The sequence below is a fragment of the Cryptomeria japonica genome, chromosome 11, assembly GCF_030272615.1.
Source record: "Cryptomeria japonica chromosome 11, Sugi_1.0, whole genome shotgun sequence".
In the NCBI taxonomy this organism is placed as follows: Eukaryota; Viridiplantae; Streptophyta; class Pinopsida; order Cupressales; family Cupressaceae; genus Cryptomeria; species Cryptomeria japonica.
In genome coordinates this window covers 587017137-587161315 of record NC_081415.1, presented here as the reverse complement: position 1 = coordinate 587161315, position 144179 = coordinate 587017137, and the positions used below count along the sequence as shown (strand labels likewise).

At 36.9% G+C, this 144179-nt stretch overlaps 1 protein-coding gene and 1 long non-coding RNA gene across 3 annotated transcripts; both read left to right on the top strand.

Annotated features, from left to right (window-relative positions):
• Positions 1–51404: 51404 nt before the first annotated feature.
• LOC131072906 (uncharacterized) lies at positions 51405–90565 on the top strand. 2 transcript variants are annotated; one of them, XM_058009197.2, is made up of 8 exons: positions 51407–51623; positions 51714–52313; positions 71733–71852; positions 72082–73673; positions 88293–88551; positions 88831–89262; positions 89351–89551; positions 89662–90565. In XM_058009197.2, the coding sequence occupies exons 1-8, from the start codon at positions 51608–51610 to the stop codon at positions 90321–90323; spliced, it is 3882 nt and encodes a 1293-aa protein (XP_057865180.2). In that variant the 5' UTR covers positions 51407–51607; the 3' UTR covers positions 90324–90565. The 2 variants fall into 2 exon arrangements, with proteins under 2 accessions (XP_057865182.2, XP_057865180.2); XM_058009199.2 differs by lacking the exon at positions 71733–71852 and having other exon boundaries at positions 51405–51623.
• Positions 90566–106657: 16092 nt separating this feature from the next.
• Positions 106658–107183, top strand: LOC131859775 (uncharacterized). Its single transcript, XR_009359354.1, has 3 exons — positions 106658–106754; positions 106847–106960; positions 107076–107183. It is a non-coding gene; the product is annotated as an uncharacterized LOC131859775 (long non-coding RNA).
• The last annotated feature ends 36996 nt before the right edge of the window (positions 107184–144179 follow it).

The window sequence follows — 144179 nt, the reverse complement described above, 5'->3', positions numbered from 1 at the left end:
GCCTGTCAAGTCGATAAATGAAGGAAATTTGGTTACTCGGTTAAAATGAAAAAAAGGAGAGTAAATCAGTTAAAGGTAAACCAAGTGCATTTAATGTTTTGACCTAACCCGCACGGAGCCCGATAAGGTATTTTGTGTACTTAAAAGCATTTTCGCGGTCATTTACATTCACCAAGTTTTTGAAAGAGCGGAGCAGAGCGAATCAAGGTGATCAAACTTCATTCAAAGCGAATCCAAGGTATTTATATCAAATGTCATCGCATTGTCAAGCTAGTTTACCGATCTTATCAAATTGCTATTATCTGTTGAGTGTGAAGCGTCTATCGTTTGTAAACCGTCAAACCCTAAGGATAGTTTGCTAAGTTTTTATCTGAAATCTATAATGGCGCCCAAGATCCAAGATCCCATAGTTGTCAAGAATGTGGAGAAGCCCTCACTGAAATACACTTTGACTTCTAAAGTCGCCTCTGAACTAGATGACAAAACTGCCTTTTCACTCATCCCAGATCGAGTCTTGTTAGTTGAAGATGTTAGATTCTTCACCAAATGCCATGTTGAAGAACTCGGTCATGTTGAGATTAGAGACACCTATGATGAATTATGTACCGATGGTGTATTAAACAGCAAGTATGAACACATCAGAATCAAGGGATTGACTGAAGCCCTAACCTACCCTGATGTGTTCAAGCCCCAATGGGTTATGAGATTGACTTTGATATCACACAACAGCAAATTGATGCATATCTTTCATTACCAAGGCATGCTACCGAGCTAAGATATGGAACTTATGAAGAAGTTAAGGAAAAGGTAAAAATGAGCATTGTAGTACCCAAGGCTACAAGAAAGGCTACAAAGATGATAAAGGTTTTATCTGAGAAATTCATAGAAGAATCTTCCTCTACACCTGTTAAAGGCACTCTTGCCATCACTAAAGAGGAATCAGAAGCTCAAGAGGCAACAATAACACTGAGCACTGAATTGCCTAAGGGTAAAGTGTTGAAAAGAAAGAAACTAGACACTTCGAAGGCCCTACCGACTCCACCAACAAAGAGACCTAACACTAGAGCATCAGCTGCATCACCAAGTAAGAAACAAAAGAGTGTTACTGCTCCCAAGGTAAGCAAGACCTACAAGAAATCTACTCGGAGACTCATTTTGGCAAAAGAGTCTAGTGATACAGAATCCGAAAATGCCAACAAATTCCAAATTGTAAAGAGCAAGAAGGTAAATATTCATAGTGTTGAAAACTTTTGTGCCAATCTAAAAGAATATGGTGGATTTGCAGGATTTAGATATGTCAAGTATGAGACTAGGAATAATGATGAGAAGAGACAAATTGAAGAAGTTGTTATTTGCACACTTCTAAAGTTTCGGCTAGCTCCATTAGAACTAGTAAAGTCACTTCCAAATGAACTTTACTTGCATATTGATAATAGGTGGAAATATGCAATGGACTCAGAGAAACAAATTAGAGAAAGAAGTCTAGTCCATCTATTTCTTGATATGTCTGTAGCAGAAATAAAGGAACATTTGACAACCTACAATTCAAAATTTCTTGTCAAACAGAGAGCCTTAAAACTGATGAATGGGCTATATATTGATGTAGAGAATGAGACAAAAGCAAAATGGCAGGAAATCTTCAAAACTAAAGATGTCTGTGAACAATCTAAAGTTGAAATTGTTGATGTCACTGAACAAGATCCTGATGTCACCAAGCATGGTCCTGATGCTACCAAGCAAGACCCGGCTGACACTATTCAAATTGATGAAGATGTCATGGATGCAGAAGCACCGGAGCAGGAAATGATCGAAGGCACTACATATGCAAAACTTGTATCTAGTGAATCCATTTTAGAACAAGTTCAGCCTTACCCACCGATCAATCAACCTGTCTCTACCGAAGCTCCTCAAGATACAACACAAGGCACCGAAGGTCACCAATCTGAAGCAGCAGAAGGTACAACTCAAGAAAAGACCTCTCAAGCACCCTCAAGCACTGAAAATGTAGTAGCTGAGACACCCAGCACCGAGACACCAAAAGACACCATAGCAGCTACAGGAACTGAGCAAAGTGTTGCCTCTACCGAGCAACCTACCGGGGGTGAACAAGCCTCTCAAGCTATTGTCTTGGTTCAACCAACCAAAGGTAAAGAGAAGAAGGTGAAAAAGCATAGTTTCAAAGTTGATTTATCTAAACCAATCATGTTGCCCAATGTGGATATCTCAAAATTAAAGGGGCAAGCACTTATTGATTTCGGTGAACTATGCAAAGCAAAGGCCAAACAAGAAAAACAGATGGCCATTCAAAAGAAGAATAAAGTACTTCAGAAGGTGAAGACACTGCTGATAGATATGCTACCATCAGCTACAGTGTCAACCGATGCAGCCATCCACATTCAACTGGATGAACTCCTTAATCAAATAGAAACATCTAGAGTAGATGCATCTGACTACTTGAGCAAGCTAAAAAACAAGGAGCTTACTGCAAAAATGATAGAAGAGGTACAAAAAGCTCTAGCTATTGGGAAAGTCAAGCTTGTCAAATTCATTGCTGAGTTGTCCCCTTAACTCAAGCATATTCTTTATTTATTTCAGAAACTTTGCACATTTTCTATATTCATTAAAGATATCAAAAATAAAATTGATGCAATTGAGAAAGAGATCACCAATCTTTCAAATAAGTTGACCACTGAACCCAATTCAGTTTAGAATTTTTATACAAAGCTTCAACAGCTCATGGCTCAACAATTGGAACTAAGAAATGAAGAACATAAGATCAGGATGGATATAATGACACTCCAGACATTATTCCTTCCTCATCTTTCAACAGTTCAAAAATAGATTAACCAAGCTACATGCCTATCTACTACACAAGAGGGAAGCACTCTATATGGCTTAATATCCCTATTGGCCAATATTCAAGCACAAACTTCTTTAATGGAAAGTGTAAAGGATGCACTCTTTGTCGCTCGCACCGATGCTCGGAAGAAGTATAAATCTATTTTTGATCAGTTACCACCCCCGGATGGAAATTAAGTTTTTGATGTTTGTCAAAAAGGGGGAGTGATACTATATAAGGGGAGTAATACAGTTTTTGTGATACAGTTTTGATACAGTATTCAGAGTATTGTATGCAGGGGGAGTATACCAAGCAGAGTATCCAAGGACAGCAAGCAGAGCACACAAGCACAGAATCGAGCATGCAAAATCAGAGTTATGTACAATATAATGATAAGGGGAGTATATATGAATATACTATTTCATTGACTATTGTATATATTGTCAAGTATAGTCATTTTGCAAAGTATATAGATTTTTGAGTTATGACTTTGAAAGTAGTTTTGTCAAATATCTCAACTAATGTCAAAAGGGGAGATTGTTACTACTTATCAAGTTGCCATTAGTTTTTATATTCAAAGTCATACTATATACTCTAGTCGGTTAGCACTACCGAATCATGTAGTCGGTATACACAGAGAAGTCGGTATGCACAGTCTAGTCGGTTACAGAGGAAAGCAGTCACAGAACGCAGTATACACCGAGTTGTCTACCAAGTATCTTTTTATGACTACCGAGCAGTAAAGATGACACATCGAGTTGATATACACCAAGTGAAATGTGTTACAAGATATATTGAACCTAGACATGCATATGAAAACGTGTTACAAGATCAAGGCACATCTAACCGTTATTACATTGGAAATTGCACCAGAAGATTGTGTATGATTTTGAGATCAATCTAACCAATGAAATAATTTGTATAGTTATTCATTCGAGGAATCTTGTTTGTAAGATCGAAGCAATGAATTAGATCATCGTCTTAAGAGATCTATTTATACAGCATGAGTTAAGGGTGTATATATATGTGTAAGAAGACTATTACAGAGACACGGAAGTCGCCAAGAAGGTTTTCAGAGAACAGTCGAAGAAGAGAGTAAACAGAAGGGTTTACCGAGTTACTATATGGGTTACCGAGGTATGATATAAGCAAGATAATCTATTCTGAGCACATAGAATCTGATGCTCTACAAAAAGGGAAAGGTTAGCCAATGATAAATAACACACAACACACAAGAAACTGTTAGTGTTAGTCAATCAAAAACCAATCTAAACAGGCATATCAAAAGAGATATCAAAAGCATGACAAAATATCTAACTAAGAAGATAAATATGATGAGGCATCTCCAAATGCCTCCTAACATGCTCTTGATTTCTTCTCCTTTGTTCCTCTCCTCTCCAAGTTCCAAAATAGTGTAGCTCTCAACAACTTTTTGCACTATGGATGTTTATGGAGGATTGAGATTGAAGTATTTTGCTCGAAATGTGAATAAAAAAGCTAATACTAAATGCTATTGATGCTAAAATGATTTATTTTATCCAAGATGACAAGATATTAGTGGTTTATGCTAAATGCTCTCTAGAATTCACTATAGCTTAAATGCATACAAGTTTTCAAGATCTGGATTATGAAGAAATGAGCTCTATTTATAAAAAAAAATGGAGCAATGGATGGTTGAGATTGAGCAATCTCAATCGAGGGTCAGGATTGAATGATTTCAAATCCATGTGAGGGCTTTCAACCCAATCCCAGGATGACATGTGTCAATGTGAGATAGGTTGAGAGGAGAGGGAATAAGCATTAAATACTTGACATGACCTTGGGAGTTAAGGTCAAGGTTAGTTGAATGAATAAACTCTTTATTTAAAGAATAAAACTTTTATCCAATGGATAAACTCTTGTGCAAAGGCAAAAGGGATAAACATGGTCAAAGCAATAAATACTTGAGGAGACATTGAAATAACCATAAATGGTTATGTAAGAGCCATTAATGGTCATGTAAGAGCCATTAGTGGTTTTGGAAGACTTTGGAGGTTAAATTGTTGAACACACAAAGTATTAAATGCTTTTCAAAGACTTTGAAGTCTTTGAGAAGTGACTCCAAGTTGCTTAGGAATGTGACAATAATTAGGGGATGGATTAGGCTAATTAGGAAGGGGTTTAGAAGAATCTAAAAGGAGATTAGAATTGCAAGTGGGTTTGGTGGGTGAGGGAAAATAGGATTTTTAATTAAAATAAATTAATTTATTTCAATAAATATGTGCAAGTTGCATTTTTAGGAGAATGCAAGTGGGGGGAATATATGATTTAAATAAATGTTTGATTTAATTTATTTAAAAGAGGAAAAGGGTTAAATGAAATAAATAGGATTTATTCATTTAATTGATTGGTGAATTTGGTTGAATTAATTAATTAAAATAAATGGAATAATTTATTTAATTAATAGGAGAATGTTTGAAGATAAATTATTTAAATGTTAATTTAATTAACTCATGGCTAGTGTATTTTTAATCAAATAAATAGCAAATATTCATTTAATTAAGCTAGACAGATTTATGTGACTACATTTACCCCTCTTTGAGACGGTGCGGTTTATCGTGTTGTTTTAAAGAAAGAAAAACTGGTGTGAAGAAATGCCCCATAAAATGTAAATTTAATGGGCGGTATGCCCGCTCGAGAGATGGGCCAAAAATTTTCGAAAAAATTGGGTGATCTCTCGAAAAAGAATGAAAATTGACAAGGTGTTAGAAGAGAAGAAGTTAGCAATACTGGGGAAAAATAGAAGAAATCGGGAGGAAAATGGAGAAATGGGGGGCTCGGGAAGTGCACGGGGACTACAGTGGTGAGCGAGGGGAAAGTTACGGTGATTGCGAAGGGTTTAAATGGGGAGAAAGAGGTGAAAATAGGATCATTTGTTACCGTGACCAGTGTGAAACTATAGCTCTAACAGTGACTTTTGAGAGGAGCGAGCAGCAGTTAGGATGCCGGTACCAGTAGCAGAGCACCGTCTCGAGCGAGTTCGTCGGTTCCAACGACCAGACGACTATGGACCAACGGTACGCAAATTTGAAATTTTAAAGTTTATGCATTTTTGATACGCTCTTTGCTGAGTCCAAGTTGAGTCGGAACAATAGCGCTGAAACTATGTTTTGGCGCTATTGTCTAATTAACTATCGCTATTGTGCCACAATGGCGCTATTGAGGTGTTGTTTGAGCGCTTTTGAAAATTGTAGCGCTATTGTAGGCTAGTTTAGATGCGTTTGATGGATGAGTACTATTGAGTGCCTAATTGAGGGCTTTTGTTATGAATCAGCGCTATTGTGTTGTTGTTCTAGCGCTTTTGCAGTTTGAGCGCTTTTGGATAGCTGAATGAACGTTTTTGTTAGGAATTCAGTGCTATTGTAGGTAAGTAGTGCTTTTGTGTATAAAATAGCGCTTTTGTTTGCAAGATAAGGGATGCCCCAGTTTGTGTGATAATCTCCTGATGCCAAAGATGGATAGATAGGGAGGCGAAGTGGGAGTTGTTTTGAACCATAGCAGTCTGATGAGACTTAGGTCATTATTAGCATAAATGCTTGTTTGAAGTCTAGGTTGCCATGATTGCTTACCTGTTGAGACCCGAAGATACTTGATCAAAGTATCTATTGATAGTTTAGGTTTAAACTTAAGAAAGTTTGAAACAAAACAACTGATGATGATTGATGGATGCCCATGTGCAGAAGGATCTACGCGTGTTGCAGTTACGTGAGAGACATCCGACGACACAAGGGTTGCGGGATCGGTTGATAGAGGCAGAGATCGATTGTATTGCCACAACTGAATTATATGATGTGATGCACATGCCCGTGATTCGGATGAATCACGGATTGATTATGGCATTAGCAGAGCAGTGGCACACTGAGACGTGCACCTTTCATCTGGCATAGGGGGAGATGACAGTGACCCTAAAGGATGTGTGGCGCATCCTGCATATTTCAATTCGGGGGGAGCTGGTCACATATGACAAATCATGGGGGACTCTAGCAGTTTAGAGGTTCTTTAATGAGGATGTGTTCATTGATGATGGCTCCATTGCTTGGGAGGAGATAGCTATTTTATATGAGCCGTTACCAACAGTCGTGGCCAGTATTGTGGGAGGACTACTGTGTCCTGATAGGCGATCACATGGGCTGGCCGTTGGTTGGGGGCAAGTGATCAAGATGATGATTACCGAGGGGACCTGATTTGCTTGGGGGCCGTGTGTGCTGACGCACCTTTATCAGGAGTTGCATGAGGTGGTTTACCGTGGGAGGGGTTCCTTAGCAGTGGGAGTGACGCTACTACATATTTGGGCATGGGAGCACCTACCAGTGACTTGACCAGTGAGTCTTAGGTTCTGCATAGTGGATCAGCCGTATATGTTTATGTATAGCGGTATGATGAGTCAGCCCCACCTGGGGAAGTTAGAGTGGTGGCAGCGGGCATTAGATGATCTAGATGTAGTTATATGGAGGCCATACCTGGAGTGCGAGCCCTGGGATGATGATGCAGAGGCACCGCCCTATGTATTCATGACCCGATTCCTGATTGGGAGGACCTCGTACCATGTAGAGAGACAGGTGTCGGGGAGAGTGATGAGGCAGTTTGGACGGCAGCAGGGACTGCCTAGTGGATCAGGGGAGTATGCTCAGGTGATACGGGAGAGATATGCATGGGGGCCAGTACTGCCATATGACCAGGCACTGGCAGAGTTTCAGACACTGGAGGCAAAACCTTGGGACATACAACCGAGGATCGTGGATGCAGGGGTATCAGATGAGTACATGTAGTACCAGGGGGTGCATTCGATTCTACGGATATCCGATCCAGCAGAGTCGGTGCCCGATTTTGAGGATGAGAGGGGATGGAGACAGAGGAGGGCAGGAGGTCGAGGACCAATGGTAGGTGGAGGAGGGAGAGGAGATGGTGGAGATGGAGGAGGAGGTGGTGGAGGAGGTGGTGGGTTGAGGAGTCGGATTCAGCGGAGAGGAAGAGGTGGACTGCCTCTGCGGATATCACAGGGACCGTTGATGCAGGGAGGAGTTAGACTGGGTGGTAGAGGTATGGAGAGGGAGATCCTAATGGACAGAGAGGAGAGAGCCACTGGAGAGGGTGATACAGGTGAGGCTGCTATGGATACAGGGGAGGGAGCCACTAGAGATCTTAGGGATCATATGATAGCACATTTGCAGACCCGTGTAGAGGATTTGGAGGCAGAGGTGGCAGCTAGAGATGTGCAGCTATTTGCACGAGAGTCAGAGCTGGCTGTAGTGCTACAGGAGAGGGATAGTGTGGTGGAGAGATTAGCAGAGATGCAGGAGAGAGTCCGGGTTGGAGTAGGAGCACAGGGGCCGACGGGGGAGGTGATGAGGGAGATCCGGCGAGCACAGGCTGAGATAGATTACTGGCGGGGTTTATATGAGCAGGTGGTGTCAGCTAGTCAGCAAGCACTTAGCTATTCACAGATGCGACAGGCCAGATCAGAGCGATCATAGAGGATGCAGAGCAGTGGGGGTGTGATGGGTCCTCTACGAAGGGATAGATCAGGGGATGCAGGAGTGAGTGGGGGTTTGATGGGGCCTCCACGGAGAGATAGATCGGATGGTGCGGGGACCAGTGGGGGAGTAGGTGGCGATGGTGGTATAGCATCTAGTCAGAGTGGCATCTGAGGGAGCATTTTTGCATATATGTATTTTATCATCGTTTATTTTTGGACTGTATCTTGGATGGCTCTTGGTAGCCGATTTTGTAAACTTCATTGGACTCTGAGACATGAGATGATATATATGAGGAGATCCCATATTTTGATGATATGCATTTGATATGTATAGATGTTTATGCAGGATGATGAGTTTATGAGTTTATTGCTTAGATGGATATGTATGCGTTGATGAGATGATTCTTATATGCATGTTTTTATGATGATTTATGATGTTGGATACTGACATATGAATGCAGGTTTATATATGTATGATTTGTTTGATGCATTGTTTGTATGTATGTAATGTCATGATGAGGATGTATGCATAATGATGATGAACAGGATTTTGGTGTTTCCTATTTTGATATAATGATGAGATAATGATATGCAATGATGTTTTAATGCAATGTTTTGAAAAAAATGATGTTATGTATGGTTATGTATCTAGATGTTTTTAAATGAATGTAATATGGATAAACAAAATGTAAAGTAAAAATGTTTATATGATAATGTCTAGGTGAATGCATATGTATAATGGACATATAAAATGATATGAACCAATGTTTTTTGGAAACAAATGGTTTTATGATTTTTAAATGCTTAAATATGGTTAAGTAAAAAAATGATAATGTGATGGTACTACAATTTATGGTTTAATAACTGCACCTTAATGCAATTAAAAAAAGATAATGAATGCAATGTAAATGAATCCTAACATGAGCATAATAAGATACTTAATAATGGATGAATGAATGCACCTTTTAACTAATGAATAGATAAATGAATGTATGCAATGATAAATGATAAAGGATAATGAAATGATAATGGATAACTGACACTAAATGAATGCATAGCAAATGGTTTAATACAATCAAGGACAATTTGATCTCATGAATGAATCTAATTTATTTATGATTATGCAATGATGCAAATGATTAATGAAGACTAATGTCAATAAACTAAATGAACTATATGCAATTTAATTAAAATGTCATGAATGTACTTAATGCAAAATGCAACTAAATGTAATGATGATATAACCATGAGGAATGCAAGGTTTTTGAGACTTTGCATGATGCATTGTTGATGTATCAGAGTACTCGGTCATGATTGTATCCAAGACCAGCTTAATGTTCACATTTGCATATAAATCATACATATGAATGAGTGAATGGATGGGTGATATGCAACGGAATGCAATATATAAACAGATGAGATGAAATGACGATCCATAGTGCTCTATTTTCATCATTGAGCTTTAAAATGTTGGAAGAGAATACAAGCATCTTGACATAATAATTCAAGATGACCTGAGTATTCCTTACATGGATTTTGATATAGCAAGTGAATAAAAGTAACTTGATATAATGGGTCAAGTTAACCAGAGTATTGCTTGCAAAACAGACAAGGATTATCTCTGTTTAGGCATGACTTGGATCGTCCTCCTTGATCTTAGGCTGGTCATATCCTGAGACAAGTTCATACCGTAATAAGAGATAAAACATTTATCCAATTTGGATGAGGTAGGAGGAACCAAAGGAACAACATTGTACCCGCTAACAAATAGTATATACATAAAGAATAAAGAATATGGATCCTTGGTAATGGTTCATGCTCAGATGGTCGAGGTATACGCTGTAGTCAGCAAGCCATAATGATCTATGACTGTATTTTGCATAAGATCACGTAGCTTAGTGAACTTCCCACGTAGACACCATTAGGACATGCCCCAGAACTTCATCGGGATAAAGACGCAGAAGACATACAAACAATGCGGTAGGAACCTGATATAGATAAACGAATGAATTAATCACAAATCAACCAAGTATTTGATAGCTTAACACAATTTTCTTGTCAAAGAAAATGTCATTTTGTCTTTGTTTTGGATAAGGAAGGATGCATCCTTGTTGAAGATAGTTTGATTGTTGATGTTGATTGTTTTGGTCAATTTTGAGAAGTGATCATTGTGCGGGTATTTTGTTCAGTGTTTGTTTAGTATCTGCTTGGATGAGTATGTACAATGTGTTGCCATGTTTTTGTGTGATTTTCGATGTTTTTCGTTGTTTTTGGATTTTGTGATTTTGAATGTTTTTGGTTTTTGTGATTTTGAATGTTTTTGGTTTTTTGTGAGATAGTTTTGAATGTTTTTGGATTTTGTGAGATAGTTTTGAATGTTTGAACCCAATGAATCACAAGTAATGTAGAATCCACTTCCATCAACTAGATTAAGGGCATTGCCCCCAAGTTAGACATGACTATGAAAAAGCGGGATGCAAGACGCATGAAGTACTTTCTTTGATTGCAGATCAAATAAAAAGCCATGGTTTGGATGGATGGATGTGTGTATGTAATGAATGTGATCGCAACGAGCCTGAAAGATAATGGAGCCATAGCCTTTACGAGTGGCGCCTGTTTGTCAGGTTTTCACCATCGTACTTACCCAAGGTGCCACCGAAGTGTTTGTTCACCGTTTAGATGCAGGATTTTTCTTTATTCTTTTGACGTTTTTGTATTTTCTTTAGGACATTTATCTGAATGTTTTTGGATTGTTTTTCTGGTATGCAAGGGAGCCTGATGCTCTGTACAACTTAGGTATAAAACCGTTTGAGGTGCATGTTGTTGATTGGATCTGCGAGCGGTTCTCCTTCTGAAGTAGCCAACTGATATGCCCCAGACCCAAATACAGCAGTGATAACATATGGACCCAGCCAGTTTGATTCAAACTTTCCCTAATGTTCTTTGTTTGGTTGGTTGCGAGGATTCTCTGGGAGAACAAGATCACCTACCTCAAATGTACGAGGTCTAACTCAGTGATTGTAGCTTCTGCTCATGCACTGCTGATAGGCTTTGAGATGGTTGTATGCAGCTTGTCGCTTCTCATCAAGTAACTCTAAGTCCTGAAGACAGGATACTCTATATGCTTCATCATGAATGAGATTGTGCAAGGAAACCCGTAGTGATGGTATTTCGACCTCAATAGGTAAAATAGCTTCCGCAACATAGACCAGTGAGTAAGGAGTTGCGCCTGTAGGGGTTCGAATGCTAGTTCAATATGCCCATAATGTTGGATTCAGTTGAACATGCCAATCACGGCCAACATCATTGACTGTCTTCTTGAGGATTCTTAATATGTTTTTGTTTGATGCTTCGGCCTGACCATTGCCTTGTGGGTAATAGGGGGTGGAAAAGCGGTGTTGGATGTGAAACTTCTCACAGAGCTCACGGACATCTTGATTTTTGAAAGGAAGCACGTTATCTATGATGATGGACATGGGTACACCATACCGGCAGATGATGTAATTAAGGATGAATGAGGCGATCTGCTTGTCGGTGACTTGGGTAAGTGGAACAGCTTCGATCCATTTTGTGAAGTATTCGGTGGCGGTAATAATGAATTTGTGGTCGTTGGATGAAGACGGATGGATTTTACCCACAAGGTCAAGACCCCATTGACAAAAAGGCCATGGTGTTGTGATTGGTTGCAATTCCTGTGCTGGTGCACGTATCAGGTCTCCATGAACTTGACATTTCTTGCATTTTCTGACAAAGTAGTAGGAATCTTTTTCCATAGATGGCCAATAGTATCCATTGCGCAGGAGTTTCTTGGCTAGTGACGGACCACTTGAGTGAGTCCCACAAATTCCTTCATGTACCTCTTCCAAGGCCTTTGTTATCTCATCTTGTTCCAGACATCGAAGAAGAGTACCATCAAGATTGCGTCGGTATAGGGTTTCAGCAATAATGGTATATCGAGTAGTTTGGCAAATGAAGGTTTTACGTTGGTTATTCGATTGGTTAGGAGGAAGGGTGTGATCGCGGAGATAGGTGTAGAACTCACCGTACCATGGAGATTCAGAACCGACAAGACGACATATCATCTCGGTTTCGGGGATATCATAAGCAGGGATCCAAAGTTGTTTTTCCAAGAACTCGTAGCGTGTTGAATTCTGTGGAAGATCTAGGAGAGATGCGATGGTAGCCATAGCGTCAATAGCTCGATTCTGATCTCTTGGTATCTGCTCAAAGGTGATAGTAAGAAATGATGTTTTTAAAGTGTCCACCATTTGCTTGTACGGCGTGAGTTTATCATCCTTGGTCTGATATTCATTTGTTGCTTGTCGAATGACTAGTTGTGAGTCGCCATATACTTGTAGTTCTTGTAATTTCCATTGTACGGCTAGCCTGAGTCCTGTGATCAAGGCCTCATACTTTGCTATGTTGTTAGTGCATGGAAATGTGAGCTTGTAAGACTTCAGGATGCTGTCACCTTGAGGTGTGATAAACAAAATGCCTACCCCCGAGCCATGCCTAGTGTATGAACCATCAAAGTATAGTTTCCATAGTTGTGCTGTTGTGATCATGAATATCTCTTCATCTGGAAAATTGGAAATGAGAGGATGATCGCCTATGAGGGGTGCATCGGCCAACTGATCTGCAATAACTTGCCCTTTGATAGCCTTACGGTCTACATACTCGATGTCAAATTCACTTAGAATCATCACCCATTTGGCCAAGCGGCCTGTCAATGCTGCTTTGCTAAGTAAATACTTGAGTGGATCAATCTTTGCAATGAGTTGTACCTTGTGTGTTAACAGATAGTGCCTCAGTTTAGTGGCTGCCAAGATTACTACTAGGCAAGCTTGCTCAATAGGTGTGTAATTGAGTTCATAGCCAACCAGTGTGCGAGAGATGTAGTAAACGGCACATTATTTGCCTTCTGCATTATGTTGTGCTAGTAGTACCCCCAATGTTGTACTTGTTGTTGATACATAGAGTAGTAGAGGCCTACTTGGATCTAGTGGGATCAGCAACGGTGTATTCATGAGATAGTCTTTGAGCATCTGGAATGCTTGTTGGCATCTGGCATCCCATTGAAAGCGGATGTTCTTGTGTAGCAGGTGTGTGAATGGGTGACACTTATCAGCCAACTGTGCAATGAATCTTCGGATGGATTGAAGTCACCCTTGTAATATCCTTAGCTGATTGATATTCTTTGGTGGTGGCATGTCCATGATTGCTTTGACCTTTGTTGGATCGACCTCAATACCTTTGCTTGAGACAATGTATCCTAGAAGCTTCCTGGAGGTTACTCCAAAGACACATTTCTTTGGGTTGAGTCGAACATGGTATTGTTCCAGTCTATCAAAGATTTTATCTAATATGTTGAGATGCCCTTCTCTGGTGAGTGATTTTGCTAGTAAGTCATCAACATAATCTTCCATCATAGTATGCATCATGTCATGGAAGATGGTGGTCATTGCTCATTGATAGGTCGCTCCTGCATTCTTGAGACCGAAAGGCATTACATTCCAACAATATGTGCCCCATGGACATGTGAAGGCTATCTTATGTTGATCCTCTGGTGCGATCTTTATCTGATTGTATCCTGAAAAGCCATCCATGAGTGAAAGCATGGCATGTCCTGCTGTTAGATCTACTATGATGTCAATATTTGGTAGGGGGAAGTCATCCTTAGGACATGCCTTATTCAGAACTCTGAAGTCAGTACAAATGCGGATGCCCCCTTTTGGTTTGCCAACAAGCACAATGTTGGAGATCCATTCTGCATAATCAATCAGTCTAATGAAACCAACATCTAGGAGCTTCTTGAGTTCTGTTTTGACTAGCACTGCAATCTGAGGATGCATCTTACGAAGCTTCTTCTTGAGAGGTTTGGCTCCTTCTGCTACGGTGAGGTGATGCATGACTAAATCAGGATCAAGCCCAGGCATGTTTGCATATGACCATGCAAAGTTGATCTAACGCTTTTGAAAGAACTCTATAAATTTAGGTTGTTCCTCTGGAGTGAGAAGAGATGCCTGATGTATGAGGTGAGGATTTTTAGGAGTCACCACATTGTATTCTTTGGTTTCCTCGATGAGAATCGTTGATCGTTCTTGTTGTGTAATAGCAGGGAGAATGTCAAACCCTTCATCCTCAAGCGCCTCAAAGAGGTTTTCATTGTTGGATACGCTCTTTCTTTTTACTTTTGTTGAATCAAACAGTGCCACGGTGTGGTTTTCACTGGAAGATCCATGTTTTATTGTTATATTTTTGCAGCTGAAAGGTTTGGCATCTGCCCCGATGTATGCTACACTATTTAGTTCTATGGTGAATCCAGCTTTGTGATCCCTGCTTGGTAGGTTATCCCTTATTTCTAAAAAGTCAATGATGGCCTCATCGTTTTGAAAGAAGTCAAGACATGGGGGATTTGGGTGGTTCCATTCGATGAGTTCAGGGTGGGTAATGGGCATTACTTCATCGATTAGGTTAAGTGTGTTAGATGTATTGGAGAGGGTTAAGACATTGTGGTGAAGGTCGTTGATGGTACTCTCCCTGTCAGAATCAGGCGTAGGATGAGACGTAGGGTCTGTGGAAGATGTTTCCAGCTCAGGAACCCAAAAGGTCTTTATCTATGCTTCTCCGTAAATAGGGATGTCTTTGCGTGGTGGAGGTAGTGATGTGTCTTCCTCATCTGAAGTATTAAGGTGTACTGGATCAAACTCCCACTCATGTGAGTCAGTCTCTGAGTCACTTTCCAGCATCCAATTACTATACCATACTGGGATGTCCTTTGAGTTAAATACTGCATGTGTGATTGGTTGATGTACCTTTGTAGTGATTGGTGTTGCCGGAAGATTTATGGAGATTGCTGATTTTGACATAGGAAGCACTGATGTTATCGATTCGGTTGTTTCTGCTGGAATTGCAGGTGTTGTAGATACTGCTATGGGTTCTGATACAGTGGTTGTTGTTAATGGTGCTATTGATGTTATTGCTGCTGCGGATGGGATTACTGGTTTGATTGGTGGGAGGATTGGTGATGGTGATGGTTGTGTTGGGATTCTGAGCCTCGGTAGGGAAGTGGTGCTGGTGTTTGATGTTGCTTTGATAATGAAAGGTGTCCTCTTTGCAATAGGCTGACATAATGGTTTGTTGGGTTTTCCTTTGAATTTGAGTTTAGGAAAGATCTCTTTTTTAAAGCCTAGGGCTGTATTACCTTTGGGCTTTAATTCCGGTAGCAGAGGTTCATGTCGTCCTTGTTTGCAATATCCCAAAGCACTCTGACCATCATACCCTATTCTTTGCATAATGAGAAGACCTTTGCCATATTGATCTATGGGAAGCTTAACTTGCAGTATATCAGTGGTGATGGGATCTTTATAGATCCATTCCGCTAAGTCCTCATCTTGGGTTCTTCTTCTTGACTCTTTCCAAGGATGAAAGGCATCAAAGCACATGCTGGCATGATTAGTGGTTGCTGGAGTAACTGTTGTGGTTTACCATGTGTTCTAGGAGAAGTGGGCATTTGTCCTACACAAAAGAGTTGACTCAAGTTGTATTCCCCAGGACCTTCCTCTGCTATTTTCATTTTAAGCTTTTCTTGCTTTGGTATAGTGGTGTTCGAACTAGCAAGAGAGGCGGGACTTATATATGATGTGGAGGAAATGGCTTCTCTATTATTAGGAAAGGTAATCTCTGGTTGATGGCTGATATTATGGCAATATGCAAAGGGATTTGCATCACCCAGGATTGTGATCTCTACACCGTTATGTGGGAATTTGATACATTGATGGTAGGTAGATGGAACGGCTTGCATGGCATGTATCCAAGGTCTTCCTAACAATAGATTGTATGGCAGAGGAAGGTCCAGAACCTGACAGATGATGTGCTTTACCACAGGGCCCACTCAGATTGGTAGTACCACAGCTCCTTTGGAGGAACGTTCTGCATTGTCATAGGCTTTGATTGTGATCTTCTTGCGAGGATCCACGGATTCAATGGCATATCCCAATGCTGTGACCAACTGTAGTGTACAAATATTTAAGCCTGCTCCATTATCGATCAAGACTCGCTTGATCCTGTGCTGGTTGATAAAGCCTTCAATGTGTAGCGAAGCGTTATGAGGTTGCTGGAAGGAAGAGTTGTCACTTTCGGAAAAAGTGAGACAAGGTGATGACTTTAGACTTCCAACCATGGCTTGAAATTGGTCTATATTCAGGTTTGCAGGGACTGACGCCTCTTGGAGCGCTTGATCCAAGATTGTTTTATGAGATGGCGATAGGTGCAATAGCTCTAGAATGGATATAAGCACAGGCATTTTGTCTAATTGTTCCACAAGATTGTACTACTTTGGTATGGAGGTGGTGCCTTGTGGAGCTGCCTTTATGGTAACCTTGCCGCAATGTGTAACGACATTGCAATTGGAGTTGGGATTTTTGATGGTTATAGTTGCAACTTGTTCACTGGCATCATACAAGTGATTTATAGTGTAATTATATGCAGCCTGCATATAATTTGTGGTATCAGTGCCTCGCCTGGAAGTGGAAGGACCCCTTTGATCTTGTGATGGAAGTGGATTTTTGAACATCGGATGATCACTGTTTGTTGTTTTTGGGTCATGTCCTTCGATTTCAATTTCACCTCGATCAATAAGATCCTGAATAAGATCTTTCAATCGGTGACAATTACTTGTCTTGTGTCCTCTCCCTTGGTGGAAATCACAATGTTTAGTGTCTCTCCACCATGCAGGTTTGACCTGAGGCTCATAGTTTGATGTTTTAGGTAAAGTGACCAAATTTTGAGAAATGAGTTGTCGCAATACTGTTTCAATGGGCTCCCCTAAGGGAGTGTATGTTCGTTTTTGTTTTTGCTGACGAGGTCTAGGTTCATCGTGAGATGTGATGCGACCTTGATTTGAATAACATTTATGTTATTTTGAGGTGGAGGATTCTGTCCTGCAAATCGAACGATAGGTTGTGCACTTTTTATAGTCCTAGCATCCACAACCCCATCGTTGATGATATTCTTATTTTTGTTCCAGAAGCTTGGTTTATCACTATTGAAGCATGGGCGAGGACTATCCTTTGGTTCATTATAGATTTTGATAAGTCCTTTCTTGATGAGGGCCCGCTCACATTTCAAACCCTTGGTGATCATGTCATTAAAAGAGTCTGTGTCTTTGACATCCAGATGAAATTCCATTTCTTCGTTTAAGTTGGAAATGAATATTTCCACTAGTTCTCGTTTAGGTAACTGAAGAGAACGTCTGCTAGACATTTGATGCCATCATTGCAGGAATACTAAGAATAGTTCACCTGGTTTTTGTTTAGTGTTGCATAGATCAACCATGGTGATGTCGTGTTCAATGTTATGAGAGTAATGAGCTAGGAACTTCTGGATGAGTTCCTCAAATGTTCTAATGCCACCTGGTAGTCGGGAAAACCATGATGTGGTTGTTCCGCCCAAGCTTTGGGGAAAAAGGCACATTAGGTATGTGTCTTCATATGCCACTTCGAGGCAAGCGAAATGAAATTCTCTAACATGATCACGAGGATCTCCCTTTCCTTTATATTTTTCGAATTTGGGTGTTTCAAATCCTCGTGGAAAGGGTGGCATATAAAGATTCCTATCAAAAGGATAGGGACAGATGTCATTGAGTGAGAATTGGTTAGTTTTGACACCACTATGAAGTTGTTGGGCGAGATTCTCGACTTGTTGCCGCAACATCTCCATTTCATTTGGAGGAGGAGGTGGTGGGTTACCTCGAGGAATGTTATATCTGATGGGATCTCTACCTCTTTCTTCTTCACGGCAACTTTGTCGTTCTGATGCTTGTCTTAATTGGGCAAGATCAAAGTCAGAGGGGAGTTTTGCTCCTTCTTGAGCAAGCTTTAGAAAGTGAGCATCTGCATTGCTCCTGAGTATTTCGTCAAAAATTTTGTTAAAGAGAGGGTTATGCTGGGCCCTTTATATTGTTGCAGGAGTAGGAGTACTTGGGTTTTCGTCATTCGCATTTCCTCCAAGTGCTTCTTGGAATTTATTGAGATTTTCCTCCTCTTCTTCTTCAATTTCTGCTTCTCGTTGCCTTGAGTGGGATCGAGTGTGAGCCATTTTGTTTACAAGTCTTTGTTGAAGTTGAGTGAAAATGATGATGAGTTTTTGATGAAATGAAAGATTGATGGTTGGTGAATCGTGTTGCATGTGGATCTCTAGCACTTTTAAGGTAGATGTAACCGAAATTCCTTCTTTGAATTGCTTGTTTGTTTTTGATAAGGTTGGATGTGATAAGGTGTAGAGAAATCTAAGATGTGTTACAGATTTAACTACCTAGTAATGAGAGGATTCACTCATACACTAGTTTTAACTTGTGTAGATATGTCTCTTAGGATGAGCTTATCCTAGATGTAGAAACAATCTAAAAAGTGATTTGGTTGTGTTTGATTCAAGCAATATCTAAAAAGAGAACTCGGGACAAGAACCTCTTAATGTTTTGAGAGTTGGAACGGATTGATGATGAAGTGATGATGTATGAGTGAGATAATGGATGAAAATGTTTTAACTTCAATAAAAGCTTTGTGTCACAAATGGAACAAACTCTACCTCTTCCCTTTCGAGTGTTGGTGGTATTTCTCGAGCTATGTTGTATGTGATACAAATGTTTGGGGAAAAGTTGGGATTAATCTTACCTCCTTGGTTTTTGTGATAACTCAAAGCTCTATATTGCATAAAAGCTCTGCGGTTCAATGACTCTGAATCAAATTCGTTTGTTTTGCCTTGAAGGTAGAGATGCATGTGACGTAGAAAAACTCTACGAGAGACAAGGATTTGTCTATTGAGATAGAAGAATTTCCTCCTTTTGATTAAAGCCTTTGAGCTCAATGGTCTTCTTTTCAAGTTGATGTTCTGATGATGTTTCTTCTTTCGTAAGATGTGAAGAATGGTCATAAAGTTTGATACTTTGTTGTTTGCACTTTGTTTTAATGTTTTTGTGGTTGCTTTGAAAGATGTTTGGTTGGATGAATACTTTGTTTTGGAATTGATTTTTTTTTTTATGTTTCTTTGACAAGAAAACAAAGCAAGCACACAAACACAAGAATGTTGCCTCAAAGGCACAAGTGAGTATGGGTCTAGATCAACCCAATCCTTGGACTTTTATATGACCTTTCCTTTTAGATGTATTTTAAGGTGTATTTCCAAAGCCTGAAGTCAGCTCAATTTGCACTTGGTCTTTAACTAAAACGAAAACACTTCAAACACTTTTTATCCCTAAGGTCAAATGGCCAGTTGTGATAAATTTAGCCCACATCTTGATATTTTTTCGACTTTGGTACTACATACCTTATGAATCCCACCGTGGCAGGTAAGGATGTGATATACTAAGTCTTGCACGAGCATAACAAATAGATGATCCCTATGATGGGGGAGTCACCACTTTTATCAAGCCACAAGTGACTTTTCAAAAAACTATGTTTCTACTCAAGGAAATATGTATGGTGAGTATCTTGGGAGCAAAACCATCTATGCTCTTGCACTAAATTATATCACAAATATCCTCAATCAATAGAATGGGTGGGCTACTACTTAAAGGTGTTTAGTCATGTTTGATGTTTTTCGACATAAGTTCATTCTGCAGTGACTCACTTAAGAGCCTTGTAACCAGTGGTGGGGCCCATTTGTCCTTTCGGCCAGTTACACTGTAGGAACAGCTATACCCAAGGCTACAGTTTTTGCTCTCACCTGATTTTTATAGCGGCTCAAAGGATTTACCGCGCGAGGTTGTTCCCAAGAGTGACGTGTCTCTTGGCAGGCCTCTCTTAAAAAGATAAAAATTTTGAGTGTTACTAACACTTTTCTCTTGCACCTAGGACCACGAAAGTCAAGGGAGAGGATAGTGTGTGTTAGAAGTAGGACCACTTGACCAACTTTTTGCACAAGTGTGCCAAGAACGAAAACACTTGTTCTTTTTAACTTGCCATTGCAATGTGATCTAACTATTTGGAGATGTTGTTCCAACATTCATGGTGTTCTTTTTAACTTCAAATGTAAAGGTTTGAGTAAACTAGAATTTTGAAAATCTTGGTCAATTGAAATTGAAGCACGTATGCATAAAGGAAAATCGCTTTGCAAAAGTTTTAAACAAGTTGATTGTGTATTTTATGTGCACCAAAAATTGAAGTATGGATTGTAAATTCTTTAGTTTGATGCAAGAAAGAAATTTGCTTTGTTGATTTTAAGCACCAAATAAAGTGTGTTTCCTAACTTGCAAGAAAACAAATTTTGTTTTGTTTAGTTTTAATGTACCAAAAACAAGTGATCCTAACTGGAAAGCAAGGGAAAGTTTGCTTGTTCAATTCTTAAAACACCAAAATAAAGTTTTTGATTTTAAAGAGGTGAGTTTTGAAACCTGCACAAACAATAACCAGTTAGTAAAATCCATATCTAGGGGGGGCTTCCACAAGCCTTAAATTTTTCACTTTTTCGGTTACAAGGTCCTTTTTTACAATGTTTGTTATAATAGCGCTAGTCTGTGTTTAAACAGAAGCGTTATTTAACACAAACGCGCTAAAAGAAGAAAAATGACAGAGAAGGCAAAAGCGCTCAAACAGGATCAATAGCGCCAAAACGGGGTCAAAAGCGCTTAAACAATGTCAATAGCGCTAAACTTGATACAATAGCCCTACTATAAGAACAATAGCGCTAGAACAACAAGTTTCAATAGCGCTACAACGTGATCATTAGCGCTAAAGCGCAACCTGTGTGACAATTTCAACATTCAAACATGTTATTGGTCAAAAATAAATGATTTTTTGGGTGTTTGGATTCACGTCGAGTTCACCAAATGATGCTCTGCAAAAAGGAAAAGGTTAGCCAATGATAAATAACACACAACACATAAGAAACCGTTAGTGTTAGTCAATCAAAAACCAATCTAAACAGGCATATCAAAAGAGATATCAAAAGCATGACAAAATATCTAACTAAGAAGATAAATATGATGAGGCATCTCCAAATGCCTCCTAACATGCTCTTGATTTCTTCTCCTTTGTTCCTCTCCTCTCCAAGTTCCAAAATAGTGTAACTCTCAGCAGCTTTTTGCACTATGGATGCTTATGGAGGATTGAGATTGAAGTATTTTGCTCTAAATGTGAATAAAAAAACTAATACTAAATGCTATTGATTCTAAAATGATTTATTTTATCCAAGATGACAAGATATTAGTGGTTTATGCTAAATGCTCTCTAGAATTCACTATAGCTTAAATGCATACAAGTTTTCAGGATCTGGATTATGAAGAAATGAGCTCTATTTATAAGAAAAATGGAGCAATGGAGAATCTAAAAGGAGATTAGAATTGCAAGTGGGTTTGGTGGGTGAGGGAAAATAGGATTTTTAATTAAAATAAATTAATTTATTTCAATAAATGTGTGCAAGTTGCATTTTTAGGAGAATGCGAGTGGGGGGGGAATAAATGATTTAAATAAATGTTTAATTTAATTTATTTAAAAAAGGAAAAGGGTTAAATGAAATAAATAGGATTTATTCATTTAATTGATTGGTGAATTTGGTTGAATGAATTAATTAAAATAAATTGAATAAATTATTTAATTAATAGGAGAATGTTTGAAGATGAATTATTTAAATGTTAATTTAATTAACTCATGGCTAGTGTATTTTTAATCAAATAAATAGCAAATATTCATTTAATTAAGCTGGACAGATTTATGTGACTACAGAATCTGCTATAACATTTCAGATGTAAAGTTGCAGATATTTGTAATGATTTTATTGTAATATTGTGAAGTTGAAAGAGAAACCTTTAACAGGGTAAAAGACTCTAATCAAGTCTATAAATTGTAAAGCCTCTAACCAAGTGCAGCATTCAGAATAAATGTTGTAAAATCCTTTAGCAAGGTAGATCTAACAGATCTTGTTACTCCTAATAGGGTAAGCTATCAGAAATAGCTAAAATGTAGCTCTAACCGAGCACTCTTTGTTATTGCAATAGTGAAGTTGTGGGTGTCATCCCCACTACAGTTTTTCTCTCTAACCAAGAGTTTCTGCGTAACCAAAATATTTGTGTTATGGAGTGAATCATGTATGATTGTTATCTATTTGCTTTAACTTTATTTTATGTTACTGCACTATTATGTTTATGCATAACAGTAAAGTTATTATTCAAGAAAAGTTTTGGAGTACTGATTCACCCCTCCCCTCTCAGTACATTAGCTTTCTATATTGGGCCTAACAGGGTATGGTTTCATTTTGTTTCTATGTCTTTGTAAGAGCCTTATCACATCAATTTGATTTACATTTATGTTTTAGATCACTTTACATCAATGATTTAGGGCATTTACTTTGTCAATTACAAGCAATTAAGGTTTACTCTTTAGGGTTGCTCTAGATTGTTTACTCTCGTCCTAGAATCTTGCACACACTATTTTACTGTACAAATCGGCTCTTTGTTGATGTAGAAATTATCCAAATAGGGGTTTGACTAAGGAAAAACCCAATATAGCCACCCAAAACCCTATTTTCAACGACAAGTGCAAATTCGGGATCTGAGCGTCGCTGCAAGTTTAAAGACCAACAAAGCACACAAAAATTGTTTCGAGGGTCATATTTAGACAGAAACCCCTAGGATAAGGGCGTGGCACCCTAGTCCTCCCCGTTTTCAGCATAATTTGGCAGATCAGTAGTTCAAAGTCCTCAAATTCCAGTCTGTCAGGTACAACTTTTAGTTTGCAGAATCAGGATAGGGGCGCAACACTTCAGTCTTGGACATTTTGGCTCAGATTTTTAGCATAGGTACACCTCTAAATTTGTCTCCTAGTCTATACTTTCTAACAACATATCAGTTGTTCTTAGTTATGTATTCTCATATTAGGGTTACTTGTGTACACATGCATTCTAGGTTAAGTTATTCAAATTTGCACTTTTGCATCACTTCTTCCCCTCATTTTCAACAAAGGAATAGAAACCCTAAGAGGTAATCCTTGGTTCTCTCTTCCTCACAAGAAGTAGCCAAAGTACATTACCTCCCTAAGCTCTTTCGTATTCCATAGTGTGTACATGAAAGTGGGATTCGAGCTTGTTTGCTTAGTCTCACTTTTTCCCCTACACATTTTGGTGAATCTGACGTGAATCCAATCTCATTTTCATTACATTTCATTGTTATATCTAGACTTATCATCTTTCTTTTTCTCTATAAACATAAAATTCCAAAAAAAAAGTGAAAAATTCAAGAAAGAAAAAAAGAGATTTCCCTTTATTTGCTTGCATTGTGTGTTTAAATCTCATTCAATTTCCATTTCAAAATGTTATATTTTTATTTGCAAGATTTTCATAATTTTGATGATGTATGCCATTATGTTGATTATGAGTTTACTAAGGATGAATTAGATGAAAACCTAGATGAGTTTTTGAACCCTAAGCCTTCTAAACCCTCATTTTAACAAAAACTAATCAACCTTGTTACTATGCCATTTCGTGATGATGAGTAAGATAAGTTCAATGATTCCTCTCATGGGTATATTCATATCAAATCCTCCACTAGATATAGCAACATGGTTGCCTACTACAATATCCTTTATGAGGATATGTCTCCCTTTGAATCAAAAGATAAACCTTTCAATCGATATGACCATTCTTTGTTGGATGATGCCCTTGATGACTTTATATCTTTGCCTAAATCTTCAAACAAGAATAGTACATCTAAAAGGTTAATAAACATGATAAATGTGAATGAACATAGCAAGCCTCTTTTTGTAGTCTAAGGTGCATATCCTTCCCCAACTTCACAACTTCCCAATCAACCTCTTTTTACTGTTCAAGGTGGATATAGTCATGATTCCTTTAGTACTCCTAACAAACCCGTCATTACAGTGCAAGGAAGAAATCCCACTAAGAGTCCTTATAGTTATGCTAAAAAACTAACAAAGGAGAGTAATCATACAGTTGCCCACACTTATAACACAAAAAACAATAGGCAACCTAATCCTCCTTGGGTTATCCCTACTTCTCTTCCTAATCCTCAACCTATTCTTCCTCGAGCACCTCGCATTTCACAAGCTCTTGGTAAGGAATATGATCTTATTGAACAACTTAAAGCTATTCTTGCCAAGATATCCCTTTCGGATTTGATTCAAATTTCTTCAACTCATCATGGAAATTTACAAGATGCCTTTAAAACTTTGGATGTCCCATCCACAACGACATTCAATAATATGGCTTCCTTGATTAATTCTATCACATCTCCTAGAGCTCAAATTGTGTTTACCCAAGATGAATTACCCACTAGTGAGATCCAACATCACTATGATCCTTTAATGATTGTAGTTATCATAAATGATAGTGTAATAAGATGAACACTAGTGGACAATGGTTATGGTTTTAATGTATGTAGCATTAATTTGTTGCATAAAATCAATGTCGACACATCTCTCATTAAGCCTGATTCTCTCACTATCTGAGGCTTCGATAATGTTTCTAAATCTTCATTAGGTATCATCACCTTACCTGTTAAGGTAGGTCCTGTTACTTTGCCCACACCTATTCATGTCATGCCTGGAAAGCTGACATATAATTTGTTATTAGGGAGACCTTGGATTTGTAGCATGCAAGTTGTCCCATCTACATTGCATAGGCAAGTTAAATTCATTTATAACAATAAGACATATACCTTGCTAGGTGATACCAATCTCCAAGCTTGTCTCCAAACATCAACATCCAAATCCTCTTCAACTAGTTCTTCCCCAACTATCTTAGATGATTCTTCTAAAACTTCTACTCCTACTAGTGTGTCTATTTCCTCAAGTCTATCTCCTACCTCTGGTTCATCTCCCAATGATTCCTCAAATGAGCCTAAGGTTCCTGAAGAAAAGCCTTCTCAACCTAGTTCTACCACTAAAGATGTCTTTTCTCCTGAAGATATTCTTGTAGAAGATGATTTGGGATCCCTTGAACTTAATCCTACTTTCATAGGGGATTATAAAATTCCTCCCAGAGAACCCAAGGTTGAAAAGAAGAAATAAGAAGAAGAACCTAAAATGCCATCTACTTTATCTAGATCATTGAGTAATAACTTTGTGGCGTCTTCTTAGACTTCGTCTCCCTTGGTTCCTGATCTAGAGGATTTTGATCCTTCACTTTATGAGAATCCTCCTTCTCTTTCAAAAATGGATAGCCTTTATGATCTTGGTTTTCACATCCTAGCTAGGTGTGGATATAATGGTAATGTTTGTGGTGCCCAAGAACAAGGGATAAAGGTTCCCTTGGAAAATAAATTATGTGACACAACATTTGGACTTGGCTATGATCCTTTTGAGCATACTAAAGCTTCTAAGGGACCATCTATTAGTGTTAATGTCATTACTACTTCTCTTTCACTAAAATGTCCAGAGTATATTGACTGTGACCCTTCTAGTGTCTTTGGTTTGGATGTTTTTCCCACTGATGATTCCTTGGCTGAATTCCTAAGAGTCTATGACAACCTTCCTCGTTATCATCATAATTGCGGTCTTCCCTATTGTTTGAATATACAAGCTTACTTTGGGAAAGAAAGAAATATTGATGAGATAGTTAAATAATTTCCTCAATTGAAAGACACTCCTCAACAAAGTAATCTCCTCATAAGTGACACTATTGATATCTTGATGGATCCTTGTATCGAAGACATAGACATTAAGATAGGAAAGTGTCTTGATGAAGAGGAACAAAAATAATATTATGAATTGTTACATGAATTCCCTGAAATCTTTGCTTGGATATATTTTGACATGCCCGACATTGATCCTAAGATTGTCACTCATAACATTGTCTTAGTTCCAGATGCTAAACCTATGAAGCAAAAGATTAAAAAAATGAACCCTAAAGTAGCATTGCTTGTTAAGGCTAAGATTGAAAAGTTATTGGATGTTGGATTCATCTGTCCTATCAATTATTCCCCATGGATTTTAAACATTGTGGTCATGGCTAAATCTAATAACAAGATTAGGATGTGTATGGATTTTCGAGATCTTAATAAAGCTTCTTTGAAGGATGATTTCCCTCTTCCAAATATCGATATGATAGTGGATTCTGTAGCAGACCATGCTTTATTATCCTTCATGGATGGCTTCTCAGGATATAATCAAATCTTCATTAATCCTCAAGATCAATTCAAAACTACTTTCACCACCCCTTGGGGCATGTTTATTGGGTTATGATGCCTTTTGGATTGAAAAAGGTAGACGCTACCTATCAACGTGCTATGACCCTTATCTTCCATGATTACATGCATAAAATATTAGAATATTACGTTGATGATAACTTAGCTAAATCCGTCCTTCATATAGATCATGTTAAGATCCTTTGTCAAGTCTTTGAGAGAATTCGCAAGTACAACATGCACTTGAAACCCCGAAAGTGTGTTTTCGGTATAGATACTAGAAAACTATTAGGATTCATAGTTTCACATCATGGAATTGAGGTGGATACGAAGAAGATAGATGACATTGTTAACATGCTGACTCCTAAAAATGTTTCCCAACTAAAAAATTTATAAGGAAAGATTCAAGCTATTCATAGGTTTGTTTCTCAACTTGCGGATCGTTCCTTTCCTTTTACTCAATTTCTTAAAAAGAATATCACCTTTCAATGGAATGAGGATTGTCATCAAGCATTTGAAGACTTAAAAACATATTTGGCCAATCCTCCTATTCTCCAGCCTACTGACCCTTCTAAACCCTTTCTTTTATACACAGTTGCTTCCCTTCATGCTCTTGCAGCCTTATTGGCACAACGTGATAAGGATGGTAGAGAATGTCCGGTTTATTATATAAGTCACACTATGTTCGATTACGAAGTCCAATATTCTACGATAGAAAGATAGTGCCTATCTTTGGTCTTTGCAACCCAGAAATTAAGGCATTATCTTTTGAATGTTGAAGTCCATGTTATCATTAAATTTGATCCACTAAATCATCTTTTCTCCAAAACCAATCTTTTAGGATGCTTAGCCAAGTGGGTTATGATGTTGACCAGGTTTGACCTTTTAAGTTTGTCTCGTAGAGGGCAAAAAGGGTTAGGCGTTGACCGACCACTTAGTTGAGGCTCCTTCACCCTTCTCCCTACCTAACCCAGAGTCTTTTCTCGATGAATTCATTCTCTCTACTAAGGTTGATGAGACTTGGGAGTTATATTTCGATGGCTCTAGGTGTCGTATAGGATCGGGGGTAGGGGTTGTCTTAATTTCTCCTAAAAAGAAACCTATCCCTTTATCATATCTTCTTAATTTCTTGTGTATCGATAACATTGCTAAATATGAGGCTCTTATAGCTGAAATTAAAGCAACCCTGTCATAAAATGTGAAATATCTACATATCTATTGAGATTATCAACTAGTCATAAGGCAAGTGACAATAATTTATCAAGGTAAGCAAGATAAACTATCACAACATAGAGATTTAGCTATATCCTTGCTGCAAAAGTTTGATTCTTATACCATGGAACTTGTTCCTCGAAAAGATAATCGACATGCTGATGCAATGACATGTGTATCATCTCTTGTGTCTTTAGAGGACCCCTTGGTAGATCTCAAATTTACAATTTACAACCTTACTACCCCGACTATTGCTGATAATCCTAGTGATGTGGCATATTGTTGCATTATAGATTCTGATGAGTGGTACTCGCATATCGTGAGATATCTGAGTGATGGTACCTTTCCTGACTCTACGAACAAGAATACTAGGGCTAGGATTCGCAAGTTGGTCGCTAGATACATTATCCTTTCTAATGTTATTTATAGGAGGGGTTATAATGGTCTTCTCCTTCGATGTCTTAACAAAGTTGAAATCCCTATTGCTCTTGAGGAAGCACATTTAGATGCTTGTGGGGAGCATTTTGGGGGTAGATCTTTAGTTCAGAGATTGCCCTAAATGGGCTATTATTGGCAAACCATGGAAATGTTACTACTTATCAAGTTGCCATTAGTTTTATGTCAAAGTTATACTATATACTCTAGTCGATTACTACTACAGAGATATTCAGTCGGTATGCACAGTCTAGTCAGTTACATAAGAAAGTAGTCTCAGAGCGTAGTATACACCGAGCTGTCTACCGAGTATCATTCCATGTCTACCGAGCAACAAAGATGACACACTGAGTTGTTACACACCAAGTGAAACGTGTTACCAAATACATTGAACCTAGACATACATATGAAAACGTGTTACAAGATCGAGGAACATCTAACCATTATCACATTGGAAATTGCACTTAAAGATTGTGTATGATTTTGAGGTCATCTAACCAATGAAATATATTGCATGGTTATTCATTCGATAAATCATATTTGTAAGATCGAAGCAATGAATGGATCACCGACATAAGAGATCTATTTATACAATATGAGTTAAGAATTAAAAGGTGTGTGTGCATGAGTGTAAGAAGACTGTTACAGAGACATAGAGGTCACCAAGAAGGATTTCATAGAACAGTCAAAGAATAGAGTAAACAGAAGGGTTTACCGAGTTACTATATGGGTTACCGAGGTATGCTATTGTTGGGAAAAATGGTGTCTCAATCTTGCATTTATGCGAGGTTACTATTTATAGTAAGTTTTCATTTGAGCACGAAATGGTGCGAAACTCTCCCTGAAGCTTCTGATTGGCTAGATAAGCATTCCGGCAAAGTTTCATCGCAAGGTCACAGCTAGTTTTGAAGATATTAAAGTTTTCGTCTTGGAGGGGTGCAATAAAATGTTTAAACTTAATTTTGGGGGCTTTAGAGGCTCTGAAACGCCCTGAAAAGTGGCCATAACCGGCGAAGCGGGTTACGAGGTGATAGAGCACTTCGCGAGCTTTCCGGCGCTTCAAACGGTTCGTCAATCGAACACCCGGTTCTCAAGTTATGGCCTCCGGAAGTTTGTACTCCTGAAATAGGAAAAATAATTTGTATCGGATACATAAATGAGCTGTAAAAGGGAGCGACACGTGTTGATGTGTGCTTTAACATGTCATAGAAGGGAGATAAGGTCGGCTACACCTTATTGGGTGGTTTTAGCCCATGGTTTTGTAATACCGTTTGACGGTTTCTTGTATTGTATCTCCTATTTATGAGGTGTGTGAGATAGAGGTTGTGTGTAAGAGTCCTATGGCTATTGAGTTGCCTCTGAATCTCTGATTAGTGGTACTCCTGCGAAGAGCTTGCTCTGCAAGTATTTTGTAATCTGTTTTTGATTGCTGAATAAAATATTGAGCTGCTTTTGGAGGGTGAGGTTTTTCTCCCGAAAGGGTTTTCCCCACGTAAATCATTGTGTTGTGGTATGAATGCTATTATATCTATTTCTATTTTCTATAACTGTTGTAATGATCTGAAAAAAGTTTTGCATTACCCTCCTCTCAAGGTTAGTGTAGGAAGTTGTTTCCGCTACTTAGCTTCCTTACAGCTATAAGCAAGGTAATCATATTCTAAGCACATAGAATGTACTATAACATTCCAGATGTAAAGTTGCAGATATTTGTAATGCTTTTATTGTAATATTTTGAAGTTGTAAGAGAAACCTTTAACAGGGTAAAAGACTCTAATCAAGTCTATAAATTGTAAAGCCTCTAACCAGGGGCAGCATTTAGATTAAGTGTTGTAAAATCCTTTAGCAAGGTAGATCTAACAGATCTTGTTACTCCTAACAGGGTAAGCTATCAGAAATAGCTAAACATGTAGCTCTAACCGAGCACTCTTCATTATTGCAGTAGTGAAGTTGTGGGTGCCATCCCCACCACAGTTTTTGTCTCTAACCAAGAGTTTCTACATAACCAAAATATATGTGTTATGGAGTGAATCATGTATGATTGTTATCTATTTGTTTTAGTTTTATATTATGTTACTACACTATTCGGTTTATGCATAACTGTAAAGTTATTATTGAAGAGAAGTTTTGGAGTACTGATTCAACCCTCCCCTCTCAGTACATTAGCTTTCCATATTGGGCCTAACAATTGGTATCAGAGCATCAATCTTGGAAAAGGGTTTAACTGCCTAAAGAGAAAGATCTTATCAATGGAAGGCTACAAACAATCTCAGAGGATTGTGTATCTGCAAGAAGAACTGGATCATGCTAATCAAGTGATTGCAGACATGCAAAGGCAAATGCAAAAATCTCTGAAAGTAAGAAGAAGATTATCTGATGATTTACAGGACTCTCAAGAGTTAGTGGAACAAATTGAGACATCATCTAAGAATAGTATATCTGAAGAAACTGAAGAAATGATTGGAGTATTGAGAGAAAAGAACAAAGCACTGGCTAATCAACTAAAAGCAATGAAAAGAGAACATGAACATTTTAGCACACAGATGACTGAAAATCTTAATGCATTGAGGACAACCAAGGACAAAGTAAGAGATCTAGAAAGAGAGAAACAACAACTTGAAGTCTTAGTATCTGATAAGAATGATGAAATCACGAGGTTGACTGGAATTCAACAAAATCTGTCAGATCAACTAGGTTATGCACATCATGAAGCAATTCTAAAGGATGATGAGAATCAAGCATTGAAACTTGAAGTATCAAGGTTGACCAATGAACTTGGAACAGAGAAGAAATCCAAAGAAATACTGAAGAAGAGTTATGAAGCATCAAATATGTTGGATGAGCAACTAAATACACGAAGACCCAACAAGGATGCAAGACTCGGTTACAAAGGAAAAGACTCTACCGAGAAGGGAATTCATACTACTGAGAAAGGAGAATCATCAAAGCAAGCTGGATTCAAGAATAACATCAAAAGAAAGAAGCCTATTTGCAACTACTATGGATATCAAGGTCACACTGCCAACATGTGCCAAATCAGAAAAGGTAAGCAACCGAATGTCACTAAGTCCAATGGTTATTGTTACAATTGCAATAAATATGGTCACACATCTAATCAATGTAGGACAAAGTCTGTGAACAATTATCAGAAGGCAAAATTCAAAGGGTTTTGTAAGAACTGCAATAGATATGGACATAGTATCGAGTAGTGTTGGTTTAAGCAAAAGAACTATATGTGGTATGCACACCGAGCAAATGTTAGAGGTTACTGAACTCACACACATTCTTACCGATAGTATTCTGCAGTACCATGGGATTACAATACAAGGATATGGTGTGAATGTTGTGGAAGATATGGACATATGAGTGCCAACTGCTTTATAAGGTTTGGAACGAACAACCAAAGATCATGGAGAAATCTCGGTATGGCATGTTTTCATTGTCTCAAAGTTGGGCACTTGGCTGGAGATTGCAGAGATCAACCTAGAAAAGACACTGAGGAAATAAAAAAAAAATTAAAGATGATTTGGAAAAAGAAGGAAATTGTGTCAAATGGAGAAAGCACCTTACCTACCGAGTTAGGTGCACCTATTCCAAATCAATCGATAAAGGTATGAAGGGACTGCATTCTCACAAGGCTAAATCTTAACAGATCCTATTTTATTATGTACTTAATTCAAAATCTGCATAATTAAGATGTAATAGTAAGTTTGAAATTCTATCAAAGTCTTTTAAAGCACTATACAGGAAAACTATCAAGTCGGTGAATACAGGAAACCTGTCTAGTCGGTGAATGAAGGAAGTTTGGTTAATCGGTTAAAGAAAAAAAAAAGGAAAGAAAGTTAAAGTGAACTGAGAGCATTTAATGTTTTTGACCTAACCTGCACAGAGCCCGAAAAGGCATATTGTGTACTTAAGAGCATTTTCGCGATCATTTTCACTTACCAAGTTTTCGAGAGAGCAGAGAAAAGCGAATCTAAGGCGATCAAAACCTCCTACAAAGCAAATTCAAGGTATTTACATCAATCTCAACGCATTGTCAAGCTGATTTATCGATCTTATATAGTTGCCATTATCTGCTAAGTATAAAGCGTCAGTCGTTTGAAATCCTGAAACCTTAAGGATCCTTTGTTAGCTTTTATCTAAAATCTAAAATGGCACCTAAGATCCAAGATCCCATTATTGTCAAGAATGTAGAGAAGCCCTCACTAAAATACTCTTTGACTCCCAAAGTTGCATCTGAACCGAATGACAAAACCGCCTTTTCACTCATTCCAGATAGAGTGTTGTTAGTCGAAGATGTGAGATTCTTCACCATATGTCGTGTTGAAGAACTCGGTCATGTTGAAATTAAAGACACCTATGATGAGTTGTGCACAGATGGTAAATTGAATAGCAAGTATGAACACATCAAGATCAAGGATTAACTGAAGCCCTAACCTATCCCCGTGTGTTCAAACCCCAGTGGGTTAAGTTTGTCCTAAGCAGAGTTCACAATGACTTCATGTGGCTAGAAGAGCAACCATTTAAGATTACCAAGGAGATCATTCATCTGATTACCGGTTACCCCATTTATGATCATGCTCGAGCCCAAAAGATGATATCACAGAAGGAATTGATCAGTTTAACCGAAGTGGAATCAGATTGCAGAGGATTGAAACTAAATAATGTCACTGATGAAGAACTAAAATTTGCCATTAGAGTTATAGGTTACTGTTTCTTCCAATCAGCAAGGGAAAACAGTGTACCCTGTGCAACAGTAGACCTAGCATACAAAATTGTGAAAAAGGGAATGAAAATTGATCTATGTGAGGTGTTGCTGAAGAACTTGTTTGAGAATCTGAACACCATCAGGAAGCTGAAAAAGAACAACTCGGCTAATACACTAAAGTTTGGATCATTACTTGTATGCATATTTTTCTATTTCGAAAAATTCTTTCCATCAGTTGGTAAAGTTGTTTGGGAACTACACTGACCAATCACCCATTTGATTAATGACTTCATCAAGAAGTTAGGTGATAATTTCAATGATATCATGGATGACTACTTCAGTAAATTTTAAGAGAAAATGCATAAGAGGTACCGAATTCTACCCCAACTAGTGGAGAAATACAAAAATGACATACGTTTTGAAGTTGACACTAATTACTGTTATGTGAATGTTGTGGAACTGAGAACTCAATCTTTGTCGCCTATGGGTTACGAGATTGATCTTGACATCACACAACAACAAATTGATGCATTTCTTACATTACCGAGGCATGCTACTGAGCTAAGGTATGGAACCTATGAGGAAGTAAAGGAAAAGGTAAAGATGAGCATTGTAGTACCCAAAGCTACAAGAAAGGCAACAAAGATGATAAAGGCATTGTCAGAGAAATTCGGAGAAGACTCTTCCTCTACACCTGTCAAAGGCACCATTGCCATTACCGAAGAGGAATCTGAAGCCCAAGAGGCAGCAATAACACTAAGCACTGAATTGCTTAAGGGAAAAGTGTTGAAGAGAAAGAAACAGGACACATCAAAGGTCTCACCGACTCCACCTCCAAAGCGACCTAACACAAGAGCATCTGCAGCCTCACCGAGTAAGAAAACAAAAAGTGTTACTACTCCCAAGGTAACAAAGACCTACAAGAAATCTACTCAGAGACTCATTTTGGCAAAAGAGTCTAGTGATACCGAATCAGAGGATGCAAGCAAATTTCAGATTGTCAAAAGCAAGAAGGTAAATGTACATAGTGTTGAAAACTTCTGTGCTAATCTGAAAGAATATGGAGGATTTGGTTCATTTAGATATGTTAAGTATGAAACCAGGAATAATGATGAGAAGAGACAAATTGAAGAAGTTGTCATCTGCACACTTCTAAAATTCCATTTAGCTCCATTGGAACTAGCAAAGTCACTTCCAAATGAACTTTATTTGCATATAGATAATAGGTGGAAGTATGCAATGGACTCGGAGAAACAGATCAGAGAAAGAAGTCTATTTCATCTATTTCCTGACATGTTAGTAGCTGAAATAAAAGAACATCTGACAACCTACAACTCAAAGTTTCTTGTCAAATAGAGAGCCTTAAAACTGATGAATGGGTTGTACATTGAAGTTGAAAATGAGACAAAAGCAAAGTGGTAGGAAATCTTTAAAATCAAGGATGTCGGTGAGCAAGATGAAATTGAAATTGTTGATGTCACCGAGCAAGATCCTGATGTTACCGAGAAAGACCCTGCTGACACCATTCAAATAACTGAAGATGTCATGGATACAGAGGCACCGGAACAGGAAATGATAGAAGGCAATGCATATGCAAAACTTGTATCTAGTGAATCAGTCTTGGAACAAGTTTAGCCTTATCCACCGGTCAAGCAACCTATCTCAACCAAAATCCCTCAGGACACGGATCAAGGCACTGAAGGTCACAAGTCTACAACAGGAGAAGGTACTACTCAAGAATAGACATCTCAAGCACCTTCTAGCACTAAGAATGTTGCATCTGAGACACCGAGTACCGAGACACCAAAGGACTCTACAGAGGCTAAACAAACAAACCAAAGTGTTGCCTCTACCGAGCAACCTACCGAGGGTCATCAAGCCTCACAAGCCATTGTCTTAGTTCCATCGGTGAAAGGTAAAGAAAAGAAGATGAAAAAGCATAGTTTTACAGTTGATTTGTCAAAACCAATAGTGTTGCCCAATGTCGACATATCAAAATTAAAGGGGCAAGCACTCATTGATTTCGGTGAACTATGCAAAGCAAAGGCCGAACAAGAGAAGAAAATGGCCATTCAAAAGAAAAATAAGGTACTTCAGAAGGTGAAAGCACTCTTAATAGACATGCTACCTGAAGCTACAGTACCAACTGATGCAGCCATCCACATTCAACTGGATGAACTCCTAACAAAGATAGAGACATCGGGAGTCGATGCATCGGAGTATTTGAGAAAACTAAAAGACAAAGAGCTCACTGCAAAAACGATAGAAGAGGTATAGAAAGCTATAGCTATTGGCAAAGTTAAACTTGTCAAATTTATTGCTGAGTTGACTCCTCAACTCAAGCACATTCTTTATTTATTTCAGAAACTCTGCACATTTTCTTGGGAGAGTGATATAGTATTCAAAGTATCAAACAAAAAGGAGTATAGTATACAGGGGGAGTATACCGAGCAGAGTAAGCAGAGTATCCAAGAGCAGTGAACCGAGCAGTGTACAAAATAGTAATAGATCACCGACCATGCAAAATCAGAGTTTTGTACAGTATATCGATAAGGGGAATATATCTGGATATATTATTTTATTAACTACTGTACATACTGTTAGTATAGTTAAATTTTGCAAGTATATAGATTTTGAGTTATAACTTTGAAAGTAGTTTTTTGTCAAACATCTCAACTAATGTCAAAAGGGGAGATTGTTACTACTTATCAAGTTGCCATTAGTTTTAAGTCAAAGTTGTACTATATACTCTAGTCAGTTACTACTACCGAGATATTCAGTCGGTATGCACAGTCTAGTCGATTACAGAAGAAAGTAGTCTCAGAGCGTAGTATACACCGAGCTGTCTACGGAGTATTATTCCATGTCTACCGAGCAACAAAGATGACACACTGAGTTGTTACACACCGAGTGAAACGTGTTACCAGATACATTGAACCTGGACATACATATGAAAATGTGTTACAAGATCGAGGAACATCTAACCGTTATCACATTGGAAATTGCACTTAAAGATTGTGTATGATTTTGAGGTCATCTAACCAATGAAATATCTTGCATGGTTATTCATTTGATAAATCATATTTGTAAGATCGAAGCAATGAATGGATCACCGACATAAGAGATCTATTTATACAAAATGAGTTAAGAATTAAAAGGTGTGTGTGCATGAGTGTAAGAAGAATGTTACAGAGACACATAGGTCATTGAGAAGGATTTCAGAGAACAGTCAAAGAACAGAGTAAACAGAAGGGTTTACTGAGTTACTATATGGGTTACCGAGGTATGCTATAAGCAAGGTAATCATATTCTAAGCACATAGAATCTGCTATAACATTCCAGATGTAAAGTTGCAGATATTTGTAATGATTTTATTGTAATATTTTGAAGTTGTAAGATAAACCTTTAACAGGGTAAAAGACTCTAATCAAGTCTGTAAATTGTAAAGCCTCTAACCAGGTGCAACATTTAGATTAAGTGTTGTAAAATCCTTTAGCAAGGTAGATCTAATGGATCTTGTTACTCCTAATAGGGTAAGCTATCAGAAATAGCTAAACATGTAGCTCTAACCGAGCACTCTTTATTATTGTAGTAGTGAAGTTGTGGGTGCCATCCCCATCGCAGTTTTTCTCTCTAACCAAGAGTTTCTGCGTAACCAAAATATATGTGTTATGGAGTGAATCATGTATGATTGTTATCTATTTATTTTAGCTTTATATTATGTTACTGCACTATTCGGTTTATGCATAACTGTAAATTTATTGTTGAAGAGAAGTTTTGGAGTACTGATTCACCCCTCCCCTCTCAGTACATTAGCTTTCCATATTGGGCCCAATAGGAAAATGATTCCTTTGTGTTTGTTAAGAAATGTCATCAGTGTCAGTAACATAGCAATCTGATCCATGCTCCTGCCTAAGAACATCGATCTCAAGTAGCATCTTGGCCCTTTTCTACATGGGGTTTGGATCTCATTGGTAAAATATCTCCTCCCTCATCTCAAGGAAATACTTTCATCATAACCGCCACTGATTACTTTACAAAGTGGGTAGAAGCAGTTCCTCTTCGATCCACTACCGTTGAAGTAATATATCAATTCATTTTAGATAACATTATTTCTCGATTTAGAATACCTTCCGCTTTGGTTTCGGATAATGGAACATCATTTAAAAACAAAGATGTGAAGAAGTTTCTCAAGAAATATAATATTCAGCATAAATTTTCTACACCTTACTATCCTCAATCAAATGGACAAGTTGAGTCTTCAAATAGAATAATCAAACAAATCCTTCGTAAGACCATGAACAAGCATGGTAAGGATTTGCATACTCAGTTGATCTATTCTCTTTGGGCTTACTGGACGAGCGTACGTATTATTACGGGTTGTACTGCTTATAATCTTGTTTATGGTGTTGATGCTATTATGCCTTTGGAGTTAGAAATTCCATCTTTAAGGGTTTCTCTTAAAGGTATAGTGGATGATGATTCTTATAGAGAACAAAGGCTCCAACAAATTGAGATGCTTGATGAATGACGTGTAAATGCTCTTTAGCATATTCAAGTGTATCATAAAACTTTACAACGAAGCTACAATGATAAGGTCATTCAACGTTTCTTCTCAGTAGGTGATCTATTACTTTATAAAAATCAACGCAATGTGAATGGCTTACCTGAGGAAAAAGGAAAATTCAGACCTAATTGGCTTGGACCATATATTTTCCTACCAAATCCTTCAAAAGATAAGGCCTTAACAGGGTTTCAACCTTTAACAGGGTATATAGCCATCTCTTAACCGAGTAATCTCTAACAGGATCGATTCCTAACAGAACCTTATCGTAAAGTCTTTAACCGGACTAGGCTCCTAACAGGGCGAGCTTCAAAAGAGTTCAAAACAAGCTTGTGGGTATTCATTCCCACCAGAGTTTTTCCCATTTGGGTTTCCATGTGAAAAATCTGTGTGTTATGTGTTATGCATTTTTCATGTGATGTTTATGAAGTATTTGGTTTAAAGATCATGAATGCAGAGTTAATAGGTTATGGTATTACTAGCGTACCATATGCATATGTTTATGGGTGAAAGTTGATGTTGTACATTTATCGTATTTGATGTATCCAGACTTATCAGTTTTATGGTGTCTGATGTCTTACTGTGTTAGACTGGTATTGTCATGGTTAAGTTCAGTAATGGTGTTGCTTTGGCTAGATAAGTTGTTGAGATTTTTTATCTGTACTGATTCAACCCCCCCCCCCCCATCTATTGTTCATCATTATTCATCCGTCTATGGATTAGGTGCTTACAAGATAGCAGATGTGGAAGGTATGCCTCTCAAAGAACCCATAAATGCTATGCATCTTCGTAGATACTATGCCTAGTCTTCTTTCTCTCTATCCTTTTCTCTCTCTTTATAGGTTATTCTCTCTCCTTGAACCTTTTATTTCTTCAAATTGGATAATATGTTAGCATATCTTCATTAAAGCATGTGGTATTAAATGATAGTGGATTGTTTAGTCTACATTACTTCATTCTTGATAAGCATGTTTCTTCACTTGATAGTTTGTCTTGGATTCATATATGTAAATTATAATAGATTTACATTTTTATATGTGCTATCATGTTATACGATTTCATATGTGTTGAGTAGGATTATATCATGTTGTGTTTAATTGGGTTTAATTAAATCACATTAGTCATGTAATTCTTAAGCTTAACACATTTTTCTTCTACATCATCAAGGTAGCATTTAATTAAATACTTAGATATTTAATTTAATCATGAAGCATTGAGAAATCAATCACATGGAAATTAAATTATTACCAAATATGTTACTTTTAATCAAAGCAATGCATACATTGTTTTCAATAATTAAAATAACATGTTTGAGATAAAACATGAGCACAAACATATATATATCAATGTCATAACATGTATATCATTGTACATAAAAAAGTATCACAATACAATCATCTCCTATCCCTAGGACTAGTAGTTGGAGGATGGTGACTAGATGTCCCCTCCTGATCTGGTCGTAGGGGTGGACTCATGGGTGTGTATCGTGATCTAGAGCGTGAGTGACTCCGTGAGGAGCTCTTACGATTCCTCTCCATCATGATCCCATGATATGTGGCTGCCTCTGCCTAAGTCGCTGCTAGATCTCTCTCTATCCACTATAGCCTCTCTCTCTCTCTCTCTCTCTCCAGACCTCCATCATGACTCGAATGGGGGTGAATAGGTCCTCATGCCACCCGACACTCCCTTGTGGTCTATGCACTATCTGCGAGGAGCTGGGAATATGTATGGTTGTGATAAGAACTGACACTGTGTTCTAGATAAGGGAGTGCCACTCCTTGACGCCAACTGCAGAGATAGAAAGAGTTTTGTCATCAGTAACATTCTATATCATCAAATCTAATAATTAAGATGCATAAATTAAATAATCATAAAAACACTTTACCTGGATCTCCCTCTTGCCAATAAGGATCGTGGAAAGGGACCTCCTATGACTGGGACCCGCCAGGCTCTCCACGCTCATAATGTCTCTGCATAGTGGGCATGAGATGATGAAGACTAGAATCAAGACCCCTTATAGGGTCCTTCTCCACTCGCAATGGAATGCTCGATGGATCTAGGGCTATGGTGTCGTCCTTGGAGTGATGGGGAACTGCATCTGACTCGTCCTCCTCGGCCTCCTCGTCCTCCTCACCCTCCTCATCCTCCTCATTCTCCTCATCCTCGTCCTAGTCCTCGTCTCCATCCTCCTTATCATCACCATCCTAGTCCCCCTCTCTTGCACCACCAACCTCCTACTATCCGACATCCTCATCCTGATCATCTGTGTCCTCCTCACCAAGGTCCTCAAATGTATTAGGATCCTCCTCGTCACTTGCATGTCTCTATGGTCTAGGGTTCCCTCTAGGGAAGTCTACTGGAAAGATGGCTTCAGGATATGTTCTACCCCACCATGTGATGTACCATCGGTGTGTGCCCACATAATCTCTATAGTCAGCCACGATATCCTGATTTGACCCATCTGAATCTATGATATCAATCTCATTGCTAGTAGGCCTCAGAATGGCTCCTGACCTAGGAGTCACATGTGAGTGTCATATATAGATAGGCACATTTTTAGGGACACACTGCTCAAACCCAAACTATCTCTGGACTCGGTCGAAGTAGAATAGGACTAAAATGTGGTTGTACCATCCCTCTAGTAGACGATTCCTCTGCATGCAAAATAACTGCCTATGTATACCCGCTCATATGTACATCCTGAGGTAGGGTCTCCATCTCATAACCTCCACTGTCAATCTGTCAAATGTCACTTTCTAATCCAGCAAATCTCTGAACTGCCACTCACGAGTGAGAGGATATGCGAACACCCCAGGTTGTTCTAGAACCAAATCAATGGGTACTCCAGTGGGTCCAGTACATGTAATGTGCTCGAATATCCAGATCTATAGTAGTGTGCAGGTCATCAGGTTGCATCCCTGTCCAAACACATATTCTCCTAGGTCATGAAAGAGGTGGGCTAGCATGCTCCGCCCCCAAGAGAATACCCTCTAATGTCTCTCCATAGCTCTAATTGCATAAGCGATACCTCCATTCATTTGAGTGTCGCACCCATTAGGACACATGGCTAATGCAATGGTAGAAATCATCAACCGTCTCACTAGCAGAACCTCACTGGTGGGATGCAAGAGCCAACTGATCATGATGTGGCCCTTCGTCTCACTGGGCATCTCTCTCCCAATGCAGTAGACTTGCTCCCTCTTGTAATCGGTAGCGATGTGATCTGCTCAGTATCTCACTGTCTCTCCTCTGATGGGAAGATGAAGTATGCGATATACATCCTCGAGTGTGACTATCATCTCCCCCACAGGTAGAAGAAAGGTGGAGGTATCCACGTCCCATCTCTCCATCAGTGCCATCAGCATCGCAGGATGAAACTTGATGGCGGGCATGGTCATCATGTACCATAAACCTATTGAATGCAGCAACTCCCTATCCTCTGGTGAAAGCCTCAGAATATGACTCCGGAGGCTCCGAAAGGTGTGGTTGACAATGTGCTCGCGGATGCAGGAAAAAATTTGCAAAGCGAAATAATCAAATCATCAGTAATTGCTCATCGATCATCATCATCTAATCATAAACATCATCGCATCTATTCTACACATCTGACACGTGATCCCATGCAACCCTCGATTGCTTCGAGTAGGGACTAGGGCGCCCCTCTGGTACCAGAGTGTCCTGGGAGGACTAGGGCGCCCAAGTGGGACTAGAGCACCTTGGGAGGACCAGGGCACCTCTGTGGGACCAAGGCGCCCTAGGAGACTGAATAGGGGGCATGTGCATGATCTCAATGCTGACATCACCAACACAAAAACCAACGCAAACAAGAAAAGTCAACAACGAGTCAATGGAAGGTCAACTCACCTTGTTGAGTGGTCTACCGCGCAAGATCTCCATCCATGTGAGTTGCTCAGGTCGACATCAAGGCATGATGGTTGATGTGTGGGATCCTCTGCAGTGAATAGTGCTAAAAGTCAAAAAGTGACAAATGAAAGTGTCACTTTCATATTTATGAGATCACTTTCATATTTATGAGATGTGCACTTTTTCATTTTTATAATTTTAAGTTAAAAACCATAATTTCGCCCTTTTCACTCAATCTATCATAACTTGAGCTAGGGAGCTCTGATTTTTGCACCGTCGATAGCGTCGAAATCACGAAATCACTCTCTTACTTTGCATGTGTTCCATAAAGCTCTTGGATGTACAATCGAGCCTTGTTGAGAACATATTTTCATCAAGATCTTCATCACAATTCGTTGTGGTAAACATGATACCCTATTTCACCTCACTAATAAGCAAGCCAAAACAGGGGGGCATATAGTTACCCACAAATTTCATCACTTTCCTTAGTAAGCATTAGGTAATTTTATGATCTAACATGTGGTTTTGTAGGGTGCGGTTCCTAATCGTGTACTGTAGATACCCCTAGGGGCTTAGTCCGACAACTTATAGATATATCCTTTTTCAAAATAATGTTTACTTTTTTGTACTTTAACTTGCATATGCACGTAGTGTCATATGACCGCTAAAGTGGGGGCTAAATGTAGCGTCATAAATTGTACACCCTTGCTAGGGTGGTACAATTCCACACTTGGTTTAGTACCCGCCTTAGTGTGTTTTGCATCTTACATTTCTAGCCTCTTTTAAGTATTTAATTAATCAATTTAATTAAATCTAAATCCATATTTCATCACTTCACATATCATAAAGTTGGGCCCTTTACCCTAACTGTGCTCCTTTTCATTTTATTCCTTCAATTAATCATTAAATCATAAACCCTAATTATGTCCTGTTTTGATATTTAAGGCCTGATTTTGCACATCAAAATATCTTGGAATCGGCTGTAACTTTGGGATTCGCTCTAATATTATCATATTTAATGGCCTTGAAAATTTGGTGAAAAGTTGGTCGGACCAAGTGCACTTTGCACTTGGTCCCTGACTTTTTTTCCAAAATTTTGGGAGCATAATTCTATGATATTATAATGCTTGACCCCAAAAGATTGGCGGAAAATTCAAATCCTAGGTCAACCTAGAGATGAAATTAAGATCTAGGGTTTCATACATAAGAGCTCTCTTTCTTCATTTGAAGGCCTAAAAGTTTTTGGCTAAGGGCTAGCGATCACAAGGATCCTTCTATGTAACAGAGAGCAAATCTTTTGAATTCTTCAACAACATTCAACAACACCTATCAAGCATTCATCAAGCATTCTTTCATTAATTGGGGGCTTTTGAAGATATATGAAAGTAATAGGAGATCACCGACTGAAGATTGGCTTGTACCCCTCCCTTGGGGTTGGGAATGGTTTCATGTTATTTCTATGTCTTTTATGAGCTTCATCACATCAATTTTATTTACATTTATGCTTTAGATCACTTTGCATCATTGATTTAGGACATTTACTTTGTCAATTACAAGCAATTAGGGTTTACTCTTTAGGGTTGCTCTAGATTGTTTACTCTCATCCTAGGATCTTGCACTCACTATTTTATTGTACAAATTGGCTATTTGTTGAGGTGGAAATCACCGAAACAAGGGTTTGACTAAGGCCAAACCCTATATAGCCACCCAAAACCCTATTTTCAGCGATAGATGCAGATTCAAGATCCGAGTGTCGCTGCAAGTTTCAGGACCGACAGAGCACACATAAATTGTTTTGAGGGTCAGATTTGGACAAAAACCCCTAGGACAGGGGCATGGCGCCTTGGTCCTCCCTATTTTCAGCAGAATTTGGCATATCAGCAGTTCAGAGTCCTCAGATCCTAGTCTACCAGGTACAACTTTCAGTTTGCAGAATCAGGATAGGGGCACAACACTCCGGTCTTAGACATTTTGGCTCAAATTTTTGGCACGGGTACACCTCTAAATTTGTCTCCTAATCTGTACTTTCTAGCAACATATCAGTTGTTCTCAGTTTTGTATTCTCAAATTAGGGTTTTTGGTGTACACTTGCATTCTAGGTTAAGTTATTCAAATTTGCTCTTTTGCATCACTTCTTCCCCTCATTTACAACAAAGGAATAGAAACCCTAAGAGGTAATCCTTGGCTCTCTCTTCCTCACAAGAAGTAGCCAAAGTGTGTTACCTCCCTAGGCTCTTTTGTATTCCACAGTGTGTAAATGAGAGTGGGATTAGGGCTTGTTTGCTTATTCTTACTTTTTCCCCTACACATATAGTTTTAGGACTATTCTTCATAAGATATTATGAGTAAAAATGTGAGTGCAAAACAGAAGATTGAAATAATAAACTAACAACCCAAGCAAACACAAATTAACCAAACACTCAAGATAGGATGATAGAAAGAAGCTAAAAGATAATTAATGAATAAAGAAATGCACACTCGAATAGCTCCTTTTGTTGAAGATTTGTCCTTTCAATTTAGTTTTGATGTATACTCGCTTGATGTCCAATGGTGCTCGAAGAGGCTCCATGATTATCTAAAATGCAAGATGCTAAGCTATTGGTGTATGCAAGTGGATATGATATGAGTAATTAAAATAACATTATGACAATTTGATTGTGAAAAAGTGGATGATTTGCAAAGGAAAATGGGGGGATTAAATAGGATTTGTTAGAGATGAGAGGAGGTTTGAGGGTGTGCCACTTGTCTCAATCGAGGACAAGTGGCAATGCAGGGAATGACAATTGTCCTTGAGAAGGGTAAGTGTCAATGCAAGGAAGGACAAGTGGAAGGTAAGACACATGTAAATTTTGGGAGGTAGCCACCCAAAATTGGTTTATTTTCCTAATTTCTTAGAATAAGGAATGTGCACATGATTTGGATAGGATTGGTTAGAAGGATAAGGTTGGTTAGGAACCTAGGTTAGTTAGTGGGTAAGGCTACAAGAAGGGTTATATGGAGGGTTAAGGTTAGGAGACAAGCGACTAAAAGGATTATTCAAATTATTTAAAATTCAAATAAAAGGAGGAAGAGGGTGACATGAACCAAATAAATATTTAAATTATTTTATTTAATAGAAGAAGGATACAAGGGTATTAGTTAATAAAAACATTAATCAATTAATTGGATATGGCCTTATTAATTAAATTAATTTAGCTAGTGCAAGGATGCCATTAAAGAATATTAATTATTTAATCAATATAGGTGACTAAAAGGGATCGAATTTGATTAAAATTAATCAAATTTAAGTGTCTACATGTTGTCCCTCTTTGTGGTGGCGCTAGAATAGCATCGATGCAAAGAAAATAGACACTGACAATTGGAAGAAGATGGGAGTGAAAATATACCCCAGACAGAAAATATTGATAGGACATAGGCAATGACATGTGGATGATGAGTTAGTGATTCCCCCTCGAGAGGGTGCACAGGAAAGGGAGGATCAAGTGATGTCTTGAAAGAAATATTGCCCCAACAGATAGGATGCAAGACAATGCAAAATGAAACCTAAAAGCGAAAATGAATGGGAAAGAGGAGTGCATGCAAATGCAATGAATGATATGCATGAACTAATCATGGAGCTTGAGCACCCTTGAAACTTATTTTGATTTAGCATTGTATGTGATGCACAAGGGTACAAGGAGCCAAGATGATTTCATAGACAATGCATGGATTGACTCGACAAGCAGACACAAAAGGTTAGTCTAGCATCACATGGACTCATAGAGGACTTTGCGAGAAATGATGCTAGACAAACCAAAAGTAGAAGATATGCCCCAGTGTAACATGAGATAGCTGAGACTTCATGAGAGAACAACAAGGGACACATCAAGAAAACACATGCAAGCAAAACAAGAAAAACCAGGATCACATCCCTAGTTTCGTTCTTCCTAGGAAACTATGATATGAAGGATCATGGTGATCAAGAGGAAACAAAATGAAGGAGCTCAAATAGATAAACAAAGATAAAAAAGAATCAAATCCAACACAAGTGCCTCAAATATCTTTTGCCAAAAGCATGACTAATGGATGGGATTTGATGTCGTCTGACTAGAGGAAGGATAAATCCTGTGCAGACTGAGGATTAGATGATGGATCAATGATATGGGATGACAAAAGGCACATGATACAATCATGGTGAAAAATATGCTCTAGGATTATTATTGAAGAACCAACTAATGAGACATGATCTTGAAGACATGACCGACGTGTATGCAAAAGATACAACTATAAAAAAATGACATGGCAACCATGAAGCAAACCAAGGAATACATAGGATAGGACCGACACTATGTACAAGAAACTATTTACAAGATGTACAAGAGCTATGGATGATGGATGAGGACCCAGGGACATACATGATGTTGCCCCAGTCAAGATGAAAAGCCATGCGAGATTAATGATTGATTGGGTGTTTCTGATGTGAGAATGATATATCCCAAAACAACACCAAAATTGGATTGATGGTGGATGGAGTGTTGTTGATGTGGAATGATATATCCCAAAAAGACACAAGGATTTGGAAGGATGCATCTCAATGATGATGATTGGATTGTGACCAAGGCTTACAACAAGGCTGGGAACAAGACAATGAATGTGATTGGATGATTTGATTGGTGTTTGCTTTTGGAGATCTAAAGGAGATGGATAAGATTTGCATGCGATGGTGGATTGCAAGGAGTAGATGGACTGATTGGATGGATGGAATTGGATTGTGTGGGGGTAGCCTAGAGATAGATACCAATGACAAGGGATGTAAGAGGTGATGGAATGATATGACGGGAGGGATGAAAGGATGGAGGATAGGATGAAAAGGATTTGGAGATGGAAGCATTATGGGATTGGAAATGGGAGATAAAGGGATTAGGAGATGGGAGGAATTGGGAGAGAAGGATTGCTAGATGAAGGGATGATTGGATGGATGGTGGGTTTGATAGGGTCTCCAAGGATTATGTCATAAATGAATAACATGCCCCACTCTAGACGTTTCACGCATAAATGAGGTACTAGTAGGGATATGATAGGAATGATAGGATGATAGGAAGTTGAGGGAAGTGAATGGAAGATAGGGTGATGGGTGGATAAAGACTATGAAGATATGCAGAAGGATATGAATGGGAGGAAGGATGAGTAGATATGAAGAAATATAGAGGAAAAGTGTGATCGGAAATGGAGGCCAAGAGGTGTCCAAAGCATGTATACATGGTGGTTTTTTCTTGTCATCAAGATCCAAAGGAGGACGAAGGAAGTGAAATGGATAAGATATGATGGGTATGGTAGGTAGATAAGATGGAGGAGATAATGTATAGATGGTTAGAAGAACTTGCCCCCAAGAGTGGAGAACAAAAAGATGGAGGGAATTACACATGATTCCTGTTTGCCAGGGTTTCATCAGGGTACTTGTCCAAGGCACCTATTTGCCAAGTTTTCACCATTTGACGAATTTTCTCTTTTTTTTTATATCTTTCACCTTTTTTTTTGCATTTTCCAATTTTTGGGAGGAAGTTATGGATGAAGGTGGATGAGGATAAATGGATTTTGAAGATAGGTGATAAGGGAGATAAATGGAGGACTCAAGCATCAAGTTCCATATCAAAGTAATAGGAGCCCATTTGGAGTGATCAATGGATGTTGGTACAACTTTATTAAGATGGGTGGACTATGCAAAGGCATAGATTACATGGTTTTGAAGGGGGATATAAGGGATGTAAGGGATATGGTGGTGTAAAGTTTTTGGACAAACAATGGAAAGTGAGTATTACAGGGGGTGTTGTCAAGACCAACATTGCAACATGTTGCAAAGGATATGGGATGAGCGGAGGATAAATGGAGGGAGTATGTGGATATGATAGAGGAGTAATGATAGGGAGTTTTGGGACATAGGGAACCAAAATAGATATAGGAGATGGAGGGAAAGTAAGTTTAGCATGTGGACTAGCAACTTTGGATGCCATTGGAGATTTTTCTTTTGGATGCATTGCTTCTTTTTTCTTTGGGATCCATATTGTTTTTGCTTTTACTATAACTTAGGCCTTTGTGGCCTTTGAGGTTTAGTGCATTTTGGATCATATTTTGCTTTGTGGGAGCATGTATTTTTGAGTGGACATGGTGATCTGCATTTTTTTTAGATGTTTAGCTTTAAGAATTTTTGATTTGGCATCCAAATTGTTGCTAGTATAATTGGAAGGAGCATGAGAAGATGGATGATGTGGAGGGTATATGGATGGAGTGATGGTGGTATGATGGTGGATAGGATGCATGGGAGTGCGCATTTGTTGATCATGATTGGGAATGAAAGGAGCATGATGGTTATGATGGGTGATGGGGATATGCGATTTTTATATGAAGGGATGAGTAGGGCAAGATGGAGGATGGGGTTGTAGGATATAAGGGCCCAAAGTGGATTTAGCATGTGGGGGATATATGATGGTGGATTTTAAGATATAGAGAGATAAAATGGATTTAAAAGATGAAGGGGGAGATTGATGGTTGCTTTGGCTTTATATTATGGAGGAGGGGGGATGGTGATAAATGATTTGGAGGAACGATGGAAAGATGGGATGGTGGGTTTAGAAGCATACTTGGATTTTGTATTAATTGCACCAATATTTTCAGATGAAGTGCCTTGAGATATATAACCAAGACCACAAGACCCTAGATGTGCTTTGACATGGATGGGCTCCAAAGTACCTTGCTCATGTAGGCCTAAGTCATTACCTTGATAGTTCACTCTTTTGAGCATTTTATCTAAAATAGGATACTTGTTATTCTAGGAACAAGATGTGAGTCCGTTATTAGATGGAGGATAATGGGTGGTGTATATGAGATGTTCTTCTACTATGAGTGAACCACCATGGATGAATGTAAGTGAACCAAGGGGATAGAGTGATGGTGGTGGGATGGTTTGGATAAGAGGGAATGAAGGATCAAGAAGTGGAGTAGATGGGACAGGATGTTCTTGACTTGGAAAAGGAAATGATAAGGGGTCTTGAGATGGAGAAGGCGATTCATATCAATAAAAATATCAACATGCCTTAGAACAAGATATCAACATGATGGGATTGGTGTGGATGGTGTGACAAGGGGTGAGTAGTTAGACTCTTCAGATGGAATGGATGGAAGGATAGTAGGTTCGTTGAATTGGGTAGATGGAGTGGATGGAAGGATGGGAGGGTCATCGACTAGGGTAGACAAAGTGGATGGAAGAATGATGCTTGATGTATGCTGGCTTGATGTCCAATGGTGCTTGAAGAGGCTCCATGATTATGTAAAATGCAAGATGCTAAGGTGACGGTGGATGCAAATGGATGTGATATGAGTAATTAAAACAACATTGCGACAATATGATTGTGAAAAAGTGGATAATTTGCAAAGGAAAATGGGGGTATTAAATAAGATTTGATGGATATGAGAAGAGATTTGAGGATGTGCCACTTGTCTCAGTTGAGGACAAGTGGCAATGCAAGGAATACCAAGTGTACTTGAAAAGGGAAAGTGTCAATGCAAGAAAGGACACGTGGAAGGTAAGCCACATGTCAATTTCGGGAGCTAGCCACCCAAAATTGTTTTATTTTCTCAATTTCTCAAAATAAGGAATGTGCACATGATTTGGATAGGATTTGTTAGAAGGATAAGGTTGGTTAGGAACCAATGTTAGTTAGTAAGTTAGGATAGAGGAAGGGTTAGATAGAGGGTTAAGGTTAGGAGACATGTGGAGTCAATTTCAGAAGTGGTTATGGCTAAAGTTTTCATACAAGGATCATCTAGTTTGTTCACAAATTGGGACTATCAATGTTTAAATAAGTGGAAAGCTATTTATTCTCATAATCCAGGGATTTGACCCCAAAAAGCAAAAGCTTTTAGATCATATATCTCTTTGTCTGCTCCACCCTCAGGCACTTGCAAATTGAATTTTGACAGGGCTCTTGTGGTAACCTTGGCCCATTAGGGATAATTCAAGTTTTATATTCAAAGCACTTGCCCTCAAACTTCCTCCTGGGACTAATAACCAAGTTGAGGCTCAAGCTCTTCTAATTGGATTAAATCTTGTAAAACAATTGGGCTTCAAAAAAAATTGATTGATGGTGATTCTTTGAACATTATAAATGCTTGTAAGAACTTTCAATCTTCAAACTGGGCCATTAATGATATCTTAAAACAAGCATTCTCAGTCTTGGTTAATTTAGATTTTTACCAACTCTCTCACTATTACAGGGAAGGTAACTCAATGGTTGATGAACTAATAAGCATTGGACTTCAACTCCCTTTAGGGGAAGTTCAAATGACAGTTTCCATCCCATAACACTTTGTGGAACTAAATTAGAGGATAACATTAGATTCAAGAAAATTAAATATTGCTCACTAATCTTATTTTGCTTGCAATGACCAATGCAAATTTTGACATATCAAATGCATCTCTGCTACTTGGAGCACTGTGCAACCTGGTGGATGTTTGATATCACTATATTCAGATTTGGTGAAAATGTTAGTAGGGTGATATATGGAGAATACACTTCATGTCTTTCATAAGATGTTCTGGTTGTGTGACATGGAGTACTCACAATTGTCCAACTTGGCGTGTGCTTTCAGATTATTGTGCTTATTCAATGCTGAGTGTTTCTGGTAGCCACATTACCAATTATAGTCTCACAAAGGAATTCAAAGAGTTAATATTGGAACATAAGATGGCTTTAGACTAGGGCCCCAGTGATTCAACTTTCCTTCCGTCTCCATGAGTCTAGTTTTGCTCAATTAGGGTGTTTTATCAATTGAGAATTAATGGATTTGGTATCCATTTGGTGTACCCTTTGCTTTCATTCTAGCTAATGCTGGCTATGTTGTCTGAATCGAAAATGCAAGGACAATTAGCTACGACCATGAACTTTAACAGTTAATATCAAGGTATATTGGGACTAGAGTGTAAATGAACTAGCAACAAAGACCTTTCAATCATGATGTATTTGGTATACATCATATTCAACAAAAAACATGCTCTTCATAAGATTCTTTCAGGGCACTCAAGCTGCCTTATCTGTTGCTGTTGCTTTTTCTCAAGCATTTACATCCATTAGAGTTGTTGCTACAATTTTCTCATTTGGCCATAGTCTTTCAAGACCGGGGATTGCAGTCATTCAACACAAATTTGAAATCAGGAAAGCCATATGTCGAGTGGATATGTGCAACAACAATCATGCATTATTTTGAAGGCTAAACTAATGCTTTCACAGGGAAATATATTGTTAATGATGGTGCGTTTGAGATGAACTTTCATCAAACTTTCTAGCTGTAATCTAGCCTCTCTTCTCTTTTTTTCTATTGTTTCTATGTAACATTTTATAATATTAATAATAAAGTTTAGGCTTTTGCCTTCTATCAAAAAAAAAAAAATGTTTTGATTTTTTTAAAAAAAAACTTCCCTTCACAAATCTCTTATATACGTTTCTTTTATATTCATTTTTCTTATATTCATATACATTATTCTACATAATTTTTTGAAAATAAGTCCCTTTTAATCATCTATTAAGCAAATCCTCCACTCTACCCTCCCCTCTTTGTCAAACTATATTTTTCTTGGTATTGTAAAAGATTTTAATTCAACACCATCTAGACACCTACAACATTGACTTTACCATTAAAACAAATACTCTTTGAAAAACCTTCCCTTCCACCCCAAACTATGATTACCATTTCTTTTCACCATTTCTCCCTAAATCCCACCTACCCACACTAAAAATCCTAATAAAAATCTCCACAACCCCAACCCTATCCTTTTAACAATATCTAAATTTTTTCTCAACATGCCTATTAAAGCTTTGTGATACACATTGCGAACACCTATTAACTTGAAAGTGTTTGACAAAGAGGTTTTTAATGGAAACAGGTGGACAAACTTCCAAAATATTAATAAAAAAAAGCAAAGAGAAAGGAGAGGAAGAGGATGAGGATGATGCATGGGGAAGTGAGCATTTAAAGTTCGTCCTTGGAAATATAAGGATCAACGGTAAATTTAGCTAAACAAAATAAAACAAAGCAGGGTAAAAGACGTATCTCAACATGTGAAACACCATGCACATGCATAGGTACCCACTGTTGCGTACATACCACTCCACCAAACGGGCTTTCAACAATACCAGTCGGCTAAAAAGGCCAAAAAGACGGAAAGAGGGAAAGTGGTATATCATCTCGGTTGCAACAAAGTATTTTGTCAAAATTTGTCATTAGTCTCTCTATATTTTCTCCGCAATTTGGACGATCTGCTCTTGTTGGTAGGACAGAAGTTTCTCCGAAGTTTTGAAGCATTCATGAGCCATGAGCTAGGTAAGAATCAAAGAATTTTCAGGTTTACAATTGGATTTAGCAGGTGTCTGATAAGATTGTAGATAATTTATATTGGCCTTGGAATGCCAGCGTTTGGTCTTGTAGAAGAGAACACGATGAATGAATTTGCAGCCCCCTACACTCCCAGCATGCCATTTTTTACACTACCCACCAGTTCTGAGCCACCATATTCGTCATATCCAGTAACCAGTGTTCAATCTGATGTTTCCAGCGTGTATTATTATGATTCTGGGTATCAATCCTATCCCTATTGTCTTGATTTCTCTTCTTCAAGCAATCCACAGTATGATCAAGACTGGTATGTGGATTCTTCTGTTCCACCTGTTAGTCATGATTGGTATTCTGAGAATGAGGATCCGGCAATCTCCTATTACCCATCTGTCCCATCCTATGATGCTGATGGGTACTATGCTTATGGGTCATGCCCTTATCCTGAACAGCTGCATTTGGATCCTTTGACTTCATCTACTGTTATTACTACTACGCCTTGGGAGAATTGCACTCCTGCTTCAACTGTTGCCGGTACAGATTTCTGCGGGTCACTGCAATCTACGAGTTGTGGTTTCTATGGTGGCTGCGAAAATAAGGATGACAAACAGAATCAGAAGCTCCAGGAGGTGGACAGCAGTAGAGCATCTAGAGGCTATTATCTGCAAGAAACACAGAGAGGTTTGTGTTTTTAATTGTGTTGTAGCTGTAAAACCAGGATGCAATTTTGGTTTCTCAACAATTATGGATTCCATGTGTATCTGTTGTGTTGTATACCTCCCACTTTTGAATTGAATAGAGCAAAATCAATGTCTGTAGTGTTGCATCTACATCTGTAATACTATCTTTGATTGAATTTATCTTAATAGATTTTACTATTTTGATCATAAATACCTCATAAGCATATTCAAGAATGCAGAGTAGCTAATATTCAGGGCATTACAAGTCACACGGTAGTTTGCCCAGTCTCCATTACCACTGCATGTGAGCATACAACCTTATAGTCAATTCCAGAAGCCCTCTTGATGGTATGCTGAGGTCTATTGTGGTGTTAGAGTTTGAAGGGCTTAGATGAATCCTTTTGGGATTAGGTGCAATCCCAGCATCGGCAGCATCACTCGTCTTAAGGTGATAGGTATGTATCCCCTATTAGAATCTCTTGACAGCCGCAATTTGACTTCTGGAATCTTAATATCACCGTTTGGGTCCCTTAGCCCTCCCAGTTTGTAAAAAAGTGAACCCTGGAATACACAGGTAGGGTTTTATTTGCCTTATCGTTGAACTCTGGGTGCAGATCCAGCTTATCTGTTTCATTTCATATGTTGTTGATTATGGATGGGAAGCAATTATAAATCAGAGGATAGAAATCATTGATTTGGGTTCTTTCCTCTCCCAGAATGTTATGCTGGTTGTCTTGGTTTTAGGTAGCCCCAGGTTAGATGCCTAGGTCATATTATCAGTTCAATTTTATATTTATCCCATTTCCAAGCTTCTGATAGGATTCTTGTGAATTGGTGGGATCATTCTTACATCATTTGCAAATTTTTGATTCTTTCACCGAATTATGAGAAAGTATGATCACTTTTGAGCAGGTCCATCTTTACAATATAAAATTTGAATTTCTTTCATTCAACCCTTGTGGGTAGCATAATTCCAATGTTGAAACCTTAATAGCTATTTTTGAAACGTTTCTATAAATATCGTGTATTTTAAGTTTCTGGTAGATGATGTCCTCACTTTGTCATGATGAATGGCTTGTTCTTGCATCAGCTTGTCAGTCTTTGAGATTCTCATGTTTCTTCTCGTATAGATACAAACTAACTTCTTAATATGATTTTAATATTGTCAAGTTGGCTACTTGTAGTGAGGGGAGAGCCCACCAAAGGAGCTTCAGCATGGACAAAATTATAGCCCTACTTTTTCATTTTCAGATTGAAAATCAGTGACAGTTTTTGTTATGTGGGAAATTATACCTAATCTGATATATATTATTACAACCACATACATAATAATAGTAGCTTTACCCTTTAGGTGAAAGATTTCAAGTCACTGAATGGAAGATATCAAAAGGATTCGAGCTTGGGCATGGGAGTCGAAGACGGGTTGAATTTTTTTAATAATTACTGTTAACTTTCAGACCACGTGAAGCAAATTCTGCATCAAGAGAATTTTGTCCTAAAATTAGGTAGCTTAAAACATGAAAACCTCAATTAAAACAATAATATTTGACTATGCTACTCGGAAACACTTACTGCTAAAAATGTTGGAAATAAATATGCAGTATTTAATTCTCAAACCTGCAAATGTCTTCTCAATAAATCTGAAATAATCATACCACACTGGAGTGACATTTTAGAAAAGAGATGATATATGCATCATGATTTAAAATAAAAAATGTGCAGTTTAAATAGATAAGTGCACTAAAAATATAACTAAGAGAAACTAAAAGATTGATCAAGTAAAGTTCAAGTTAAGCTTACAACTTACTGGAGTGACACTCAGATTGACTGATCAATCAACTAGTTTGACCAATCAATCAATCTAGTTTAATAACTAATGACCTTCAATCAAAGTAGTTGGGATTAACTCCAGTGTCAAAGGAGACTCCCTAAATAGATGAGCTTTGTTTTCCTAAGGTAACACGCTCTCCTTGCTGATCCCTGCTCACAGTTCTGCATCAGCTACTGTTACTGTTGTGCCATCACCGTGAGAATACCAGTGAAACAACTTAATGTAAAAACTCTAAACAATTATTACATTATCCCAGTTAAATGTGACAAATGGATATGAAAGCAATCTCACTGCATAATTTTACGAACCTTTGTAAATTGTAGAGGCTGCCAACCTGCAGATGACTATTTCTGGGTAAATGCTTGTTTGTCTGTCTTTGCCAAAAGTACTAAAAATATCAAATGTTTGTTTTGTAACTTGGTGGCGATATTGTTTAAATTTCAGGACAATTTTACGAAACTAGAAGTGTTTGTACTGGCTTTGCTGTTTTAACCTTGCTTTGTAAAAGTAAAAACAACAAATCAAACTATTACATATTTAGAAGACAACAAATTAGAAAAATGATGCTCAGCTATCAAACGAATTGAACATCTATAATTCATATGTATGCTGAGAATGTGAATTCTTGTAATCAGAGTGATCAGAAAATTTGGGCAATACTTCTTGGCTCATTTTCCTTAGCTATAAACTATCATGTGTACTTGCATAAGGTGATTGACTCCAGGATACAGAGAGAAAATAAATGAGTGGGGACATATGGTGGCAACACCTAGCATGATCGAGGGGCAATGTTCCTCATAGGATCTAGAGGCAACACCTCCAGCAGGGTTAAGGAGCAGTGCTACTTGTGGGGTTTGGGGGCAACGCCCCTAGTGGAGTTGAGGGCTAGCGCTCCTCATGGGGCTTGATGGCAGCACCCTAGGTGTGCTCCTTGTCATGATCCAAGGCAGGGTTGAGGGGTAGAACCCCTACCATCAATCCCAAATTAGAGCCTTGAGAACTACACAAAGTTTCTTCACGAGCCATGCTATTTTTCATAGTTTGATTGCCTTTTAACCAAGCTTCAAGACTCCTCCAAACCTTTCAAAAAATGCTTGACTTTCACACTTTTTGATTTGACTGCTGTCAATTTTTTATTCCATTTTTGAATTAATAATTGTATAATATTAGTATAATAAAACTAATTACGACTTTCAAATCCTAACACTAACACTCAACCTACAAATAGAACATTCGGAGTTGATAAAATTGAAATAAATTTTTATTCCTTTTTGATTTCATATATTAGATATATATGACCCCCTAAAGCCCTAACAAATAGAACATTTGGTGTTGATAAACTCCAAATAAATTTAGATTCCACGATTATACTCCACACTTACTTTTCAATAAGCATGTTTGGCTTTAAAAGAAGGAAATGATGGACAATTTAGCTACTAAATTTCAATTCAATAAAGAGGAAAATATTTAGGGACTTCTTGAAAAGGTTTACATTTGAAGCAACAAGATTAATTCACTAGTCAAGAACTGTATAAAAAGAAAGCTCAAAAAACATAATGAATGAATACACAACTTAATATGTAAGCCATTGTTGGTCATCTAGTTGGGAAGGACTATCAATAGATTTGAATTTATGCCAATAGCTAGCCATTATGCCAAGATAGGTATTATTACCCAAAGTTTTGAACTTTTGAGTCTGGATCTTGGAAAACAAGAGAAAGAAGCTATGTTTATGGGATCATTTCATTGCAAGTTACTATTAAGTTTTTGATAGTTGAGAAGACTTTGGTAGCCACCTTGCATACGACTATTGCATTGTGCAAGCTTTTAAATAAATGAGTTAGAAGTGTTTAGGAAGGGCAATTCAGCAAAGGAAGGAACACATGTAAAAGATATTGTACCAATAGAATTACTTCTGTTTGATGCATTAGATCTTTTTGTTTAATACGTAAATTTTTTGCATGCATTTATTGTTCTATAAATTCTTGCATGATAAGCCCTTTTTTTAAGTTCATTCAATCTTGATTGCCAAAATTGCCCAAAAAAACTGCAAAAATGATAATAAAAACATTAAAAATTTGCGCACACAATTGGGTTCAATTTTAATGCAGGTAGATGGGAATAAATAGGTCTGTGAACATTATTGACCGCATTTTTTTAAAAGTATACAATTTTTTTGGGGAAAAAATCAATAGCAATGACATTTCGCATTTTTGCCGATTAATCTCACTTTTCTTTTCAATCATTTTTGGCAAATTTTTCTTCATAGGTAAAAGCATTCTCTCTAACCACCCATAGTATGTTCCTTAATCCTTTTTCTAAAGATGTAATTTAATCAGCTTGAATTTACAATTTGTGTGATTGTTGGTGTGGCACTCTTTTTACTTCTATTTGTTGGTGAGAGAGGATATGGTGAACCTATTGACAAACTTATGACTAATCTTTAATTCACTAAGCATGCCTAGACATTTGTGCAGCTTCAAACTTTATTGTGAAACCCACTCTTTGAGTACCTAGTTTGACTACTACATCTTTGTGCTCCAATAGTGAATAGTGGATGCACTACAACAATGATACTTGGGGATGGCATCCTTGTTTCCCCTTAACAAGACTTGTTGACAACTCCCAACCTACCAAGCCACTCTAATGAATCTTTCATGAGAAGTCTCCAATCCTTTGTTCTTGTAGACCACATTCCATGTGAGCATGCTACCCTTCTTCCCTCAAAACAATTACATTGTGATCTTATAATTTCTTACATCAATCACATCACACAATAGGCATTTCTTTTTCTACTAAGTTTGTTGTCAACACATTGTTCTTTGATTCAAATTTCTCTACTTGACTTGCTTTATGAATCCTAGTTTCATGCTTATACTCCTTGAGTGTGCTTTTGATGACACTTCTTCATCACCAACATTAGCTATTGACAAGGTCCATTCGTCCTCAAGATCACTAGAGAACCCTTCACAATGGGTTTCCAACTCATTGTCCTTAAAAAATGCATCTTGTGCATGAGATACTCTTCCATTCTCCATTAGATGCCCTTGGAATTTTGGCAAACACCCTAGCCATTTCTATAGACTTTTGACCTGGTTGGCCATAAAGTTCACATGGGCTCATACTCTTACATGGGCATGATATTATCGACACCTTGTGCTTTACCTTTAGAATCCCCTATGTAGATTCCATTGTTAGGGCATTTCCCTTTATGCTAATTTCCTAGTTTAGGTGTGTGTTGAACTTCTTAAACCTTCTAGAATGGATATTTAATTCCATAATTTCTTGAAGTCCACCAAAATACACAATTTTTGAGTTTGCATTGAGTGCATGAAATTTGTGCTCAAAGTTTGAATGATTGACAATAAAACCAAACAAAACACAAAAAAAAAAGAAAACACTCAAGATAAGGCGAAAGATGGTCAAACAAGCATATAATTTAACTATATTAAACTATATGAAACCCCTTGTTGTGCAGATTTGCCCATGACAATTGATTGGATGTGTGCTCACTCACAATTAAGCATATAATTTAACTATATTAAACTATATGAAACCCCTTGTTGTGCAGATTTGCCCATGACAATTGATTGGATGTGTGCTCACTCACAATTTTGTTAGGTCAAATAAGAAAACACAAGAAAACCAAACAAAACACAAAAAATAAGAAAACATTGAAGATAAGGCAAAAGGTGGTCAAACAAGCATATAATTTAGCTAAATTAACCTATATGAAGCCCCTTGTGTAGATTTGCACATGATAGTTGATTGGATGTGTGCTCATTCACAATTTTGGCAGCATAATGGCACTTAAATGATAAAAGAGTGAGAAATATTAAAAATGGCTAAGGGTTGGGTAATATATATCACTTGGGATTGAAATGGATGAAGGGTCAATATTGCTTGATGGAGATCTATGATGGAGGGTAATTTGGTCCTGTCACCTCATGGGATGGTGCCAAGTGGCACTAGGAGGTGAGAGGAGAAGATGAAGTGTACTTGACAAGACACATTGGAATTAAAAATTCCTTTTGGGTACTTTAGGAAGAAGAATTCGTGTGCCCAAGTACATGGGGTTTTCTCCAAAAGGGGAGGCATTTAATGTTGAGTGTGAGGGGGGAGATTGTGTGGGGGATTTGAAGTGGGTCAATCCCTCTTAGTTAGGATAAGGGAGTGCGCAAATGATTAGGATTAGATTAGGGGTTAAGCAAAAGTGATAGAGGATGTGGCATGTGAGGGGGGTATTTAAATAAATAACATTTATTTATATAATTTATGGAAGAAGAGGAAATTATAGAGTAATAGAATATTATTTAATATAATGGGGAATTAGACAAAACAGGGGTAGACTAACTAGATGTGGTCAATTTTAGGTGTGTCTATATGCACAATGTTGTTTTATTCTTTATCAAGTATAAACATCCTTTAAAGATTTCCTGTATTGTGTTCTAGCTGCCAAAACTTTGTAATTCATACCCCTTGTGATATAGTTTGTATGGAAGAGACTCATTCTTTAGAGGTGTTGGGTGTTGCATGGAAGAAACACTGGAGACAAAAAAAGGTCAAACAAGCATGGAAGAGAGTCGAGACACTCGCCAAACAAAAGGACAAAAGGTTAAGGGTTCTAGAAATTGAGCTAAGAATGTAAGGACAATGATGATAATGGATAGTGCTTTAGATAAATGGATCCCATAAATCAAGCTTTGCTTTGCCATGATAACGACAACTACACAAAATTAATGTGATCTCGAAAGGAAATTGAAAGAATTTCATATTGTAAACATCCATCCAAATACCCAATTCTACCGCAACTCAAATGAACATCCACAACCGAACTATATTGCCAAAATGAGGTTTAGACTAATCATACATTGCAATTTGCAATCAACAAATTACGAATGGTATGAACCAAGGAATTCATCAAATATCTTCACACTTCACCATTAAAATCAATGAACTTTAACTAAATATTTTAAGTAGAAACCATGCAAAATGTTGAAACTTCATACAAATGTTCACCATATTTTCAGTGAAAATTATTTATTGATTTCGACATAGTCTTGGCAACAATTTCTAATTTCCCCCTACTACTACTATTACCACTATTACCCTTTACCAATGAAAAGGCCAAGCCTTATATAGACTTCCCAATTACAAACCAAGGGCCTAGATCGATTCTAAATCAATGGCCAAGATTAAGATATAAAATTCTAAATGAAACCCTAAATGGGAGTAGGTGTACCTACTACCCCAATGACCAATGAAAAATAAGGTTCTTCAACAACACAATTTGTGAGGAGCAAGAGAAACTAAAAAAATTCCATGTCTTCTAGGATTGTAATAAATTATCTTCTAGGATTGTGCACTTATTATCTCTTTCTTGGGAGGAATCAGATTTGATGAATTTGGACATGTTGACCTTGGATTATTTGATTGGTGGAGGTGAGTAGGCGCCACCTCCGCTTGCATTTTTTGCAAAGTTTCTCCTTTCTTTACTTAGCTCTTTGTTTCAATTCCACTTCTATATTGTCATAAATAAGTCTCTGCATCTCTGGCAATATCTCTTGATACTCAAGATCATCCAATTTCTTGATTGATTGTGATGGTTAATATTCCCAAATTGCATCATCTTTATCATTCTTTATATCTCCACCAGACAAATTTCTAACTTTGATTAACTCTTCTGTAACTTCAAAATGCTTTCCTTGGTCATCATTACGCATTCCCATCTTCATCTTTCGCCATCTTCCTTCTTGGATATCCTTGACCTTGATCTCCTTTATTTGCCATTAATTTCCTTGCATCAATCTTGAAAAGAAAACATACCTTGATTTACAATTATGAATGGATCCTAAGTTAATTCCAAAACACTTTGAACGAAATGAAAGAAGACCATGACAAGAAAATGAAAATTCAACATATTGCATTCCTAATTCATTTTGAAGAATTTAAAAGAAATTTCATGAAAATCCTTCTGCAAATAAAAATTGTGAAACACATTGTATTCTTAAAAGAACAAACTCATTTGGATTTATTGAAATGTCATCATTAATCCCTAATCGGTAATGCAATAAAATCCTTGACATCCTTGTAAAACCCTTGTTTTTACTTCTTGCACAAAATTTTCCAGAATAATGCACTTTAACGAATTCTGACTTTTCCTCCAAAAACCTGAAAAAAAAACCCTTGACTTGGAAAATTCTGGAAACAATGTTCCAATCCTGGAAAATGCTCAAAAATGGTGAAAAAATTCGCTCAGATCTGCATATAAATTACTTGTATTTCCTCCAAGAAATCACCTATCCTTAAGGTCTTAAATAACAAATCAGGTGCTTATTTCCTTATTATTTCACTTATTTTGTTTCAAACTTGACTTTCATGTTCAAATTCGCCTCCTCTGCTGGAATTCGTTCCTTAATTTTGCTCCTTATTCACTCTTGAATCTGCTCTTAATTCGCTTTGGATGATGTAGAAATGACTTCTCCCATCTTGCATATATAGACGCTTAACGTAGCAATTGTGTTTTACCTTGACAAGGGTCTGCTAGGTCAGGATTTTAGTTATGTTTTCAAATTGCAAACCCTCTCCACTTTGAGTTGGTCTCCTTTCTTCCTTTGTTATTGCATTTTATTTCATCCCTCTTTAAACATTTTGCCACAAACAACTCACTTTTTATCTAGGCAGACATTGGAGTTATGCTTGCATCCTTGGGCAGGATTTGCATTATTGCGTGCATAAATTTGTTTAAATGCAAGGTGGAATTTCATGCAATGCATGCATTTATGAGCAGAATTTAGACTTATGCATGCATTTTTGATCAGAATTTTGTGAAGTGCATGCACAAAATGCAAAATGTTGGGTGCAAATTCCATATGGACTTGCAATGTTGAGCAGGATTGCAAGGTTGTGCAACTTTTTTTCCAAGCAGAAATTGAAGGTGTTCTTACATTTTGTGGCAGAAATTGAAGGCATGCTTACATTTTGTGGTGGAAATTCACTTAATGCATGTAATTTGTGGTGGGAGTGCAAGGCGGACTTACAATTTGAAGCAGAATTTGGTGTCTCACTTACAATTTTGAACCCTACACTTGAAATTTTCATGCACAAATTTCTTCCCTTTTGAAATGATTTTCGTCTCTCTTGGAACCATTTTCTTTGCAAAGAGATGGCCATCTCATTGTGCTTCCCTTATTTCATTTAATTTTGTCCTTTATTTCATTTCATTGAGTGGGAATTAAGTGTGTGCAAAGATTCCTTGGTGGGATTCCAACATGTCCATGGATTTCCAAGTAGGAATCCATGATGCACATGGATTATTGAGCGGAATTCTAAGGTAGATAAGGATTTTTGTCTTGGATTTCTAGGTTTGATTGGAGGTCATTTATTCATTTCTTTCCTAGACCTTGATATCTATTTCTTTCTTGATCATACCTTTTCCTAGGAGGAACCTTCGCACTCCTACTCATTTCATGGATTAATCAATGCTATCCTTCGAGTTGACAAGACATTGCTACCTTCACCCAACAGCTAGGAGACGAAAGTTATTACCAAGCTAAGCAAAACTAAGAAAAACTACTAAGCTAACAAGCAAAAAGAGGGGTCCCTATTTGCAATGGGGTGTGTATGGTTTACAACACAATAGTGCCGACCCATGAATGGGCAACAACGGGTCTACAAGGGGGCTACAGTCCATTTTGGGGGGATGTAAACCTTACCCTTAATGCCGATTGGTGCCATTTGCTAACATTTGAGGTTTTGGTGTAGTGATCACTTAGCTTGGGGTATTAGGAAAGGAATTTCTCTTCAAAGCTCTATAAACAGAGTTTCATATATATTAAAGTTGGCAACAATATCCAAGAACTCCATGGTTTGTAGGTTGGCAAAATCATAGCTCTAATACCATTGTAATAACCCTAATGATGATACGCCTGGCAATGGAGTTTGGCATCATGTGCTTTGGCTTGAACTATGTGGGAGTTATGCTGTGTCTAGGCTTGGATTATGAACTACAATAGCTTCTTAGCCAGGAAAAGCCATTTTCCCATGTCTTCATGCTTTGACCATCCTTCACAAACACATTTTTGGGCAGACTGAAAGACTTACCCTTTTTAGAGGAGTCTAGACTATGGCTTCCTTAGTGACACTAGCTTGGTCCAACCCATCTGTTTGAAGAATTGCGTTAAATGAGAGCAACCAAATTTGTAAGATGACATGCTTAAGTTTGTTCAACTTCATATCCCAAGAGCACTCTATATGCTCTCATTCACCTAAAGAAAAGGAATTGGTTGCTACCAAATTATGGAACTCAAGTGGATCTGTTGGCATTCAAATGATCTTAATGGGCTATTTCATGATCACCTTCTCCTTGAAACAAGCAAAGACACAATTTTCTTGGCTGCCCTTGGTTCATGAAAAGTCTAATCTTTTCCTAAAAATATGTTCACTTGCTTTCAAGCCAACTAAGGATCTGCCACATAGTGTACTTGCTACTTGTTTTGGTTAGGATTACACTCTCAAGCATAGAAGATAAAAACTCCAAAAAATCCCGATTATACCCAATTTTTTGCGAATCAGTCCTGTGGTGATTTGCCCCCCTGAAAGTCCTGATTTTTTACGAATCAATCTTGTGGACGATTTTTCACCCAAAAAATCTCATCTTTTTAAAAACCATTGATTGTGATTTTCAATCCTTTTTCATGTTAAAATTGCATTTAAATTGCATCTAAAACATTAATCAATCTCCTGCCAACTTGTGAATCCCTTAACATACAAAATGGTGAAATATTTTATGAATAATACAATTGTACGATGTTTTTAGGGCACGACTACAAATTTAAACTCATCAGTATTTGCATAAAAGGCACAACTAGATGCAAACTTGCAGGGAGTCGAGAGTCATTGTGTATTTGAGTGAAAAGGAGGCAATTTTACATTCTATAATTTCACGACATAAAAATAATATTTACAGAAAATTCAACTAGTGCATATAAACATATGAATAATTTGTTGAACAAAATTTTCAATGTGCACATCACAAGCACCTTTCAATTTAAGTGGACAAAATAAAAAAACATTAAATCCATTTTATAATGGTCGGGCTTCCATCCAAAGAGAGAGTATTTTACTGTTATGAAAAGTGAATGGTCTATATTCCGAGTTTATATTTTATCTTGCCTTCCACACTTCATATTTTGTCTACTTTGTCACGGTTTATTTTTATCTTTATTTGGAGGCCAAGATTCTTGTCAATACCATCAATATGCCGTCACACATGGTTTAGTTTTGTGTCTTCTTCTTATCTAAATCAAATGTTAAATAATTTGTTTTGATATGCACGTCACAAGGATCATTCAATTTAAATAAAAAAAATAAAAAATGTTAAATCAGTTTTATTTTGATGGGCCTTCCGTCCAGTATTTTGCTGTTTTGATAGGTGAATGGTTTGTCTTATGAGGTAACATTTTAGCTCATTGTGAGTACTTCATATTGTATATCTACCTTATCATGGTTTTATTTTGTTGTCTAGCTTATCATGGTTTAATTTTGTATCTACTACTTCTTATCTTGATTTTCTGCACAACTATATTGTTATTTTGAAGATTGGTAAGTTATTTGGTTGAACCAACATTTGATGGTCTATCTTTTTCTACAGCAGTAGCCTTGTAAATTAGTTGTTTGGAAAGAAATAATTTGTGTTCTTGGCTAAATGGCTTGAATTTAATGCTAACTTGGCTTTTTGTCATATCATTGCTTTGCTTGATGAATATGACAATGGTATAGTTCCATTATTTTGAATAGTCTCATTACTAGAATTGAAGAGAGATAATGTTATGTGTAGGTCATCTTTGTTTTCATAACATTTAATCCTAATCTCAAGTTGTAGTACTGTTGTGACCTTTTTCACACATCGCCCCATTGCAAATGGGGACCCTCTCTTTTCCTGCTTTCTAGGGTTTTGTTAGTGTCCTGTGGCCTTCCGCTTCAGTTTTGTCAAGCCTTGCTCAGTTTTGAACAGTTCAAGTCCTAAGGATTGAAAGTTAGTTTTTGCAAACCAAGTGATTCCAGAGTCAGGATATCGTTAGAGTGCTTAGAAAGGCCAAAGGAGGAAGATCGCACTTGATTTGGATGAATTTGAACTTGCTTTTTTGCTTTTTCCTGTTTTTTAGGAAGTTTCGTTTTTGGCATTTTTGGCCCAATCCCCGGTATGGCTATTTTTAGAAAGTTTTCCCTATTTTTTAGGGATGTCTGCTTTTTGCTTTTTCGGAATGGGGACCTAGGGTTTGCACTGATACCACTGACCTACTTCGACCGCGATCCAAAATTTTCATGTTTTGACCCAAAAGCTAAGTTCCTATATTTTAGGGGGTCATGGCGCATTCAAAAGGGTAATCAGCTCGAAAAATCACCATGGTCTGGAATGTCATCCTCAAATATCCTGAAATTTGGCTGTCTGGAATGTCATCCTGATCCTGAAATTTGACTGTCTGGAAAATTGAAGAATGCTCCAAAAACTAGATTTTGCATTATAACTCTTGGAGGTCCAAAACCACTCTCAAACATCCTGACAATATATATGAATCTTATACTTAAATGTTATATTTCATATATAGTCCGCCCTCCTTGATGCCAAGTCTAAAAGTCCGCCCATGGTGCTGGTCATCCAAAACTCCGCTCCAGCATGATGAAGTGGTAGTCACCCAAAAGTCCGCCCTCCATGAAGTTGCCAAGGCTCCCAAAGTCCGCCCTATGGATGAAGTGAAAAGTGTTTCAAGTCTCAAAAGTCCGCCTTGGAAAGGTCACCTCAAACTCCGCCCAAGCAAGTGTTTCAAGTCTCAAAAGTCTGCCCTCGAATCTGCCTATAAGAGAAGAAAGAAAGTTTGCCTTCCATGAGCTAGAAAGTCCGCCCCACCTAGTAAACACTTCCAAGTGTGGTGTCAAAGAATCTAAAACCTCCGCCCTATGTAAGAGACATCAATGATGGCAACATGAAGATTGGAAGTCAGTAAATGGAGAGGTTAACATGATGCTATATGAAGGAGAATTGATGACAAAAATTTAGCTAAATATGAAGTGATACTTGGTGCCAAGTAGAAGTTCCAAAAGTCCGCCCTACACTTGGACATGCAAGATGATGATATCTCCAAAGTCCGCCTTGGTAGTGCTTGCAAGCCTCTCAAAAGTCCGCCTAAGGTGATGAAGGAAGGTGCCTATCTCTCCAAACTTCGCCTAGAAGATGGTTTCAAAGCAACACTTAAACTCTGCCCTCGGTGATACTTCAAAAGTCCGCCTTGAGGGAAATGTAATAAAGTTAAGACATGAAGTGCACATAAACATAAGGAGAAATATAAAAGTCCGACTTTGCCTTGCAACACAATGAGAAATAAACTTCATGAAGTCCGCCTAAGTCAAAGATGAAGCCAAAAATACATGCCAAGTATTAAGGAAAGGAGAATATTCCTTGGTGATGTCATCCAAATCTTCAGGAAATTCGAATTGAGTTCTGAAAATAGAAAGTTTCTTGAAGGATGAATTTTGGAGATTGAGTTGATTTTTAACTGGAATTCAAAATAGAAAGTTGCATTCAAAGGAATTCGAACTCAAGGATGATGACTATGCAAATTAGAAACATTCTTTGCAAACTCAAAAGATTGGGGAAGGATTAGAAACAAGTTTGAAGAGATTTTCCAAGTTTCTAATTATAAAATCAAACCCTCATACAGATATTTCATTCACTCTCTCATTTTTTATTTTTTTTATTATACATGAGGTTTGAATTTCTTGAGCAAGTTGAGAGCATTTTGAGAGAAGTTTTAAGAGTTTTGCAAGTTGAAAGAAGATTTTAAGGGTGATTCCAAGTATAAGTTTGAGATTTTCAACCATTTTCAACAAGTTCACATGCAGATTGGAGGGGATTCTTGACTGTTTTGAAGAGAAAATATACATATTTTCTGAAAATTTAAAGGTGATAGGAAGTCAAATTTCACTCCCCAACCTTAAGATCGGAGTGTTTGTAGCTTGTTGAAAGCTAAAAATGTTGAGGAAGTGGAGAATCAGAGCACACTTTGCCATCAAACCTTCAAAGTTTACGCTCAAAATGAGGATTCTAACTTAATTTCCTTTGGTTTTATAGGTCGCAAATGGTAGTAGAAGCGGGATCATCACAGAGACCACAATTGGAGTTTCAAGCCAAATGGGGGATTGAGGACAAGTTCACAGGCAAGGTTCATCCGGGTGTGAAGATAGCCAAAATTTGGCTAAGTATGGGAAATGTTTCACAAAGAAAATTCCAATTTCCTCAATTATGATGAAGGCATGGAGAAATTCTTCTCCAAATTTCAGGGTATCAAGAAAGAGGGCATGATCACAGTGAATGTCTGAACAACTTGATCCTATCATTTCATATTTGCAAGGGGTTATCTAGAGCTTTTACCCTCCTCCCACGCAACATAAATTGGCAGCTGAAGGCAGGATCGTCACAGAAAACACAAATGGAGTTTCAAGCCAAATTCAGAATTGAAGACAGGACCACGAGCAAGATTCGTCCAAGCATAGAGAGGGCCAAAATTTGGCTAAGTATGAGAAATACTTCACGAAGGGATTTCTTCTCCAAATTCGAGGCACTTGAATCTCAAGGCATCAAGAAAGAAAAGTTCTCAGACTTGGTGAAAGTATGGAAAAAGCAGAATCAAATGGTGACTAGAAGTTATCAAATTTCCATACTTAAAACAATTTCTTGACACAAATTGGAGAATTCAAGGAAGACATCCAACACGTTGAGGTGGTGCCTCGTCATCTTCCAACCAATCAGATTGTTCCAAGTTAGCATGTCCAGGTTCAATGAACCCGACTTATCTAAAAGCGTCTAGAAGGGCACACTTCACAATGCAACAACCTTCTATTTTCATTGATGGTTCATATTTAGCAAGAAGGACAAGTGTCCCAAATGTATTTTTCTCATTGGCCGAGGGTAGTTAGTTTTGGGAAACCCTAATTAGGGTTTGTAGCTTTCAATTTAGACCCTTGATCATTGTTTGATCTCGGTTGTTCATTATTTTCTGAAAACTATATAAGGCTACCTCCTCTCATTTGGAGAGTGTGAGGTTTTTGATGTATTGTTGCGTAAGGTCATTTCTAGATAATATATTGCATGTGCACTTGCTTTGTAATCCCTATTGTTTGAATGATTTGCATGGTTTCAATTTCCTCAACACTTGGTTAAAATTAATTTAGATTTCATTTTTTTTAATTTGAATGAAGGATTTGATAAGTGTCAATTGATGGAGTTAAAATTAATTTAGATTTCATTTTTGTTAATTTGAATGAAGGATTTGATAAGTGTCAGTTGATGGTGTATCTCCGCTCATACTTTTGGTGAATGGATGATTTCCATTTTACCATGCAAAGTTAGTCTGAGCCCATCCTCTATGCATCCCAACATCTTAATCATAAGCACAATCCATCGAAGATTGCACCGGCTTTGTGTAGTTGACCCTAGTGTGGCGAAGCAATGTTTGGTTTCCCGAGAGCACCCAATTGATAGCGTCTCCAGAGTTCGTAGGATTAGATTAGCTTTCTCAAACCTTATCTCTTTTCTCCTTTTGAAAGTCTAAAACCCCGAAAATCCCAAAAAAAGAGAGAGCCTAAAATTGCTAAATCTATCTAAGTCCAGCAGTTCAATAGACACTTGTTAACGTAAGTCCCCTTGAGATTTTCAGCATACACTACCCAAGAAGCTATGCCACTAAAGTCGCTTGTTCGCATATATAGACCTTAGAATCAATAGTGATTTTTTAGGAGAGGATAGAATGCCTTTGGGTATCCTATTCTAATGTTTGGTAGATGGTAAAACAAACACCAACAAGTACCAACACCCTTGGCTGCATAAAAACATCAGCCTGATGTTTATGTGTAACCTAGCATTGCACCAAGATGTCCATATCTTTGTCATATCAAAATATTGGTCATTGTAAACTTTTTATGCTTATTTTGATATTATGCATATCTATCCTAAAATGTGTTTTGTGTCTATCTTCTACTTCTAATTTATCCGAGTCAATAGTTGACCAAATTTGAAGGTTTAGTTTAATAACAAAGCTTTTGAATGTGTCTTGGTTTTGAATCTTTAGTCTTTGAAAATGCATAATTCATGCCCATTTGACTCTACCTGTTATGAGAAATGGTTTCTATTTTATCGATTGATTAGATTTTTATTTGGATGATTTTCTTTGAAGTTTCTTGCTTGAAAATTTGTCAGTGGTAAATGCTTTTTTCTTTTTCCCTTCTGGGATGCTAACATGTTTATTGTAGTTGTTTTGAGGTCTTACTAAGTTTTCGAAGGTTTCTGAGTTTGTTATGATAGTGCAGTCTATGATTACAGATTCTTTTTATATTGATAATTTGGAACGCAGTGTTGTTAGTAGCAATTTACACACATCATACAACAAGACTATAGTTATACTCGTATATCATTCAGTGAAATGATTTATTGTTAGCTTAGCATTAACTTTATCAACTTCATTTGGACAATTCATGGGCTGAACTCTATTGTAGATAATTCATGGACTAAAATCTCTATTTTATTTTATTTGCTAAAAAACAAGTAGTTTTTTTTCTCTTTTCAATTTTTTTTAAACCCGATCTCCTCCTGCTTGAATCCCCTTTTAAAAAACAAAGTCCTAGGCGGTGCCATTGGAGAGTGTATTACAACTTTGAGTTTCCCAAATTTGTGGAGGTCCTGAACATTGCTCAGATCTGTGTTAATATAGATCTGGATAAGTCATTACCAGATTCTACTGGAAGATTGAGTGGAAGCAGCTCATGGATAATGAGAATTTTTCCTTTGTTGTAGAATTTGTGATTAGGATGGCCATCTAGCTCATATATCCAACAATAGTAGGAACAACCACCACCACCTGAAACAATTGCCAAATGCATCGGTTAGCATGGAAACATTGGGAAGAGATACCCCAAGAACTGACTGGAAGACAAACACTGCTAGGATCTACATGTTCCTGGAAAGGCCTAAACAACAAGGGGAGAGAAACAAAATGAACAGATTGTAAGGAAGAACAGATGAGTTACTCTCTTAGATTGTAACGAAGGCAGTTAAAATTTTCAAACCCCTTTGAAGCTCCTGCTGATCCAGGAATAGAAGAAATGGATTTTATTCAGGATATCCTTGAAGTCAACACGCCATACTTGACAGCACCTTAAGCCCAGAGCATAGCAGACCCTGCAAGGTAACAAGAAAGCTCAAAGGGATGGCAAAGGAAATACGTATGGTTTCTGCAGTTGTGGACAACTCAGAGATTCAAAACCAATGATCAGATGTAGAACTGATATAGACAAACCCAGAGGTGGGGGTATCAAATGCCAATTTTTATAATACCTAGTTTGGTTAAAATTTGAAATTTAACTGCAAAAATCAAGACATTCTGTTACAATATTGTCTGGGTTTGAAAGACCATCAATCCCAGATTTGTGATCTGCACATCCTGAAATAGTACTAGAGTAAATCATAGGTGCATCAAGCGAAACAATGTCTTCTTTATGCTAGTTTTTGTGGAATATTAGAGGGCCTTGAGGAGCACAATTAATTCTGATGAAGAAGATTGAATTCTAAGTTTCTGTGATTTTGGTGGAAATTTTTTTCTGGATTTGGCATTTGCTAAAACATGGATTTTTGTAACCTGTTTTGTTATACTCTTACATAATAATATCTGAAAATCGTTCCTTTTGATGTTTAGATAATGATGTTGTAATTATTTTTATAAATGCCTTTTTAATTGCTATGAAGGAATTGGCACTAGCCAGGATCCCATTGGCTTTTATAATGTATTTTTGATACAGTACTTTCAATTGAATTTAGAAAAAAATGAACAGTTTAGAAATAAATTTGATTTTGTGAATCTGGATTCTGCTCAACTCTAATTTTTTAGCGAATTCACATTCTTATCGTTGCACTGTTTGTTTAAAAAAGGTTGAATGTGTATTATTGTTGATGTAACATAGAAATACTTTTGAAACCTAAAACTTGTGCAATTTTCATTTAATTGATTTTTCGTATGTTATATCATATCAAGAAAATCAAGAGTTTTATTGCTAAGGGTGAGCCAGGGAATGACAAAATAAAACTATACTAATAGAGAAATAATTAAACGATTAAAGTGCAGAAACAATGAAATATAAAAATCTGAACTAACAATGCAATACAGAATTAAAAGAGGTTATACTAGAGAACTAGGAAAGTCTTGGGTTTTGGACACCAGCACGATGCGTTGTAGTCTGTACAACCAGAGAACACAGAATCAGACCCCCATTTTGGTGTTTCCACCTTCACGGACAGCCAGATAGATAGATTGGATAAAAGACAATAGACAAAAATGTGAATAGAAACTATACTCTGCTTAATGGAAGCAAACCCCTATTGCAAGTAGATAAAAATGATATATTGATAAGCTAGATGTGCCTAGATGATAGATACATTTAGAGATATGATAGATAAATTGCTTGCAATGATTAAAGATAGATAAATGATAAAGAGTAGACAAGGCGTGTAGCCAAACCCCCCTTTTCGAGATGCGAGCGTGATTACGCTCAAGACACGTGCTAGTTGCTGCAAGATGATTGCAAGAGTGTTGTGGATAGAGATAGTTTGATAGTGCTTGTAGAGTATTCAAGAGAACATCAAGAGCGAGATAAGAGAGCCAAGAAGAAGAAGTCCTCAAGAGTGCCAAGGAAGAGAATGAGCAAAGAAGAGCCCTTGAGGCTGGAAAGAGGTGCAGAGAGCTGTTACAGCCGAAAGTGTGCCAAGGGATACGCGTTGGAAGGCGTTTGATTAACTGTAGGACACAAGATTGCACGGATTTATCGGGAGGTTAGCGCGGTGCGCAGATGTCTGCACGGTGTGCTGCCATCTTCTCAACGATAGGTACAAATGGGGTTTCAGGGCAAACGGGGCCCATGATGCCAAAATGATGGGGATTTTGATCATGGATTTGTCATTAATGCACCAGGGATCATGCGTAAGTGTCATAAATGCACTAGGCGCACTTAAGGACACTACATGTTGTTTGTTTAAAGCAGGTTGAATATGTATTATTGTTGATGTAATATTGAACTGAGTATATATATTTGAAACATAAAGTTCTTGTATTTTTGATTTTTTCTATGTGATACTACATCAAGTAAATCAACAGAAATTTTTATTGAGGTTAAATAGGTACACCCAATTTTTGGAATGGAGTGTTCACATAATATATGCACTAGATTGAATGCTTAAGTCTTTTCAGAACTATTTTTTAATTTTGTTGTAAAAACAGTAGTCTCCATTATCTGGAAAAATGGGAATTTTGGGAGGCAGGTTTGGTTGTCGTAATAATAAATATCTTCAAAACTGTCTGAAGTTCTAGTTATGTGCAGTCACTTATAGTTGTGCAGATGTTTTACAGTAGGTTAGTCAAATAATTTGTTATTTTGGTTAATCTCTTTTGAGAGAACAAGATTAAGCATTTATATTTTTTTTTGAAACCTGGTGTTTAAATCCATATTTCACTTAAGTTCATTCCTTTGTATCTGATCATTCTGTAGGTAAGTCAACGGAAAGTTCTCAGAGGTTTAAACAGGGTAGCGTCTCCTGGCAAGAAGATCCCAGCGTAAATGTTGGAATGAGGCATTCATTCACTATGTCAAATTGTTTGAATTCTGAAGGTTTTTCAATAATCCCTTCTGAAAAGAACTTATGGGTTTTGTAGAGTTACATATTTTCGTTAATTGGAAATACAGTCAATTTGATAGACTGATTTTGCCACCCTTATTCAGTTCTAGTTATCTGCATTCAAACATTATCATGGTAACTTTTTGCAACCCATTAGGCATTTTTCTTAAGCTCATTTTACTCAACTCAAATGTATTCTCTTTATATGGTATACTGCTGCAGGTAAAATAACAGAGAGTTCTAAGGAGTTGAACTTTAAGCGACCTAACAGCGCTTGTCAAGAAAGTGCTAGCACAATTGTTGAAGTGGCAAATTCAAATAACATGCCCACTTGTCCAGATTTTGAAGGTTTCTCACCCATTTCCCGTCAAAAGGATTTTGGGTCAACAAATGCACAAGGGTCTTTTTATGGAAAGCCTCAACAATCACATGAGATACTTCAGCCATTTGGATGGACTGCATCTTTTCCATCCGATATGCCAATGCCAAAAACAAATATTTCATCATCCGAACTGTTGAGCTCAGTTTCAGATCCCATTTTAAATTGGACTGCATCTTTTTCAGATGATACACCAATGTCAAGATCAAAAGTTTCAATATCCAGACCAATGGTTTCAGCGTCATATTCACTTGAAAATTCATTCTCAACCTTATTTAGCAACTATAAGAAGTATGAAAATCCTATTCTTTTATCTCCACAGTCTACTGCAGAGAGAGCATCAACTGGTGTACAGGAATCTAAGGGCAAATGTAGGGATGCTAAAGAAATGAAATTGAACACGGATAATATTGAAAACAAGCTGCCAGTATCTGAAGACTCATCTATTCCAGAGATATCTTTTGGATGCAGCATAAAACCAAGGAAAGTGATTGATTCAACAGCAACTGCAAAGCAATCCATTCATGCACTGAATTTTGATACAAATCATATGTCTTCAGCTAGCCCTAGCTTTTATAATGATCCCAGTAATCGTGTGATTCAGTTAGATGACATGCCTTTGATGGATGACATGATGTATAATGATATATCCTTATTTCAGGGAATGGATTTCCATACTAGAAGAATGGAAGATTTCTTGGCAAATTGTTCAAAGGGTGGAGAATCTGGAGATGATGCCTTATTGACCCCAAAATCTAATGGACAGGAAAATTTTCCATTTCAAGTTGCTTCTTTTGCATGCAGTAAAGATCAGTTTAATCCAATTCTGGATATTATATCTTCAGATTGTCACCCACCTAAACAAAATCCATCATCTCTTATGCCATTGACTGAATCTGCATCATCATTACCGACTACTCGGTTTGTAGAAGGATCACCAAGTCATGGAGTAATAGGTTCAAGCAAGCCGCCTCAGACATCTTTAACACAGATGGGATCACTTGTTTCTGCCCCAGAACTTCTATCTGAATCAAATGGGCCTGAAGAAACAAAGCCTTGTCAGTCGATACCTTTGGTTATTGATGGAGCTGCATCAGTTGAATCTAATCAAGTTTCTGCTGGCGATTCTGCTAGTACCCTTTCCAAAAACATGAATCTAAGTGATGATCTGTCTTCTTCTTCTGAGGAAGCTGTGGACACTGGGAAGGAGTGTCACAAGCTTATTCATACTTTGCATAATTTATCAGTGGTGTTGCTTGCCAGTTCATCATCTTTGGTCAATATGAGAGAATCTGACATTCAAGTTCTCCAGTCTGTCATTTGCAATCTATCACAGTGTATGGTGAAGGGGATGTGCCTTTCTACATCAATAGATGGAACTGCATTGGAGCCCGAGGAACCAGTGATCACTCCTAATGTAAAGAGAACTCAGAAGGTTTATTTTTAATCTCTTTCAGCAAATTGTGTTTATAATAGTATATTTGTGTGTGTTCAAAATTTTTGTGAATCATCTTCAATAAGCTTTCTCTAGTGATCATGAATCCTCTGAGCACACAAAGTATTGCTTTTCAAGTCATAAATAGGGATTGGCTTCAAGCGCTTCTTAGGAATAGATTATCTCTTTTGATATTTTTTCTATTAGAACTTTTTGTGAAGTAAATAATGGCCTTAGGGTGTTGTTTCATTCAAACACTGCTTGGCATAGATGTTTATTTTCAGCTTGGAAAATAAATTTATACCGTCTGAAAACCCTGAATACAAATTGGTTTAACTAGATACGAGTTAAGTTTATTAGTGTGTCTTTGTAGTGATGCAATTTAGAAGACATCAAGCCTAAGATTTGACACACTTCCTCCTCAAGCATGCAAATAAGTCTAATTATGAGTTATTTGTAATTTATCCAAAAATAACCTTTTTTTTTGACAACAGTGCTTAGTTCTGCAATTTCAGACACCTTTATATAATGATATACTTGAAGGTAGGCTATGTGCTCCATGTTTAAGAAAGATATGATGTGGATGGCTGGGTTTGACAGCTTTTTAATTAATTTTAATGGCTTCCATGGTGTTAAAAGAATCATGAATACTCATATCCTCCTGGTAATTTATTATTTATAAATCTAAAGGGATCTTTCCTAAGGGCTAGGAGCTTTACAAGTCAGCAAGAATCAGCAACATGATATGAACGATCTTAGATATTTACTGCAGTTATTGAGGTGCATTCCAAGCCTATTTGCTGCACACTTTCTATATAGAGTTGAGGGAAAAAACATGAAATGCCCTTTTTTCATTTTCCTTTTATTATAGGTGAAGCCAATAACTGAGATGGAGGCTTAAAGGAAAAAATATGCCATCCTTTTTTGTGCTTTGAGAAATTTCTGATTAGCCCTATTTAACTTGAATCTGATTGCATTTTGTAATTTCTGGAGAACTGAAGGTTTGACTGTCTTCCTGAGGCTGAGACCATTCATGAATGGTTCATGATAAACTTCTAATTGTTCAACAATAATGGGCTGTCCACACTTTAGGACATTTCATTATGGGGAATGATAAATGCACTAAGCTATCACTATTTTTATCAGCTGTATGTCATTTTGGAAGGGACACCAAATAACATTGAGTGAAGATTCTGTGAAATAATGTTAGATATCTCCATTAATTCAATCTTTTCCAATTAGTGCTTGTTGATTACTGGTGGGTTTCATGTTAAGCCAGGAGGATTGAATTGTATTTCTTCATTTACAAATTACTGTTGGCAGTTACCTAAATTGTATGTGTGGCTTTGCTCATGAACTTATTGAATACCTCATGGATTTGTATTGATTGAATCATCTCTTTGGCTATTCTTTATATTAGTACTTCTAATGAAACTTGGGGAAATAAGGGGCTTAACTTATTTTATTGAAGCACTGGTTCAGATAGGTGTTTATATTGTAATTGAGGAGAAAATGTTCAATTTAATGAGATTTTCACTTGTAGACATCACATCATACTTCTGGATGCAACTGGGTAATGGATTTTGACTCCATAATATTAGATTTTCTGAAAACGAGGCAAATTGGCTTATGTAGATTGGGGTCACATAAATGTTATACTATTTCTTTGTAGCAATGCAATGGATAAGATTTCAAGGCTAAGATTTGACAAGATTCCTCCTTAAGCTTACAGACAAGTGTAAGGGCTGAGTTATTTAGCCAGTGGTAGCCTTTGTTTTAATTGCATTGCTTATCCAGCCTTTGTAGACTTGTCTATGAAAATAAGCATGATGTCAGGCTTTGTGCACCATGGAGAAAAAGAGATATGATGACCGTGGGTGGTGCACCATGGAGAAAAAGAGATATGATGACCGTGGGTGGTTTGCACATCTTTTTTATTATCTTTAGCCAGCATCCATGATGATAAAAGTATAACAGATACTCATAATTTCTTAGTAACTTATCATTTATCTATTTCAAGAGTGTATTCTTCCAGGACCAGGGGATAGACAAGTCAGCAAGAACAAGAAGCTTGTTTGAGTGGTAAGAAAAATTGGTAGCAGTTCACAAGGCATGTTGTAAGCCTATTTAGTTGTATTTTTCCAGATTGGGCTTAAAAGGAAACATGGCATGTTTTCTTCTTTGTGCTGTAAGGAATACTGGACAGCCATGCTTTACAAGCATTGGGTAGCACTTTGGAATTTTATTCCAAAATTTAATTATCTCTGAAATAGAGATTTTCTGGAGGACTGTACTTCTGATCTTGTTTTGCTGAATGCGGATACAATCTATCTGCTCATTTCATGATAAGCCTGTCATTAACAATGATGGGCTTTCTACACTATAGGTCATCTCATCATCATCATTATTCTTATCAGCCATGTGTGTTATGTAATAAACCATCACCTTGATTATCTTGCTGAATTCATTCAAAATCACATTTTAAAAGGGATGGAAACTAATCTTTACTGAAAGAGTAATTGATATTGTCTAGGATTTCTCGATTGATCCTTTCCTTTTGCCTATTGATCCTTGCTAGTTACTTGAGGGATGTTTTGTAGAGCTAGCAGGATTAAAGTCTTTTTGTCTGTTTGCCGATAAAATTATAAATGGAAATCAATTATTAGGGTTTGAAACACAATATGAAGAACTCGGGAACTAAAGAAAAATTTACTAATACCTGTATAAAAACAGGAAAAAAATAATTTTGTTATTTCATGTCAAACATAGTTCATAGATAAAAATAGATGTTATGATAGTGAATCATGGGGATGTGTGTCACCTCCCTTATCAACCTGCACCCACTTGCTCCTCTCACCCTCCCCCACAAAAAGAACCTACCATTTCCAGGACAGGGATGTCCCCAAGAAACTGAGATGTACCCCCACTACCACCAGCAGGCAGGAGATGTCTCTAGGATGTCTCACTTAGAGAGGGAAATTTCTTGGGCATCCTCCTTGATGGGGACATTTCAGGGATGCTATGATGTCCCTTGAGCCCTTTAGGAAACACGCCACCAGAGTCTCAGACATCCTCCATCCTCCATTTCAGAACTTGGAAAAGTGATTTAAAAAAATCAGACATGTTTCTGGAAATTTGGGCCACTAATCATAATCCAAATAGTTTATGGGCCACACCCGCAATCTAAGAACTCACACAAAAAAACAATCCCACCTTCAAATCACTATCAAATCATTGAGCAAGGCTGCAAGAGAGATCATTAGCAAGTGTGAGAGGAACCATAAGAGGAAGAACACGTTTTAATGCTTTCAACAAGTCTTCGAGATAATCCTCGGCTCTTCATACTTTGTGGTTTGCATATTTTATTTTTTAATTTTAAATCTTCATTTGTAAATCCGAAACCAATGATCATATGATTTTATACCATTCAATTTTAGATATCAGAAATTGAATATATTGTTTATATAACATTATTATGAATGTCATTTTAGAGTTGTTGAACGACTGTTTTCATTGCAAACAGCAGTATTTAAGGTTTGTAAATTAATTTATTAATTTTTTTTTAAATGTTTATTTTTACATATGTATAAATAGTTGATTAACACTAGTAAGATCAGGATTTCATCTTTTGTTTATCATTTTCTTTTGTGCTTCCTGCAACTTGAAGTAAGAAAAGCAAAAGTGAAATCCTTGTTTGACAAAGTTGAAGAACAAGGATTCCTATTCTTGGCTATGCTTTGCTTTTGTGCTTTGTGTGATTTGAAGCAAAGTAAAACAAAGATAAAGTCCTTGTTTTGAAGCCCGACTTTATGATATATGTGAATGAAAATATAAACCATATGTTTCATTTATTCTAGTGTCACTATGAATTAGTCTCATAGCAGGAGTTGGAATACCAAGGAGATTCAACCTCGGGGGTTGAATTTGACTCTGAGTAGAGATGTTGTGGAAAGTGAGGTAATGAGTTCTATTGGGAGTTTCAACATTTTAGTTGCCCTTCCTAAATGGTGGAAATGTTTTTCGCAAGCCCTTTAAATAAGAAGTCCATTTAAAACAGTTTGCAAGCAAACTACAAGCAAAACCATTTGTTAGTTAGGGGGCACTAGGTCATGAAAGTGTCATTTTGTCAACCAGAATTTCAAAGCAGCATTACTAGAGCTAATGCATACTTGTTTCATTTTCAGTCAAAAGTGTTGAAGTATGTAGTGTTTTGTCACTCAAACAAAGGCCTGAATGGTTTGGGACCTTGGGTGATAAACATGCACCTATAGTAGCTTCTATACTACCAAGGGTTTCTACTACTAGTAGTACTTAACTATCCAAGAGACAGAATTTCTTACTTTTCCGTCTAGTTCAAGGTGAAACATGGAGTGATTAGTGATGCTCCAAACATAGTGGCCAAGTATTTCAATGTGTGGAATAAGGATGAGGCAGATGATGCCATTGACAAATTCATTTCTGCCAATTGTATTTTATTCCATGTGGCTCATTTTCCTTATTAACAAAGATTAGAGCAGAATTTTCATATGTGCCACTAGGAAAGGCAAATTTGAGGACAACAATCTTGGATAAGCTTACCTCTAGAAGTGTGGACAAACTTGTAGCAGTACATGGTGCCTTGCATCATTGATTGTAGCACACTTTAGGGGACTTGGCACAAGTTGATGATGATATGACATAGATAGGGTGGTTTGGAGGAACTTGAATTTGAGGAGTCTGATAATTCGAGTGATGAGGAGTTTGGCACTAACTGTGGTGATGATTTGAGGAATTGGGTCACTTGCCAATTGTTTTTGAATTTTGAATATGTTGATTTTCCATATTTGGCATTTTCATTGTTCAATGCAAAATGTTTAGCATTTCAAAGTTTCATTTATTATTCTTTGTACCTTATAAGAAATTTTTCAAGTACCATATTGTTGACGTGTATTTTGTACACAACCAAACACAGAATAAAATACCTAAAGGTACCTTATCCTCTCTTGATTAAAGCCTCTGAATGCTGAAGATATCGCGAAAAGGATCAATCAGGATGACTTCAAGGTTCTTCGTTGTAGGATCTCTATGTGTGGATAAGCACTAGTGGTCGTTGTAAATGCTGTTTCTTCAAGGGGTCTTACGCATTTTTTGAGAAAGCTTGTCCGTGTCACTCTCTTTTGATTGCAGGAACAGGATTTTCCTAATACTAACAGATTCTGAAAAAAATAGCAAAAGATAAGGGTTTCAATAGATGAGTGCTAATCTAATCCTAAGAATGACTCAATGTCAGCTAGACTTGGTAAGATTCTACCAATTTCAGTATTGCCAAGCAATTACAATTCTATTGGAATTGATGCGATCTTCTAAGGTGATATAGTAATTTTCAAATCATCAAGGATATAGATACTATCATAGAGATACATATCAATATTTCAACAATGATTGAATTTTCAAGCAATCTCAATATCTCCAGCTGACCACACAAGGCGTCCTTACAATCAGTAAGAAGCTACTGGTTTGGAACATGAATCTCACCAAAGATCAAGCACAACACTTAGTCCTTCAAACTTAAACTTAAATACTACTTTGACTGAGAATGATTCAAGAAGATAAACAATCATGAAGATAGCCACAAGTATTGCAATAAAACACCATAACTTCAATATTTTATTGATCTCAAAGCCAAATAGACAACAATTGTTCAAAATTCTTTCTTCACTACTCAATCTTGCTACACAATAACTTTCTTCTCTCTAAGCTCTAACTATTAACTCCTATCTATTATCAAAATGAAAATGAGTGAGGGTATATATAGCATCCTCAAATACAATGAATGGCCCAGATCGAAAGAAGATCAATGGCTGAGATTTTGACACCTAAACCCTAATTAGGGTTTGTTACAAAAAAGGTCCCCATTTAGATAAACATTATTAAATGCATAGCCAATATTTAATTGGCACAAATATCGAGGAAACATAGACCAATAGGAATTAAGCTGCCACATCATCCTATAACAACTTTTCATCTAGAATTTTATTCCCTTTCCTATGCTCTTTTTTAGCATATCCAACGAATCTGGACACAATTCCCTCAATCTCAGCAATGGGAATCTCAGGAAGATTCTTCATCCGTTCTTCCAAGTGAATGACCTGATCAAAAGCAGTGAGAAGAGTTGTCTCCCATCCAGGTTCAAGTTCTTTGATCTTCTCAATCAGGAACATGGTAGTGAACATCAGATCTCGTTTCTCATCTGTGATGACATTCTCCTCTTTACAAAAGATGACCTTGACTCTCTCCTCCAACTCTTGGATGTCCACATTTGTCTCAATCTCGATCCGCCTGCCAAGAATGGTACACAACACCTCGAACACCTTATCTTGAATTGGATGGATGATACCTTCAACTTGACTGCATTTGGTGCTGATGTCTTCAAAAAGGACTTCTTTCATCTGGAGCAGAGCTGACCACTGTAGGAGGTTATGAGTTCCTCCATCCATTATCTTTTCTTGTGCCAGGATCCGTCTTGGTGTTTGTCTTGTTACTTGCAGGACAGGAATGATAACATCTCTAGTGTGAGTGAAAGCGGCTACAATTATCATTAGATTATGGATAATCTCAAGGACCTGGATAGCTCGGTGAATTGTCTTCATCATCCTTGTTGCAAATTCAACGGCTACCGTGTGGGATTTATCAATCCAAGAGCTCATAAGCTGAACCAAGCTTTTGACCCTTTCTGTTTCGCCAACTGATTCAAGAGGAAGTGCCTGTAAAGGAGATACTGCTGGATCCTGACGTCTCAAGGGCTGATTGAGATGACTAAAATAGCCTCTCCAAGCACCTCTCTCTCTCTCAAGCTTCCTATTCTTTTCCATTTCTTCCTTAAGTTTGTCTTTAAGTGCTTCAAATGAATCGGTTGCCTCTTCCATCGCTTGTTCGGTGGTAAGTGGACCAAGCTCAAATGTCTGTAAGTCATACTCATCTGCAAGAATCTCACCTTCATACTTGTCCACTACTGGTGTAGCTATTTGTAATTTCCTGGATCCTGTCTCATCCCTTATTACCTTGGACATCTTGGTGGCCTTCTTCTTTTCCATTATCTCTTGAGAATTTCCTATAAGGCTTTCTAAATCAAATACATCTTCTTCTTCAACCACAATCACCCTTGTCAGTCTCTCTTTTAACCAATCCGGAATGGCAGCTCTTGTCTTTCTTACTTGTATTTCTTTAGGCAGTGGTTCATCCTCTCGGAGAGGAGATGTCACTTCATCATCATTCTTCTCTTCATGTAGCTCATTAGCATCAACTTGGGGAGATTGACTTGATGAGTGTTGAGGCGTTTGTCCCTTTTCTAGCTTGTCATTTTGTACCATGGATTCCATAGATTCATCAACTTCAGGTACCATCTTCCCTTGACCTTCCCCTTGGCTTGCCTTCTTTTCATGTCGAGAAGATGTGCTTGATGGGTGATCACGATTGGCCTCTTGCTTCTTCTTGGAAGGTTCCCTTTTCTCAAGTCTTTCTTTCCTCTTTGCACCTCTAGGATGAGAAGTGTTCTCACTTACGCTTGCTTCTCCTTCTTCTGGTCTTGCCTCCAAAGTAAAAGTCATTGATACATTCTGCTCTTTCAATTTCTGATGCTGTACATCCACCCATCTGCGAGTACATGATAAAACAGGAGCCATCAAAGCTCTCAAGTCTAAAACCTCAGGCTCATTCCAATCTATCTTCACTCCTTTATCTTCTTTGTCATAGGACGACTAGAGGTATCTGCCATTATCTTGGGCTTGATCAGCTACTCTATAAACTTTGCGTTTCCTGATGAAATCTAAATGTAGCCTGGAATGCATCTTTCTTTTAACCTCTAAATCACTTGGGAGATTCATCCAAAAGTCCTCCACTTGAAACTCATGTTTGTACTTCTTACCGATTGTCTCCTCCATATAACCATGAGGATCAAAATTCTCCCGCGAGGCAAAGGATGTGAATGAATATAAAGATAATTCCTTCTCTGCATCTTCTGAGGCTTGAGTGTTAGGACATACTTCAAGTGAATTCCCTAGTATGATGGGCACGAGAATTCCATTTCCATGCTTGTGTCTGGATACCTTTGCATAAGCTGCCAACTGTCTAGTTACCTCAAGTAGCACTATCTTGTCTGTCGGATACCTTGGCAACATGTAGGGAGGTGAAGGACACCCATGAACTCTAATGTATGTAAACTTTTGAAACTGGATGAACCATGCACCATACTTCTTCACAAGCTCTTGTGCATCCAGAGATAGTTGATTATGAATCCCACCTTGCAATATCCTAGTAATGTTCATCGTGAAGGTATCATTGACTAACTTGTAGTCACTTCTAGGCGGATGATGTAGATGAACATAGGAATCACAAACTCTCATTTCTTCGGGTCCTCTTCCGATCACTCCTCTGTGAGGTAGCCCTGCATACTCGAAACTCCTAATTAAGGCATATATAACATATGAGCTCATGTGGAACGATTTGGTGGGTCTTAGCCTTCTCAACTGCACATCCAGACTATTGCTAATAATTCTGGCCCAATGAAGCATTCCTTTCCCTTGGACTATCACTTGAATGAAGAAGAACATCCACTTTTCGAAGTAGAAGGCTTGAGGAGCCCCTGTAACTCGATTGAGCAAAGTTATCAAATCTCTGTACTCCTCCTGGAAGTCGATCCTATGCGGAGTATTGGGAATCTTGCTCAGGCGATGCCGACTTTTGAGCAACCAATTATTATTGATGAGATTCAGACAAGTGTCGGGATCATCTTCATACATTGACCTGGCTCCTTCTAGGCTTTTGTAAATCATATCTTTATGCTCTGGAAGATGAAGAGCTTCACTTATAGCTTCCTCTGAAAGGTAAGCTAAGGTGTTCCCTTCCTTGAATACGATCGTCCTTGATTGTGAGTCATAGTGGCGGGCACACTCGATCATCAACTCATGACACTTGACTGCTGGAGGGAAACCTGCCGCCTTGATGATGCCACTTTCAATTATCTTCTTCGCAACAGGTGATGGCTTGCCAATGTAGGGGACTTCTCGAAACTTCTTCACATTGAAGTTTCCTAAGTTGGTGTCTCCGATATTACTCCATTTGGACACGATCCTGGTCTCCAATTCGTCATTCTTCTGATCTTCTTTGATGAGAGCCGGGCGACTAGTAGATACTCCAGCCTTAGGAGTCGCCATCTTGATACCTACGCAACATTTCAAAATTAGTCCTTGAGCATTAAAGGGTAGAAAATAAGACTCAAAAGGAAGATTTAAGATATTAATTAGGAAACCTCATGATAAATCTAGAGTTATCATTTCCTAATCAACACTTAGACTTTTCTAAAAAAAGTGCCCAAAAATCAAGTCTCAAACAAGGATATTAGGATAATTTCGCCATACCTCCTCTTGAGTACTAAACTCTAAGACCTTTGAAAATGATGCAAAAAAAAATGGATTTTGCTAGGCAAGGTTTAAATCATAGCCCTCTCTTGGATGAATTGCGCCTCCTCTAGCTTCAAAAGAATAAATTCCACCTTCCTTAGTATCCACGCTTAGTAGAAATTCGCTCCAAACAAGCTATATTTCGCTCCTCCAATTTGCTCATCAATTTCGCACTTAGAAGGAATGAATGAGTGATTTGAAACGTGAAGCAACACTCCTCCATTATATAGAGTGCTCACCCTACTCCTTTCAAGGCCGACTTGGCAAAAAAGGGGGTAAAAAATAAATAAAATCTCCAAAAAAAGGGTGGCCGACTTGCAAAATAAAGGCAAAATGATGCCTTGAGCGCTCATTTTAAATTTTAAAAAATTAATTTTAATCCTCCAAGGTAATAAGGTCTTGCATTTCAAATTTTGGTATTCTGCATGAGGAATTTAGGTGGAAATGTGGATTTCGCCCTGGACCCTCTCCAAGGGTCAGGAGCGATTTTCCAAATTTTAGGTTATAATCCACCTTAGCTTGATTGTTGAACTCTCAACGTAATTTCCAAGATCCATTTCCTTGCACCATTGAGTTACTTCACCAAAAAATCTTGAAGGAAATAATGCTTTTAGAGGAATTTCGCCTTGGACCCTCTCCAAGGGTCGGGAGCGATTTTCCAAATTTGGCTCAAAATTGTCATTTTTCAAAGTTCAAAATCTCTTCAAGGCATCTCAAATAGGTCTTCCCACTGAATTCCAGACTTAGCTCTATCCAACTTAGGAGAAAAAGTGTGATTTTGGTGTTTTTCGCCCTGAACCCTCTCCAAGGGTCAGGAGCGATTTTTACAACTTTGACTAAAAATCCTCATTTCCTTATCTAAAAACTTCTTCACCAAGCAAGATTATGTTTATGCCTCCAAACTAAGCAAGAAAATCCTCTTTCCAAGTTTTTTGCCCTGGACCCTCAGCAAGGGTCAAGAGTGATTTTTGCAACTTAGGCTCAATCCATCATCATTTTTCGTTGAAACTTTTATTCATCACTAGTTAATGTCTTTCCTTATCCACTCCATCCAAATTTGTCTTGTTTCTGCAAGGTAGAATAAGAGGTTTTCAAATTTTCGCCCTGGACTCTCAGCAAGGGTCAGGAGCGATTTTTCTTTCCTAGCCCAGGATCATCAATTTTTGGAAGCAAATCTTTATTCATCATGTCTTTGAAGGCCTTTTTTACCTTAGTATAACCTTGCCTTAGCACAATCTTGAAGAGAACATGTTGGTTTTATTATTTTCGCCCTAGACCCTCTCCAAGGGTCAGGAGCGACTTTTTGGTTTTAGGCATATTCCTTCATTCTTTAGACTTCAAATCACCTCTAAGGCATAACACATCACGTCCTTCTCCTATCCAAGCAAGATTTTGTCTTAATTCTACAAAAAAAGGAGAGAACCTTGGAAATTCGCTCTGGACCCTCTCCAAGGGTCAAGAGCGATTTTGATAATTGCCTTCAAAAATTTCATTCTTAACAATCCTTCTTCACTTCAAGGCAATTCAAATTGGATTTCAAACTCATGCCTAGGCTTAGCTTCGTTCAAACTTGGAGAAAAAGGTCCAATGTTAGGTTTTTCGCCCTGGGCCCTCAACAAGGGTCAGGAGCGATTTTCCCTATTTAGCCAGATTGCTCCTTTGTTGATCATCCAAATTATCTTCAATGGGTAAAACATGCCTTTTCACATCCATTCCAATCATAAAATCATTTTGACCTTGCAAGGAAAATGTGTTTTTGAGAATTTCGCCCTGGACCTTCAAAGAGGGTCAGGAGCGAACTTTGCCATCTAGACCTAAATGCTTCACTTTTCACCTTGAAACTTCTTTGCTAAGGAAGATTTGATCTTGTATTGTGCTATGAATAGGTTCTCATGCCCAAGAAAGGTCAAAAAATGTGCTTATAAAGAATTTCGCTTTGGACCCTTAGCAAGGGTCAGGAGTGAAATTGCCTTTCCTGGACAAAACTCCTCCATCTTTGATCTTCAAACAAGTTTGGAGGCTTCATCATGCTCATTTCACCATTCATCATGCCTTTGACATCTCAATTTGACCAAACAAGGCCATAAATGACTCTAATAGGAATTTTCGCCCTGGACCCTCAGCAAGGGTCAGGAGTGAAATTTAGGTTTTCAAAAAAGTCATTCATCTTTTCAAGTTAACTTTCTCAGGCGGGTAGAGGGAGTTGTTCACTTTCCACTCATGCTCAAAACTTGGTCTTTTTCACTGCAAAATAAGAAAACTCAAAATTTTGCTTTGGGCCCTCAGCAAGGGTTAGGAGCGAATTTGTCTTTGTTGCCCAAAATTCATCATTTTTCATGTTTTCAAACCTTTAATTGCCTCAAGTGACGTCCAATCTTCCTTCCGGGAGACCCTGCACAAAACAAGTTAGCCAAAATTAGTGCCAAATAAGCTTAAACAACATTTTCGCCCTGGACCCTCTGCAAGGGTCAGGAGCGAAATCTTCATTCCAGGCTAAACTATTCAAAATTTAAGTCTCAAACCACTTCACAAGGCAAAGTCAGGTCATTTTCAAGGCCAGGAACCAGTTAACAAATCCTCTCAAAACAAGAAATTGTGTTTAGAATGAACTTCGCCCTGGGCACTCAGCAAGGGTCAGGAGTGAATTTTCCATTTCAGGCATCATCTTGCTCTCAAAAATCGATCAAAACCTCTCCAGGCAAGAAGACACAAATTCATCTTCAAACATGCTAACACTCAGTCAAAATTGTGAAGGAAATCCAGTTTACAAGGAATTTTGCCCTGGACCCTCAGCAAGGGTCAGGGGCGAATTTTACACTTTCAGGCTCTTGATCCATTTTGTTCCCTATTTCACTTGGCCGACTGGACTCACTTTCTTCACTGACCTTGCCTAACTGACTCAGACTTGGAAACAAACAGGACTTTACCCTAAAAACCCCTATTCAATCTAGACCTAACCTGAGACCTATTTGACTCCTTGAAAGGTTTACCTCATTCCAACAATCACAATTCTTCAGGGAGATACTTAACGTTTTTCCAAAATTGACTGGACTTAGCTTGAATGATGCCAAAAAGAACCCTTAAGGATTAGCCCTAGCCCAGACAGACAACCCCTCACTCAAAATCCTAAAAGCAGAGAGAAAAACAAGCAGAGAGAAAGCAAAACAAAAGCAAAAAAGAGGGGGTCCCCATTCCAATGGGGTGATGTGTGAAATGGTCACAACACATATATACGTGCACCACCATACCCTGATTTTGAGACTTTGTGGAACTATGATTTATACATTTTAAAAATGCTAATTATAATATCCAAAAATCTTACTTTTACCTAAGAGAGTTTATGTAAAAAACATTGGTATGTTGTTCTATAATGAAGGTATGGCCTATTATTTAGGGGCAGCCCTGTGTTTTTTAACCAAAACCCCTCATTGAATTTATGGTTTAAAAATCCAAGTTGCTGGTTTGGGTTCAACTTCGAACCAGTTCGCCAGTACGGCAAAATTTCGAAATGGGGGTATATAAACAACATAATATCATATAAACTACAAAAACACCATAAACTTGTAACAATTGGAACTTTATACTAAGTTTAAATCATCTAATGGATTCTTCTTCTTCTTGCAATAGCAGTCAAGATTAGCGCTATGAAGTTGAAAGACTAATTGCAAGTCAAGAATAAATGAAGAATAGCACTATGAAGATGAAAGACTAATTGCAAGTCAAGAATAAATGCAATAGCAGTCAAGAATAACAGCAAGAATCTTTCATGGAAATGATTAATGCCATTGAAGATGAAGAAGAAGAAGAAAGTGAGCTCAGAAAACTGAATATTTTTGTTGCTTTTCATAAGTCGAGGATTGTAAATCAGAATGAGCTAATGCATGGGTATTTTGCTGTTGTGATTGAGCATTGCTTTAGTACATTGTATAAGGTTAACAAGTAAGAGGTCAAATAAATTGTTCGCTGCTCTGTTTTATCTTGCTTTAGATATAAAAAATTTGAATAAATCTATCGTCTATTGTTGCTCTTAATAATTTTAAGTCTTAAACCAGCATGATAATTTGCAAAACAATCACACAAATTTGCAAGTCAGAACTCTTTGCTATAAATTTTATAAAATTTTGCAAAAAAAAATGTAAATTTGGGCACCCAAGTGTCCAGGGTCACCTTGGGTTTGCCCTGGACAAACCAGCTTGCTTGGGTACAAAACCTGGCCAAACCCAAAGGTGAACTGGACTAGGACCCGAACCCAAAACGATCCAGACCAGTACCAGGCCCTGAACTTGGCGAACCTTGCCAACTTAGTTTAAAATCTAAACTTCTAAAATAAATGAAAATCCATTCAAAGCAAAAATGAAATTCAAAATAACCTAAAATTTAAAGAAGATACATTATAAAATGATTAAAAACACTTTTTGGAAAACTTGAGAAATAGCATGGTAGATGCGGTGGATGGTTTAATTAGGGTTTTTTAATAATGGATTTTTTGAAAGTAATGTTGCTATGCATAGCACCGTTGGCAGTTACTTAGAATTCATTTTGTGGCTTTGATCTTGATCATTTTTGGCTTTTATCTTGAGTCTGAAGATACAGTCCACTATTTTTCTTTCAGTGGATTGCCTCTTCTTGAGGCAAACTTTTTAATTAAGGCTGGTATTTTGTATTTCCAGGGTGATCTTTTATTGAATAGGGAAGGCTACAAATCCTTAAAAACATGTTTGGTATACTAATTGAACGAACTTAGATCTGTGCTGGTATAATCGATAATATTCTGCTGAAGTTGATGCACAAAGAAGACTGGTTATTATGTTAGGAACTCAAGCAATACCCTTAACACACAGGATAAAAAGATAGATTACATGAAGTATTAGATTCATCCACAAAATAGTTCTAACTCCATTGAATTAAACCTAAGAAACATGATAGTAAGCAACAAGGATTTTTTGTTTGCATCTTCTGGTCTCAGACGATGTCTTTTTTCTTCTTTCCATTGTTGTTAACTTTGTTGGTTGTTGAGGCTGACAACAAGAAAGGAGGAGCATTCATAAGATAAGACATTTCATGAGATTGCTGTGTGATTGTTGTTACATTTCATGTATCAATCTTCTGTAAAATTTCTCCTTTTTTGTATTTCGTTTTCTGCCCTCTTGCCACAGTATTGAATGGAAAGTTAATTTTCCAGGCTTGCAAGTTGGGAAGATGCCATTCCAGAGTTGATGATGTTGTGGAATTTCCAAGTCATGAGTTAAGGACATTTGTAGCATCCTCTTCTGTTGGAGGAAAGGAGGTTCCAGTTGATAGAACAAATGCTTCTCAAATATCTGTGGAAGCCATGCAGTTACAGATGACTAATTTTGAAACATATCTGGAATTGATGAAACTTGAGATAAGATGTCTTAAAATGGAGCTTGAAATGGAGAGGCTAAGGAAGAATTACAAAGGTGACAATGTTCTCTTCTATATGTGCTTACTATACATATTTTTTTTGGTTATAAGATAATAGAGCTTTAATTTCTGTAGTTTTCAATGAAGACTGTTGTAATAGATGTTAATTCCAGCTATTAGTGTTAATATTTAGTTCCAATCTAGTTTGTGTATTCAAGAGCAGTTAGATATTTGTTTCAAGTTATATTTTGAGTCACCTGCAGGTTTGTAGCCATTTTTATGTCTGTGTTATCAGTTTTTGTGTAATTGTTTTCATGTTTTACTATTACAAGCAGGTGCACTCAAATTTGGGAACGAAGCAAACAAGAAAGCTCTTAATTCTGCGATTTCTCCAGATATGAATTTGGGTATAAAAGAAAATGTCTTAACCCACATTGTGGTGCCAACTTCACAAGCGACTGTTCATGGGCTGCCTGATTTGAATTTAAATCCAATCAAGGATAGTGCAGTCCAGATAGATGCAACCATGAATCTGAATATAAAAGGAAATGACTTAAACCACACAGTAATGCCGATTTCACAAGATAGTGTTCATGGGCTGCTTGATTTGAATTTGAATTCAATCAGGGATAGTGCAGGTCAGACAGATGCAACCATTCTTTCCCAGAATGAGGGTCCCAAAGAGTCTATTCCAAAGAGTAGTTTGAGCACTTCTGATCAGAAGATATGGTTACCAAATGTGGAGACAAGAACTGGGCAAATCGAAGGTAAATTAAGAATACTGCTTTAAATTCAATCAAATTAGTTGCAGTGTAATTGAAGAAATTCTAATGGAGAATTTGGTTGATGTCCCAGATGCTTCAGGTAGTAAGGTGAATTCAGATGATGAAAAAGTTCAGTGCACTAATGACAGTTCACCTCCAGAGTCAAAGGATACTTCACAGGTAAATGGCCAACACAAAATGTGTGAAGAGTCCATTTTAAAGAGTAGTTTGAGCACTTCCGATCAGAATATATTGCAACCAAATAAAGAGGCAAGAACTGGGCAAATTGAAGGTAAATTAGGAATCCAACAAGACTGTATGAGCTTCTTTAAATTCACTCAAATTAGTTGCCTGCAGTTTTAGTTGCAGAAATTCTAATGGAAAATTCGGTTGATGTCCCAGATCCTTCAGGTTGCAAGGTGAATTCAGATGATGGGAAAATTCAGTGCACCATTAAGTGTACGTTTCCAGAGACAAAGGATACTATTTCTTCATGGTTGAATGGCGAACAGGAAGTGTGCTCAATTGTTCCAGCCTCGCTAGAGGTTGGACCTTACCGTACAGATGGTCCCCAGCTGAAAAGCAACAGGAGTTCATTTCCAGAGACAAAGGATGTTTCATGGTTAAATGGCAGACGGGAAGTGTGCTCAATCATTCCAGCCTCACTAGAGGCTGGATCTTACTGTGCAGGTAGTCCCCATCTTGAAAACAACAATCATTTACATTATCTACAGAGAAGTATTTTGTATCAGAATTTTCCTAGAGAAAGAGATTATCTGGGGAAGGCAATTTCTTTTACAAAACAGAGAGAGACTGAATCCCAAAATTCTGAAGGCAACAATTTTTTCATAGATAATATGTGTCAAGCTGGCAACATTTTCCTGGAAGGTGGTGCAACAATCGAAAGCTCTGGAGGATCAACATCTGCAATTTGTTTTTGTGGCTCTGAAAATGTGAATGGCACAGATATTTCGAAGGAAGCCTCATGCTCTGAATCAGATTGGGAAAATATCAATAGTAAAGAGGCAGATTATATTTATTTCTCCGATGAAGAATCAATGTAAAATTTTTTAAATTAGACAGCCAATTCTTAGATACTGGCAAACAAAGAAATTTGTAAATACCTTTTCTCATTCATGTAAGGTTTGTGAGGGACAACATATTTAAGATGTTAAAACATTTATAGAAAATGTCAAGGAAATGTACATATGTAATTGCTTTCCTTGATACTTATTCTCTTTGTTCATACTATATTGAAGTTCGTTACAAATACGCGATGGAAATTTGTGCTAAATCCAATATGTTATTATGCTGTCTCACTGTGCAAGTTTCATGTGCATTGCATAATTTATTGCTTCAAAGTTTTTAAATCCTTTCAGCTTCTGTTGTCCTACTCTAGTTTCCACTAATTGAGTGATGTGTTATCCAAGGCTAAACGGCAAGCATTCAGACGTGTAAATATTTCAATTGATGTCTTCTAATTCATGGAAATCCTTTGGGAATTTGTCTGTCTTGATCTCGTTGAAAGTGCTTTCTTGTGTAGCGAGCAAGAAGTGAGATGGTGAATATTAACCAAGTACTTTTGCTGCAGTAGGAGATGACTTTATCACCATCGCTTGAATTTATTGAGTGTTCATGTACTAAAAGGTAATGGGTAGTCATGCATATTGGAACCAAAAGGATTGACATAATCTGCTATACAGAAACAAAAACTGGTTTTTGTTCTTTGGTGTTGAGATGTGACTACATACTGTTCTAAATACAATAAAATAATTTAAATTGGTCAGACCTCTTTTTGAAAGCTCGCTCATGGGAGACTCATGAATCCTTGTTACTCGTTTTTCAGCCTTCAAAACCAAATTTCTTGTTGCATTCTGCGATTAGCTCAAGATTAGGATAGAACACACGTAATAACCATGTAGAAGTGATTAAATGATTGAAATTTATTCAAGAATACATACAAAAACCATAAATAACCATTAATCTTGTGATTCACTATAATTTTAGTCTCTCTTTCTTCTTTTCTCTATAATTTTATTATATGATGGTTTCCTTTTATAAAAGTATTTTCATGTTTGTCTTACAGTTTTTAAGTACATTTCTATCTTCTCTTTTAATACTTGTCATTGTAGTATTGTAATAAAGTATTTGTTGTCAAATTTTTAACAGTAATAATTTGAGATCAATACTCTTGCAAAATAAAACTATCCTAATATTATTAGGTGAATGAATATTCTTGACTCCAAATTTGAATTGTACTAGGTCAGTTTGGTCTTTACAATAAATAATTGATTAATTAGTCGATTTTAAATTTTATAATAAATGTTTTCGAAGCAGAGTCATAATTAACTTTGTCAAAATGAAAATTGTGTTGATTTTAAGTATCATAGTTTGACAATTTAGTTGATTTTGAGTTTGATGGTTTGATTAATTAGTTGATTTTAAGTTTGCTAGAGTATGATGGGTTATATAGATGATGGATTTCATGTAGTCAAATCTAGATAATTTTAATATTATGTAATATGTAATCTAATATGCTAATCAAATTATATGTATACTTGAATTATTTAACGAATGATTATTATATTTTATTTTAAAGTTATTTAATAGTAACTTTATTTTATTTATATTTTTTTACTAAAAGCTACATAATTTATTATATATAATATCATAATAATTATAATAATTATGTCAAAATATCTATAATATAAATACAATGTATATGTGTATAAGTATTAATTTAATATAAATATTAATATAAAAAAATAAACTATAATTATATCATTACTATGTCAATATAATTATAATATAATATAAATACATTTAATTATGTTTATTTTTTAATAATAATATTAGTATTACATTATTATGTATTTGTCAATTTAAGTTAATTTTTTTAGTTAAAATTTAATTTATAATTATTTTAATAGCTTTCAAATTTCAAAATTAGTTAGATTATTTTTTACACCATTCTTAAGTCTCACAATAATTATATATATAAAATTAATTTCAAGATATAAGTTAAAACACATTGATATATCTACTTAATAATCATTAAACTAAAATATTTAAAATTATTATTAATTAATATTAGTCATAATATAATTGATTAAAATATTTATAGTTATTATATAATAAAAATTATAAAATATTAATAAAATGAGACAAATCAAAACAAATCTTTCTATAATTAAAAAAATGAAAATTAGATCTAAAGTGTGGTTTTAGGACAACCGAATTTTAAAAATTAATATAATACTTTGTTGAACTTTGTTTTAAGCATGCGAAGAAAAATGCTTTAATAATCAATTACTTATCTTCAGATATATTTTTTTAGTTGGAGACACACCAAAGGGGGTTCTTTTAGCTAAGAGCCAAGGTTTAAGGGGTATTCAGTTATGCCAAAATCTACTAGGGGCATGATCCCCACCTCAATCCTTATGGTGCTCTACAAATAAAATACATACATAATTATTAATTAAACAATGATATTACAAATTATTTTTAATTAACAATTTCATGGTCAAATATTTTAAATTGTGACTTGGACGTGTACCATTATTTTGGAGTAGTGGGCAATTTAATTTAAAATGCAATTTACAAGAAAATGAAAAAGGATACCTAAAAAATTGTCTGATAAATTGCAATTTGGTAATAGATTTGTGAAATCCATGTATAAGAGCCTAATTGTTTTGGTAAATCCAATAGCTGAAAATTAATTTTCACAATTTAAAAACTTAGAAATATGCATGTTCACAATAAGAAAAATCAATTATGAGATGACAAGAACTAATAAAGCATATCTAAGTGATAATATTTATATGTAAATATAAGAGTCCTATTTTTTTTCTCGTTAAATTAATAGCTGGTTGAGGCCAACACCCTTTATTGATATCCAAAAAAAATAAAAAATCCTATACATTGCATATTTATATCTGTAAGCGTAATTACACCCAAAAACTTAGTTATATAATGCCCCCATATTATCTAATTGCTGTCTATCTACCACAAATGGTGACCACACAGATTGGCAAAATGAAACTTATAGTACTGTATAATGAAACTTATAGTACTGTATATCTAGTAGGTAGAAGGTGAGCATCTATAAAATGATGCCCACAAAAGACCAAAAGAAAAACTATGTATGCTCGATGACCACCAACATATCAATCATCCATAGAAATTTAAAACACTGATTTCTTCCAATGCCTCACTTCACTTCCTCTTCCTTCTTTTGAACTCCACATGAACCGAGCATTCCTCTCCACACTGCTCCATCCCTGGGGAGCTAAGCTCACCCAAATCCTTCGCTAGCTGCATTTCTCCAATGTCTCTGCCATAATTATCTCCCTCATTCACATCTTCAAGCCTCTCAGCCCTCAACTATTTTTTTTTTTTTTTTGTATACATGCATAGATAAATAGATTGATTTGCGTTGCAAACGGTCTTCCCAACAATGCATACACCCCACAATGTGTATCCTAACACTTGAACTGTAAGAGTGAGGAAACACTTATAAACCTCACCGTCATGAATGTGCCTGCCCTTCCAAAAATCTACTACAACCACCTTGATGACAACATCTTGAGTATCCTCATAATGGAGCTGGAAAAGATAGGCTATTTGTTCCTCTAGGGTCTCACTCACACATTTGCATCTCACCTCAAAGCTATTGGCCATTGCATGGAACTGTCTCTTGGTAGGAAATTAGAAAGATAAATTCCAATACCCCAAATTTGGGTCAGCTTGAGACATCTGTCTTACTAATCTCTAATGCTTTTGACAGAATGTGAAAGATTCATCTCAATATATTGCCTCATTTGTTCTCAAAAAGTCTTATCTTTATGGCCTATATTGTCTTTAGCTATAGATGGTTTTAGATTATCGATAGTTGCTTCTTGGCTACAACACCATGTTGCCCCTTAAGTTGTCCTTGATGACAAAAAGGGATTTGTTATTAGCAACTTTTATGTCATGGCTCATTGACAATCTATTGTGTGCAAAGCATTCTATACTTTCAGATGTACAAATTGACAGGTTGAAAGGTGTACATATGATTCATCTACAGTTTGTCATTATCATGATGATTCACTTTACATATGATATATCTTGTTTTAAATCAATGTGTATGGAAACATGGTTGATCTATTCATATGGCAATGATACATGGTTTGGGCATAGTCATTCTTAATAGCACTTTGAGTGCTTGGCATACATTGGATCTGTATGTGGGAAAAGCGGTTCAATGAAACTTAATTATGTGAAAATATTTCAAAGGACTTGTCCACACACCCATGAGACTCTTGGTGCAAGTTATGGAGTCATGAGGAATGAATCAACTTCCCAAGATGGGTTCCATGGTTCTTTATCTCACAAGGTCCCTCAAGCCAATGCCTTTGCTCTCAGATCATTGAGCAAAGTGACTTAGGGATGAAGAATGCAAGAACAAGGGATGCTTTAGATTAATTTTAACATGAATGCATCCTATTTATGCATGATTCTACAAATGAGTTAAACTAGATGATAAGATGACAAGGTTATCAATAATACCATCCTAACATAATATACTAGTTAATGATTTAAGCTAATGATAATAGAAATACTCTAAAATGCTTATTAGATTGATTCCTATTACAAAGAGAGGCTAGATGTATGCTAAAATTGAGTATAATTGTGATGCTTAAAAACTTGGATCTATTGAAATGGAGGAATGAGATCTCTATTTATAGGGAAAATAGGGCAATGGATGGTCAAGATTGTAGGAGTTTATCAAGGGTCAGGATTGAAAGTTGTCAATCCATGTTTACAATTCTCACCAATGAAATGGTGACAATTGTCAACACAAGACTGCTTGAGAGGATAAGTAAGAAGCATTAAATGCTTGAGAAGACCTCATGGTTACCTTAGAAGGTAAGGGTTAAGGTTAGGTTAGGGTTATCCAAGCTTTTACCCAAGGGGTAAACTCTTGTGCAAAGGTTAAAGGGATAACCATGGTCAAAGCAATGAATGCTTGATGAGACCCTTGGGTTAGAAGAGGGTTGGGTGAGTCAAATAGTCTCTAACCATGCCACTAAGGGTTAGTTAACCATTAATGGTTTGAAGACTTTGGGGACAAATTTGTAAGTCCTTCCAAATTTGGGGGTTTTCAACAAGTTAGCTTGTTGAAGGTATAAAGGCTTTAATGCCTTTTGAAGACTTTACTCCAAATTTGAGAAGTGACCTCCTCAAATTTAGGAAAAGGGGATAATTGATGGGTTTAGGCTAATTGATTATGATTAGATAGGTTCTAGAAGAATTTAGGAAGAGGGTTAGGATGCAAGTGGGAGATGTAGGAAAATGCAAGTGGATGAGAGATAATAGGATTTATTTAAAATAAATTATTTTATTTCAATTTGGTTGCAAATTGGGGATTTAACTAAATTAGATTTATTTAATTGTGGTGAACTATTTAATTAAATGTAAATTTAATTAAAAAGTAGAGAGAAGGGATTTAATTAAATAAAATGATTGATTCAATTAATTGATATAAAGGACTTAAGTGAATTTAAATAAATAAATTGAATAATTTATTTAATTAAATAGAAGAATGTGGATGATTTAATTAAATTAGATTTAACTAAATAGAGGAATGAGAATAAAATGAACATTAAATATTTATTTGGGAATATGGTCATTTTTATACGTCTACATGTTCATTGGCATCTACTTGGTTTCATAATGGATTCATAAGCATTTGTAAGTGCTTGGCATGGTTACACTCTACAGTGCAAAGTTGACTTGTTTATGCACTTAGCTCTTGGCATTGGTCATATTTCATTTAGCACATAGTGCTAATGGCATTCTTTATTTTTCATAATTGATACTAAAAGTTTTTTTTATTAAAAGCACTTTAATTAGTGCTATCGACATTTGTCTTTGGCCTTGGTTTATAAAACACTTATTATAGTGCTAGTGACATATCATTTTGATTGCAAAGGTTCTCAAAGCACTTGGTATAGTGTTGTCGACACTATGATATATTTATGTGGGCTTGAGCTTCATTATTTATATTATATAGTCATCGGTGACATGGATGACTTGGATGTGATTTGGCATTCAGTGTATGGCAGATTTGAATGATTATTGGTACTCAATTTGTGAACTCCAAATGTTTGTAAATTATTGTTTTTAGGGCTCGCATAAACACAGATTACAAAGGAAAAGAAAGACATTTTGTGTTTTATCTTTCAAACCCTAGTTCATACTGTCGCTATAGATTTTTGTTTTGGTAGTTACAGAGGTACTTTGGCTTCGTATCTTGACATGGGTTTCACTTATGGTATTCTCCGATTTTTTCTGGTTCCATTGGTGGTTTGTTTGGCCAAGATTATTTGGATTTCCTGCATATTTTCGGCATTGTCTCCACAAGTAAAATCTTTGAGCTACAGGTAAAACGTTCTAATTTTTTCCATTCTTTTCAAGGTAAACTGAAATACCAGAAATCGTAGGTTGCATTTTTGAAAATGAAATGTGTTAAGGTTTTATTCTCAAATGGAAAAAGAAAAATAAAGTTCTTTTATTTTTCAAAAAATATGAAAGGGGGTTTCAGTTTAAATTTCAGAAAATGGAATTTCTCAAGGGTTTTTTTCAATTGCTTATTTGAAATACATTTTAGTTTTCTGAAATTCAAAGGTTCAATTGAGTAAAAGAGAAAGTCTTCGGTTGATTTTTTAGTTTTATGTTCAAACCCTAGTTAGGGTTTCGTAACCCTATACGAGGGTTACACATGAAGACAATTTTTTAAAGACTTCTCAATCATTTTTAAGGACATTTTTTTTATGAAAGGTGATACAATTTTACAAAAGAAAACACAGAGCATTGATAATATTATCAGAGACATTTTTGAGAGAAAAGTGCTTTGATTGAAATATCATTGAAAAGGGTTTTGTTTTACTCTGATCTTATACAGAGTATTTGTGAAAAGATATTACTATTCTCTGCTTGTCAGACAAAGTTTTTAAAAGGTTATATTGAAGATCTTTTGTAGTTAAGATTTTGCACATATTGTTGTATCAAACTCATTTCAATTAGTGATAATCTTGTGATTGTAAATAATAATGCAATTATAAGGTTACCAGTGATTGTAACTTGAGATGTTTCTTAGCATTATATGAGACACAAGGGTTGGTGCTCCTTAAAGTTTAAGACTTCTAAATTCAGTGTACAGAGTTGGTGCTCTTTGAGATAATAAAAGGAAATTTTATTGAGTGGGTTTGCTACCCCAAGGGGATTTTCCACTCATGGAAATATTTGTGTCATATGTTAAATGTTTTGCTCTGCCTCACTAGAATGCTCTGATACTTTCATCTCTGTCATATTCATGAGTTCTATTATTTACATTTCATTTGTCATCTTGATTCAAAGCATGTCATGTTAATTGTCTTATTCAAGGTGCAAAATTGTTCATTGTTACAAATTTCAATGATGCAATACATTTGATGGTCAAATCTGTTCATGCAAAAGTCAGTTTTAGTTACAAGAATTAAAATATTATTCAATTTGTTTATATTGAATGGTCAAAATCACACGCTTTAATAAGGTTTAATCATTCACTAAGTTCAAGTGTGAAAAGTTTTTTTTTAATTTGTGCAAGTTGGGTCAAAATTACTATTGACTCTAATTCACCTCCCCTCTCAGAGTCAATCCACTTCTAACAAGTGGTAACAAAGCACAGGGTCCCTCCTTTTAGGTCTTTCCTAGGGATCGATTCTAGTCTTTGAAAGTTCATATGGCTCAATCACAAGAAGGTGCTTCACTTTCTAGAGCTTCTCTCTTTGATGGCACAAATTAAGTGTTATGGAAGATTAGGATGGAAACTTACTTGGTTTCTATTGATCTTAATGTGTGGAACATTGTGACCACAAATTATGTTGTTCCTACTACTATTTCCATAGATCCTGATGTAAAGACACAATATGAATTAAATGCCAGAGATAAGCATGCTCTCTTGTGTGGTCTCACAAAGGATGTCTTTATCAAAGTCATGCATTATTCATCTGCTCATGAGATATGGAACAAACTCAAAACTATTTATCAAGGAGATGCAAAGGTCAAAGAATCTAAAATTCTCACACTCAAAAATCAATTTGAGTCTTTGAGAATGAAAGTAGATGAGACTATTGCAAACTATTTTCTCAAGATTGATGAAGTTGTAAACTCAAGAAGGGCTCTTGGTGAAACTATTGATGAAAAAGATGTTGTAAGAAAGGTCATTAGAACTTTGTTGCCCAAATTTGAAACTAAGGTTTCAACCTTAGAAGAAAAGAAGATTTTTTCTACTATGTCTCTTGATAACCTACAAAGCATACTTATAGCCTATGAAATGAGGATTGGCAACAATCCTTCCACTTCTAAAGAGACTGCTTTCAAAGTAGAAAAGAAAGAAGAACCTGATAGTGAATCTAAACTCTCAAATGCTATTGAAGCATTGCTTGTTAAGAAACTGAAAAAGAAATATAAGAGCAAATTACCCTTCAAATGCTTTAATTGTGGCAAAGCTGGGCACTTTGCTACTCAATGTCCTCTAAGTGATCAAAATAATGAAGAGGAAAAACCAGAAAAAGTTTACAAAAAGAAAATATGGAACCCTAAAAACAAATTCAATACTTTTAAGAAAAAGAAGAGTCTCTTTACAAAAGAAGACTTCGAGGATGAATCAGATGACTCACCTTGTGAAGGTGATGAGACACTATTCATGGCAGAAATAGAATCTTCTTCAACGAAAGCTATGACTAACAAACTTGAAAAACAATCTGATTTAGATCAAAGTGAAATTGATCTTGAGGGAGAGTTACTTTGTGCTCTCAAAGAAATAAAGAGACTGAAAAAGCTAGTAGCTTCCCATGAAAGCTCAAATCAAATTTTACAAGTTGAGCTAAATAACTCAAATCTAGCTGTTGAAAAACTGAAGTCTCTTCTTGAAGACAAAGAAAAGAAAATTGAAGTCGTAGAACAAAAAACAATAAATCTGCAAAAGCAAATTGAACAGTATGAAAGTACAATGCATTTAAATGATATATTGAGCAAGCAAAAACAACACAAGAATTTGACTGGTGTAGGATTTGAAAAGGCCGAATCATCAAAACATACTAGTAACCCCGCAAACAGAAAGCAATTTCAAGCTTACAACATAATGACGCCATTTAGATTCAGGTTCTTTCATGGCTATTGCTTTTATTGCAATAAGTTTGGCCATAAGTTTAACACTTATAGAATTTTGTTACATAGAACTCCTATGTTTGGACACAAACAAGCCTATGGCTTTCCAAACACAGTGAAGTGTATCAAGTGTAACACCTTTGGACATACCTCTACTCAGTACAAATCAAAGGCAATTATTGATAAGGTGTGAAAACCTAAGTTTGTACCTAGCACAAAGCAATCAATGTTAGTGCAAACTACACTTCTTTCAAATAAGAAATCAATGTGGGTGTTGGATAGTGGATGTTTACACCATATGACAGGAGATAGAGATAAGTTTCTTCATCTAGAAGATTTTGATGGTGGTTTTATAAGATTTGGTGACAATTTAGGAGCTTATGTAAGAGGTAAAGGTACATTACTTCTAGATGATGATACTCCAATCCATGATGTTTATTTTGTTGAAGGCTTAAAACACAACCTGCTAAGTGTTAGTCAAATTTGTGACAATGGTTATAATGTATTCTTTAGTTCTCAAAGTTGTGCTATTAAAAATAAATTTGGTAAAACAATTGTTGCTGGTTTGAGAATAGTTGGTAATGTTTACAACTTACTTGATTCAATCGATTATGAAAATAATGAAGGCATGTGTCTTATGGGTCAAATAGAAGAAAATTGGTTATGGCATAAACACTTGGGACATGTAAACTTTGACAACCTGGTTCAAAGCAACAAGAATCATAATGTCAGAGGTTTACCTATCTTGAGTAAACCATTAAACTCTGTGTGTAAAGAGTGTCTGAAAGATAAACAGACAAAAGTGTCTTTCAAATCTAAAGAACACTCTTCCACTAGACCATTACAACTTGTGCATACAGATTTATGTGGTCCTACAAGGACACAATCTATAAATGTGAAAAATACTTTATGCTCTTTGTTGATGAATATACTAGAATGGTATGGGTCACTTTTCTCAAACACAAATCTAAAGCATTTGAAAAATTTAAGATTTTTAGAAAGATGGTTGAACGAGAGTCTGATTTAAAATTAAAATGCTTAAGATCAGATTAGGGTGGTGAGTTTACATCACAAGAATTTATTGACTATTGTGAAAAACATGGCATTAAAAGACAATATGCTGGTGTCCGAACGTCTTAGCAGAATGGGGTGATTGAAAGAAAGAATAGAACTTTTAAAGAGATGGCTCGCACAATGCTCAATGAGGCAAATCTGCCAGACATGTATTCTGAACCATGTGCAAATCAGGGTAAAATCCACCTTTACACCTTATGATCTTTGGTATGGTAAGGCTGCCTCTATTAAATATTTCAAGATTTTTGGCTACAAATGCTATATTAAGAGAGATGAAGAAAATGTAAGAAGCTTTGATACTAAAACTGATGAGGGTATCATTCTTGGATACTCCACTCATAGCAAAGCTTATAGATGTTTCAATAATAGGTTGAATAAAATTGTTTAAATAATTAATGTGAGATTTGATGAGCAGTTGCTTCTAGGTGATAATTTGCAGGATGTTGAGGATGATACTTCAATAAGACTTGACAAATCTCCTAAATTTGCAGAAGCTGAAGCAACAAATGAGGAGAGTGAATCAAGTCCTAAAACAAATGAGGAGAGTGAACCAAGTCCTAAAACAAGAACTCCTCTATATACACCCTCCAGGATCATTGCCAAAAGACATCCTCAAAGTCAGATTATTGGTGACAAAGATATAGGAATCTTGACTTGAAGAAGAGAAAAAGCTGATGAACATTCTCAAATGGCTAAGCATTATTGTTTGGTAATTGATTTTGAACCTAAAATTGTTTCTGATGCTTTAATTGATGAATGCTGGTTAAATTCTATGAAAGAAGAAATCAACCAAATAGAAAATAATCAGACTTGGGAATTAGTACCTAGACCTGATAATAAAAATGTGATAGGTGGCAAATGGGTGTTTAGGAACAAGCTTGATGAATCTGGAAATGTTGTTAGGAATAAGGCACGTTTTGTTTGCAAAGGCTATTCACAACAAGAAGGTGTAGACTTTGGTGAAACATACGCACCTGTAGATAGATTAGAGTCAATTAGAGTCTTTCTAGCTTATTCTTGCTACATTTTTTTAAAAGTTTACCAAATAGATGTCAAAACTGCTTTTCTCAATGGCTATCTTGATGAAGAAGTATATATGGAACAACCAGAAGGATTTGTTTCTGCAGATAAACTAGATCATGTTTACAAGTTGAAAAAGGCTCTTTATGGCCTTAAACAAGCTCCAAGAGCTTGGCACTCCAGATTGGATGCTCACCTTACAACAAATGGATTCACTAGAGGTGGAGTGGACAACAACTTGTATGTCAAGGTTGAAGGTAATGACATTCCTAGTTGTTGAAGTATATGTAGATGACATTATCTTTGGCTACAATAATGATTCCTTGTCTAAAAAGTTCTCTAAAATCATGGAATCTGAATTTGAAATGTCCATGTTGGGCGAATTAACCTTTTTCCTTGGCCTTCAAGTAATGCAACTTGAACAAGGCATTTTCTGTCACAAACTAAATATGCAAAATAAATGCTTAAAAAATTTAACATGACAAATTGCAAACCAGTTAGCACTCCAATGGAGACTGGGTGCAAATTGACTAAATCTGATGACTCACCTGAGGTAAATCAATCAAAGTATAGGTCAATAATAGGTAGTTTTCTATATTTGACTGCATCTAGACCTAATTTGATGTATATAGTATGTTTGGTTTCATGTTTTCAATTTGCACCTAAACAATCTCATTTGAATGCTGTGAAAATAATTTTCAAGTACATTCAGGGCACTTTAGACTATGGTTTATGGTATCCTCGGAATAATGATTTCACTCTTGTTGGTTTCACTGATGATGACTAGGCTGGTTGTATGGATGATAAAAAAAGCACTAGTGGTGCTGCTTTCTTCCTAGGAGATTGTCTTGTTTCTTGGCACAACAAAAATCAAGAATGTGTCACTCTATCCACTACATAATCTGGATATATTGCAGCAACAACTTGATGTACCCAGTTAATATGGATGTCTTATCAACTTACTGATATGGATATTACAGTTGACAAGCCCATTTTTATTTTATGTGATAATACTAGTGCCATAAATCTTTCTAAGAATCCTGTTATGCACTCTCGCACTAAATAGGTAGCAATAAAATCACATTTTTCTATGAGAACAAGTGTTAGCTAATGAATTTCAAGTTTTGTATGTACCTTCCCAGGTGCAAGTGGTTGAAATCTTTAATAAGGATTTATCCAAAGAAGTATTTGAAAAGTTCAGGAAAAGGTTGGGAGTCATCTCTCAATCTAATCTTGCCTAAAACCCTGAACATGTTGAGGGGGAGCATAAATCTCCACAAGTAACACTTTGCTGCTTTGCCCTTTGTCCTTGAGACAACAAGGGGGAGAAAGCATCATTAACACACATTTTCTAATATTATTGGTGATTTGGCATTGACATGATTGTTTTGATAGTGTTTCAGACTATTTTTGATAGTGGTTCAGTGGCAGTTTTTGACAGTGGTTCAATGGCATTGTTATTTTGTGACAGTGATTTTGGTATTTCTGTTACATTCATTTCAACAGGTTCATATACATGCCTGACATGTTTCGGTGGTGATTTTGGCATACAGGTCAATGATGGCATGATTTTTGCCATCAAGGATAAAGGGGGAGTTTGTTTCCCCTTAAGTTGTCCTTGATGACAAAAAGGGATTTGTTATTAGCAGCTTTTATGTCATGGCTTATTGACAATCTGTTGTGTGTAGAGCATTCTATACTTTCAGGTGTACATATTAACAAGTTGAAAGGTATACATATGATTCATCTATAGTTTGTCATTATCATGATGATTCACTTTACATATGACATATCTTGTTTTAAATCAATGTGTATAGAAACATGTTTTATCTATTCATATGGCAATGATACATGATTTGGGAATAGTCATTCTTAATAGCACTTTGAGTGCTTGGCATACATTGGTTCGTTGACATCTACTTGGTTTCATAATGGATTCATAAGCACTTGTAAGCGCTTGGCATGGTTACACTCTATAGTGAAAATTTGACTTGTTTATGCACTTAGCTCTTGACATTGGTCATATTTCATATAACACATAGTGCTAATGGCATTCTTTATTTTTCATAGCCAATACTAAAAGTTTTTTTATTAAAAGCACTTTAATTAGTGCTATCGGCATTTGTCTTTGGCCTTGGTTTATAAAGCACTTATTATAGTGCTATTGACATATCATTTTGATTGCAAAGGTTCTCAAAGCACTTGGTATAGTGCTGTCGACATTATTATATATTTCTGTGGGCCGGAGCTTCATTATTTATATTATATAGTCATCGGTGACATGGATGACTTGGATGTGATTTGGCATTCAGTGTGTGGTGGATTTGAATGATTATTGGTACTCAATATGTGAAATCCAAATGTTTATAAAGTATTATTTTTAGGGCTCACATAAACACAGATTACAACGGAAAATAAAGACATTTTGTGTTTTGTCTTTCAAACGCTAATTCATACCGCCGCTATGGATTTTTGTTTTGGTAGTTATAGAGGTACTTTGGCTTCGTATCTTGACATGGGTTTCACTTATGGTATTCTCCTATTTTTGGTGGTTCCATTGGTGGTTTGTTTGGTCAAGATTACTGGGATTTCCTGCATATTTTTCAGCATTGTCTCCACAAGTAAAATCTTTGAGCTACAGGTAAAGAGTGTGTGCACAAAGATGATGGTCAGAAAAGTGGACACCACCAAAAAAAAACTTGGAAAAACAAGTAGCGCATACGCGGTTTTAAAATTTGAAATTCCTGTGTACGCGCTTAGGTTTGTTCTTCCCGAGCCTAGAAAAGGTAGCGCGTATGCGCTGCTTTTAGGAAAATGAGCACGTACGTGCTACACCTAGGAAAATGAGCGTGTACATGCTGCTCATAGGAAAATGAGTGCGTACGTAGTGCCTGGTAAAAAAAGTTTTAAAAAAAAAACTGGGTCTCATTTACCCACGAATCGCGTTTTTAACTTCGTTTTTTCCCCATTTCCTCTCCTAAACCGTGAACAAGGTGCTAGATTTGTCCTCCAGGATATGGATCAAGGTTATTTTTTGTTTATTTTTGTCTTTCTTTCTGGTTTATGCAATTTGTTTTACATTTTGAATTTAATTTCATTAATTTTGATTAGGTTTTTTCATTTTTTGTTTCAAAAACTAGATTCTTCTAATCCAGAACAAGAACAACCAAATGCACCTCCTAAAAACCCACAAGAACAACCAAATGCACCTCCTGAAAACCCACAAGAACAAACCCCAATTCCTCCTTTTGACCGCACAGCCGAAACAAAGGAAGAATTAATTAATTAGTTAGGACAAAATAAGTTTAAAATCAATAGACTGATTGTAAAATTGAAAACTTCTGAAATTGACAATCATCAATCTCTCCCCACTAGCCTAGAAACATTAGCTAGTGGTGCCATAGTTGTTTCCACAGAAATTACCAAATGGGGAAGCTTTAGGGATAGGTGTCATCAATTCTATGCCAATGGGCTATCATACGATGGAGTAAAAAACAAAAATATTTCTAAACAACAAATATGTGCCCTTTTTGTTGATCCCAAAACTGGTCAGTCATTACCTCTTAATGCAAAGAGGTTTCTCATACATTGGTGTACCAATGCACAGATGAAGAATCTTTTTTGGCAGAGGTGGTGGATGGTCTTTGATGATCCACCTTGTAATAATTATGAGGTGCCATTATATTTTTTGAGAAAAATATATTGTGAGTTTGTGCTCAATGTGCGACCAAACTATTTTGACATGAGAGAGTTTCATGGTAGAGGTGGTGACTCTACCCAAGATAGACCTGGAGCCCGTAGGCGATTAGCCGTGGAGAGTCACTGCCCCCTAGCACCCAAATCCAAGGTGCACTAGGCTGTTCCATTAGAGTTGAAAGAGTCGATGGAGCTACAGACTCTTTAGGTGGCCACAACATTGACTGGTGCCATCATCCAGCATGGGACGTCATTAGCACACCCTATTGTATTGGATGATGAGCCGTTAGAGGGTGACAAAGAGCCTATCGAGCATATGTGTGTTAGTTGCTCGAGGATAGATGATGCAACTGGTGCAGATGGATACTCATATCATCTGTGCATGATTTGCGGTTGTAGATGTCAGGCTCACACGATTGAGGATGTCGCGCTGACAGATGAGTTGATGGACATGGTGTTTGCCCATGAGCCACAGACACATGTGTGTTGATTTGAATTCATAACATTTTATTTATCAGTCACTTTAAATTTGTAATTACATAAATGAATTTTCATTTATACATCAATTTAAATTGAGACAATAATATGTATTTCAGGATGCAACAATGGTATCCCATACACCTCCCCCGGTTACTATAGCTGCAACTTCGATGCTTGAGGTATAAATTTTATAACATGTTAAAATAGAATAGTACACTTTGAATTCAAAAAAATACAAGATATACTAACTATCTTTAATGCTTCGTCCAATTTTTGGTTTGTAGGTGTTGATAGGGGACGAAATGTCTCAGATTGATGACATCACGCTCTCAGCGATCGATTTTGGCCTACAAGGCTATATGGTATCATATTTTGTACAACTCTTTTTATGTATTATTTTGATGGAATATGCAAGTCATTTCATTTTAGATTTTTAAAATTATGTTTAATTTATTATCTATACTAATATCTCATGTTAATTTTGTGTTTTTAGGGTACCCCCTCGGTGTCTAGGGCTCGTCCTAAGAAAAAGAATTCCTTGAAGACGCCAAAACGTGTGAAGAAGGTAATTGAACACATTTTTAGTTGTACAATTGTTTGAAAATGTTGAAATCAAGTATTTGTTGGGGTTTGTAGATTGATTAGTGTTTTTTGTCTATTTTACATGTACAATGACCATTGAGCTTTGTGGATATGTTGAATGCACCTGATTCGCCTGCGGATCAAGAGAGGGCAGAGGTATGTATCTCTACTTTCTTTTCTTGATTTCATGATTATATGCATGCGTACATGTGAACTTGTGATATATTATAATCTTATCATTTTTTCATACAGGAAATATCCATACCTATTTCATCAATGGCGAACCCTCCTCCTTGCACTAGAGAAGCATCTCAGGATCTGATACACTTTTGTTTGATATGTAAAATTAATATAATCTTTGTACATTTTTTGTATAGGTAATAGCGATAGTTTCTACATCGATGGTGAGCCATCCTCAGTCCATTGGAGAAGCATCTCAGGCACAGGTACGTCATTGTTCTCTATATTATAGCTTTTAAGTGTTTTTGATATATTTATGTTAGTACATTGTATTAATTGTACATTTAATCTACAATAGACTCCTTCGCGGTACGACCATAACGTGGATCCATTTAAGTATGTCTTCAAGAAAACTTCTAAGAGTGACAAGGAGAGGAGAGCGAAGACATTAGCTCCTGGATTAGCCAATGAGGTAATCTACATTTTAATTGCAAAGGAATTAAAGTTAAATGCATAGTTATGTTGTTAATTGTGAACTATTTTCTACAAAAGAATTCTAACTTGGCTTTTGAATTGTGGTTTTGCAGCCATCTACAGAGCCGCGTACTGCACCGAAGAGGCTTGATTTTGATGATCCACCACAAGTTTAGGATCATATAGTGTTAGTTTTGGTCATAGAATGACTAATACATGTAGATATATTTTGCATTTTTATTGTATATCGATTTGGACATGGCATATGCCACATTTTTGTAATACTTGTATTGACTTGGCAGACATGCCTTTTTATATATATATAAATATCGATATTCGATTCAATAAATGTGTAATGAGTTAATTATTTTGTATTCATTGTATTTTGTGGTTGTCCTTTTATAAATTTAAATGAATATTTGCATATGTAATCAACAATATGAATAAAAACAACAAAAATATATGATATAAAACATTGCAATCGTGGAATATGATTTGATAAAATTTCTAAAATGTTGAATTAACCCTACAAAACTCCTTGTATTCAGTTCATTATTGTGTATTCGCTATATTTGGTGGCTTCCCTTTTATAATTTTAAATGAATATTTGCATATGTAATTAACAATATGAATATAAACAACAAAAATCGACAATATGAATATAAACAACAATGTGTTTGGTGCGAGAGCACCCTCATGCTCGCAATGGTTAAATTTTGTTCATCGTGTGCACAAACCGACATCGTGAGCGTATTTGGGTGGGCAGGTTTATGCTAGGCATGCCCCTGTCATGCATCCCAAAGCGCTAGAACGTCGAGAGTCATACCGTATCGATGCAATCTCTCAAGTGCCCTGAGTCCAAAAAATTGTCAAAATTTGACGGACTGTTTCTTTCAATCCAGGACACATACAGTCGATCTATATGATCCCATGGGGTCACGTGAGGCTCCTCTAAAATGGGCTATCTTTATTTTTGACGACTTGAAACCATTTTAAATTAGTAGCATTTTTTCGCCTGCTCCAAAAACCATCAATTGCTTGCAAGGAAAAGTTGCAAGATTGGCTAGAGTTGATTCGGTTTGTCGTATGCACAAATCGACATTGCGAGCACATTCGGGTGGGAAGGTTTATGCTAGGCATGCCCCTGTCATGCATCCCAAAGCACCAGAACGTTGAGAGTCATACCCTATCGGTGCGATCTCTCAAGTGCCCTGAGTCGAAAAAATTGTCAAAATTTGACAGACTGTTTCTTCCAATCTAGGACACATATGATCAACCTGTTTGATCGCGTGGGGTCGCATGGGGCTTCTCTACAATGGCCTATCTCAGTTTTCGATGACTTAGAGCCATTTTCAATTAGTAGCATTTTTTTGCTTGCTCCAAAAACTGTCAGTTGCTTGCAAGGAAAAGTTGCAAGATTGGCTAGAATTGATTCGGTTCATCGTATGCACAAACTGATGTCGCAAGCGCATCTGGGTGGGCAGGTTTATACTAGGATTTCCCCTGTCGTGCATCCCAAAGCACCAGAACGTCGAGAGTCATACCCTACTGGTGCGATCTCTCAAGTGACTTGAGTCCAAAAAATTGTCAAAATTTGATGGACTGTTTCTTCCAATCTAGGATACATACGATTGATCTGTTTGATCCCGTAGGGTCATGTGAGGCTCCTCTACAATGGCCTATCTCGGTTTTCAATGACTCAGAGCCATTTTCAATTAGTAGCATTTTTTCGCTTGCTCCAAAAACCGTCAGTTGCTTGCAAGGAAAAGTTGCAAGATTGGCTAGAATCGATTCGGTTCATCATATGCACAAACTGACATCGCGAGCACATCCGAGTGGGCAGGTTTACGCTAGGAATGCCCCTATCGTGCATCCCAAATCACCAAAACGTCGAGAGTCATACCCTACTCGTGCGATATCTCAAGTGCCCTAAGTCTAAAAAATTGTCAAAATTTGACGGACTATTTCTTCCAATCCAGGACACATACGGTTGATCTGTTTGATCCTATGGGGTCACGTGAGGGTCCTCTACAATGGCCTATCTCTATTTTTGATGACTCGGAGCCATTTTGAATTAGTAACATTTTTTTGCTTGCTCCAAAAACTGACAGTTGCTTGCAAGGAAAAGTTGCAAGATTGGCTAGAATTGATTCGGTTTGTCGTATGCACAAATTGACGTTGTGAGCGCATTGGGTGGGAATTCCCTTATCATGCATCCCAAAGCACCAGAACATCGAGAGTCATACCCTACCGGTGTGATCTCTCAAGTGCCCTGAGTCCAAAAAATTGTCAAAATTTGACGGACCGTTTCTTCCAATCCAGGACACATACGATCGATCTGTTTGATCCCATGGGGTCACGTGAGGCTCCTCTACAATGGCCCATCTCATTTTTCGATGACTCAGAGCCATTTTCAATTAGTAGCATTTTTTTGCCTGCTCCAAAAATCGTCAGTTGCTTGCAAGGAAAAGTTGCAAGATTGGCTAGAATTGATTCGATTCGTCATATGCACAAACCGACGTCGTGAGCGCATCCGAGTGGGCAGGTTTATGCTAGGAATCCCCTTGTCATGCATCCCAAAGCACCAGAACATCGAGAGTCATACCCTACCGGTGCGATCTCTCAAGTGCCTTGAGTCCGAAAAATTGTCAAAATTTGACGGACTGTTTCTTCCAATCCAGGACACATATGATCAATTTGTTTGATCTCATGGGGTCGCGTGAGGCTCCTCTACAATGGCCTATCTTTGTTTTTGATGACTCGAAGTCATTTTCAATTAGTATCATTTTTTTGCCTGCTCCAAACACCGTCAGTTGCTTGCAAGGAAAAGTTGCAAGATTGGCTAGAATTGATTCGGTTCGTCGTATGCACAAAACGAAATTGTGAGCACGTCTGGGTGGGCAGGTTTATGCTAGGAATGCCCCTATCATGCATCCCAAAGCACCAAAACTTTGAGAGTCATACCCTACTGACACAATGTAGAAGTTGCTTGACAACTTTTTTGACAATTTTTTTGACAACAATGACAATTTTTGCTTAAATTGTATCTAGTCTCAATCTATGACCCCTATGACCCGATAATGAATCAAATAATTGTTACTACTTATCAAATTGCCATTAGTTTTATATACAAAGTCATTCTATATACTCTAGTTGGTTACCACTACCGAAATATTTAGTCAGTATGAACAGCCTAGTCGGTTACAGAAGGAAAACAGTCACAAAGCCTAGTATACACCGAGCTATCTACCGAGTGTTATTTCATGTCTACCGATCAGTAAAGATAATACACCGAGTTGATATACACCGAGTGAAATGTGTTACCAGATTCATTGAACCTAGACATACATATAAAAATGTGTTACAAGATCGAGGTACACAGAACCGTTATCACATTGGAAATTGCACATACAGATTTTGTATAATTTTGAGGTCATCTAACCAATGAAATATTTTGCATGGTTATTTATTCAAGAAATCATGTTTGTAAGATCGAAGCAATGAATCAGATCACCGACATAAGAAGTCTATTTATACAACATGACTTTAGGGTTAGAAACAAGGGTGTGAATGTGAGAAATGTGTGTGCATATGTGTATGAAGCAAGACTTATGTGATACATGAGAAATCATAGAGTATTATGACTGTTGCAGAGACACAGAGGTCACCGAGAAGGTTATCAGAGAACAGTCGAGGAACAGAGTAAACAGAAGGGTTTACCAAGTTACTTTATGAGTTACCGAGATATGCTATAGGCAAGGTAATCTTATTCAGAGCACATAGAATCTGCTTTAGCATTTCAGATGTAAAGTTGCAGATATTTGTAATGATTATATTGTAATATTTTGAAGTTGTAAGAGAAACTTTTAATAGGGTAAAAGACTCTAACCAAGTCTATAAATTGTAAATCCTTTAACCAGGTGCTACACTTATATAGTGTTGTATAAATCCTTTAGCAAGGTAGATCTAACTGATCTTAATACTCCTAACAGGGTAAGCTATCAGAAATAGCTAAATGTATCTCTAACTGAGCACTCTTTATTATTGTAGTAGTGAAGTTGTGGGTGCCATCCCCACCGAAGTTTTTCTCTCTAACCAAGAGTTTCTGTGTGACCAAAATATATGTGTTATGGAGTGAATCATGTATGAATGTTATCTGTTGATTATAGTTTTGTTTTATGTTACTGTACTATTCTGTTTATGCATAATAGTAAGGTTATTACATAAGAAAAGTTTTGGAGTACTGATTCACCCCTCCCCTCTCAGTACATTAGCTTTCCATATTGGGCCTAACAATTGGTATTAGAGCTTGAATCTTGGAAAAGGGTTTAACTACCTAAAGAGAAAGATCTTATCAATGGAAGGCTATAAACAATCTCGGAGGATTGTGTATCTACAAGAAGAGCTGGATAATGCAAATCAAGTGATTGCAGACATGCAAAGGCAAATGCAAAAATCTCTGAAAGTAAGGAGAAGATTATCTGATGACTTGTAGGATTCTCAAGAGTTAGTGGAACAAATCGAGACATCATCTGAGAATAGTATATCTGAAGAAACTGAAGAAATGATTGGAATGTTGAAAGAAAAGAACAAAGCATTGGCTGATCAACTAAAAGCAATGAAAAGAGAACATGAACATTTCAGTACATAGATGACTGAAAATCTAGATGCATTAAGGATAGCCGAGGATAAAGCAAGAGATCTACAAAGAGAGAAACAACAACTTGAAGTCTTAGTATCTGATAAGAATGATAAAATCATAAGGCTAACTAGTATTCAACAAAATCTGACAGATCAACTAGGTTATACACATCATGAAGCAAATCTAAAAGATGATGAGAATCAAGCATTGAAACTTGAAGTATCAAGGTTGAGCAATGAACTTGAAACATAGAAGAAATCCAAGGAAACATTGAAGAAGAGTTATGAAGCATCAAAGATGTTGGATGAGCAACTGAACACAAGACGACCCTACAAAGAAGGAGGACTCGGTTACAAAGGAAAAGACTCTACCGAGAAGGGAATCTGCACTACCGAGAGAGGAGAATCATCAAAACAAGCTGGAAAAAGGAATAACATAAAAAAGAAGAAGCCTATTTGCTACTACTGTGGAAATCAAGGTCATACTGCCACCATGTGTCAAATCAGAAAAGGTAAGCAACCAAATACCACTAAGACCAATGGTTATTGTTACAATTGCAATAAATATGGTCACACATCTAATCAATGTAGGACAAAGTCTGTTAACAATTATCAGAAGGCAAAATTCAAAGGGTTTTGTAAAAATTGCAATAGATATGGACATAGTACCGAGAAGTGTTGGTTTAAGCAAAAGAACCACATGTGGTCTGCACACCGAGCAAATACTAGAAGTTACCGAACTCACATAGATCCTTACTGACAATATTCTGCAGTACCATGGGATTACAATACAAGGATATGGTGTGAATGTTGTGGAAGATATGGACATATAAGTGCCAACTGCTTTATAAGGTTTGCAATGAATAACCGAAGATCATGGAGAAATCTTGGTATGGCATGTTTTCATTGTCACAAAGTTGGACACTTGGCTGGAGATTGCAAAGATCAACCTAGAGAAGACACTGAGGAAATAAAAGAGAAATTAAAGATGATTTGGAGAAAGAAGGAAATTGTGTCAAATAAAGAATGCATCTTACCTACCAAGTTAGGTGCTCCCACTCCAAATTAATCGGTAAAGGTATGAAGGGACTGCATTCTCACAAGGTTAAATCTTAAACAGTTCCTATTTTAGTATGTATTGAATTCAAAATCTGTATAGTAAGATGTAGTAGTAAGTTTGAAATTCGATCAAAGTCTTTTGGAGCACTTTACAGGAAAACTGTTAAGTCGGTGAATTCAGGAAGCTTGTCAAGTCGATATATGAAGGAAATCTGGTTACTCAGTTAAAGCGCAAAATAAAGGGAAAGAAAGTTAAGTGAACCAAGTGCATTTAATGTCTTCGACCTAACTTGCACGGAGCCCGATAAGGTAATTTTGAGTACTTAAAAGGTTTTTTGCGGTCAATTTCATTCACTAAGTTTTCAAGAAGTAGAGCAGAGCGAATCAAGGTGATTAAACCATCTTCAAAGCAAAATCTAAGGTATTTACATCGAATCTCATCACATTGCTAAGCTGGTTTACCAAACTCATTAAGTTGTTATTATCTGCTGAGTGTGAAGTGTCTGCCGTTTGTTAAGTTCTTAAACCCTAAGGTTCCTATGTCAATTTTTATCTAAAATCAAAATGGCATCTAAGATACAAGACCCCATTGTTGTCACAAATATAGAAAATCCCTCACTAAAATACTCTTTGACTCCCAAAATTGCATCTGGATCAGATGACAAAACTACTTTTTCACTCATCCCGGATCGAGTCTTGTTAGTCGAGGATGTGAGATTCTTCACAAAATGCTGTGTTGAGGAACTCGGTCATGTTGAGATCAAAGATGCATATGATGAATTATGCACAGATGGTAAAATGGATAGCAAGTATGAGCATATCAAAATCAAGGGATTGACTGAAGCCTTAACCTATCCCCGTGTGTTCAAACCCCAGTGGGTCAAGTTTGTACTAAGCCAAGTGCATGATGATTTCATGTGGCTACAAGAGCAACCGTTTAAGATCACTAAAGAAATCATTCATCTGATCACCGGTTATCCTATCTATGATCATGCCCAAGCACAGAAAATGATATCATAGAAGGAATTGATCAGTTTGATTGGAGTTGAATTGGATTACAGAGGTCTGAAGTTGAACAATGTCACTGATCCTGAACTCAAATTTGCCATTAGAGTAATTGGTTATTGTTTCTTCCAATCGGTAAGGGAAAACAGTGTACCCTGTGCAGCAGTGGACTTAACATACAAAATTGTTAAGAAAGGCATGAAAATTGACTTGTGTGAAGTATTACTGAAGAACTTGTTTGAAAATCTGAACACAATCAGGAAGCCGAAGAAGAACAACTCGGCAAATACTCTAAAATTTGGATCACTACTTGAATGTATGTTTTTTTACTTTGAGAAGTTTTTTCCAATAGTTGGTAAAGTTGTTTGGGAACTACACCGACCAATCACCCATCAGATCAATGACTTCATCAAGAAGTTAGGTGATAACTTTAATGATATAATGGATGATTACTTCAGCAAGTTCCAAGAGAAAATGCATAACAGGTACCGGATTCCACCACAACTGGTAGAAAAATACAAAGATGAAATATGTTTTGAGGTCAACACCGATTACTGTTATATGAATGCTGTGGAACCGAGGACTCAATCTTTGTCACCTATGGGTTACGAGATTGATTTTGATATCACACAACAACAAATTGATGCCTATCTATCATTGCCAAGGCATACTATCGAGCTGAGGTATGGAACCTATGAAGAGGTGAAGGAGAAAGTAAAAATGAGCATTGTAGTACCTAAGGCTACAAGAAAAGCTACAAAGATGATTAAGGCATTAACTGAGAAATTTGGAGAAGAGTCTTCCTCCACACCTGTCAAAGGAGTTCTAGCCATCACCGAAGAGGAGACAGAAGCCCAAGAAGCAACCATAACACTTAGCATCGAATTGCCTAAGGGAAAAGTGTTGAAGAGAAATAAACATGACACTTCAATGGCCCTACCGACCCCTCCAACAAAGAGACCTAACACAAGGGCATCTGCTGCATCACCGAGTAAGAAACAAAAGACTATTGCCGTTCCTAAGGTAACTAGAACTTACATGAAATCTACTCGGAGACTCATTTTGCCAAAAGAGTCGAGTGATACAGAATCTGAAGATACAAATAAATTTCAGATTGTGAAAAGCAAGAAGGTAGATGTACATAGTGTAGAATTTTTTTGTAATAATCTAAAGGAATATGGTGGATTTGGTGGATTCAGATTTGTCAAATATGAATCCAGATCTACTGATGAAAAGAGGAAACTTGAAGAAGCTATCATTTGCACACTTCTCAAATTCTGAGTTGTCCCATTAGAAGTATGTAATTCTATTCCTACGTAATTATATGCACATATTGAAACCAGATGGCAATATGCCCTAGACTCGGAGAAACAAATCAGAGAAAGAAGTTTGGTGCATCTCTTTCTTGATATGTCGGTTGATGAAATAAGAGAACATCTGACAAACAACCAAACTCAATTTACAGTAAAACAAAAGGCCTTGAAATTGATGAATGGCCTACATATAGAAGTGGAGAAGGAAACAAAAGAGAAATGGAAGACCATCTTTCGAAGAAAGAGTGCTGGTGAACAATCTACAGTGGAAATAGTCGATGTCACCGACCAAGAGCCTGTTGTCACCGAGCAAGACCCTGCTGACACCATTCAAATAGATGAAGATATCATGGATGCAGAGGCACCTGGACAAGAAATGATAGAAGGCAATGCTTATGCAAAAATTGTCTCCAGTGAATCTGTTTTGGAACAAGTTCAGCCTTACCCACCAATCAATCAACCTGCTACAACCAAAGCTCCTCAGGCTACAGGTGAAGGAACTGAAGGTCAAAAGTCTACAGCAGAAGGTACTTCACAAGAACAAACCTCTCAAGCACCTTCTAGCATGGAAAATGTTACAGCTGAGACACCAAGCACCGAGACACCGCAAGCTAAAGAAACCGACAAAAGTGTTGTCTCTACCGAGCAACCTACCAAGGGTTCTCAAGCCTCTCAAGCTATTGTAGTGGTTCACCCGGTGAAAGGTAAAGAAAAGAAGTTGAAAAAGCATAGTTTCAAAATTGATTTTTCAAAACCGATAGTGTTGCCCAATGTAGACATCTCCAAATTGAAAGGGCAAGCACTCAATGAACTCGGTGAACTGTGCAAAGCAAAGGCCAAACAGGAGAAGCAATTGGCCATACAAAAGAAGAATAAAGTACTTCAGAAGGTAAAGACCTTACTATTAGATATGCTACCTTCAACTACAGTATCAACCGATGCAGCCATCCATATTCAATTGGATGAACTCCTAAATCATATTGAGACATCTGGAGTAGATGCATCCGAATACTTGAGCAAACTAAAAGACAAGGAGCTAACTACTAAAATGATAGAGGAAGTACAAAAATCCATTGCTATTACCAAGGTAAAACTTGTCAAATTTATTGCTGAGTTGTCCCCTCAACTCAAGCACATTCTTTCATTATTTCAGAAACTCTGCACATTTTCTTTATTTCTTAAGGACATTAAGAATAAAACAAAAGCAATTGAGAAAGAGATTACCGATCTCTCAAATAAGTTGACCCCCGAGCCCAATTCAATTTAGAATTTTTATACTAAGCTTCAACAACTCATGGCTCAACAATTGGAACTGAGGAATGAAGAACACAATATCAGGATGGACATAATGACACTTCAAACATTATTCCTTCCTCATCTTTCATCCGTTCAAGAATAGCTAAACCAAGCCAATTATCTCTCTACTACACAAGAGAGAAGCACTTTAGATGGCTTAATTTCATTATTGGCTGATATTAATGCACAAAATTCTTTAATGGACAATGTAAAGGATGCACTCTCTGTCGCTCTCACGGAAGTCAAGACAAAGTACAAATCTATTTTTGATCAGTTGCGACCTCCCAATGGTAACTAAATTTTGATGTTTGTCAAAAAGGGGGAGTATATCAGAGTATATCTGAGTATATCATCAGGAGTGTATAGTATTCAAAGTATCAAACAACCAGAGTGTAGTATATAGGGGGAGTATACAGAGTAGAGAATGAGTAGAATATGCAAAGTATCCAAGAGCAGTGAACCAAGCAATGAACAGAGGAAAGAACAATGATTACAGAGTTTTGTACAACATATTGATAAGGGGAGTATATTTGATTATACTATTTCAATGACTAATGTATATACTGCATGTTTAGTCAAATTTTGTAAAGTATACAGATTTTTGAGTAATGACTTTGAAAGTAGTTTTGTCAAACATCTCAACTAATGTCAAAAGGGGAGATTGTTACTACTTATCAAATTGCCATTAGTTTTATATACAAAGTCATTCTATATACTCTAGTCGGTTACCACTATTGAAATATTTAGTCGGTATGAACAGCCTAGTCGGTTACAGAAGAAAAACAGTCACAAAGCCCAGTATACACCGAGCTGTCTACTGAGTGTTATTTCATGTCTACCGAGCAGTAAAGATAATACACCGAGTGAAACGTGTTACCAGATTCATTGAACCTAGACATACATATGAAAACGTGTTACAAGATCGAGGCACACAGAACAGTTATCACATTGGAAATTGCACATACGGATTTTGTATAATTTTGAGGTCATCTAACCAATGAAATATTTTGCATGGTTATTTATTTGAGAAATCATGTTTGTAAGATCGAAGCAATGAATCTGATCACCGACATAAGAAGTCTATTTATACAGCATGAATTTAGGGTTAGGAACAAGGGTGTGAATGTGAGAAATGTGTGTGCATATGTGTATGAAGCAAGACTTATGTGATACATGAGAAATCACAGAGTATTATGACTGTTACAGAGACACAAAGGTCACCGAGAAGGTTATCAGAGAACAGTCGAGGAACAGAGTAAACAGAAGGGTTTACCGAGTTACTTTATGAGTTATCGAGGTATGCTATAGGCAAGGTAATCTTATTCAGAGCACATAGAATCTGCTTTAGCATTTCAGATGTAAAGTTGCAGATATTTGTAATAATTATATTGTAATATTTTGAAGTTGTAAGAGAAACCTTTAACAGGGTAAAAGACTCTAACCAAGTCTATAAATTGTAAATCCTTTAACCAGGTGCTACACTTATATAGTGTTGTATAAATCCTTTAGCAAGGTAGATCTAACTGATCTTAATACTCCTAACAGGGTAAGCTATCAGAAATAGCTAAATGTATCTCTAACCGAGCACTCTTTATTATTGCAGTAGTGAAGTTGTGGGTACCATCCCCATCGCAGTTTTTCTCTCTAACCAAGAGTTTCTGCGTGACCAAAATATATGTGTTATGGAGTGAATCATGTATGAATGTTATCTGTTGATTATAGTTTTGTTTTATGTTACTGCACTATTCTGTTTATGCATAACAGTAAGGTTATTACATAAGAAAAGTTTTGGAGTACTGATTCACCCCTCCCCTCTCAGTACATTAGCTTTCCATATTGGGCCTAACAATTATCCATGATTATACAAGAATCAAGAATGCTCATGATTGACCAGGGACACATCACATATACTCAAAACATAGTCACAAAATAGTGACACACAAAATAGTCACAAAACATTGTCACATATTATTCAAAAATTTGCCTCTAAATATGGTCAAATCAGCTCTTGGCTATTTGATTATACAAAAAATTGTCTTACAAATCATCTCATGGGCTTTTATACAAAATTTGGCATTACAATATGTGCAATTCAACTCATCACCATTTTAATATACAAATCATCTCATGGGCTTTTATACAAAATTCGGCATTACGATATGTGCGATTATTGGTAAATAGATTTGTCCTTCTTAAATACCTTTCAACAATGACTCCCGAATGCCCAAATTGAAAGACAAAAACTAGAACCAACAGTTGAGTCACTTGCAAAGGTGAGTGCAAGTGCTCTCTGAATTTTGATATGAAGGCACAACTCCCTTCGTTGGATAGAAATGTATATTTTCTGAATATGCTTTTAACCAGAAAGCAATAAAGGCAACTAACATTTTCTCATAGCCATGACACAAATGCAAATAGCATATTTATAATGAAGTGAATGAAGACAATTAAAACACAGTTTAATTATCCACACCCAGGAAAATACCCTTTCCAATAAGTAAAAATGCTCTGGACTCTGATCGATTCTCTCTCATGCCTCAAAGGACAAGGGGGATCAGAATACCCAGACAAAGAGTTAACAACATATTTCTTTCCAAATACAAATTATTTCTGAAATAAAAGTTTCAGAATCAAATGCATATACACAGTTTGATGTAACATAAAAGACAATGAAAGGAAATTATGAGAGAGACAAAGCTCATTGTATGCAAAAGAAAATATTGACAAATCCACAGATAAACAAAATCTTCTTTATTCTATCAATGCCAAAAAATGTGAGCTCACAAACTCAACACTTCTGAAAAACAAAACTGTGCAGTCCAGAAATAATGCTGCCTCTTCCCTTTTTACAACAGAAAGAGAAAGAAAATAAAAGAACCCTCTCTCCTTTCTTTCATTACATATATATAACTGAGAATTTCAGTTATCAATAACTGATTCTTGAAAAGATTATTAATTAATCTTTTCTTTTATCTTCTATCTTCTTTCGACAACTCTTTTTAATTTTGCTTCAAATCTTTTATCCTCCATTCATTTCTGAAAAATATTTGAAGAGAATTTAATTTAAGCACATCTAATTATGTGTTGATAGGTGGTCATTTCTTTTATATCTCCATTTCAAAGCCAAGTCTCCATCGTGAGTTTCTCATAATAATAGTTTTCTCAGAAATTTGTATATACCCGTACTTAGAGATCAATAAATTTTGAACGCGATAATATTTGTCCAATTGCTCCAATGAGGATTTAGAAAACTAGGCTTTCTAAAACCTGTCAAAATTTGAGCACGATCCAATGGTTCAATTAAAAGTTATGCCCCCCACACTGAGATTGATTTTTCTGTCTTAGAAAATTCATGGTTACAGGTTGCATTGAAAACTATAAACAATTACATGCCAAAACTTGCACATGGATCATGACTTTGAGCTGCCATTTGAAGGAATGAGCTCTATTTTATGACAAAGCTCTCTTTATAATAGAGGAGGATTGTAACTCTTTAGATTTTTTGTAATATCGTGAGCTGCTGAAACAATTCTTTGAAAATATTATCAACTGGTATCAACATATGAATTAATAATTAAATTCATATTTCAAAAAGCCGAATCTTCCTTTGTAACATGAAAGTTGGAATTTGTATGTGTTAGTGTGGCTATCTCAAAAGTCATCCAAACACTTTTACTCTCAGCTCAATGATCATTTTTTAAAAACATCCACATTCTGAACCTATGAACTTTGAACTTTGAACCTTGAACCTTGAACCTGTGAGGTTCAAGCAAATGGTTCAAAAACACAAACTGCACCCATTGTATAATGCATTGATTTTTTTTTTTCCATTTTCCTGCGCATTGAACCTTGAACCTGAACCAAAAAGGTTCAATGGTTCAAATTCAATGACTGAAAATTACAAAGCCCGAAATTTGAACTTTGAACTTTTTGAACCTGCACGCTTGAACCTGTGGGCTTGAACCAAAAAGGTTTAAGGTTCAAGTTCAATGACAATTGTTCTTTTCAACTGCCATAGAAAAACCTACATAACTTTTTACTCATAGCTTCATTTCTCATGAAATTTTAACTGTAGAATAAATAAGCTAAGTAGAGCATAACCCAGAAATCATTTTTTCATAGGAGAAAAAAGACTTGGGATTTAATTGTTTGGGTATATGGGTAAGCCAAAAATAAAACAATTAAAATCTCCCAACTGACATGGAGTTTGACCATAAAAACTTTAGCATTAAAATATTAACAATATCTGATTTTTAGCTGATTATGAGACTTTAGGCATGAGCAAAAATATAGGGGTAACAATGATTTAGCTCATCGTCATTTTAATATACAAAATTTGGCATGTACATATGTACAAATCAACTCATTGCCACTTAAATATACAAAATTATGCCCCTAAACATGTAAAAATTAGCTCATGGGCATTTATATATACAAAAAAAAATATAGAATAATTCATCGACAATTTATACAAATTTCTCAAAATCATTCTACTCTGAACCGTAGAATCAATCAAGTGAGCCTTCAGGATCGACTCTAACCCGTATTGTGTCAAGCATTGCCTCATGGTCAGATTCACGAACTTTCCATAAAATATTGTTATAAGGTCTACCATGATACTTGATCAAATGAATATTTGTTGCAACAACAAGGTTAGAGAAATGAAGAATATGTTTGTGTGTTTCAAAGTCCTCGAACAACCAAACATCAAAATTCTTGATAGGGTATCTCCGAAGCCATGTTCTTGTCACGACAACAAACCCTATTGGGTACTCAATACCCTCTCTGTCAATGATTGTGGTTGTCAATTTTCTTTTAGGCTCAACACAATGACACAAATAGTAATTTGTTCCTTCTTCATTGTTCTCTTCTGCAACAACTGCATACACATGACCCGCATTTTTTAAAGTGTTAATTAATACCAAAAATAAAGTATGATATACAACAAAATGAACCAAAAAGAATACTTCCAAAAAAATTAACTCAAAAAATCACTTGAATCGACTAGGTTGGATACATGGTCAAAATTCACTGATGTCTCCATCTAGCTCAATTGTAGTGCTTTGGGAATTTGATATGAATCAATGGGAACCAAAGGTCTACAAGACCATTTGTCAACCCACTCTTCTGATTCACATTCTTCCCACAAATAATACATGCATGAAGAGCAAAAACATACCATCTATCTTGTATAAATTACTAGTGAACTTGAATTTGAACTCATAAATGAGTGCATGTCACTCGATCCTGCAACTGTACAACAATCTAGATAGTTTTCAATGTTAGATTCAGTGATCAACCAAAAATATCTACAAACCAATGATGTACCTAGATTACCTAGACCCACGTAGACTTACACCATCACACAATTGTTTCTACATCTACTAACTCAGCACCACCTTCGTACTTCAATTCTTCCTTGGCTAGGGCTCTTTTCACACATGCTCCTGCACCATCGTGCTCTCCCTTACCATGTCCAGCCTTAGTGAAATTCCAAAAATGTTGTACATTGCTTGTCACATGCATCCTTGTCAACCAATAAAACATCCTTGCATTCTTGAATTGTGCGGTGCAATTATCTGACCATATTAAGTGTCGGTTGTATCGTATGTTCCGTTCCCTTAAACTATCAAAGAAAACTTTAAAGCATCCTTGTACAAACTCCGATGAATGAGTACGATCATCACTTATGTAGAAGTGATACTCTCTTACAACCTTTCTATCCTCCTCTCTGCTATCATCTGCATGCATGAATGCTATGTGTACAAAAATAAAAACTTGTGTAGAGTGATAATACATGGATTGCACTTCATTTTGAGGTTGTGGTGTATAATTTTCAGCGAAATCAACGATAGAGATAATGGTGCCAAGAGGAAATGTGTCCTTACATAACTTGAATTGCTCATCTAACCATCAAGCTCTATGTGTATGCATTATGTACTCATAAACTAGTTTCTCTTGAAACATTTTCATAAATTGAGCTACACATATATCATTTTTCACTAGCTCACATCTCTTCAAATCTTTTCCATCTTTAACTCCATATGTGTCTGTCTTGTATTTTCTGAAAGAAACTAGTTTTTTACCAATTTCATGTGTGCTCTCCAAATGTATGCATCTTGGTAAACATTGCAAACCACCACATATAGCACAAGAACCTTCCAAACAAGACATCTTATAATAAATGCAACCATCATGTCTATTACATAGCACACTTGAAATAAATTCTCTTGCCGACTTAGGAGGTGCTTGTATATTACATTCCTACAAAACATCGTTAGTGTGCAAAGTAGAACAAATATGATGAAAAATATCATAATGCATGGAAAAATCAATATGCATCCTACAACAACACGTGGTGCATATATGATTAATCTTAATATAAAAAGGTTTTGCCATTTCAAAAAATCTTTGAGAAATTTTTATTTGAGGAAACTTTTGAAGGAATCTTTCATAAAATTTAGTTTGAGTCATATCCAAATAGTGTTTCGCATGTGGCTCACGATTTTTAGACCCAATTCGCCTTCTAACAATATCTCTTTGGTTGGGCGATACTCTTGTGTTGTCATGCCAAAAATTTTCAATTAATGTTTTTAGTGCATCAACAACAACCTTGTCTTTGCGTGGTAGTCTACTCGAGAATGCCCAAAGAGAATTATTGTTAGGTTCCTCTATTTGTTCTCACCTCTTTAATGCTTTACTTAATGTTGTTTTACTAACGTTTAATGACTTGTTTTTCTTATCAGACAATCTTTTTTTATTTTCCTTCTCATTATGGTTGATGTAATGACACGTCGATTAGCATTGGAATCTTTACCACGTGATTTTGAACCAATAGATTGATATGCATCAAATAGATTTCTGACAATAGTTCTTTCATTGTTACTTTCAGATGATCTTAGGCCTAGAATTTTCATTGTCTCTCTAAAATTCAAATTTTTAATCATTTGAACAATTAATTGACATCTTGCGGTTTGATTTAAGTTTTTAAAATAGTTGTACCATATTATTTTAACCATTCTCCTACAAGTTCGTTCATTCATTTTATTGGGCATTGCCTTCAATATATTCTCATCAATGTCAATTAGATACTTTGGTTTCCTACGAATGATTCTAGGAGGTGTTAACATCGGTGCATTATGTACATTCAATTCATCAAGTAGAGAAGGTGTAATATGTTCATCATTTAATTGATTATTCAATGTGGTATCTTCTTCAATTGCATTAGGTTCAAATGGTAAATTATCAAATGTTTCTTCTTCAATTGCATTAGGTTCGAATGGTAAATTATCAAATGTTTCTTCTTCAATTGCATTAGTTGCATTATATTCATTTGGTAAATTGAATTGAGATGTTGAGGATGACATACCTTCTTCTCCCATTGTTCTTATGTCACATAATTTCTTCATATGCTGCTTTTGTCTTTCCTTTTGAGCCTCTCGTTGTTCCATCATTCCTCACTTGTTCTTTCCCATGGTTGATATCAGTTGACCTAAATAGAATCATATTACATATATATGTAAAGAAAAGTTCAAAAATAAATAAATAACCATAAATATGCATCTTATCACTATTTTTTGGAATCAAACTATTAAACAACCACAATTCAATTATTTGAAACCATGCAAAAATAAAAAACTAATAAAAACAACAATTCAATCATTTGAAATCATGCAAAAACAAAAAGTTCGCTTACTTTTATGTATACAACAATGATAGAAGTGTAGACACAGTTCCAGTGGGGCCTTCAAAGACCTCAAATACTTCTTTTGAGGCTGTTGAGGCTCTTGGGCAACTAAAACTATGTCTATAAACCATGCATGCACTGTTAGACCATAAAATGTTGACAAGCCCAACGGTATTCTTTTTTCCCATTCTGGGCTGATAAGTAGTGCGTACGTGCTACTAAGCCTAAAAAATGTTATCGCAGGGTAACGAATAACGGGAATAGTACCCCCTACATGCTTATGAGTAATAAGTACAGCGTACGCGCTACTAAGCCTTAAAAAAGTTATGGCAGGGCAGGGAACTAATACTTTCAGTACCTCGTACGCGCTATTGAGAGAGGTAGAGGGAGGGAGAGAGAGAGAGAGGGAGAGTGAGGGAGAGGAGAGGGAGAGAAGAGGGGGGAAGGGAGAGGTAGAGGGAGGGAGAGAGGGAGAGAAGAGGGAGAGATAGGGAGAGAGAGAGAGAAGAGGGGGGAAGGGAGAGAGAGCGAGAGAGGGAGATAAGAGGGGGGAAGGGAGAGAGAGGGAGAGAGGGAGATAAGAGGGGGGAAGGGAGAGAGAGGGTGAGAGGTAGAGGGAGGGGGAGAGAGAGAGAGGTAGAGGAAGGAAGAGAGAGAGATAGAGGAGGGGGGACGGAGGGAGGGAGAGGAGAGAGAGAGGGAGAGAAGAGAGAGGGGCAGGGAGAGGGAGGGAGAGGAGAGGGAGAGAGAGGGAGAGAGGGAGAGAAGAGGGGGGAAGGGAGAGGTGGAGGGAGGGAGAGAGGGAGAGAAGGGGGGAAGGGAGAGAGAGGGTGAGAGGTAGAGGGAGGGGGAGAGAGAGAGCTAGAGGAAGGGAGAGAGAGATAGAGGAGGGAGGGACAAAGGGAGGGAGAGGAGAGAGAGAGGGAGAGAAGAGAGAGGGGGGAGGGAGAGGGAGGGAGAGGGAGAGAGGGAGAGAAGAGGGGGGAAGGGAGAGGTAGAGGGAGGGAGAGAGGGAGAGAAGAGGGGGGAAGAGGAAGAGAGAGAGAGAGAGAGGGGGGAAGGGAGAGGTAGAGGGAGGGAGAGAGGGAGAGAAGAGGGGGGAAGAGGAAGAGAGAGAGAGAGAGAGAGAGAGAGAGAGAGAGAGAGAGAGAGAGAGAGAGAGAGAGAGAGAGAGAGAGAGAGAGAGAGAGAGAAGAGGGGGGAGGGAAGGTAGAGAGAGGGAGAGAGGGTAGGAGGGAAGGATGGAGAGGGAGAGTGTTAGGTCTCGGGGACAACTGAGAGGGGGGGGGTGAATCAGTTGTCTAAAACTTTAAACCAAAAACAACTTAATCAATTTCTGCTTTAATATCGGTGAGATAGTCTGTTATACCGGTGGACAAATTTAACAGATAAATGCAATACCGGTAAAGATTAATGCATAAAACCAAAATATAAAATCATCCACAACACATGACATCAATATTTGTACATGGAAAACCTGTAAGGGGAAAAACCACGGTGGGAAACCTTACCCACAATCAGATAATACTACTGCAGATAGTAAGTGTACATAAATGGGGTTTGTACATGCAAAAAGGCCAAGTGCCTAGAGCTCATTGCTCAAACACAAATGGGAGTCACACTGACTACAATTGGATGGTTAAATCCAATAAAATGTACTGCTCAAAATAGTATCTTCATATGCTGGATTCAGTACTGGTGTAATGCTAATACGCCTTCATAAAAACCTAGCTTCACCTTCAAATGATGTCTTCGTGTATATCTCTTCTTAATCTCGCATATACCTTCACAATATACCTTCTTTGCATTTCACACTCGATCTTACAATTAAGACCTTACATTTATACCATAACCTAAGACCATTTTTAGTAGGTCGTCTCTACAAGATATTACAATAAAATCATTTTACAAACAATAAAATATCCGATGCAATAACCATTTGAACATGTCAGCTTAATGTATTTACAATGATAATTAATCATCTCCATAGCGTGCCATGCTTATCTGGAAGATAAACCTACCGGTGTAACCCTAGACCTATTTGTCGGTAACAACAAATATGCAAATATGAATATACCAATAACCAATTCTCCAAGACAAGATGTCCACATGACATCTTCAATATTACCAAGTATCTTCCATGCCATTCCAAGTGCTGGTGATCATTATATCCTGCCAGTGAACCATATACCAGTAACTGTGCAATAGTTACTTGCTTGCCGGTCCATGTTTGCTGGATCTCCAAAATGCTTTTAGTAGGTGTTGACATCAATGACAAAACCATACCAAAACACCAAGAATCTCCCCCTTTGGCATTGATGGAAACACAAGATGGAAAAACCATCAAAGTACCAAAACAAAAATGCCAAGTATAAAAACCAATAATCTTCCCAAAGTAACAATCTCTCCCCTTGAGAGTAACATGAGTTTCTTTATGTTTTTCTGTACCAATCTCTTTGAAAAGATAATGTGTTTTTCCATAGATATCTCTCCCCCTTTGACATCAAATGTCAAAGTTAGATACAAAATACCAACCAATTTCAATATACCAACTACTCCCCCTGAGAAGTAGCTTCCTCATCAAAGCCGGAGTAAGAATATATCTCTGTTAATTCTGCCGGTTGATGACAGACATCAACTCTCTAAATATCTACCGGTGGGGGTATGACCCCAAGTTGTTCTCTGAGATACTCAAAAGTCTCCTTAGGTCAAGTCTGTTCTTTAGTATTCACATAAGCCAGTTGTGTTTCTTTTGCTTCAACTTTTTCCCTTAGAAAATTCAGTTTGATAGAAACATGTTTTGTTTTAGAATGTAATACCGGATTCTTAGATATATTAATTGCTATTGTGTTATCACAATAGATAGTTATAGGTTCCTTGCACTTTACCTTCAAATCTTTCAACATTTGTTTGAGCCAAAGTACTTGTGTACAGTTAGTTGCTGCTGCAACATATTCTGATTCTGCTATTGATAAAGATGTACAACTCTGTTTCTTACTCGACCAAGAAACTAATCTGTTTCCAGGAAAAAATCTCCTCCGGTGGTGCTTTTTCTATCATCCACATCTCCTACCCAATTTGCATCTGTATATGCACATAGGTCAAAGTTTTCACCTCTAGGATACCATAATCCAAGATTTGTAGTGCCTTGTAAGTACTGGAAAATTCTTTTTACTACTGATTCATGATTTTCTCTAGGATTACTCTGAAATATTGAAACAATACATACTGCATTCATGATATCAGGTCTTGTTTGTGTTAAATACAGTAAACCTCCTATCATAGATTTGTACCTTGTTGGATTAACTGGTGTAGATTCATCTCTTAAAGATAGTTTGTCATTTGTAGTCATAGGTGTGCTTACCAGTTTAGAGTTATCCATCCCAAATTTCTTAAGTAACTCTTTTAAGTAGTTTGATTGACTCAAGAATATACCTTTGTCAGTCTGTGAAATCTGCAATCCTAAAAAGAATCTTATTTCACCAATCATAGACATTTTAAATTCTTGCTGCATTTTAATAGAAAATTCTTTACACAATCCATCTTCTCCTCCAAATACTATATCATCAGCAAAAACTTCTATAGCTAAGATGTCATCATCAGTCACTTTATAGTATAAGTTGCTATCAGCATTACCTTTAGAAAAACCAATTTTCAAAAGATACTTATCCAATCTTGCATACCAAGCTCTTGGGGCTTGCTTTAATCCATACAAACCTTTTTTTACTCCGCAAACCATATCTTTGTCATCTGTCAAAGAAAATCCATCAAGTTGTTCAATGTAAACTTCCTCCTCAAGATCTCCATTCAGAAATGCACATTTAATATCCATTTGATATACTTTGTAGTTCTTTTGTGCTGAAAAGGCCAAAAATAATCTAACTGCCTCAACTCTAGCTACCGGTGCAAAGGTTTCATTATAGTCAACTCCTTCCTTTTGAGAATATCCCTTACACACTAGTCTTGCTTTATTTCTGATAACCTTTCCATCTTCATTAAGTTTGTTTCTAAATACCCATTTTGTTCCAATTACATTTTTATCTTTAGGCTGGGGAACTAATGTCCAAGTGTTATTTTTCTCAATTTGCTCTAATTCTTCTTCCATAGCTTTAGTCCAATATTTATCTTCACATGCCTCATTAATTGATGATGGTTCAATTTGAGAAATAAGACATACCTCTTCATTTGCCAATCTTCCTCTTGTCATAACTCCTTTGTATTTGTTTCCAATTATTTGATCTTTAGAATGATTCAATCTTACATACCGAGGTGTCTTTGTTTGCTGTTGTTCCTCAGTCACAGTGGAATTTTCAGATGATACCGGTGTAACTGGATCTTCACTTTGTACTGGTGGATTCAGTGTAGGTTCATTTGTTAGAATTTCTGTTGCTAGTTAAGAATCTATATACCTTGAAGTTCCTCTGAATTGTTCATCAATCTTTACATTTGTACTTTCAACAAATTTCTGCAATCTCTTGTTAAAACATCTATATGCTTTACTCTTAGATGAATAACCAAGAAATATACCTTCATCACTTCTAGGATCAAATTTTCCAATATACTCATCTCTTCTAATATAGCATTTGCTTCCAAATATTCTGAAATATTTAAGAGTAGGAGTAATACCAAACCATAGTTCATGAGGGGTCTTACCGGTTTCACCTTTGATGTGAACTTTGTTGAATGTATAGACCACTCTACTTACTGCCTCTCTCCAATATACATGTGGTAGATTTTCTTCTGATAACATACTTCTAGCTGCATCCAAGATAGTTCTATTTTTTCTTTCAACAACTCCATTCTGCTGAGGTGTCCAAGGTGCTGATAGCTATCTTCTAATTCCATTCACTTCACATAATGTATTAAACTCCTTAGATGTGAATTATCCTCCTTGATCTGATCTTAAACATTTGATTTTCTTACTGGTTTCATTTTCAACCATTGCTTTGAACAGTTTAAACTTTCCAAGTGCTTCTAATTTTTCTTTGAGAAAAGTATCCTAGCACATTCTAGAATAGTCATCAATGATTAGCATGAAATATCTATCACCTTGTAAGCTTTTAGTTCTAGCTGAACCACATAAATTAGTGTGAATTAAATCAAGAATCATTATTAGATTTTTCTGGAATACTTTTGAAACTAGCTCTGACCTGTTTTTCAAATTGACATTCCTTACATATTGTATTGTGAGGTTTGACAATTTTAGGTAAATCTCTAACTGCCTTAGTAGTACTAATTTTTACCATGCAATCAAAGTTTACATGACAGAGTCTCTTATGCCATAGCCAACTTTCATCTATATGTGCAATCAAGCATGTTTTCTCACTGTTATTCAAATGAAAGATATTACCTCTAGTCTGATTACCGGTTGCAATTTCTAGACCAGTTTTGTTCATGATTTTGCATTTTCCATTCTTAAATTGTAACTGAAATCCTTTCTCAACTAATTGCCCAACACTCAAAAGATTATGCTTTAAACCTTCAACATAGTAGACATTGTTAGTGTTATGTTTACCTTCAAGAGATATTGAACCCTTACTTTTGATCTGACAAGCTTTGTCATCTCCAAAACATACTAAACTGCCATTATATTCTTGAAAGTTCAAGAATTTACCTTTATCTCCTGTCATATGATGTGAGCATCTAGAATCAATGATCCATTCATCCTTTACTTCAATTTTAGTTGCCAAGGCCTGTTCTACCGGTTGCACTGGAGGTGCCGATTGATCTTTTGTTATAGCAACAAAAACCCATCCATTGTCTACCAGATCTTCATCAGAATCATCAGTCACTCCTTATTTAGCAACATAACAAGATTTATCTTTGTTTTTCTTGAATCTATATCTTTGATATTCAGGATTAGGCTTTGTTGGTGTAAATAATTATTCATCATGGATATTATTACACTTACTTAAGTTTACTTAGGATAATGCGTTTCATAGTAGTTTGGATATGAGACACTTGGGTGTTTGTGCCACATTGGGATAGTGTGTGTAGGAGAAATTCCACCTCTTATGGTGTTGATCTTGTTATTACACTATCATATCCACTTATTGTAGAGTGATAATTCCACCTTCGGTGGGTGATCCACCTCATGTGGAATATTATATTATTTCTCCTACCTACCCACACCTATTTCCTACCTACCCTTGTTTCTTATTGAGCCACATGTCATGTTTGTGTGCTCATACATATCCCTAGCCTTGCCTATATAAGCAGGCTCATCTACATTGTATGTAACTATTGAACAATCATTGATCATTTTCTATTAATGAGAATACAGTTTATTCTTGTCCCATATTATGTCTCTTTCATGTACATTTCAATGACTTCTTGATCTTGGCAAAATCCAACATGGTATCAGAGCTATTGGAGCTTCATTGATTCGTCTTGAAGAGGCATTATTGTGACGTCAAGAGGCAGATCTGAGGAGTATCGTCATTTGGAGGCGTCCTAGACCAGATCCGACCTCTCCATTGCGTCCGGAAGGCCGTTTCCATGAATTTTGGTTATAAAGTTGGCCTATTTTGGTGAGGAAAATTTTTTTCCCCAATTTTGCTTATCGTACGGATTTTTCGAATTATATATATATTTTTCAAAAAAATTTTTCTTTCTGAATATTGTTTTCAAAAAATAAAAAAAAATCAAAAAATTCGAAAAAAAAAAAAATCAAAAAAACTTGAAAAGGCAAAGCAAAAAATCAAAAAAAAATATTTTGGGGGGTCCGCAGACCCCCCCCCCCCCGTGCTCCCCCGTACCCGTTTTGCAGGTGTAGCACGTGTACCTTCTCCCTGCGCAGAACGTACCCGCCGCCGTCGCATCCTCTGCGCCACCGTACTGTCTCTGCACGCAACTCCCGGCGCCACCCCCAGGTCTCCGGTAGCGCCTCCTCTCTCCGCTCGCGCACCGGACTCCGCTACCTCGTCCGCTCGCCCATCTCCCGCCGAGCACAGGCGCCGCCCACGAGCAGCGCTCCTCCTGTCCTTGGCGCCAGCCTCGGCCTCGGCTCCAGCACCTCCCAGCTCCGCCGAAGACCTCGGCTCCAGCACGCCGCCCGAGCTCCTTCCTTCAGCACGCCGCTCCACCTCTACGCCTCCGGCTGCCAACTCAGCGCCACGTCAGCACCTCTGCCAACTCATCCGACACGCAGAAAATCGACTGCCACGCAGACCGTATAGTCAGCTCCTCCGTATGCCCGGTCAGCAGTACGGACTGCCACATCAGCAGCCCAGTCACCTCTGCCACATCATCATCCGTACAGTACAGAATACCCGATCAGTCTGCCACGTAATCCGTCCGTACGGTACGGACGCCCAGTCACCCGGGCAGTGAAGTTTTGGCGACGGTCATACGGCCGTCAAATTTAACCCAGTGTTTTGCTGACGTCAGCGCCACATCAGCAGGGTTTGAAAATTTTTTGACCCCCTCTCATTTGCATTTTTGATTTTGTAGTTCAACTTCAAATGGCCATAACTTGCTCATTTTTGCTCCTTTTTGGGTGCAATTTTTTTTGAAATGGGCTAGAATTTTGTGCTCTCCGCAGTGATGAAAGAATTTTTTGATTTTGATGCACGGATTTTTCAGAAAATGCAGTTTTTGGTGACTGTCCCTGAGTAATCCCAGTTTTTGCAACTTCAGAGGCTTCGTTTGGGGTCATACGACCTCCTTTTTAGGTGCCGTTTTTTTTGAAAGTGCGTATTTTTTCATCTACTTTCACATGATGCTATCAGATTGATGTCATTGTAAGTAGAAATTGTACTTTCAGATCTAGGCCATTTTTGGCTCTCTTGGTACTTGTATATTTGCTTGAATCTCAGTTAGATTCATTGCACTATTGATTGAAGTCTCTTGTATCTCATTTGAGAAGTTGTAAAATTTGCATCATAAGCCCACTTTGCCTTGTTTTGCAAGTGGCTCATTGTAATTGCACTAAGTATAAAGTGCCAAAATCATCACTTTTGGGGGGGTACTTTGATTGATTGAATTTGGGGGGTGTCTCTTGTGCTTTTGTGCTCTTGTGTTCTTTCCTTTTTGCTGCTATGAGTTCTTCTAAGTTTCCTCTCTTAACTCCACATAACTATGCTACTTGGAAAATTGATGCATGGAGTAAACTTATGGAAAAAGGACTCACTCATTACATTGATGGAACTATTGTTGCTCCAGCTGATCCTAAGGCTGATCCAGTTGGTCACTTAGATTGGCTCACTAAAAATATCATGGCAATTGGTACCTTAAGAAAGTATGTATCAAAGGATCTCATTTTTCATATTGAGAAATGTACTCTAATCAAGGATGCTTGGCAAAAGTTTCAAGACTTGTATGGTCAAGTTGATGAGATTAGGGGATATCAAATTGATAGTGATCTCACCATGTTAGATCCCAAGAACTTTGATACTATACAAGATTATGTCACTAAGGCAAATGAGTTGAGGGCACAACTCAAAGATTGTGGCATTGATAAAAAGGATACTCAATTGATATTCAACTTGATAGGGAAGCTTCCACAAGAATATGCAGCATTTGTTTCTAGTTTCCAAACTCATAGGATGACAATGGGTTCAAGCTACAAAATGCCTACATTTGATGCTTTCAATGAAATGTTGATGATGGAACAAACTAAGTTGATAAGCATGGGCATTCTTAAGACTTCTTCTAAGTCTCAAGCATTGGTGGCAAATCAAGGAAACAAAGGAAATCAAGGAAAGGACAACTCAAACAAGAAGAAATGGCAATCAAAGCCTAAGGATAAAGCACAATCTTCTCCACAACAAGGAGATTCATCTTCTTCCAAGAAAGATAATTCACCAAAGAGAGAGAGACCTACTTGTGCTTATTGTAAAAAGATTGGTCATGAGGAACATCGTTGCCATACTAAGAAGATTGATGAGCTCACGCATATCATCAAAAAGCATAACATTGATTTGCCTAAAGTCTACAAGAAGGATGATTCATCAACTCCCACTTCCTCACATTCAAAAGGAAAAGGGCAAGCATTCATGGCTTCTACAAGTGGAAAAACTCACTCTTTTGGAACAAGAAAAGGACAAGCTCTATGTGCTACAACAAATCATACTTCAGAGAGATGGCTTCTAGATTCAGGGGCTTCTCATCATATGGCATCTTCACAGTCTATGTTCTCTACATTTGAGCCTTGCACCATGCCACAGATTTTGATGGGCAATCATACATACATGGATGTGATTGGGAAAGGATCTATTGACATTGGGGATAACTCCTTCAATGATGTGTTGTGTGTACCCCACTTGACAAACAATCTCCTTTCTATCTATCAAATCACACATGGCGCAACTAAGAAAGTTGTGGAGTTCACACCTGACTCAGTTTTTATTAGAGACATGGAGACTAGAGCTATCATTGCGACTGGGGTGGTTGATCATGCATCTCGGTTATACTCCTTTTCAGATTTTGTTGATGATGATGATTTCACATTTGATGATTCTACACATGATGATCACACTTATTGTGATGATTCAGATTTTGAGGAGAACTTTGGACACTTGAATTTGGGGATTCTCACATGTAACCCAGTTCTTGATTCTTGTACTTCATCTTCTCATATTGATATCACATCACCTATTGCACCTAATGATGCAGATAGTGCGACAGTTTTGCCTTCATGTGATTCAGTGCAGCAGGATATACATTATCTTCCAGCTTTAGATTCATGGGATGATTACATGACAGATATTGCAGGTTTGTTTGTGGAATCCTACATTGCAGATTTGGGAGACATCATTGATGACATACATCTTCTCTTTGATGAAGATGATCCTTCTTCGATTGTTGCGAGGGCACACTCTGACCCTCTTGTTCATTCTCTACATGATCATTCTTTCGCGGTTGACATGATTGTGGATACTTATGTACAGCAGTTGGAGGAGGTCTCTTTATTCTTTGAGGAGACACATGAGTCTTTGAACATTGTTCTACATCCATCTCCACTAGATGTTGGAGTTCCTTTTTCAGCAGTATGGCACAGTTTACCATCTTTGGAAGGGGTATCTTTCAGCATTGACATGGGGACACTTGAGCAGTTTTCAGAGATTCCTTTCATCATGAGTTTTCTTCATACATCTTCCCTTCATGATTGGGGAGACTTCATGGATACACCTTTGGTTTTGTTTCTTCCTAAGGGGAGGAATGTTGTTCGACGTTCGTGGAGCAGTTTCTTCATACATCGAGCTTCTATCATTGGTGCAGATTCTTCATTGAGGGATGATCACAGTTTGACTTCTCTTCTTCTCTCATATGGGGGGGACATTTTCCTCACATGGGCTTTTGTTCCTCACATTCTTCTTTGAGAGTTCTCATGTATAGCTTTCATCTCTTCTTTTGGGGGAGGGTTTTTTCCCATTGGGTTTTTCTCTCTTTCCCCACTTTGTGAGAGATTTCATTGCATTGGTTTGCATGCATTTGCATTTGTTCATGGGTACCTAACATGGCCTCGTAGCCGGGACCCATCTTGCATTGCTTAGTTGCATTGTAGACTTAAGTGCATTCCCCTAAGTTGCACTTAAGGGGGGGTGTTGGTGTAAATAATTATTCATCATGGATATTATTACACTTACTTAAGTTTACTTAGGATAATGCATTTCATAGTAGTTTGGATATGAGACACTTGGGTGTTTGTGCCACATTGGGATAGTGTGTGTAGGAGAAATTCCACCTCTTATGGTGTTGATCTTGTTATTACACTATCATATCCACTTATTGTGGAGTGATAATTCCACCTTCGGTGGGTGATCCACCTCATGTGGAATATTATATTATTTCTCCTACCTACCCACACCTATTTCCTACCTACCCTTGTTTCTTATTGAGCCACATGTCATGTTTGTGTGCTCATACATATCCCTAGCCTTGCCTATATAAGCAGGCTCATCTACATTGTATGTAACTATTGAACAATCATTGATCATTTTCTATTAATGAGAATACAGTTTATTCTTGTCCCATATTATGTCTCTTTCATGTACATTTCAATGACTTCTTGATCTTGGCAAAATCCAACAGGCTTGTATGTCCTTCTAGCTTCTTCTCTTAGTCTAGCATGTCTATCAGGGCATCTAGAAGCCATATGACCAATCTTATTGCAGTTAAAACATTTAAAGGGTGCTTTACCTTCATACTTACTTCCAACTGGACCTTTAGCCATTTTTCTTGCAAATAGTGCTTCAAGTTCTTCAAGTTCTTCAAGTTCTTTCCTACTTTCTTCAAGTTCTCTTGCATAAAAGGCTTTCCAATCAGATTTGTCAAATGATGATGCAGATGATGTTGATGCTTTGAAAGCTAAATCTGTGTTTATAGTAGTAACAAGACCAAATTCCTCAATTTCAAAGGATGAAAGTTTTCCAATCAATGTATCCCTAGTTACTGATGTACTAGGCATTGTTCTTAATTCATTTATAGTAGTAACCTTCATTTTATATGCCAGTGGCAATCCTCGTAGAACTTTTGAAACAATTTCATGTTCACTTAAGGTTCCTCCACAACATTTAATACCCAAAACAATTTCATTTACTCTTTCCATAAAAGCAGAAATTCTTTCATCTTCTTCCATTTTCAGATTTTCATACCCGACCTGGAAGCTTTCAAGTTTTGCAATTTTGACTGTGGAATCTCTTTCATTCAGTGTTTCCAAATGATCCCAAATAGCTTTAGTAGTTGATCTATCTGAAAATCCCATGATTTGCTGATCTGTCAATGCGCTCAAAAGTGCTTTTCTTGCTTTGCAATCATTTTTCTCATCTTTAGTCAAGTTGGCTGGAGCAAGCTGACCTAGAGTAGCAGCAGTATAACCATTCTTTGTAACATCCCAGATGTCCTTTCCAATGCAATTTAAATGTGTCTCCATTATGATCTTCCATATGCCATAGTTGGTTCCATCAAGTTTAGGACTGTCCTTCCTGAAATAGTTAGTAGACATTGGATCTCCTCAAGTTGTTAAACTTCTGCAAAAGAGGACTAGGCTTTGATACCAATTGTTAGGTCCCAGGGACAATTGAGAGGGGGGGGGGGGTGAATCAGTTGTCTAAAACTTTAAACCAAAAACAACTTAATCAATTACTACTTTAATACCTGTGAGATAGTTTGTTATACCGGTGGACAGATTTAACAGATAAATGCAATACTGATAAAGATTAATGCATGAAACCAAAAGATAAAATCATCCACAACACATGACACCAATATTTGTATGTGGAAACCCTGTAAGGGGAAAAACCACAGTGGGAAACCTTACCCACAATCAGATGATACTACTGTAGATAGTAAGTGTACATAAATGGGGTTTGCACATGCAGAAAGGCCAAGCGCCTAGAGCTCACTGCTCAAACACAAATGGGAGTCACACTGACTACAATTGGATGGTTAAATCCAATAAAATGTACTGCTCAAAATAGCATCTTGATATGCTGGATTCAGTACCGGTGTAATGCTAATATGCCTTCATAAAAACCTAGCTTCACCTTCAAATGATGTCTTCATGTATAGCTCTGCTTAATCTCACATATACCTTCACAATATACCTTCTTTGCATTTCACACTTGATCTTACAATTAAGACCTTACATTTATACCATAACCTAAGACCATTTTTAGTAGGTCTACTCTACAAGATATTACAATAAAATTATTTTACAAACAATACAATATCCGATGCAATAACCGTTTGAACATGTCAGCTTAATGTATTTACAACAATAATTAATCATCTCCATAGCGTGCCATGCTTATCTGGAAAAGATAAACCTGCCAGTGTAACCCTGGACCTATTTGCCGGTAACAACAAATATGCAAATATGAATATACCAATAACCAATTCTCCAAGACAAGATGTCCACACGACGTCTTCGATATTACCAAGTATCTTCTGTGCCATTCCAAGTACCGGTGATCATTATATCCTGCCGGTGGACCATATACCAGTAACTGTGCAATAGTTACTTGCTTGCCGGTGCATGTTTGTTGGATCTCCAAAATGTTTTTGGTAGGTGTTGACATCAATGACCAAACCATACCAAAATACCAATAGAGAGAGAGGGAGAGAGGGAGAGAAGAGGGGGGGAAGGGAGAGAGAGGGAGAGAGGTAGAGGGAGGGAGAGAGAGATGGAGAGAGGGAAGGAGGGAAGGAGGGAGAGGGAGAGAGAGGGAGAGAGGGAGAAAAGAGGGGGGGAGGGAGAGAGAGGGAGAGAGGTAGAGGGAGAGAGAGAGGGAGAGAGAGAGAGAGAGGGAAGGGAGGGAGAGGGAGAGAGAGAGGGAGAGGGGGGAGAGTAGGGGGGAGGGAAAGAGGAGGGGTCTTAAGGGGTCACAGGATACCATATGACCTCTTAGGAAACAATACGACCTCTAATGACACCTAAGTGGTCATATGGTGGGCTAATAAAATGATATATTAAATTTAAAGTTATGAATAGAACATCATACAACAAGACTCCAAGCGAACAAACAATGAAGCTTCACTAAAAAGCAAGTGTAAGAGCTTGACCTAACCCTAAGAGTACTGCCTAAGTTCTAAAACATATGATGCTATTAAATTTGCAAGGTTATAAGACTAATCTCGATTGTGACTATAGGAATTACACACTTGATTTCTTTCATGGGTATGTACCGTTCCAAGCTGTTTGACAAGTGATGATCATCATATACTACCACTGCCATGCATACAACAAACTTTAATTTCTTTAGGTGATAGGCATTGTGTAACAACATGGGAACTCTCACATACCCACCACTATCATTCTAGAGGACATCATATGTGTTACTCTCCCTCTTTCTCTTCCTACCTATTGTTTTCTTCTGAAAAACATATTGCAGGTACTCTGACTCATCATGTTGCTTTGTTGACACTATTTTCCACATATGCTCTGCTCATTAAAAACACATTAGAGAAGAATATTGCTACAGGTTTCCTTGATTGTCACGGTAATACACTTGTGGTTCAATTTCAAACCCTATTCCTCCTATTCAATATACACACAAAAATCCATCAGTCAATTTTTTTAGGAGAGGATACATGATAAAAATCAAAGAGGAAGTTGCAGACAAGAAATAAATTCACTTACTTCTATAGAAGTGCAGACACAGTTGTAGCGGGGTATGGAGGGAGGGAGGGAGAGAAGAAGAGAAAGAGGGATGGGGTATGGAGAGAGAGAGAGAGAGAGAGAGAGAGAGAGAGAGAGAGAGAGAGAGAGAGACCTTGTATGCATTTGAGAGGGGGAGACAATACACTTACATGTGTATATATATGTTTAATATATTATATATATATACATATATTATATGTATATAAACATATTATATATACAATGTCATATCATACACATATCATATATTACATATATTATATGTATATACACATTATATATAGAATATCATATTATACAATAGCGTGTATGCGTTGTTTATAGTAAAGGTAGTGCGTACGCGCTGTTTATAGGGAAACAAGCACATACGTGCTTCTTACCCTATAAGTACCCCGCACGTGCTTTTTAAACCATAAGTACCCCATACACGCTTTTTAAACCATAAGTACCCTATACGCGCTTTTGACTATTTAGGCTTGGAAATAGGCCTGGATGACAAAGCTACGGATTGGAAGTTTGATTTCCCTCCATTTCTCTCATTTTTGATGTGTTTTATTTTATCAACTTGGTTTATCAACTTTTTTATCATCAGGTTTACACTTCATAAAGTGGGTATTTCTAAAATTGCCACCATATTTTCACCCACCTTCTGAGCTTTCTAACCATATAATTTGTTTTCAATTTGAACAAAAATAACATATTATTATTGAATTTCTTTTACTAGTGTCTCCATAGTTCTCACAGACATAGGTGTACCATTTTTTGAATAACTTTTGATATACTTATCCAAATTTTAAAAAAATTATATATTATTGTAGTGCACTTGATTCTTTACTATTTAGTTTTTTTTTTTTTTTTTTTTGTATTTTCGATTTGTTTAGTGCAACTTATGCTTCGTGCACGAACAGGTACCTAATTTTCAGGATGCGCTCAGTTGGAAAAATCATTAAAAAAAAATACTCAACAAAAAATTACAAAAAAATACACATCTTCTAGTGCTCACTCTGAACTATCTTTTTGCCAAAGGATTTGTCAAAACAATAAATGTAATTATGACTTTTTTGATGCGCACGTCAGACACTATGTTATGTTTTTCAAAAAAAATCAGGGTCAGTTTTTCGTGTGCGAAGGATTTGACCCCCTTAATCTTATCCAATTTTGAAAAAGTTTAGTAGTTTAGAAACTAGATTCAGAGTACTACAATATTTGTTTGTTGATTATCTTCATATCTTGAGTGGATGAATTTGCCTCCAAGTTCAGGTTCACCTGATTTCAGAAAAAAAAGTGTCCACTTATACCCCCCTTTTTGACCACCATCTTTGTGCACTTACCCTAAAACGTTATGATTTTCTCCATTCTTTTCAAGGTAAACTGAAATACCAAAAAACTTAGATTGCATTTTTGAAAATGAAATGTGTCAAGGTTTTATTCTCAAATGGAAAAAGAAAAATCAAGTTCTTTTATTTTTCAAAAAATATGAAAGGGGGTTTCAGTTTAAATTTTAGAAAATGGAATTTCTCAAGGGTTTTTTTCAATTGCTTATCTGAAATACATTTTAGTTTTTTGAAATTTGAAGGTTCAATTGAGTAAAAGAGAAAGTCTTTGGTTGATTTTTCAGTTTTATGTTCAAACCCTAGTTAGGGTTTGGTAACCCTATACGAGGGTTACACATGAAGACAATTTTTTTAAGACTTCTCAGCCATTTTTAAGACATTTTTTTAATGAAAGGTGATACAATTTTACAAAAGAAAACATAGAGCATTGATAATATTATCAGACATTTTTGAGAGAAAAGTGCTTTGACTGAAATATCATTGAAAAGGGTTTTGTTTTACTCTAATCTTATACAGAGTATTTGTGAAAAGATATTGCTATTCTCTGCTTGTGAGGCAAAGTTTTTAAAAGGTTATATCAAAGATCTTTTGTAGTTGAGATTTTGCACATATTATTGTATCAAACTTGTTTCAATTAGTGATAATCTTGTGATTGTAAAATATAATGCAATTATAAGGTTACCAATGATTGCAACTTGAGATGTTTCTTGGCATTATATGAGACATAGGGGTTGGTGTTCCTTGAAGTTTGAGACTTCTAAATTCAGTGTACAGAGTTGGTGCTCTTTGAGATAATAAACAAAAAATTTATCGAGTGGGTTTTCTACCCCAAGAGGATTTTCCACTCATGAAAATCTTTGCGTCATGTGTTAAATGTTTTTCTTTGCCTCACTAGAATGCTCTGATACTTTCATTTCTGTCATTTTCATGAGTTCTATTATCTGCATTTCATTTGTCATCTTGATTCAAAGCATGTCATGTTAATTGTCTTATTCAAGGTGCAAAATTGTTCATTGTTATGAATTTCAATGCTGCAATACATGTGATGGTCAAATTTGTTCATGCAAAAGTTAGTTTCAATTACAAGCATTAAAAGATTATTCAATTTGTTCATATTGAATGGTCAGAATCACATGCTTTAATAAGGTTTACTCATTCACTATGTTCATTTGTGATTTTTTTTTTAATTTGTACAAATTGGGTCAAAATTCCTTTTGATTATGATTTACCCCCCTCTCAGAGTCAATCCACTTCCAACACACCACCTCATTGATCCTAAAGCATAAAAGAATATAGGTATATCCTTGTTATAAGTATGTTTCTTACAAGGAACTATAATTCATTGCTCTAACATCTGTGACTAAACATTCTATTTAGTTTTCAAAGTTATCCCTTACACCATGCATGCGACACACCCATCCACCAAATAAGCTAAGAGTCTGTCACACATCCATCTTTCATTATGTCTTATCTAAGAAAAGTAATGCATTATTTTTCGTTAGATATTTCTATTTTTTCCATCATGTTCTTTAAGTGTTATTCAGTAATTCTTTCACGACATTTCTTGATCTTTTGATTTAAAATCATTTGCAAATGAATTGTGGGATGAATTAAGGCGTCCTCTTTATAGAATTTTATTTGATTGAGTTTTGAATTTGTATGTTTCAAATTTGGAAAACATGGGTTTTTAGAAGGAAATGCTACCAAAATTTTATTGGAATATGGGAAGAGCAATTTAGATGCTTTTTCTTTTCTTGTCTTTTTTATGGCCATTTGAAGATTGGATGTGTCAATAAATAATGACGTTGGAATGTGAATGAGACAATACATGTTGGATAGTGAAATTCAATGTGAAATGATAAAATGTAATGAGAAATGATATTGTTGTTATTGATAAAGTGATTTAGAGTTGATATTGATGCTTGGACTATGTTGATTTAGATATTGGCTTATGCCTTCTTGAGTGTAAATGGATTAATACTTTATGGCATGAGCTAATGAGATGAATGTAAATGAGTTTAATGTAATGTGTTTGTTGGAAAAACCAATTATGATTGTTATCTTGAGTTTACTCTTATGATTTTAATTGAGTATCTGTGCACTCATGGAAGAGCATGATGAGACTTGGGGTGTAGTGGATTGGGATGGTTGGGAAGTTGCTTGTAGCATGGCTCATTGGGAGTAATTGTGAACACATGAATGAGATCAACTTGTGACAATGAATTGTGTATAGTTTGGTATGAGTTTTCTCCCTCATGCCTAATTGCTTGTAGAGGCTCAGGATGAGTTGGGATTCTTCAAAGGTGGCTTATTGGTAGTGGACTCCTTGTCTTCATGAGAGGGTTACTAGTTTCATGTGAGATTTTGGTGCTCTATGATGACACTTCCCTATTGTTTCCCCTATCACCTAATCCTAATATAGTTTTAGTACCCTTCATATATTATACTCTATGTGTATATGATATTACTCATATGTTCAAGTGATTGGTGTGTTTACTCCATGATTGATGTGTATGTGAGCCTCCTTCCTGAAGTGTTTTCTATGCCTATTGTATTTGGGCTATGTGATCATCTCCATAAGAAAAATGGGGTGGATCTAAGGGTACCACATGGTCGAGTGGAATTGCAATTCATCTTTGAGATTAGAGACTCAAGTATTGGATTTGGAATCATACTCCATCTTCTCCTCTCTTCCTCTCTTTCTCTCATGTAAATAGTAATGTTATATCATGTTTGCATATCTAAAGGATGCATTTCCCATGCTTTGAAATCATGTTTAATGTGTTGGCATTTTTGATGATTATGCTGTGATTGTCATTGATGGACACACACTTGCATTGAGATCACTTTTATATGTATGAGTTTAAGCTCAACCGGAATATGTTTACCAATCTGAAGTGGTATGTCGACCCCAAGTGGTTCGTGGATCTCAAGTGGTACGAGGGATCAAAGTGGCCAAACACATTTTTACCAGTCTTCATTTTTGTCAAACTGGCAACCGGTATTTTGTGTGAACCGGTTCTACTGTGATGAGTTACCAACCGACATTTTGTGATGAGTTATCAACTGGCATTTTGTGATGAGTTACCATCCACTGATTGTTTGATGGTGCTGACACTCTGGCGGTGCTTTTTGTGTCGTGTTACCGAATATGTCTAGATTCATTGAACCTAGGGAATTGGATTGTAAACCTATTGGACCGACATGAAATCAGATTCCCTTAAAAGGACATCATGTCTGGGGTTTTAGGTTGTTGTTAGGGTTTTATGTTGTTGCAAGGGTTTAAGGTGGTTGATGAGTTTTTGTAAGAGAGCGATCTTAACTATGAAGATCGAGTCTGTGAGGTGTAACAAAGTAAGAGTCACTGAAGACTAAAGTAATGCTAGAATGCATTAGCTATGAGCCATAGTGGATCTAACCAAGCAATCTGTGCTATTTGCTAGATCATACACTTGTTGATTACTCACAACTTTGACAAGTCTAAAGCCCTTAACTGGGTAGGCTCAGAGTAGCCTTTGTAAAATCCTCTAACAAGGTGATTCACCTAAGTGGATCTAAAATCCTCTAGCAAGGTAGTCCTTGATTGGACTTATCTCCTAACAGAGATTGAGATTCCTAACAGGATCTGTTTTGGTAAAGAACGTTGTATGACCTTAACCGGTCTGGTTCCTATTCTGCAGATAGTTACTTGTGAGTTTCATCTCACCGCGGTTTTTCCCATTTGGGTTTCCACGTCAAATATTCTGTGTTATGGTGTTATTGCTCCTATGGGTGAATGTCTTATTTGCATTTTGGTTTGCTTGTGTGTTAACCGGTTTGTCTGTTAAACTATTTTACTGGTTTATCACTAGACTGTTTAAGTGTTTGAATACAGTGTTTTTCTATATACTAATTCACCCCCCCCTCTTAATATTCATCAATTGGTATCAAAGCCTATCTTTCTATAAGTCTAACCACTTGGAAAGAGATATGGGGGAATAATCTATGAGGGAACTTACTCACCGTCTCACTCAGTCTGAGCAAGCCTATGATGAACTCATGGCAAAATATAAGGTCTCTTAGGCAAAAAGGAGAGAACATGCTGAAAAGTTGATGGAGTTATTTGAAAATAGTTCTTCTGATGAAGCGGACATGGAAGCCCTAATTCAAGAAGTAGAAAAGATGAATGAATCAAACTCCAAACTGAGAAAGGAGTTGGAAGGATTGACTATCCGAATGTGTCAAGAGCTTGAGAACCAGAGGAAAGCTGAAGATCTGGTGAAAGACAAAGATCATGAGATCTCCAAGTTGAAGCAAGAGATTAGTGCACTTACTGCTCACCTTCATGAGAGCAAAATGGAAAAAGAAGAAGTACAAGGTGAACTGAACATAGCCATCTCTGAGAATACAAACCTAATGGAGACAAATGCTGCTATTTCCAATGAACTCTCTGAGTCAAAAGCAATACTTTCTAAGTTCAACAAGAGTACTGTCAAGCTAGAGCAAAAGCTTGAATCGGCTAAACCGGTAAAGAATACCAATGGACTTGGTTTCTCTGGTCATGAGGAAGGAGAAACCTCAAGAACAAATGCTGAAGCATCAAAGAAGCAACCAACATTCAAAGGTAAAGGTAAGCAAAAATTCAAACTTGTTTGCTTTAACTGTCTTAAAGAAGGACACACTGCCAATGTGTGTAGAAGCAAAGCCTATAATAATTTTCCTTACTTTATAAACAATGTACCTAGATCCAATAAGTTCAATGGTAATTGTTATGCATGCAACAAGTTTGGGCATAGAGC

Excerpts from the sequence above, each read along its gene's own strand:
- LOC131072906 (XM_058009197.2), top strand. Across the intron at positions 52,314-71,732 it reads TCTGCAAGAAACACAGAGAG|GTAAGTCAACGGAAAGTTCT; the intron begins GTTTGTGTTTTT and ends ATCATTCTGTAG. Across the intron at positions 89,263-89,350 it reads AAGAACTGGGCAAATCGAAG|ATGCTTCAGGTAGTAAGGTG; the intron begins GTAAATTAAGAA and ends TTGATGTCCCAG.